General features: G+C 48.4%; 1 protein-coding gene across 4 annotated transcripts; it reads left to right on the top strand.

Annotated features, from left to right (window-relative positions):
- Positions 1-57,914: 57,914 nt before the first annotated feature.
- TNFRSF19 (TNF receptor superfamily member 19) lies at positions 57,915-130,072 on the top strand. 4 transcript variants are annotated; one of them, XM_053665614.1, is made up of 10 exons: positions 57,915-58,303; positions 76,831-76,934; positions 81,609-81,719; positions 91,873-92,051; positions 97,557-97,642; positions 117,705-117,869; positions 118,326-118,451; positions 121,770-121,872; positions 122,462-122,831; positions 127,259-130,072. In XM_053665614.1, exons 2-10 carry the CDS (start codon positions 76,866-76,868, stop codon positions 127,274-127,276), a joined length of 1,227 nt encoding a protein of 408 aa, XP_053521589.1. In that variant the 5' UTR covers positions 57,915-58,303; positions 76,831-76,865; the 3' UTR covers positions 127,277-130,072. The 4 variants fall into 4 exon arrangements, with proteins under 4 accessions (XP_053521589.1, XP_053521590.1, XP_053521591.1 ...); XM_053665615.1 differs by lacking the exon at positions 57,915-58,303 and adding an exon at positions 67,772-67,954; XM_053665616.1 differs by lacking the exons at positions 57,915-58,303; positions 76,831-76,934; positions 81,609-81,719 and adding an exon at positions 85,367-85,455.
- The last annotated feature ends 7,733 nt before the right edge of the window (positions 130,073-137,805 follow it).

The following is a 137,805-nucleotide window of genomic DNA, read 5'->3' as shown; positions in this document are numbered from 1 at the left end:
CCTTCTCCCCCCTTCTCCTCCTCCCACTCCCCTGTTGCTAACCCTCCATGTGATCTTCATTTCTATGGTTCACTCCTGATCTAGCTGTCCACTTAGTTTGCTTTTGTTTTAGGTGTGGTTGTTAGTAAACTGTGAGTCTGCTGTCTTTTCACTGTTCATATTTTTTATCTTCTTTTTCTTAGGTAATTCCCTTTAACATTTCATATAATAAGGGCTTGGTGATGATGAACTCCTTGAATTTAACCTTATCTAAGAAGTGCTTTATCTGCCCTTCCATTCTAAATGAAAGCCTTGCTGGATAGAGCAATCTTGGTTGTAGGTCTTTGGATTTCATGACTTGGAATATTTCTTTCCAGCCCCTTCTTGCTTGTAAGATCTCTTTTGAGAAATCAGCTGACAGTCTGATGGGAACTCCTTTGTAAGTGACTGTCCCCTTGTCTCTTGCTGCTTCTAGAATTCTCTCCTTCATTTTAATCTTGGATAATGTAATTACAATGTGCCTTGCTGTGCTTCCTTGGGTCCAACTTCTTTGGGCCTCTGAGCTTCCTGGATTTCCTGGAAATCTATTTCCTTTGCCAGATTGGGAAAGTTCTCCTTTATTATTTGTTTAAGTAACTTTTCCATTTGTTGCTCTTCCCCTTCCCCTTCTGGTACCCTTATAATTCGGATGTTAGAATGTTTAAAGATGTCCTGGAGGTTCCTAAGCCTCTCCTCATTTTTTAAAATTCTTGTTTCTTCATTCTTTTCTGTTTGGTTGTTTCTTTCTTCCTTCTGGTCCACTCCCTTGATTTGAGTCCCAGTTTCCTTTCCGTTACTATTGGTTCCCTGTGCATTTTCCTTCACTTCACTTGGCATAGCCTTCATTTTTTCATCTAATTTGCAACCATATTCAACCAGTTCTGTGAGCATCCTGATCACCAGTGCTTTGAATTGTGCATCTGAGAGGTTGGCTGTCTCTCGGTCACTTAAAAGTATTGGCTCTGGGGCTTTGATCTATTCTTCCGTTTGAGCCATTTTTTTTTGGGGGGGGGGTCTGGTGGTGCCTGTTAAGTATGAGGGGCAGAGCCTTAGGTGTTCACCAGGCGGGTCGACCCAGTCACTGGGTTGTTACGCTGTATGTGGGGGCGGGATCTGAAAGGGAACAATGGCGCTTGTTCTGCTCTCTTTCGGATCTCAGTCACCTCTGCCACTTACTGCAAGCAAACTGGGCCCTTTTGGTGCTGATTCCTGGGTGCGTGGTTTGTGTATGTTCTAGGACCCTGTGGGTCTCTCCAACGAACTCTCCTGTAAGCCTGGGAGCCTCTCCTGGCACCTCAACCCCTACAGGTGTTTTCAATTGGTGCTTTTAGGCTTTATTTCCGGGCTCTGGGGCCCTGGGTTGCACGGTCTGTCTCGCTGCCCATTTTTCACCCAGTTTATCTGAGCAAATGTGTGTCCGCGGTCAGCCAGCTGCTTTGCGCCCTCACTGGGTCTGCTCATTGCCACCCTGTGCCCATGTCTGGCAACCACGGCCTTTTCCTGCCGCCACCCCTCTCCAATGGCCACCGACTTTGCCCCTCTTACCAGTCTGGGTGAATGGTTGTCGGACTTCCATACAGTTCAATTTTCTGTCTGTTCTGGTTGTGGTTTTGTTTCTAAATCTTTGTCGTCCTTAATTTTGGTTGTGCGAGGAGGCACAGTCTGTCTACCTATGCCTCCATCGAGGCCAGAAGTCCCTGGAAATGTTCTTAATGTCCCTGGTCCCTGGCACATAAAAAATGTTTTCCAAGATACCTTGACTATTTCTTATCTCTTCCTATGTCTGCATTTTCTTCCTAACTGGAATATAAATCTCGTGAAGGCAGAAAGCACATCTCACATTGATAGCACCCGTCAGAGCCCAGCGCCAGGGCCCAGGGCTGAGCAGGGCAGACACGCACAGGCGAAGACCTGGAATGTGGGGTTCTTACTTACACTTCTTCGTACCCCGCAGCATCTCCTACAGTGCCCGTATGCAGTGTGTGACCTATAAAGGCTCATTTATGGTAACGATAAGAACCCAAAGGACTGTTTGACTCTTTCTCTTTTCCTACTGGTGGCCACACTGCCACCGTGGGCTCCCAGGAGTGGCCATGCCTCTCACAGTGGAGGAGTGAGTCCGCCCCCTCCCGTCCCCCAGAAGTTGTTCAGACTTTGCCTAGAAGCCAGTTCTGAGTTCCGTGAAAGGAATCCAGCAACATGGTGTCCGAACACCTTGAGCTGCCAGGGGTCTGTCTGCCTTTGTCATTTCATTGCACCTGGTAGCAAACCTCCTGAAAAACCAGGCATGCCACGGGGAACAAGGAAGCACTCGGGGATCAAGTACCTCTTCCACCACTGCACACCCTGAGGACAACAGCGTTGTGGTCCAGCTTCCCCTGAGGCTTCCAGGGACCAGTGGGATCCCCCTTCCACACACGTTGGTGAACCAGGAGGCCACCAAACCAGGACACTAGACCCTCCCGTGCACTGCGGGGTGTCCTGGCAGAGCAGGCAGCACCTGGAGGCTGGGCTCCATCTCAGTACCACCTACACCGGGAAGGGAAGATGATTCTCAGGAGTCCTCAGCAGGCTGAGATTCTGGAATGTGACTCGAAAACACCCCATTTCCTGTTCACCAAGCAAAACTGTCCCAGAGACACCTGGGGCCTCTCAGGTGTACTTAGCAATCAGTCTGCTGGGCGGCTCAGTGCTTTGTGGAATAACTGATTTATACAAATCCATGTCGGTCTCTGGGCTTTGGCGTTCTAGGCATCCCGGACCCGCATTCCACCCCTGCCCCCAGCCCTACTTTCACACGGGAACAGCTTGATGACTTTTCTTTCAACCACCGGAGGGCGCCCTGGTATCGTTTAAGAAAATTGCCCCACCTTTAAAACTGCTGCTGATCACAGGCCTTTGGGGAAAGACCTACATTTCTTCTCTTTGCTTGTTTGTTTGCTTGTTTGTTGTATAACCGACTGCTCTAATGTGAACTTAAGATGGGATTGCATGATACAGAACCCTGTTTCAATCCTCTCATTTTGCAGATGAGAAACTGAGGCCAGAGAACTTGAGGACTGCACCTGCCCGAGAGGCCCAGCTGGTTGGCGGCCAAGTGTATCCCCCCCGGGCTCATCCAGAGAATCTGGCCATGACCCAGCCAGGCGAGCAGGGGCCCTTCACAACTCAGAGAGGACTTCAGGGGACTGGGCCCAGGACCCCCACTCTGCTATGGGGAATTGCAGAGTAAAAGTCAGCATCGCTTCCAGAGCCGCGGACCTTGTGATGTAATGGGAAAGACTAATGAGGACACAGGACAGGTAGGGCAGGTCCCGGAGGCACACGGAACCCAGAAGTGCTTTAGTAATTGAGGTCGCCCGGTGCATAGCACAGGGCAGAGAGTGCCCACGGCGAGCTGAGCATGGATTGTTATGGGTGCCGGCAGAGGTCGTCAGGGGGAGGGCCACGCCACGCCCAGTTCCGCTTGCCGCCTTTGTTGCCATGGAGAGCTCCTTGGCCTCCACTCACAGTTCACGTGGCGTGGTTCTGCTCTTGAGTGTCTGGTAAAAGATCCGATGTAAGTGATTATTAAAACCGGATAGGATCATGACGGAAGGTTGATGTTCTGAAATTAGATATCAACTGGCAAAAAGGAAGCAAAGAAACTCACAGGTATGTGGAGATCAAACAACAGACAACTGGAAAAGGACTGGTTCAAAGAAAGAAAGATGAAAAAAAAAGAGACAAATGAGAACGACAACACGACATATCGGACCTTCTGGGATGCAGCGAAAGCTGTAATAAGAGGGACGTTGGGATCCTCACAGGCCTGTCTCAAGAAACGAGAGAAATCCCAAGTAACCAATCTACCACTGCATCTTAAAGAACTATAAAAGAAGAACAAAAGCAATTCAAAGTCAGCAGAAGAAAGGAATTAATTAAAAAATAGAGAATTCAATGAAATAGAGAACAAACATACTATATAAAAACAATACAGCAAAGAGCTGCTTCTTTGAAAAGATTAATAAACTTTACAAAACCCTGGCTAGACTCACTAAGGAAAAAAGAGAAAAGACTCATATTTTTAAAAATCAGAAATAAAAGAGGAGTGACCACGGACATCACAGATAGACACAGGATCATAGTAGAATACTAGGGACGACTATGTGCCACCAAATTCAGTAACCTAAAAGAAATGGATAAATTCCTGAATCACAAAGAACTAGAAAATCTAAATAGACCAATCAATAGTGAGGAAATTGAAAACCTCCCCCAAAATAAAAGGCTGGGTCAGATGGCTTTCCTTGGTGAATTGTACCCAACATTCAGAGAAGATTTGATACTTCTCCTTCTCAAACTCTTCCAAAAAAATTGAAGAGGAAATGATACTTCCTAAGATGTTATAGGGGCTAACATAACCCTGATACCAAAACTTGGCACAACAAAAGATACCAATAACAAAACAAACAGGTAACCAGTCAAGTGGGAGATGTTATTTGCGAACAACAGCTCCAACAAGGTGTTAATATCCAAAATATATAAAGAACTCATAGAACTCAACACCGACATTTGAAAAGTTCAGTTAAAATTTGGGTGAAGAACCTGAGCAGACACCTCCCCCAAGAAGACATACTATTGGCCAACAGATACATGAGGAAATGTTCAACTTCTCTATTAGGAAAATGCAATCAAAACTACAACGAGATACACCTCAACAGGGTGAGTAACGGGTGTTGGAGAGGTCGTGGAGAAAAGGGAACCCTCGTTCCCTGCCAGTGGGAATGCAGACTGGGGCAGCCACTGTGGAAAACAGTGTGGGGGCTCCTCACGAATTTAATAATAGAGTTATCATATGACCCAGCCACCCTCCTCCTGTGTACCTGCCAGAGAAACTCAAAAACCTTTTATTCTCAAAGATACATGCACCCCTGTGTTCACTGCAGCATTATTCACGGAGGCCAAGACGTGGAGACAAGCCAAGTGTCCTCCATAGGTGACTGGATAAAGAAGACCTGGTACATAGCTCCAATGGGACAGTACGCAGCCACAGAGAAGGTGAAATACTGCCATTTGTGACAGCATGGATGGACCGTGAGAATATCATGCCAAGCAAAATAAGTCAGGCAGAAAAAGCTAAGAGTCATACGATTTCACTCACATGTGCGGCATGAAACCGAAACTTGTGGCCATAGGCAACAGCATGGCGCTTGCCGGAGGGAAGGGGGTGGGAGGCTGGTGGCGGGTAAAGGGGACCAAATATCTGGTGGCAGAAAATGACTTGACTTTTGTTGGTGCACACAAGGCTGTATGTACATCACATGTCGTAAACTGTGTCCTCGAAAACTGTTTGACCCTATTAACTAATGTCACCCTGATATGTTAAATTTTAAAAGAGTGCAAACAAGAGGAAGGTGTCATATCATTAGCAGACAGAAAAAAGGATGTAGATTTTAAACTATTTTTTCCCTGGGGTCCAAATCTAAGGTTTTTTTACTGCATGTAAAAATTCACATGCCTGGAATTCATATGCCTGAAGAAATGAGAGGTAATATATTCCATGAGAGCTTTCGCACAAACTGAAGGAGATTAGAACTGACATTAAAGCCCAACTCAATGAAATTAATTCTATGCTAACAAGAACGAACCTCAGAAGAAAGCCTCGGAATTCCCGAGAACGGGGCCACGGGAGGACTGATGTCTGTTGGCCCCTCTCGCTGCGCCTGGGGCCGGGTGTCAATGGTGAAGACAGCTTGTTCCCACATAAACCCAAATGGAATTGTTTAAAGCAGGGGCCTGCAAGAAGTCAGCATCTCTGATGTGAAATTATGAATGATTTTTCTTCCCCATGGATGTGGCCTCTTGGCAGGTCCCCGGGAGCCGAGTCCAGGCCTTGCTTCGGACTCCGTACACACACACACGGAGGGCGTCTCCCCACCCAGGTGGAACGCAGTGGAAGCACATCATCTCATTTCTGGATTGGGTTTTGAGCAGATGTTCATTGCTCTCTCTCTCTTTTTTGTTTTTAAGGTAAAAAGCAATGAAAAATGCTGCGGCTTTTAAGTCAAATGAGCGCTTAAAAAAATATCAGCTGGCCCTGGCTGGTGTAGCTCAGTGGATTGAGCATGGGCCTGTGAACCAAACAACGGCAGTTCGATTCCCAGTCAGGGCACATGTCTGGGTTTGCAGGCCAGTTCCCAGCAGGGGACACATGAGAGGCAACCATACATTGATATTTCTCTCCCTCTCTCCTTCCCTTCCCCTCTAAAGATAAACAAATAAAATCTTAAGAAAAAAATATCAGCTTTGTTTGGCTTCAGGTTTTGTTTTTTTCTCATACCCTCTGGTTCTCCTGGCAGAAAGATATTCAATTGGAAACACAACATGTCTACTTCCTCCGCACTCCTTAAAAAGAATATATAGAAAGCCCTGGCTGGTGTAGCTCAGTGGATTGAGTAGGCAAGTTTTTCCTTCCTAGATAAATAATAATAAATATTAAAAAAAGAATATATAGATCTGTGGAAAGTCTCCACTAACTGAAAAAGAGAAGCTCTTCCCAGTTTGCTCTGGTTTTAAATGATAGACGTTTACTTATTTTGGGGCACTTGTAATAGATTAATCAACACCTGTGTACCAGTTTCTAACATGACTTGTACTGTGCAGAAAAATGATAGTATATTTCTTCTCTTCTCATGAATATCACACTCGTGTCAGGGGAGAAACTGAACCACATGTAACAGCTGAAGGACTGGTAAGTACTGACGTGTCGGAATCCCAAGTGCAAATTCAGAGAAGGCGGGGCCATCACGAGAAGGAGGGACCCAGGGAAAATTCACAGTCTTCACCTGCCACAGTCAGTTTTCATGGCTAAGAGAACTGGAAACACGCGTGTGTCTCACTGCACTCAGCTCTTCTCCATCTGCTGAATATTTATCCGGATTCAAATGGACTCCCCAGCTTTCACTGGAGCTCCTCATTTGCTGTTAGATCTTTTTGTGAAGAATCTTGGTTGAAAAGCTTGAAGGCGGAATGAAGAGCGGGACAGCCCTGCCCTTGAACCCTCGAGGCGCTGGGAATGCACAGAAACCACACCAACTCGCTGTCCCGTCCTCTCACGCTCGGATTCCTGGGCACCTTCTCGCGTTCTTGCTTTTAATCCTCCCTTGGCGGCCTTCGCTCAGACACTATCTTCTGTGCAGAGAGCCGGGCACGTTTCTCATCCGCACTAATCCTGTTTCCAGCCGGGTGTGTAGGCACAGGGCACACAGCAACGGGGTGAGATGTGCAACCCGGGACATGAGCAGCTGCAGAAGAACCTGGCCCAGGCTGCTTACACGCACGGCTGGGACACCGGCTGCGTCACACATGCCTGGCCTGATGATACATGAGGCCGTCTTCTGAACGGAGGGCGTGTGTCTAATGCACAAGTGCATACAGACTTTAACCCCTATGGACACACCACTCACTCACACAAACAGTGCGTGCACGCCATGCACTGTCGAGCTGGCTGGCCTCGAAAGGTCAACCACAGATCCCGTCAGAACTTTCAATTCATCAAAAATCTAGTAACCAACTAAAGGAAGAACCCCTACTTTTCCCCCCTAGTATAGAGTATTTTTATTTTCTCAAAATTTTTTAATCACCATGGAGGAGAAGAATAAGTTCTGAAGTTACGAAGACAGTAGGTCAATGGCAGAGTGCTGGGCAGCTTCCTTAGCTTCCCTATTCCACGGAGATCCCTTGACCATCCAGGGGATGGAGACCAGGCAGCAGCGAAGATTTAATTGAATAGAGTCTTCGGTTCAATAGACAGATTTTCTACAGGGCCTAATATCAACCCCTATCAGAAACTATAATGCACTTTACTTGGTATATTTTTCATATTTCAAAGACTGGCAATGACTGGCGTTCGTTTGTTTGACAAACGCTTATCACACACCAATGGTGGCCTGTTCTGCGCCATGTGGTGAGGCTGATTAACAAATGACCGCTGCCTTTTGGGCGGTGACTGTGTTGTCGGGGGGCTGTGGAAACAGGAAGGAGAGAAGGAAGATCTCAGAGGGGTAGCCTTTGAACTGAGTCAGTCTTTAAAGATAAATTGGTCGACTCAGTCAGAAAGAGGGAAAAGAGGGTTGGGAAGATGGACCTTTCCATAAAAGCCGACGACGGGAGCCGAGGCGTGGGCCCAGACAAAGCCACAGGGCTTGAAGAATGGGGAGACATTTTGCTCGACTGCCTGTATGGAACACGAGAGGCCTTTTGAGAAACTGGCTGGAGAGGTAATGAGGGACCGGAGCCTGCGTCCCACAAAGGACCGCTTATGCCACACAAAGGAATGTGGATTTTTTTCCCCCTTTGGGCATAAGGAATCCATGGAGGGGCTTTAAACAGACAGGGATGTAATCAGATTTTCTCTTTGGAAATAAGACCTGATTAGTTAATGAGCTCGTATTTCTTTTCTTGCGTGTTGGCTATTGTTTCCCTGTTTGCTCTTTAGAAGCTATTATTGATCAAAATAATACAACGAGGGGAGATAGGAGGCTGTGCACTTCACCTTCCAAAGTCTCAGTTTACTCTGCTTTTAAAATGGTCATTGCATTACCTGCCTTCACCTGACTAGTTTGCTGTAAGATAAAGTAAGATAAAGGCTGAGAGCGGAACTTTCCCCTCGTCACTGATAGGCTGGCTGGACTCCGTCCCTTAGCTGGTAGCAAACAGATTGCAGATGGGTCAATATTTACAATGGGACCAATTACGGATGAAACCAGAAAATATTAGATCTGGCACAAACTGTACAAACCATTGAGTCTTTTGCTCTATTTTTCTTTCATCTGGGTCCCAGACCAAGGATTCTGACTTCATTCATTAGGAATGTAGCCTGGGACTGGGAGCTTGAACAGCTCTCCAGGTACTTTGAATATGCAGTTAGGTCTGAGAACCACTATTCCAAATAAGCTACCAGTTAATTATGGAATTAAACTATGAAATGACTTTCCTAAAACATGTATGCCTGGTTACAAATCTATAGAGACAGAAAGTAGATTAGTGGTTCCTAGGCCCGGGGTAGAGGGAAGGAATGAGAGCTGACTGTAAATAGGTACAAGGTTTCTTTTGCTGGGGGGCGGGGAGGATGGGGAATTTCTAAAATTAGATTGTGTGTGGGTTGCTCAATCCTGTGAATGTACTAAGGAACACTGAATTAAATACCTAAAATAGGCAGATTATATGATATGTGAAGTATATCTCAGTGAAGCTGCTTAGAGAAACACACACACAATTCTAGCCTTGGGTGGCTTTAGAGCCAGATGACTTTAAATTCCCCAGTAATACATAATTCTCATTCTATGTTGACTATACTAAAATGTACAGAAGAAAATGAAGGAAGCTGATAATATGTGTTGAAGGTAAAAATATACCCACATTTGAGCATACGATTCCACTCCTGGGAAGAAATGTCCTGGGTAGGAAAGGACTCGTGGATACCAATGTAATTGCAGCCCTGCCCAGGGACACACACACTCAGAGTCAAAGAGATTACTCATCAGCGGGGCATGATGGCTAAGCTGCGGCACATCCGCAGAACCAAGAATCTCTGATTTTTCCGATAGACTCCGGAACTGGAGGTAAGAGGCCTCGCTTTCTCCAGGGTTTCCGGAGCGTGCCCGCAGGTCTGTGCGCCCACACCCTCTTCGACTCTCGGGAACGTGTCAGAGCTTTCCGAAATCCCTGTGGCCCTCTTTGGTTCCAGTTTCTCCATTTAAGCTCTTGGTTGGTCTGTAGTTGGTTTCAACCATTATCCACCCCAAGCAGCCTCATAACCTGAGAAGTGCCTGACACTGGTTTGAACAAATACCTCCTCCCTCCTCCCCCCTCCCTGGGAGAGGTGTAAGCCCTTAGCGTGATTCAAGTCAGGTCAAATAAAGAGGAGCTTTCGGAGTGGAATTCGCTAGGGATGCACCAGGCAGGTCAAACGATATCAATGCTTAGGGAACGGGGCATTGAAATCACTCCAGTTCTGCCCTTGCCCCTCAGTACCTGGAATGTGGCTGTGGTTTCTTGGGGCTACTGTGGGGATGCAGAGTTGGAGGTGGGACTAGAGTAAATTAAAATTCCATAGAGATTACTGTTCTTACTAAGATTCAGATTTTTTTCCCCTCAAATAAAAGCATTTTAAGGGATCTGCAACAGAATCTGCTAAGTTTATTATTATTTTTTATTGCTTTTGTGAAAGGCCAGTTTGGGGGATGTTCACCCTCCACTTTTCCTACTGCTCTCACTTGTTTCTGTGTTTCATTTCTACAACCAATGCAGTACAAAGCCAGCCTCAGAACTATATGATGGAAGTGTAAGGAGAGGATTTAAAGAAATTTTAGTAAGTTTGGAATGCTGATTTGTTAACTTTAATCCAAAATAAAGTGATGCTGTGTGTTCAAAATTATTTTTCTACCATTCATTAGCAGCCAGTTTCAATAATTTATTCTTGAATTTCACTCAAATTTGAATTATCTTTGATGAAAGAAATGGATCTTGAACTTCCTATATGTAGTCTCTTTATTTGCAGAAAACAAAGTTGGTCATCTTTTATCAACTTTTAAGGTGTTTGATGATAAATTTTAACAGCTGGGCAATACCAGTACGTCCAACTTCATGGTCATGAGGTGTGGTACATTTCACAATGTTCCATACAAACTCTGTTTTTCCAAGCATCTAAATATCACTTTTGTTCTTTCATCTGACATGACATTGAAAATCATGTTAATTTTGTTCCTTGCATGAAAGCCTGGTGATCATTTTGAAATTATCAAAGACATTGAAAAACTAGCAAGACTGACTTCCAATTTATATCTTTTAAAAATTGAGACTATAGTTGTTTCTTGTCGAAAGACTAAGAGTCCATTATTTCAACTTCCAACTTCCATATGTTACTAATAATAAAAGTAAACTAATCTCCAATTTAACACATTGCATGTATGTAATTCAGATTTTACCAGGTCTCCAGGCACAGTTGTTTGGGCTGATTTTTTATAAAAAGTCTTTTTTCATGAACCAAGTGTACACTGACGTACATTCTGTCATAATCTCCTTAATGTGGAGAAAATATTTTCCTGTCACTGTAGCTGAATCATCAAAATACAAGGTCTGACCAGAGAGCATCCAGCCACGTAATGTGAAAAATAGAGACATTTACTGAAGAAGACACAAGACACAAGAAACCTTGTACACAGCACAATGACGCCTCAGTCCCCTTCAAAGCAGGCACCTTGGGACCTCACACAAATCCAGAGGAAATATGATTTTGAAAGCTCACTGATAGGCCCAGACAAGCAATAAACCGTGAAAGAAAAATAAGCACACTTCACGTGATCTTGGGAAGTTCACCTCTCCCACACCTTATTTTTCCCCAGGAGTGTCCTGGAGAATTCACTCGGTCAAGTCGGGGAGGAAACCCAGCAAGCGCGCACCACGGAGGCTGCCGTGGGGTCCAGGACATAGTGAGTACGGTGCTACCACAGCCCACGCACCTGACCCAGAGAAAACCCCAGGGAATGAGGCCCATTCAACACTGGGAACAGGGGATTTTGTGTAGTCAGTGCGGCAGGCAGATAAATTTTAGGATACTGCAAAGATATATTATCCCTTTTCCCACAAAAAAGATAAAAGATAACGTTAAGCTCTTTGGGAAAAATGGAAAGGGTATAAAGGAGTGGCTCTCATGTGACATGCGTTACCCTGGGTGAGATTTTTGAGCCCTTAATGAAGGCGGCAGGAAAGGGGTGCCTCTGCCTCCGCCGGGAGCAGGGTGCCCTGTGGAGCACCGCCCAGTCCCGTGCTGGACACTAAGGGACGGAAATGCCATCCCAGTGGCTGGCCCCGATCCGCAGGGAGCCATGCTTACAAACTTACACAGGCTGCCCTTGGCTTGCCCTTTGGGAACCAACCTCCAGACATTGAAGACTTAGAGTTGCAGAGTGAAAAATAAAATATTACCAGCCCTAATAATATAAAATAAAGGCATAAAGGTCAGAAGGCATGAAAAGTCTTTAGGGAACAAGAGAAAGGAAGAGTGAAAAGCACAAGATGTGTATGGAGTCAGGGAGGCAAAAGATGAACCAAAGTTGATGAAAGAAGAAAAACGGAAGTATGTTGCATAAAATAGCAAAACTACTCAACACAGAAATTCTTAAAATAATATGGAATCGTCAAAAATTGGGAGATGTGGGAGTCGGGAAAGGCAGTTCTATAAGTGAAAAAAAAAACTTTATATTTCCTAGCAGGAAGTCAGTAAATGTTGCCTTAAACTGACCGGTCACTTCCACTTCTGGGAATGTCCAGAATAGGCAAGACCATGGAGACAGAAAAGAGAGTGGGGCTGCCTGGAGCTGCGCCTGAGAATGTGGGGTGACTGCAAACGACCGGGAGGGGTCTTTCTGGAGTGGTATAAGTGTTCTAAAATTAAATTGCGGTGGTGCATACATCACCCTCTAAATTTACTAAATGTGTCCCGTGGTACACTTAAAATAAGTGAACTGTATGGTATGGATGTTATGCATCAATAAAGCTGTGCTTAAGAAAAGAGCTGATTAAAGTGGACAGGCAAGATAGTAAATGCAAAAGCATAATAAAATTATTTAGCTAACCAACAAGACTAAAAACAGAAACTTTTAAAGCCTCATCTAGGAGCAGTGGGCAGAGTAAGGAAGAGTGAAGTGGCGTCTTATGTTTATTATTTATGTTTTTCTGTGCTATTTGGATTTTTTAACCAATGCATAAGTTGCTACAATATGTTATTAAAGTTTCCTACTCCTACTTTTTTAGAATTTAAATATGAGGAATTTACCCAGCTGCAATCTGGGTAAATAAGCAGAATTCATTTTTCCTCCTAAAGGTGAAGGCCCAGTGGCCAGCTCTTTTATAAGCCACCATTGGTGAGTCAAGGGGGTCAAGAGCTCCGTGGAGCAGAGTCGTAAGTCCACGCCAGTCCCAAAATAGAACAGTGGAAAGGAGAGCGGGCAACTGCCGCTCCCGGAGATGCCATGTGGTGCAGCTGCGTTAAGTGGTTGCCATGGATCAATAGATCAAACATAAATAATTTTCAGGGAAGCAAGTGCCCTAGAAAAACTAGATGACAGGTGAAGTCGTTCTGGGTGTCAGCTGTCTTCATCTGTTTATGTAAGAACATGGCCCAAGTAGCTGTCTGTGTGCTCAGGCATTAAACCTCATGAGGCAGCCCTTCTTTACCTGAGCTGAAGCCCATACGGTGGCTAAGGGGAGGCTGCTGATGCTGGAAAACCAATATGAAGAAGTTCCTGAGAGAGGAAGTCCCATGGCGGATCACGAAGACTGAAAGCTACAGGCAGATGCAGTTGGTTTAGTGACCAGCATCCTCGGCACCAGAGTCACCACGGAGTGCACGCATAACGAGTGGAGTCCTTGGCCTCTCCGCCTCCATCTTGCTCAAGCCTGCTCTCTACCCACGGCCTTCAGGCTAATAGCTTCTGCTCGGTCTCGCATGTAGAAGCGCTAATCGTGTGAGCACTCCTGCTTGCGCCTGGAGTTTTACAAAAATAATCCCTGACCTGAGAGTGCCTCCCCTGAAGAGATAAAAGAAATGTGCACTGTTTCTCCAGGATCCGCAGGGGCGTCTTAACCAGACACACATGGGCCAGCACAACCCAGCTCAGCCCCCTGCTGGCACCTAGAGGTCCTGCTGGCCCATCACCCTGTGCCCCTCCCACTCCCTTCCCTCAACACAAGAGAAGCCTGAACTGGGGGCTTTCTGAAGGGGGGATGTGAGGAACCACCAGGTCTGCCGTCATCACAGCCAGCACCTTCTCGATTACTCAACCTTCCTTACCCCAAACTGTGACATTATGACTTTGGGTCTATGGAAGCCTCAGCCACGTGGACTTTGGTAACATATGGGTGTTCTTCAGATAATTTTATTAGCTAACTCGAAACCTCAGACGTGGATTCCCTTTAGATTAAGTGCTGCATGAGTAGCGGCAATAATAATAAATCCATCAGCGTGATTACATGCAGCCAGGCAGATACGGTTGTTCTAAACAGGAGGCAACAGGAAGCGGGAACGAGCTCCACCCTCTTGCAAACTGCAGCCCACACATATTCCCAGGTGAAAGCGGAACCAGGCCTGTCCGGGGCCTGCCTGCCTGGGTCCTGAGTGCCCTGGACGCATGAACCCAGGACTTGGCTCCTTACCTGGGTGTGCAAACCCGGAGCCCTGCCTGCACCAAGGGTAAGGTAGGGCTGGGCTTGTGGCCATCACGTCCCCTAGGTTCCTGATCCAGGGCGGAGTCGGTGACAAGCCTGGGGACAGCAGTAGCCTGGCGAGAGCTGGGCTTAGAGATGAAACGGTACCCGAATCCTTCCTTCTAGTTTCCCGGGCGGGCATCTCGGTTCTGACAGTGTCTATGCAGAGATGGCATCGGGGCCCGCAGGGTGAGGACTCAGTCTTACAGGACTGACCTCCCCAACTTAACAGGCCAACCAGAAGGCCGGCTTGTCACCTGTGCTCCTGACCAACGGGCCACAGATTGGAGGTTCGCTTTAGGTTTGATTAATTTGCTGAAGCAGCTCCCAGGACTCAACGAAACATTCGACAGCCCGGATTCCTGTGTTATTATAAAATGATGTAACATAGACGTTGCCAGATGGAAGAAATGAAGAGGGCGTCGTACGTGGGCTAGGGCGCCACCCCGGAGAACATCCGCATGCTCGTCAGCCCTAACACTTTCCAACTTCATCTTTTGTAGGATTTTTCTTTAGAGGCGATGGCATTATTGATTGAATCATTGGCCATTGGTATGATACCAGTTCAGCCTTCAGCCCCTCCCCCTCCGAGGATGTTGGGGTGCAGAGGGGGTGGGACTGAGAGTTCCAACCTTCCGATCACACGGTCCCTTTCCCGGATGACCAGTCCCCATCTGTAGGTGCTTTCCAAAAGTCACCCCATCAACATAAACCCAGGTGTGCTTGAAAGGGGTTTGTGATGAATATCAGGACATCTTTATCACCCTGATTACTTAGGAAATTCCAAGGGTTTTAGGAGTTCTGTGCTAGCAATAGGGACAGAGGCCAAGCAGTATATTTCTTATTATGTCATCAAGTCAAAATAATTTTCTCAGTTACTATTTATGTGATGTTAAAACAAACCAAAACAGAAAACAAAAACAGCCAAGAGTTTATTCACTAAACCACTAATGTTATTTAGTGAGACAGTAAAAATGTACTTCCCAGTTAATGGAAGAGAGCTACAGTTAGACAAATGTTATAAGATGAGCTCAATATAAAATAACAAACATAAATATAAAATCGTACTCTTACGTCTGCATGTCGCCGTCAGTGGTCGCCAGCTGGCAGTGCCACCCAGATGGGGGTCAGATGTTAATCTTTAAACACCACTTTCCATTTCAGGGGCCCAAGAAGCCTCTGAGAAAGAATTTCTTACCAGTAATTAAGTTCCAATTTCCAAGCATTACTCATGGCGTCCAAATAGACACCACCACTTTTTTATAAATAGGAACATAAATGAGATTTCCCTCCTTTCTGATATCACCAGAAGCTTCTGACAGACAGACTCCTCCTGGCAGTCGGCCCGGCCTGCAGCTCCCAAGGCCTCTCCGCAGAGAGCAGGCCGAGGGCTGGGGGACTGCGGGAGCCGGGGCCGCTCCCTGGACTTGCTGCTTACTGGCTCTGGGCTCCCACTCGAGGTCCTTACACTGTTGAGCTTTTTCTTCTTCCATCTCTGTACCTTACAGGGCTGTTGTGAGCTTGACTATGAGCACACAGTAAGGCACGAACCACCATGCTTAAAATATACAATGGTGGGTACTCTCGTTATAATTCCTATTTTACAGGTGAGGGAACTGCGGCCCAGGGAAGCCGAGTACACGGCCCACAGTCAGCGCGCTTGCGGTTGCAGAGCTGGGATCTGAAGCCAAGTGGCTGTGCACATTGGGCTCTTTGGCGACGACCTCATTCGCTGCCCTACTGTGTCAGCCCCTCCCTCCACCTCACTCCAGGAGCTATGGCCAGGGCTGTGTGTGTGGGCACGCCACCTTCGAGACTGCCTGCAGCTGGAACACGTTACATACATGCCCGTGACCCAGGCCTGGGAGACAGAGGCATTCTCTGGAGGAGGTGGCAGAGATGGCGTGCAGTAGTAGTCATATAGACATACAAATAACTTTTCCAAGTGGGTCCGGCCGGGGTGAAGGAAGAGACTGAGACCCTTTCCGAGCTTCTCGGGCACTCTAGTAGCTGACGCATGGCTTTTACACAGCTTGATGGTGAGTACTAATTTCTGAGCCACTGTCTTTTGGGAGTTGTAACATCATCCCATCTAAGTACCTTTCAGTGAAGGAGAAATGATGTACGGAAATAGGGGAAAAGAAAGAACCAGCCTGACCATCCGAACGTTGATCTCAAGGTCTGGCTAAAGGCTGAAGGAGAGGCTGCCGTGGAGCTGGGCCCGGAGAGGACCGGAGCCCTCCCGCCCCTCCTCCCTGCCGCCCAGACCCGACCACCGACCGCGCAGTCTCCTGCTGTGTCCGAGGGGGTGATGAAGAGCAAATCAGCGACCTGCCAGCCTATAGGTTCCATGAGGCAGGTGTGGTCCCAGCTCCAACGGTCGCTAAGCTTTGAGACTTTTGCAAGTGTCCTCACCTGTGACCCCGAGGATGATGATAGCATCCCCCTGCCCTTGTGTGAGGGCTAAACAAGATAATATGAGATGACGTTTAAAGTGTCCAGTCCAGCTGTGGCACGGCGCCTGCTGACTGTCGCCCGTGAGGACGCTCTTCCTGAGACCACCCCAGTGACGAGGCTGCCGCACTGGAAAAGAGGTGCCTGTGATGAGGCGTCTCAAAGCGAACCTGAGCCCTGGCCTGGGGGGCTCGGCTGTTTGGAGCATCACCCACACACCAAACAGTTGTGGGTTCCAGCCGTGGTCAGGGCACAGAGAAAACAACAAAACAGAAACGTAAGGATGAAATTTTAAAAGTACAAGAATAACACAGAATAAAGGCGCACTGGAAAGAGGCAATGGTCCTCTGCCGATTCCAGGGCTCCGTGCTGACGCCCACGGTGGGCCAGCTTACTGGAGCTGGCAGGGAGCGGAGGCACTGCCGCCCCATTATCTCCACTCCTTTGAATTAGAACTTGGAACGTAACGCTACAATCTTTCTAAAACAGAGCATTTCACATTAGAATGGTAATTGCTTTTTTAAGCTACTTTTGAAAATGCTCATTTTCTGAGGGGAAAAAAAAGACCATTTCAGTGTGGTTCAAATGAAATACCAGAACTTTGATAAAGAAACCATCAGCATGAAAGAATGGCATTCAATCACGATACCCAGTTTTGTCTAATAACAGTCTTCATATATTTTTTCAGAATCTTATTTCTATTTAAAATGGTCCATCAACCAGTTTGAAATGGAATTAGGGGAGCAAGGGTGAGCGGGAGCCAGAGAGCTGGGGCCCGCCTTCCCTGGGGTCTGTTCCAGAACACCAGGGTGCCTGCCCCACCCCCCGCACAACAGAGCCGGACACACAGCGACGGTCTGGGCCTCAGGGCCAGCGCTGGAATGCAGGCCTGGCATCTGCCGCTGTCACTGACCCGACGATCCCCTGCTGGCCTTTTGATATCATTCCAACCACTTTTTGTCCTCATTTAACTTTCTGAAGTGAGTTCTTTACACAATCAGTGTGTCCTCATTGTTTACTGACCCCACACACTGACTCAGTGGTGGGAGTCTGGGGAAAAATGCAGGAGGAGGGAATCTAAGAAAACAGTGCAAAGAAACACGGGAAACTCTGTATGAAGATTTTCTTAACAGAGCTGCCTGGCGAGAAGCACTCTTTTCTCTCTCTTCAGTTACAGCTTCTGCTCCTCGGGGCTGACGGTTAGGGCATCTGCTTGGCACACAGCCTGGCATTACTGGCCCCTTTCGTTTTTCTCTCAGAATCATGGGAGAGCATGTGGGGTTATCATCAACTACAATGTTCCACCCAGGACACCCGGATGGAATGGGCCAGCCAGAGCATTTCCAGGGGCACAAAACAATGACTTTACTCTCAATGACTGTTGTGTAGGGCACACGAATGAAGTAATAAATATCAACAAAGACCAGCATCTAAATCACCTATGGGTGTGTAAATGCTGAGTTTCATTGGGTGTCAGTTTGTGGTTGGCTACTCGGGCGGTCAGTGGGTGTGTCAGAGAGGAGGTTGATAATGCTGAACATCTTGCACATTGAATCAGGAAAATAAGAATTAGGATAAATGATGTGTAGTGCTCCCTTCTCACCATGAACCCCCTTTTCTAACCCTATCTACTGATGTGTCTGCTCAGGTAAAGCCCCAGGTCAAGGTGATGGTGGGATTCAAAGCTCTAACAAGTTCGCCACAGAGAGCTGGACTTCCTGACGACTCACCTGCTCCCGCACCCCCCAAGCTCCCCATCGGGGTGTGTCTTCTGGCTGTAAAGCCCCAAATGTAGATGAAGGTCATGGTCTTCTGCCTTGCACCTCTACCCCCAACAGAAATTTACAGAAAGACGCTCGTAATCCCTCCGTACCTTTACCCCAGCCCACGCGCCTCATTCTTCAGTGTAGGAAAGAAACTGGAAGAATTATCATGATTTTCCCTGGACTCTGTTTTCTTTTGTTGACTTTCACTGGAAATACATCTTCTGTCCTGTCGTTTCTTTTTCTTGGGATATCTAACCAGCCAGAGTAAAGAAGACATCTAATCCTTTTCTTCTTTTCTCTTTTCTTTAAAGATTAAAAGTTGGAGCTCCATTCCAACAGAGAAATGCGTCCCTAATTTCCTGTTGAAAGGGTCAACCAAGTAGCCAAGCAAATAAAAGGCACAGCCATATCACAGCACATTATCAAAAATTTTCAGAATCCCAGGGCGAGGAAAAGATCCTAGAAGCGTTTGAAGATGAAATAAAAGGAAATGCCACATAACTGAGACATTTCAAGGCAAGCAATGAAAGCCAGAGGGGATGAACAATGCCTTTGAAAGTCTAAAGGGAATGTTTTCTCCTTAGAATTATACACCATGGCAGTTACAAATGAAGTATAAGCACATAATAATGGAACTTTAGAATATACAAGTTCTCAAATTTTTTTTTTGCCCCTTATAGTCTCTCACAAAAAGCTACCAGAAGATGAGTTCCACCGGTAAAGAGGAAGATGTGGGATAAGGGATGAAGAAATCAGCACCGAAGGAGGCAACGGATAGTGAGGAGAGACCCTAACATGAAGCCGTGTCCCGGAGCAGGGCAGCAGTGTGAGGGACAGGAAACTGGAAGTCTGGGCGGGGATGCCTCAGAAAAGTAAAATTAACAGAATGGCTGGAGGATCTGAAAATCTTGCGGGAAGACCTAGAAAAGTGGATTTAGCAGAAAGACAGAAAACCAAGGCAGAAAAGATAATCAACTCCAGGAAAAAAACAAAACTTCGTACAGGAAGGAGCAAGCAATCATCATTTGCTCCTTGGGTCGGCCATGAATCACATTTACTCATCATGATGATGTAAATACTGAGTGCTGATCTAATTATTTTACATCATAACTATTTGGTGGTTGGGAGACTAGGAAGAAACAGTTAACAGGAGGAAACGGTTAAATAGTCATCTTTTATAGTTGGAAGATAATCTAAAATTTAAAGTAGAAACACAACAGAGAAAGGGAGGCAAAGCCAAAGACAAAAATTGCTTAAAGAGGTAAAGTTGGTTGTCTCGGATAGAAAATGAGGAGGGAAGTGGATGGAACCCATTGCTTTTCTGAACCAGCTCCTTGGCTTAAACAATGGGCATATATAGCTTTGATAAGAATTGAAGCTAAGACAAATGTACACAAAAATAATCCAACTTAACAAGGGGGTTGGCCCCACCAGGACTTGCTTTTGATACCATAAGATCATGAAAACTTGGAGCTTCCATTAAAAAACAAATACTACAAACTGGTTTCAACTAGGGGGGAAAGACTTTAGATATAGATTCTTAAAGTCACTGTAGTTAGAAGTTACTGGAATTACAAAATTCTGGAAGGAATAAGGAACAAGAAAGACATGAGAACTCCAAGCTAGAGTGGCTCACATCAGGACACAGAGTTGAGTTGAAAGGTTTAGACTCTTTTGTGAAGATGAATTGTCACTGGAGGGATGGGATTGGCACTTGAGCATATGCCTTCCCATGAGGCAAACTGCTGCAGGTCACTTGTCCCGTGGTATGACAGTGACCTTTACCCACAGAATAAGGGCTGATGTTGGGACTTGGATGATATTTAGTCATGCTCCACTTCCACAGAGTGACTGCCGACTGATTACCTAAACCCTGGGGCTATTCGGGAGTTCCTGATCTTAGTTTTCGACACAACGACGCAGTGAGCACACAGTCTAGAAGGAGTCACAGACAACGAAGAAGGCTCAAGACGAAATATCTGGGAGAGGCCAGTGCTTGGGGGCAGCGAAGACAATGCCAGCATTGAAAAAAAACCGGCATCCAAAAGAAAAGATTAGATCTGCAGTGCCTTCTAATACAGAGTCGGCAGAAACAAGAAGCAATGAGACAGACCCGAGCTGGCCCCGCAGGGGCGGCCAGCCCTCCATCCCCGACTGGTTGGGTTCCCTGCAATGATCTCTGCCCCCAAAGCTGAAAAAAGGGTGACAATAAGTCCAGCCTCCTCAGGTGGGCTGGTCAGCAGAAAGAAAAATAATAAACCAACTCATGCAAAAGGTGGTGCCTGTTCTGTAAAAATTTAAAGCCAATATATCTGAGCCAGGACTGACTTCTTCCGTAAAATATTGCCGAGGGTCCCAAGACAGCATGTCTTCGCCCCTTCCCCCCACCCCAATATCCCAACCCAAGAAGCCTCTGGAAATAGTGTTCTGGGCCAATTTCCTAATCCCCAACACTACAGAAAGTTATTCTAAAATAATGCCATTGGAAATGCGAGACTAGGTTCTTGGTGATTGAATTCCACGTCTGATAGGAAGTTGACCGGGACTGTAACACCGGATGAAAAACCCTGATCCGCCCCTCGAATGCACAGACAGAGGCCGTACGCAGAGGGAGGGAGTTGCTCCGTAAGGGATGGACTCCGTGGTCTCTCCTGAGTCACGGCGCCTGGGCTTCTTCGTTGAAACAGTTAGTCTCCTCTTCTTCTGGCCCCACTCGCCACACAGGTCTCCACAGAGGCAAGAGGCCACCTTCACCCTTAGACATCACTCAGAGCAGAAGTCCATTCAGAGGGCCACTTGATATCATTTTGCAGAGCTGTATGCCACCCGCAGGGACACACCAACGATGCTGCGATGACCCAGAGGTGACCGGCATTAGGAAGCCAGTGCAGTCCCTGGGCTTCATGGAGCAGGACAGGAAAGAGGGTGGCCAGTCCCAACAGCTTGGAGGGCGGTGGGTCCCTGAACTGCGGGCTGACCCGAGAGGGCAGGGGAGATGGACCCTAACTTCCCTCTCCTGCTGCTCTCCAGCCTCTTGCCACACCTCAGAGCCAGCTGACGAGAAGTTGAAAGTCAAAGGGTATAGGGGTCAGTCCCCCAGGATTCAGACGGAAGAGTAAAGGTCAGGTGGGAAAGTGGGGAGGGAAGGAGAAAGTGGGGAATAACCAGCTCACCTGGTATTTGATCCAAAATCACTGCCTTAGACGCTCCTCCCCAAGAGTGGTTTTCTTCAGAAGCTTGAAAACTATGTCTATTTACACGTGAATGTATGTTTACGGAAAATAGAAAGAGAAAAACATACACCGACACACACACGTGCACTAACAATCATTGCGATCTCTAAAGTGATCTCGGTTTGCACAATCGTCACGAAGACACACACACTTCAGGTTATAAACTTACGGACGTCGCAGCCTGGCTCCTTGCCGCCCAAGACTCCTCCTCAGTCTGGAGTACGGGGCCCGGGTGGTTACATTTTCAAGGGCTCAGTGACTGATTCACTGCCCATAGAATTCTGAGAACTTTCCAGCCACCGCTACATCATTAAAGCAGAGTATTGAGGGGGCAACATCCCTAACCAGGGCTTCTCCAACTCTCAGGGGCATGAAAAGTAAGGAAAGCCTGAGAAACCATCCCAGACCAAAGGAGCCGAGGACCCTGACCGTGAAGGCACCGTAGTTCTGGGAACGGGATCCCGGGACAGAAAACAGGTGTTAATGGGAAAACACACTGAAATTTGGACAGAGTCTGGGGTTCAGTGACTGGAGACGCAGCAATGCTAGATCTGAGCAATTTCAAAATTACACCTCCTTAAAAGATCGAATATCTATAGCAGCTATGGATAATTTCTATAATATCTAAAGCGAAGTTTTTTACACAGTGGTTTGAGTCATCCCTGCATTAATTACAACCATTTTTCTGAAAAGCAGTTCAGGGGAGGGAAGAACGGTGGGCGCCTTTCTGCTTCATTTTATGCATCGTGAACATCTGGATGTTCCCGTGACCGACTTTGCTGAATTAGAACCAGCTCATCCTTCAGGAAGCGGAAGGCAACTTGCACATGAGCTCCCTTACTTATGCCAAAGTGCAAGAAATAGAGTGCGTGTAAAATTTCCAAAATTTCCCTTGAACTAAAAACAAGTGTTACGAGTAACTGATGACCAGATCATCGACAAATTCACCTCGGGAGACATTCCAAAAGTTCTGTAGGCAATCGTCTGCTTCCACAATCAACTGTACACCGTTGGTCCGTGGGAAATGCCCCCCTCTGAAGTGGAAAGAGCTTTTGGTCGATGCAAAAAATGTATCTCTCAAAATTTCAATAGGAAACAATTATTTAGCTAATTTAAGGTACTGTGGAAAAATAAGGTACTAAATGGATACCAGGTTCATATGTTGGTGAATGAAAATTATGTGCTCAAACATGTACATGGGGCCCTTTTTTCCCCTCGATGAGCCCCAAAGTCCTTAACGCAGAGAAGCAATAACAAGTGCACGTCTTTCAACACATCCGTGGGGAGGCAGGGACAGTTCTAGGTGGAGAGATTACAGAGAAGCATCAGCCACAGCCCCGCCCCAGAGTCCTAATAATTCTCTGCAGTGTCAGTTTCAAGGGCATCTGCTAAGCTAGATGTTTTTTGGATGTTTCTTGTGGGTTGGAAAGTGGTTTGTGGGGAGGAAGGGCACCTATTTTCTGGGCATCGAGTCCCCCATAACAACCGATGAGCCCAAGTCACAGTGGCTGTTTCTCTCTCCATGGCCTTCAATGTGTTAAAGGACAGAAAGGGGCAGGGGACGGGAGGGGAACACAAAGCTGGACTTCAAAGGGAGACCCAACTCTGCCTGCAGCCCTGGAGAGATTTCTCAACGTTGGTCACACACAGCGGCTTACACTGAGTCTTTGGTAACCAGAATGTACGGACTCTCTTAATGAGCTGATAGAAAGTTCCTAACCTCTTCACTCCTGTGTCTAGCACAGAACTAGCCTGATGAACAATAAACATTCATCGAGTGAATAAACAACAGCAATTTACCACCCAAGGCCCCTTGTGTGAAGTCTAACGTGGTGCCCTCAGAATCTGCCACAGAGAAGATTGTTGTCTCTTTGAAGGCATTTATAAGTGTCCTACATTACAGTGATTTAACCCACCGAGCTTCGCCTTTTGCCCTGGCTGCCCGATCAGAACCAAATACTGTGTTCGAGCACAGTAACCAGATCAGCCCTTAGAGCCGGAGTACTTTCTTGCCTGCATTTGGCCTCTTAAACTTACTGTTCAACTTTATTTTATTCTAAGCTGTCCTGGGTTTGGACAGATTGTCATCATTCAGTGAATAGGCACAAACACAGGGTCGTGGAAACAGGGGTTGAGTTAACGAGCCATGATTTCAGGGAGGCCTGGAAACTCCATTTCTTCCTCCTCCTGAGGGACTGAGGGGTATTGTGTATGTCCTGAGGGCCCGAGAACTTTCCACTCCTCCCCCAAGGCACTGGGTCCTCCTTTTACCCCTTCCGGGGTAAAGGGCTGCAGGGTTTGCTCCCTCCCCTGAACCACGTGAAGCCTTTACTTAGTCAGAGAAAAGGCTTGTGGGCGGGTGGGCGTGGTGCCGCCCCCAGGGGCAGCTGCTCCCCTCTGCCCCCACCCTGAGTGGGGCTCCCCCCAGTCTCTGGACCTGTCCTTTCTCCCAGGCATGCGGCTTAGGAGTGAGAACTCCCTTGGCTTCTGGGCTCCCAGCTGTTCTGAAGGAAGCTGCGGGCCCAAGCCGCCTTGAGGGATTTGGTGAGGTCTTCACTGGTTTCTCTTGCACCGCCCGAGGGGCGGCAGTGGGCCAGTCGGGCCCTCCGGGAGGGCTTTCTATTGGAGACTGGAACTTGAATTTGCTGACAGGCTCCAGAGAACTTACATTGATGCGTATGATCCAGATTTTGTCACTGGGGTGAGCTTCTCTGGCAGGGTGCTACATCCCAAGTGGAGGCGGACCCCACCCACGGGGGTGTGCATAGGACTCTCGCTAGTGTGGGGATGTCACTGCTTTCTTATCTTGCTGGCAGCTGCAGCTTCTGGGGTCCCACACCACCCCGCTCCTTTTTTGCCTCCAACGCAGACATTGGAGGCCACAGGGCGAGGCTCTAATCCTTTGCCAGGGTTTACGGACCAATCAAACCATGACCTGGGTTTTATCAGCACCATAACCCCCCCCCCCTTGTTAAATGACTGTGAGACACAGGTGGAGAATGGGAGTCTCCGACACACTTATCACTTCATATCAGGGAGGTATTTTGGTGAGACCTCATGCATTCAGGGTCTTTGAAAGGAAATTACAAGGCCAACAGGACACTGCTGTAAAGAGAACTAAAGGTGAATTCTTTTAGGAGTTCACAGTACAATAACACAATCAATCAGAATAATTTAAGCTTCCATGACATTAGTTACAGTGAGCTGCCGTGGTATGGATCAGTACTTCACAGATTTATACTTTTTCTTGAGCTTTCTTGATTCAGGGAAATAGATAATGAAATCTGTACAAAACAATGAAAGTTTGCGACCTTCTGCGTTTTTTTTTTTTTCCCAAACTGCAGAGGCCATTATAAAGATATCTTGACTAAATAATCGGCCTCCTTATTGCCTTTATTTTTCTGTGTCAACGCGCCCTTTGGGGTTATGTCTCTGGCTGCTGTGAGAGGCGCCCTGGGCAAAGCCGGCGAAGTGTCCACTCAGCTCTGTGACCAAAGCCGCCACCAGGACACCAGCTCTCAGAGAGTCTCTTGAAGATGGTACTGACAAATTACATTGTTTCAAGTTTTGAAGCAAGTCATCTTAAGTTTAAATAATGGCAGATGACTGGGTTTTTCCTAATAAAAAAAAAGTTATAAATACAGTTACTCAGTTATAGGGGCCACAGGCTAGATTTTGTTTTTGAAGCAATGTTTTTATAGTTTAAATTACAAATACCAGAAGCTGAATGTTTATAATCAAAGCCTTAGATTCTGGTATCACAAATCCCAGACTGCCGAAGAGGCAGTACATACCTTTGTAATTGAGTGTTATGGCCGGAGGCCTGGGCGGGCGGGAGGCTGAGGCTGGAAGGGGGGCTGGGCCTGCTCCCACACGCAGGAGTCCCCGGGGACCCTCCACCAGGGTGGCACTGTGCCCGGCTCTGAGGGGATGGATCGTCCCCAAACAGCAGCCCGGGTGTGACCACGTCAGAAGGAAAAGTTACTGGCTTTTGACTCATGACTCTGAGGGAGAGAAATAGAGACTGTCTGCTTGCTTCTGTGCCCAGCTTTGCAACTTTTCTTGTGCAATTAAAAATGGCAGCAAGAATGTGTTTCCCGATGCCAACTTGGCCGGACCCTCTCCAGAGAAGAGATGAATGACAATCCCTTATCTAAATGAAAGGAGAAGCCAAGCATTTGTTAGACAAGAAACACGCTTAGAAGAAAAAAGGCTAAGTGGGTTGGTACTTGAAGCAAAGCCAAACTATGCTTCAAAATACCTCTTCTAAACAAGGATAGTAGATTTCTTTACGCATTTGTAACAGATCATTCAATTTTATAATCTTATTTCTTATGCTACCTAACACTTAACAATTAACTGACTGTACATTTATTCTTTAATGATGGAATCTAAATATTTTTTTAAAAATGAAGATCTTCTTAATATGGCTTCCCTCCAACAAATAAGATTTTATTTGACCAGAGAATTTCTCAGGGACTAGGGATATAAAATATATTTTGAGAGAAAATTTGCTTCTTGCAATTATTGAACTTCTACGTCAGAAAGCCATTGAGATTTTCCATCACCTTATGTCCTTCAGATTTGCACAAGCGATTTCAAAGCACCATCACGCCTTTTGTACCAGTTCCTTTGTCTCAAAAGACACTCACTGTGATGCCATTTACTCACGACAGAATTGCAGTTGATCCACACGAGATGGAAAACTTACAAACCGAGGCACCCCTTCCACAGGAAGCCCCTTCTGCTTTCAACGTGGCCAGCTCACGTCACCAGCTGGCATCTCTTCAATATCCTCCAGTCACATCTGTTTCATGGATTTATTTGGAAAACAAAAGGGCTGTGAGAGTCTGGAAGACATCGATGTTGCCACCAAACATGAATTCCATTCCCGAGCCTTTGAGACAGCCTCCCAAGGCACATTCTCCACATCTGGGTCCATGTGGAACCGCTTAGGCGTTTCGAGAGGACTTCACTATTAGATCAAAAGTATTTTTCCAGATGCCACTTTAAAACAAACAGCTCTTCGGAGTCTACTTTCCCATGGAAGCAATGTTTGGAGCGATGCTTATCAGGAACAGCTCCAGGTTCTGCTGATTAAAACCATTAACCTGCTCTTTTTAAAGGCCACCAAAATACTGTGCACCCATCGAGAGAGGACTCAACAGCCTGACCTCCTTCGACCTGCCCCTAAGGCCCTGCGCTTGCGCTGCAGAAGGAAACTAGTGACATGAACAGACAAGAATCTGAGTCTGGGAAAGTTGCTTTCATTAGGAAAAATAGGACTAAAGGGAAGTCAGTTAAAAGAAAGAATGAGGATTCATGGTATGGATTTCCTTTGGAACATTTCTGCTTGGTTTCGTTGTCTCGGCGCTTCTCTCCTCTACTGGGCCCAAGCACTGCGCCCGCCCCAGCATTGCCATGGCACTCGGCTTCGCTGTCCGTCTAGGAAGAAGGAGATCCTTGTTCTAAGGAGGTTAGGCGCTTGTTTTCTCTCCCAACGGAAGTGCCAGGCTCTTCGAGCATCTGAACCACGTCTTCGTATTCCTTTCCTTCCTGGGGTCTTCCAAATGCAGACACACAAATGCGGAGAGAAATGCAGTCACGCGGGATGGAGTTGAACGGCTGGGATGGAGCAAAGGGGGACTGAAGAATGAAGATACGAGAGATTCAAAACATAACCCACCGCCAAAAAACCCTCACAGAAGTGTGTTCGGAGAATAAAGAAATGTGTTCTGATGACTTAGGGCAACTGAACAGGGAATGGAATGGCTATTTAAAGAAAAGTATTTGGGTTCCATCCCAGCTGCTCAGAAACCACCTTTCCCTCCCATCGAAGAAGGTTCACGCACCAGGCGGGGAGGCAGGCTGGAAACACGCCTGTTCTGAGCTCCGGGTGGACTTGGAACTCCACCGCAATCCCGTCCCCAACCCGGGGTCCCAGACGCGGAACGTCAATGCCCGTGGTGGGGATGATGGAGAAGTCTTCGGTCTCTTTGACCCTTAATCATTTCAGCTCAGACTTCTCCTCCCTACTGTCAAAAATGAAGAGAAAAGCCAAATTCCTTGCAAAGCGGCAGAAAGAAGACGATGGAAGAATCTCAGTGCAGTCTCCAAAATCTCACTCAGCAAAGCCACTTCCAACACTCAAGGCGGAGCACGCTGCTCCGGGAATGCCGCAGAAGTGTTGCTCAATCCCCCCGAAACTAAGTGGTTTTTTTGGCAATAAACAAATAAATGCCTAAAGAATGCTGCTTCAGCATTTCAAAATAGGGCTAGCCCGGAGACGCTTTCCAAAAAAAGAGAGTTGTCTGGATGTGAGACAGGTTACTAGATAGATGGTCTTTCTTAATCATGGAAGATAATATTCTCTTTCCCACTAACTCAATCCAGGATAATCTTCTCCTATTATTATGACACTGTCAGAAAGAAAACACCTGTGCATATCACCTTGCACAACTTAAAACCTGTCAGCAAGGTGGTGACAAGGAATTGGATGCTGTGTAGCAGTGGTAGCTACGTATTTCCCATAAACCAAGTTGACTTTTATCTCCCCAATCCTTCTCCCCAGCCACTGAAATCCATGACTTCCGGGCCGTGGGAGGTAGAACCACTGTGCTTTGCCAGCAGGTGGTGCAAAAACCATGTTGTAGAAGATGGACACACAAACAATAGGCTCTCTCAAGTTGGGCATCCCAGGTACTCACGGACATGACTTTCGAAAAAGTGGTAGTCAAGCTTCTTATTTAATGTCACTTTTTGCTACTCCCACAATGCACTGGCCCCTCTCTACCCCAACCACCTCGCTAATTCTGCACATTTGGTTGGACATACAGTTGATGCATTTTAGCCTCGTGACAGATTCCATATTTGCTAACTCTCATCTCATTTTCTATGCTCTCCCCAGATGCTTGAAGTTGACCCCAGACCTTTTCAGGGTCACTAGCCATTCCCGGGAGAGGGAAGTTGTGTGTGATGTGACTCTGTGAACCCCACTCTCACCTTCTCACCCCACCTGGTAGGTCTCAGGCCCAGGTCAGGGGCCCCAGATCTAAGGCACTCTGTCTGCTAAGTTTGCCTGACCCTTTTTCTGCCTCCTCCTCTGCCTCCAATCACAGCTGAGACCCCACGTAACCAAGCCTGATCAAAAACAGTTTACTATTATTATTTAGGGACAGAAATAATGGACCATGGGGTGTGTTGTGTAGAATAAACAAAATCGGTTCAAAAATGTAAAGCACTTTGCACAATAAAACGATCATAGACATTTTGAATAGTTTACAATCTGCTTGATTATTTACTACATGATCTCCTTCAAATGTCTAACCCTTCTGTGCCTCTGTTTATTTCCTTAATTACTTGTTTTTGCCAGCTGACAAGAGAGGCCATGGGGGAGGTCTCGTGACTTGGAAGCACCAGAGGAAGAATAAACAAGACCCAAATTCAATTCTCATTCCCATGCTGCAGGTTTTTGCAAACCCCAGTAAAACATCTGCAAAGCAACAGTTCCAGGATTCAAGTTCGAGTTTGGGGCCTCCCAGTGTGCGGTTTCTCTTCACACACAGATGCAGAAAGGCTAATTTGGTCCCAGGTTAGAGGCCCCACTATTCAGATCCGAGAGCAGCCACAGGTTGAAAGTGCCATGAGGTGCTAACTTGGATCTTCCTTAGCTACTGGGAGATGCTGTCTATGGTCTTCGTTGGCTGCTGGGAAGCCGTGCTGATCAGAGAAGACCCCCGCCTCAGACACACACACACACATACTGTTGCAAATGCACTTTAAAATGCATTTAAACGCTTTTAATTTCACTTTAGAACGCACTCGACTTTTACAAGGGATAGAATGACCCCACAAAGACTGGATGTTCCAACCGGTGTCCCAGAGACAGCTGACTGCCAGGTCACTGACGACCTGTGTGCTTTCAACTTGTGTCACTTTAGGGCTAAGCAGTCAGGCTCAAGTTGAAGGGTAGACCCATGTTCCCTCAGTCCCCACTCTCTATGACAGACAGACCCCTGGGTAACCTGCCTAAGTCTCAGCATCCTCATGGCCACCCAGACCTCTTCCAAGACCTGCCCCCAAGCTTTACCCCTGCAGTTCCCTGCTCCTACTGAGCCTACATTCCAGGGTCCCCAGCTGGCCGGCTCCGTCCACCCTCGCCCAGCCTGTCCTCCTCCCTGCTGCTCTCACCGCCCCGAGGGCTGCTCTGGGGCCTGAACAGCCTCCCTTCCCCAGACTGGAAGACTCCTAGTTGGCAGGCAAAGCCCTACTTTACGTAGTGATGTGTGTGTTTATGTGCAATTAACAAAGGATTTAGAGCAGCTCAGATTCATCCCCAAAGTTAGTTTTTCCAACCCAATTCTAACCAGAGAACTTTATATGTTCCATAAATGCAGTGTTTTTTAATGTACCTGTAGTGTGAATATAGATGTTTTATATACTCCTATAAACTTATATTAGTATATTTTATATCAATTCACATTACCACACTGACTCTAATTTTATTAGTAGATGTCATAACTTCAGACACATTTTGATCCCAGTGTGTTCTAATATCACACTTAAAATGCCGATGCTTGATACACATTTTGTCTTTTTCATTGCTAATTTTACTTGTGCCAATTTTTCTACTCAACTTTTGCACTAAGTCATCAGACGAGAGACTGGTGACTGCGGAGCTCAGCTACCATTTCTCCACATTTACCCAAGTTATTCAGTAAAGGTCCACTAAGTAGAAAAAACACAAACCACTGAGATTAGCCCCAGGAAGGAAGAAAATGAAGAATGCGATTCTCTTGAATCTCGAGGCACTGATTGTCTCAAAAAGGGAAAAGATGAAGAGCGTGTGCCCGCTTCTCCTCAGAAGCAGGGTGGCATGAGACTCTCCTGGAGGCAACCGGAGGAGGCCTTTCAAAGCTACTAACAACTCAGCTGAGATGGCAGGCCGATGCCCCAAAGCGGGAGGGCGTGGATTCAGGAGACATTTAGAGGGAGGGTCTCAGCCCTGGCTGGTGTAGCTCAGTGGATTGAGTGTGGGCTTGCGAACCAAAGGATCGCAGTTCGATTCCCAGTCAGGGCACATGCCTGGGTTGCAGGCCAGTTCCCAGCAGGGGATGCACAAGAGGCAACCACACATTGATATTTCTCTCCCTCTCTCCTTCCCTTCCCCTCTAAAGATGAACAAATAAAATCTTTAAAAAAAGGGGAGGGCCTCAGAATCTGACATGCCTGAGCCGTCCCCTGAGCCGTCCAAGGTTAGATTAGCAGGAAAATGGGGAAGGAAGCAGCGGGCACAGGAAAGTTTAAAGAAAGAACCAGAATGAGGAGGAAGGCTCCAGGGTGAGTGGTGAAGAAGAGAGGAGATCGGATTGGATGGGCTTGATTTGATTTGACATGGACCATTCCTTGCATGGATGGCAAGCAGTCTGAATGCTTCCTAAGACACAGGAAAAAGAAACATCTGTGGCATTTACCCTTTGCTGTTCTTCCCGTGCTAAATTGCCACTCGGGCTTCAAGATGCCCCTTAAAGGCTGTCCCTTTGTGGGGACCGTCGCGGTGCACCACTGTGGCGGCATTTATCCGATGGCACTGCAGTTTTTATACACACGTCTCACCGGGATCCTTAAGAAAAGTAACAGCGTCTTGTTCCTACCTCCTCGCGTAAGCACAACCACGTTTGGCCGAGTTGATGGAGGTGTACAAACATCATCTTTAGAGTATTGCTCACTGAAATCATGGAGCTAGATGAGCTTCTGAGAAAAAGGAAAGAGACCAAGGAGAGATCTGCCCTCCAGGGGACAGGAGGAGGTGGCAAAGGGGATTGAAGGAGGGTGCGGAGAGAGAGGCAGCTGGGAGGGGAGCGTGCTGCAGCAGACGGACCGAAAGATGAGTTTTCGAAAAAGAGGGGGTCCGTGGTGTCGTGTGCTGACAGAGGCAGAGATGGAAAACCCCCAGAAGTGCCCCGTGGCCCTAGGATGCGTGAAGTTGGCTGGGTGAGCTACAAGAGGGGAAGGGGGGCCACAGTGTCACCTCAAGGCCAGCAGTCCTCTGCCCGGAGCGGACCCAGATCTTCTGAGTCTCCCAGGAACGCCAGGATGCCCCTAGACGGGTAGATGCTGAACTTAACAACTCACTCAGGTTTACGGCACAAAGATACGATGGCCCACACTGGTCGAGTCCAGCAAATCCTACCTGATCTGGAGGCAGCTGGCCGAGGGCGTCTGGGCAACAGTGATGAGGTCAGGGAGAAGAGAGGTCAGAAGCGGTGGTAAGTGGTTCCTGGTCATCGAGATGAGACAGGACAGAAGTGACAGTGCCCCGTGCTAGGCAGTGAGTGGGCGTGGAGGGGTGGAGGTGCACCCGTGGGTGGAGCACACTCCCTGGCTGGTCTCGTGGCTTCCCGAGCACGAAGAAGACCATCTGGGGAAGGGCCCACCTGCAGGACACACAATGGAACTCACCTGCTCGGCAGAGCACAGGTGGTTCCATTTACTCGTTCACAGAAAGCTCAGGGCAGGGCACAGGTGGTTCCATTTACTCACGGAAAGCTCAGGGCAGAGGGAAAATAAGTTATTGTCTCTCTAAAAGCCTTGCTACACCTAATACCTGCAGGGGCCGGAGGGCGGAGATTTGGTCAGTCCAGATCGCCTCCGTCAGCGCCCCCTAGTGCTGGACTGTCTGTGGTCTCCACAGCGTCCAGGCAGGCTCTTTTTCATCTTTATTTTTTTAATCGAATTTATCAGGGTGACATTGGTTTGCCAAACCATATAGGCCGTGCAGGGAGATTCTTTCAAACCCTGTGGCTGGTTTGGATGCCGAAATGAGAGCCCTGGGAGACTTCGAGTACAGTGTACAGATCTGGCCGCTGCTGTCCCCTTGCGCTGCTGTCCCTTAGGGATATTCACTGGGAAAGGACTCCTCGCTGGGTCTGCTCACTGAGGTTCATCTTGCCTTTCAGGGCCTCTGCTTTCTCCGGACACCGGGGGTTTAGTTCCCACCGACGACTGTGGAACTGGGGGAAGTTGTTTATCTCCTCTAGAATTTGGCTATTGCATCCCCAAAATAGAAATAATGATAACAAGACTGAGACCTGGTCCAGGAGGTTTTCTGCATTTATCAGAGTGCAACATGACATTTGGTGCTTAATAAATGTATGTAGGTGTGTGTTTAATGGAGAGCTCTCATCAAAAGGGGGAAGAAATAAAAACAGATTTATTTTCTCTTTTTTAGCCCATTATCTCCAAATCCCAACACAGACCCTGTAAGACACACCCCCAGGGGGCTTTCACAGCTACATTCTTCATCTCTTTGGAGACCTTCCTAATTGTCTTGGTTCAAAGACAGTGCTATTTAAAGATTCCGAAGTCTCTTATTGGAAAACCCGAGTAAGCAGATCTGATTTCAGGAAGCACTTCTGGAAAGTTACTTCAGAATTACTCCAAATGGTACAGAGCAATTCTGCTTCACTCAAAAGCAACAAAGGGTCATTTAGTAGCTGAGGGCAGCAGCTAAATAACTTTGCCAAAACAGTGTGGATCATGTTGCTTAGGACCTCACTTTAACCAACAGTAATAATCCACATTTTCCTGAACGCGAAGTACTTACGACTTAGGGTTTCTGAAGTCCTTTCTTACTGCACAGTTGGTTCGTTTCATGTTTACGCTTTTCCGTTGCTTTCAAGTACGGATTTGTTTATTTTGTAATCATCTCTGTTTAAAGACTATGATTATTTGACTGCTGTGCCCATTCTTACAATCCTTGGGATTTTAAAAACTACCCGTCGTAGGCAACCACGAGGGCCGTTCTGCCAGAAGAGAATCATGGTATTAAAATACCACACACATGCAAGGAACGGCTCGGAAGAGAGCGGAATCCAGTTAAATCTGTACCAGATAGAGGAGGGATGCGCTAGATGGGACGCAGGTGCAAGCTCCTTCAAACTTCAAAGCTCTTTCCTCCAGCTCGAGCTGCTGGGGGCAAACCCCTGGCTTTGGGGGCCCTGGAGAGATCTGCCTCCTGGAGAATTCTACCCAAGGGCAAGGAGCTGAGCGAGGGCCAGAGGCAACCACACACTGCACAGTGTGGGCCTTCCACCTAGAAGGAAGTGTCCTTGAAGGCTGCAGAGAAATTTGATCGGCTGTGTTTTCTCCCAGTAAAACAGTGCACCCTTAGGACGCCATTTTCACCTTCACATGTGCCGTGTGTCCGTTTCAAACACAGGACAGAGCTCCGGGGAGGGGTGCTGGGTGAGAAGGTGTATGGACCGCAGGTGAAGTCAGCTCCTGAAGGGTGACCCTCCTTGGAAATGTCACACATTTCTCATGTCGCCACTTGGACATTACAGTGCTTGCGGGGGTGGGGGGACATTACAATGCCCCGGGGGGGCCTTTGAGGGGTGATTAGTCCATGAGGGGGGAGCCCACATGACAAGGATTAGTGCCCTTAGAAAAGAGACCCCAGAGGGGCCCCTCATCCCTTTTGCCACGTGACTTAAAAAAACATCAAAAAGACCACGATACACGCTGCACATTTCCATTTACTAGAACTATTTTTGAAAGACTTCTTACTTCCTTAATTTTTTTCAGGATAAGTCCCGTGAATTGGATTCCTGAATCAATGATTCTGAATGTAAAATATTTGTTAAGTTTACAAGGAATTTCCTTATACGTTTCAGATTTTAACGCACCAGCTTTCTAGTAAAGTGGGAAAGGCTAAAATTATTTCACTCATTTTTATTGTTGGCTCTTCCTTCCAGGCAAGAGACATTAAGGAGACATTTTGTTTGGCTTTAATTATGATTGTGATTTCCCACATGTATAATTTTTCTTTCTATTTTGTTGTAAAATGGAGAAAGAGTATCAAAGGAGGAGAGAGGACAAATTTCAATAGTAACAAAATTCAACACAAAATACTGAGAAATTTTACGATATAACCAACTACAGTGATGGAGGCCTTCGTGGTTCTGGGCACTGTGCTCAGTGATCTGCCTCCGTGGTACTCGTGGGGCCGGCAAGCCGATTCATGATGGATTGGGTGATTTCCACCTTCACTCCCGCTCAGAAACTCTACCTGAACACTCTTCAGATCCTGGAATTCTCTCATCAAACCCCTGCCCCAGATTTTTCCATAAACACGTCTAAATGCTTTTTTCTAAAGACTCCAAAGACTAATTGCAGGACATGGGGTCCAGGTCCCCCATTAAGCTGGACGTTTTTAGCTTGTCACTTCATTTGTCAAGAGGGCGAAGAGCTTGGAAATTCCTGATGTGCCAAGCCACGGTTCCACCCGGCGTGTCTGCTCGCCGTGGGGGAGGCAGCCGCGGGGTCGCAGAGCCAAGAGGACACATTCAGTTCAGGTAGCCCTTTGGAGACGGCGGCTGCGGACTGTGTCTCACTTTGCTTTTTATTTTAAATTTGTTTTAAATTGCTTTCCCATTTTATTGACTTTATTGGGGTGACACTGGTAGATGAAATCATACAGGTTTCCGGTGCACAGTTCTACAACACCTCCTCTGTACGCTGTGTGTTCACCACCCCAAGGCAAGGCTCCTTCCACCACCGTCCCCACTTCCTCGTTCCTTAAACCTGTGCTCCCTCGACCTTGAGTGAGTTCCCTGGGGTCTGGAAGACTTGCTTCTCCACCTTCTTCAGATTTTCCTCAAATACTGTCCTGTCAGACCCCCACCAACACACCTTCCCCACTCCCCTTTCTTGCTTTATTTTCCTCCAAAGCACAAGCTCTTGGCGAGCACACCCTGGACTTGTGTTTGCTCATTGTCTGCCCTGCATCCTTTCAAAGGGCAGCTGCGGGAGGACCGGGAGGTGCACCTGCTCTGTTCACTGCTGAGTCCCCATGGACCCGAACGTTGCCTGGGGCAGAGCAGGCTCTGGACGAAGTGGGAAGGCACAGTAGTCGGGACGCAGATCTCTCAGGACAGAGATTGCTTCTGGGGACCAAGAAATGTGGGGTGGGGGTGGGGGGCTTCAAGTCTATTTTGCATTGTTTTATATTTTAATCAACAAAAAGGCCTGAAGCAAACATACCAAATGCCAGCTAAGTAACGTACATTGTTGTCTGTTATTTTTCATACTCTTTAAATTGATGATTGACATCTATATAATAATAGTATATTAATCTTAAGTGTACAGTTTGATGACTTTCTCTATGTATACACACCCACGTGACCACTAGTTAAATTAATGTGACTGAACGCAGGTCCAGCTGCCTGCCGTGACGAAAGCCAATGCTGATGTTGGCAGCGAGAGGCAGGTGCTGATGTAAAGGAAAGCGGTGTATTTGCAGGTGCTGGCCACCTGGAAGATGGAGGTCTCACATCTCAAAGCTCACTGCCCCGGGAAGATGGGGGACTCAGGTATCAGAGCCTGTCTCCCGGGAGGATGGGGGACTTGGGTCTCAGAGCCCGTCTCCCCCTCTCAGAGGAGGCAGCGGCTTCTCTACGGAGGGAGAGGGGAACGGCACACAGAGACCAGGGAGGGGGTGAGAAGTGCTCCGCGTGGGGAGGAGCTCAGTCCATTTGGGTAAGTCGATGACGTCCGGTGTGCGTCGGGCCGGTTCAGTCGTCCAGCTTCACATTACCCTGCGTTTATGTCACCCTGGCTCCTTGGCTGAAGGTCAGCACGCGTCCCGGAGCTGGGATGCCTGAAGGCTGGAGTCTGCAAGTCAGTTCCTGGGATTCCCATACAAACACACTGCTTACCCACAAACCACGTACCAGTCCGTCAGCACTCACAGAAACAAGGTCAGGATGGTGGGGCAGGTCAGAGTTCCCCACTGTTACAATTTTCCGCTGTTACTGATATTCAGAAAGCATTCAGCACACTGTACATGTTGCTTGTGCTGCATCACAGTTCATGTCTTCCGCCCCGATCATCACTAATGACATCGATTATCAGTTAAACGTGCCTGTTCTTAAAGTTCACATGTACAGATTCTTCCGATATGTACTCTTCTGTGTCTGGCTTATTTCCCTCAGCATGACGTCATTGAGGTTCGTCCATGCTCACTCTTCCGAAATGCCGTGTAGAACAGCAGGCCCCCCCATACCCGTGCGTTTCAGGTCTGCAAATTTGACCAACCACAGATCACAAACATTTGGGGAAGGGGGAAACAATCCCAGAAAGCATCAAAAAGTAGACCTTGGATTTGCCACGTGGCCAGCACTAGACTGAACCCGAGGGAGTGCCGAGATGGGCGGGCACCCACCTCTGCAAACAGGTTGCGCGCAAACCCTACGCCATCTCCTGGGAGGGACTGGAACCCGTCCCTCAAGGGCACCGAGGGACAACCATGTTCCATCGTGTGAATACGCCTCAATTATTCTCTAACTTCCCACTGTGGGCATTTGATGTTTCCCCCCAGTTTTTGGCTGTAACGGGGAAAGCACCTGTAAATTTCTTGAGCATATTTATTTATGAACATAGGCATTTATTTCTTCTGCGTAGAACTAGGATGCCTGAATCTGAGGTTCGGCATATGCTTAGATTTAGTAAAAAATGCCAAACAGTTTTCTAAAGTCTCACCAGGAAGGCTGGCAGCAGCTACTTCTGAGCTCTGGTGCTCACGAGCGCAAATGAGTGTCAGTCTTTCAACGTCTTCACTGTTCTAGCGGGCGTGCGGAGACGCCTCTTTCCGGTTTTAATTTGCATTTTCCTCCTGAGTGATGATGCCCAGCACCTTCGGTGACTTGTTGGCCACTTGCATGTCATCTTTTGTGAAGTGCCCAGCCTAATAATCGGATTGTTCTCTACACCTGTGCTTGGTAAGAAAGCGTCTTCCTTTCTGGGTGAAGTCCCCTTGGGGCTCACGTGTAGGGAGCGGCTCCTCCTAGTCTGTGGCTTGCTTTTCACTGTCTTAATGACTTTTTGGTGAATAGAAACTTAAAGTCTTGGTGAGAGCCACCTGCCTGCTTTTGGACATTTAAAACACTTTGTAATTAAATTTTTATTGGAAAAAAATAGAGAAATGAGGGCATTTCCTTTTTTCTCCCAGGTAGAACATAGAACAATCCTTTTTCTTTTTCCTTCCTTCCTCCCTCCCTCCCTTCCTTTCTTCTTTTCTTATTCCTTCCCTTTTTCTCTTTCTTTCCTTGATGTATATTATATTAACTCCCATCTAACTCCAAGATCAACGCGGAGGGCCATTTGGAAATGGGCCGCATCATCTCTGCCAACCCAGTTCTTCCTGCTGTTCCCCTTCACTCCTGCCCTCTCCTGTGCGAGTCTTCCTTCCAGCCAGCTTGTCCCTTGCCAGCAGCCAGGTCTTCCCTCTGGGCAGGCGACAGGTGTGAAGGGGGGCCCAGTGAGCACCTGAAGGGAAAGGGTGCGGTCGACAACAGGTGCCTTTGGAGCAGCCAGGGAGCCCCACAAGCAGGGGCAAAGGTTTCCAAGGCTCCCGCTTCACTGGGCTCCTGAAAAGTCCACCTGGATCAGCTCTGGGGTTGAGTGGGAGGGTGGGGGGGAGACATGCTGCAGGATGAAGAGACTAATTCAGTCCACCCAGCTTTCTTGGCTTCAGGAAGAGGGAGGCGGGCGGGGCGGGGGGGGCACTGTTTGATCAGTGTGCGGAGAATCCCGCGGCTCACACACAAGGAAAAGGCAGGAAACGAGTGTTGTGGTGGATGAACGGAATGGCTGCCCATTCAGCCAGATTTACAATCCCAGCTGTTGCCCGGGCTGCAGAAAGAGGAGATCGTGACAGTGCTGTGTTCCATGAACACAGGGGGCTTGTCTTTGAAGATGGAAGTAATATCTACAACTACCTCCAATCCCCACCCCAGCAGCAGCGGCTAACCCTCAGCATTTCCGTCTGGAATCCGAACCCTCATGTACTTCATCCTGAGCCCCCTGGACGTGCTTCCTCCCTATGCTCCCTCCGTGTGTGTTCACCTCATCCAAGTGCACATCCGTCTCTGTCACCACATGGAAGCTTCTTCAAGGTCAGGGCTCTGTTTCATGTCTTCTCTGTCAACCATGGTATTTTGCTCCTGTTGAAAAACTGTAATAAATATTCTGGTCACCTAGGAAACCAAGACAAAATTCTTTCCCTAAACATTTTAGGTGTGAAGAAAATTTCTTACCAGCTCAAGAACAAGGAGCAATTCTTGCAGACAGACATTCTGTTTTCCAGGTACAGCAGGTGACATTGCAGAATAAACACGCTGGGAAAGAAATGCAGGTAACCCTCCTAACGATGCTTTGAAATGTGAGTCTTTTAAAACTCTGACAGTAGATGCCACCACGGCCATCTCTTTGTAGTTTCCAGAGGAGGAGTTTCTCTGAGAGTTTCTGCACACGTCACTCACAAAATTCAACCACTATCTGCAGTGGCAATGCCGGCTTGGGAGGGCTAGTCCCGAGGAATTCTGGATTCTTTGGCCTCTGACAGAGGGTTTTTATTTTACCTCTTAAGGTAACTCAGAAGGGCTGGTTTTAATCTACAAAGCTCTGTTGTCTAGGTAAAAATTCCTTAGAGATTTCTGCGTTCCTTAGCACACTTACATGGTAATTAAGATGCTGGGTTCTGTTACCGCTTAGAATACAAAGATCTGAATTTCGGGGAATATGCCATTCAGTCTTGAAGAGATAGTAGTCTCTTAATATTCCTCATGTTACTTTGCATTAGATCAAGCAGGCACAATTCTGAAGAGCATCCGACCTGCTTTATTTGGATGATGGAAAACAGGACTAAGTAGGCTGGTAAAATCATCACATAAACATTATTTTAAAGATTGATTTGGAGAATGCTGGAGAATATGTATCAGAAAAATAGAGATAACATATTATGAAATAAGGCATAGTTTAAGAAAGAGAATGCATGCTCATCCACCCACTGAAAGAGTAACAGGACCCAGGAGATCAAACCTGAGAAACAGATCATTCCTACCAGAAATGAGTCTTTCGCTGAATTAACCAGCCGTTATTGGTCGTCTGCTGGGCCACACCCCGTTCGAGAGCTAAGAATGGCTTACCAACTCATTTATAGAAGCCACTGACCCAATTCCTGAAGGAGCCCCAGCGGCAGGCTGGGCCCTGCACCGGTTCATTTATGAAATACACAGCACAACACCCACCGCCAGTTTTCCAGCTCCTCTTGGTACAGCCTTGTCCCAGCCCCTGCCCCTCTCTGGGGTTGATATTCTCATTTGAGGCACCATAATGAAAAAAATTATCCTAGGAAATATATAGAGAGAGTTAGTGCAGTAACATCTCAGTGGAAATTTCGGTCAATGTATTTCTGCCAATAGTATTCCTATGTTAAAGCTCATCTATGTCCATGGAAAGGCTGGACTGGCTTTCGTAAAACAAGTCAGAAGAAGGTGGAGACAAATTCATCTGCCGCCCCACTGGGAAAGCCACCCCCATTCTATCGTTGTTCAGAACTTGAAAGGCTAGCCTACTGAACTGTAAGCTTGGAGGCTACTTTAGTTACAGCCATGAAGCCTTGAGCTGGGTCAGATGCTCCAGGGCCATGCACCACGGGACTGCAAATGAATGCGCTCCCTGAAGTCTGCGCCTCCGGAGGCTATGGTTGGGTTGCTCAGAGCAGCGAGTGTTAACAGAAGAGAGGGACCCCTGGGCAAGGCTCCCAGTTGATCAAAGGAAGGGCCGGGCACTGAGATCAAAAGACCCGGCAGCGCGCCAACACTGGGCCCAGGAGTGGCACAGCAGGGGTACCTGGGCACCTGATAAAAGTCTACAAATATTTGAAAGGTGTTCGTTCCCACCAGAGGAGGCAAGTCCTTCTTTTGCTTGCTTAGATATGACGTAATGTGAAACAATAAAGGTAAAACTGAAGAAAGAAAAATGTACCCAGAATATCAGAAGATATTCCCCACAAATAGCAAGTGTGGTGTTTGCAAAATTAGACAATGCGGGACCCCCACCCCCACCCCACCCCCGTCTACTGTGCCCTCAGCAGAACTAACCCTGAACCACTTCCCTTGCTGGCAAGTCCCTATATCTTGCTGTCTTTCTTGCCTCTGTGACCCACCATCTAATACTTAGCTAACACCTACCTCCTTCTGCCTGTTATCCAAATTCTTCCATACCTTTCTCGGTCCCATCAACCACACGGTCCCTACCTTTAGGCAGAATGTGACTTCTGTACTGAAGTCCTATGACTGTGTGCACGCCAGAAGGCGTGTGCATGGCGGCATTGCTGTATGTGTTCCATACGCAGCATCTGTGTCAGGCACAGAATACATGAAGATCACAGAACTGTGTGAACCAGAAGCCAGCTGGCAGGAACGGCCCACCTTGGAGAGGCCGCACGAGCCGAGGCCGGCTGGGAGACCAGGGCCGAGGTCTGTACCCCGGCGGGGCCTGATGCCCATCGCGTGGTAGGATACATTTTTCTGTCCCAGAATGCAAGGCTCTTGGGCTCTGTGTGGCAGCCTGGGTTTCATTTTTCCTAAATGCTCTGGTTAGCAAATTTTACGATTTTTTTTTTAGAAATTTTCACACTTTTACTATTGCTGAGAACAGAGACTAGATTTAATTTAATTGCAAATTAGAAGAGATTTAATTGAAACTAGATTTAATTGAAATTGCTACTTAGGTTCATTAACAACTCAGCTGTTAACCTAGCGAAAACGACTTCTGCAGGTCCATCCACACACAGTGAGATGCTCCAGGCAGGAAGGACAGGCTCACCTTCCGCTCCGATAACCGGCTCTGCCCAGCTGGGCCGCTCTGCCTAGGCCGAGAGCCCCTCGGGGCACAGCGACGTCTAACCCAGAGGACCGTGAGCTGCCAGGAGCCATCACGACAAGCTCACCACCATCCAAGACAACACTATCGAGTGAGTATTTTACCGACGGACGATGGCTGTTTCTTTTTACCTAAAAAGCTCACCGCTGCAAGGTGACCGTACAATTAGGGACGACACGTTCCCCCACTGGACTCCCTCTTCACTGACTCCAGGTTCGGTTCTCAGCTCGGAGCCTGACTTGAGGGGAAACGATGAGAGCCACACGGTCCCTCCTTTGAAGAGCTCGGAGTCCACGGTGCAAACGGCAAACCGAAGCCAATCTGTCAGACTGAGGAGGGGGCAGTGGCAGAGGGGGCCCTCGTGCGGGTGCCGGATCCAAGTGGCACAAAACCCTGGTGAGGTGAGGGCAGACATCCTCAAAGAGGTTCTTATTTTATTTTACTTGGGGGGGGGCTGTTAAACTTTCTTCCTTTTCTCTTTATATGCACACAACTATTCACATGGAGAGTTTTCAGTGGCTTATTGTATACAGATCGTTATGTAACCTGTTTTGAAGAAAAACTCAAGAGATACCATAGCCATTCTTTTATAGATGTTCACCTCCTTTTTTAAAGTAGCTAGAAATTATGCATTTTTATCATTTATTGAACTGTTGCCCCTTTTTAGGATGATTGTGTTTCTAATTCGTACTCATTACTGACATAGTCTGAATGACAACCTTCCCCTCAGTTTGGTGCCATAAGAGCCGTCTGTCTGTCCGCTGGTGCTGGGCAGGGATTGGAAGCCAGCCTCGGAGCTGCCGGACTTGGGGTTCTGTGCCAGCTGGCTCCCCTCCCCTCCCATGGTGCACCGCAGGATGCCTGGTACTTTCCAGAAAACTATAAATGAGGGTTGTACTCATCCAAAAAACAATATAATCTCTCTACCTTTCTCAGTTCAGATACACTTTGGCCTCCAAGGGCCCTAGAAGTAATACTTTTTTTAAAAGAGAAAGCATTCTGGGCATCCTGAAGTGTTTCAGATTTGGAGGCAGGATGGAGAGGATGGGCGGGGAGGCGGTCTTCAAGAATGCTCGTTTGTTCACCGAATCCTTTTGTCGTCCCACCCAGAGGGGCAGTGTGGCTCAGTTTCATCCTTTGAAGGACAGTTTAGGTGGATTTTCCCTGATTTCCCAAGTCTCCCCTCAGCTCCCAATCCTGCTGAGGTCAGACATTAAGTGGTCTCGTGCCCCCAGGAAAGTCAGGGCTATCCTGGAGGGACCCAAAAAAGGCCCCCTTCCTCTTCTCTGTCAGGTTCTCATCTCTGGAAAGGTGGTCTAGCCCTTCATCCCCAAAGGAGGTGCAGCCATGGGTGCCTCTTGGTGCCTCCATCACAAATAGGAGGCTGACTCATCACCGGAAGTACCTGAAGAAACGTATTTTACTACCAATCTGCATGAGGAATTTGTGACCAAGACTGTGTTTTCTATTACCCTGGCCTCGACCCTATTCTTTGCAGAACAACGACTTTGGCCGAACCATGTGGAAGCTGTGTCCGCTCTCTCCCGGCCTGATCGTCATTACCAGTGTCCCCACATTGCCCGAGCGTGTCTCTGTTGAAACTGAGTGGCAAGTGCACCGTGAGCGAGCACGTTCCCCTCCCCTCCCCCTGTCCGAATAAATAAATCAGAAGAGTCTGTACATTAATAATAGTACGTCACAGACCAGGAATAATCCATCAATTGATTGGGTTATAGGCAGATGCAAAGTCACCTTTAAAACTCAAGTGGATTTGGAGACAGTATTGACCACATATATAATAGACAAGTTATAATAATGTAAGTCACTGCTCTAAATTAATCAAAACATGTTAAATAATAGAAAAGGAGAGGCTATCACAACAGTGAGAATACAAATGACTAACAAACATGTGAAAAACTTCCTAACTTCTCTTACAATCTAATGAGGAATGCAAATGAAAACAATAAGATAATGTCTTTCGCCTAGGTGACAAAAATATTGCAAATACTGATAGAACTCAATATGAGGCAAACGTGAAAGTTGGAGAAAACAGTTCATTCTCATATATTCCTGCCAATAATATTAATTGGCACAAGCTTTTTGAGAATAATATGGCATTACTGTAAAGTTTTAAACATATATTATTTGACCCAGCAATCTTCCCTAAAGAAATATTAGCACACACTGGCAAAAATATTAACTATGATAACCAACAACAAAATAATTGGAAACAGCTTAATTCCACTGATAAGGGACTATCACGATAGCATTCTGATATAGTTAATGTGCAAAAGTGACTTATGAAACAATACAGCAGAGCAGAGCTGTCTTTTTGTTTAAAAATCACAGGTGTGTGCACGCATGTGGGGGCTGTGCGAGTGATGTGTGCGCATGGTGAGTTTGTGCGGTGTGTGCATGGTGGGGCGTGGAGGTGGGTGTGGAGGGGCAGGCGTGTGGACAGTGTGCATGTGTATCTGCACACACGCACGTTCGGAAGGCCTCCCAGCCGGCGGGTGGGCTCGGCGGACGCTGTGCACAGGGACCGGAGCGGAAGTGCCGGGCGAAGGAGCCCAGCGCCAGTCACTGTGCACATTTCCGTGTCCTCTGAGTCCTCGGCTCTGAGCCCGGCCCCTCCTTTCACACTAGACCTCTAAGGAGGAAATGGCGTGATTTCTATTCGAATTCCAGCACAAGAGACCTTTTTCTTTGGCACCTCACTGGAGGATAGTGTCTGACTGCCATCTCTCCCCCAGGGTCAGAGACCTTCCCAATCAAGGGAGTGATTGTCGGAAACATGCGTTTCATAAGCTTCCCACACAGATACACTGAGATAAAGCAGCAGCAACGCGTTTCCTGTATTAAATATCACACCAAAGCAGCGCTTAAGATAGCGGCCAGAGGTTAAATAAATAGGAAAGGAAGAACGCCCTTGGCAGAAACCAGTGCGTTAGCGACTTTCTCTATTCACTGTTTGCCGGTGATGAAAAGGACGGTTGCCAAGAGAGGCGGCAACCACAGCGGCTGAGCTACATTCGTGTCCTGGACCACAAAGACTCTCTCTCTGGAAGGATGCTGAGCAAACCGTTGACAGGGGTCACCTCCGGGGGGAGGACAAGGCTTCTGCTTCTTGCTTTAATTATTTAAAACTATATTCTTTTCAAAAGAATAAAGTAGAATTATGGATGATAGCATTAATTTTTTTACTGTGATTCTGTATTTACCCAATTTTCTATAATACATAGATGCTGCTTTTGCAATAAAAAAAACCCCAGTAATTGAAATTTAACATTGTTCACAGTGGGACCCATAAACCTTCTCCGTGGGGGAGTCCTGCGGCCTGAGAAACCTAATAATTCACAGAGGCTGTTAACACTTCAGTGCGCAGGGTTTCCAACTTGTGAAAAATAAAACTAAAGCATTTTGGAAAGACATTTAATTAACAGAAAACAATAGTGAAAGGGTGTGAGCTTGTAAAAGAACACAACTTCACAGCCCTGTGCTCTTGAGGTTGACTTCAGCTGTGTGACCTTGGAAAGTGACGTCCCTTCTGTGACCCTTCACCGGAGGGGCTGGTTTTGAAGCCAGCAGAGGCCCAGGCGGAAGATAGCTAGTTAGTCAGGAGCTGCAGACGGCAGCTCTGCCCCCGGCATGTTAAACTGAGAGTCCCACAGTGATCCTCATCTCTCAGGGACCCCGAATGAACTGTCGGATCAACAAGGCATTCAAAGGAGGGCTGGACAATGTCTCATCTCTGGTCACAGAGCTTCTCCTGCCAGTGTCCCATGAGCACTGGGCCCCAAGGGCCTTTGATTCTAATGCTCTGAGTTTTTACCCAGGAGGACTCCTCCATCGTTAGTGCCCTGAGGTCTTGGCTACTCACTCCCATCAAGTGAGTGAGAGGGCAGCCCCGTCAAGGACAGCCCTTGGGGTCACGCCCTTCCTCCCAGCACAAGAAGGTCAGTGCTATTCCAGCACCTGTAGGGGTCTGCCCTCTCTCCAGGAAGCTGTGCCCCCGTCCCCAAGCCAAATTGCAGAATCACAAAAGGCTTCCTTCCCACTCCCCAGCCCCGACACACCCAGACCACCTCTATTGCCTTCCCTGTTATTCCTCCCTGTCTCCATGGAGACCTCTGCTTCCATCATCCTCTTAGCCGAGCACTTGTGAAGGACCAAACTCCTGGTCAGTCTGGAGGACTCTGCCTCTGGGACGGCAGAAGGCTCACTCCCTGTCTAGCTGTACCTGGGTGTCAAAGACTAGTGATGAACACTTAGAATTCAAGATTAAGAAAACAGTATAGTTTACAATATCACCCAAAGATTACTTAGGTATAAATTTAGCAAAATATATGAATAATATTTAGTCTTGTAAATACAAAACACTGATCAAAGAGAACCAAAACAGAGAGCGATATACTGCTATGTTCATGAATTGAAAAACTTAATATTACTGGAATGTCAAGTCTCACAAATGATACCTATAGAGTCAAAATAATTAAAACCCCAGAAAGCTTTATAAGTAGATTTTAACAAGTTTTTTTTCCCCAAAATGTATATGGAAAGTCAAAAGAACTAGAATAGCCAAAATAATTCTGAACAATAAAAGTGGAAGGATTCACACTGCCTGACTTCCAGATTTATCATACAGCCGCAGTAATAAATGCAGCGTGGGACTGGTAAGACAGAGAGACACGGGACAACAGAACATAACAGAGAGCCCAGAAATAGACCCACACTAAATAAAGTCAATGGATCTAAAACAAAACAAAACACAACAAAGCAGCAAGGGCTATTCAATGGAGAAAATCTAATCTTTTCAACAAATTGTTCTGAAATACCTGGATGGTTACAGGCAAATAAAAACAAAAACCGAAAACCACCACACTGAACTTTAACCTACACCTTAAACCATATACTATATTTAACCTAAAATAAATCATAGATTTAAAAGTGAAATATAAAACTATAAAACTGCTAGGAGAAAAATCTGTGACCTTGGAGTTACCAAAGAGTTTTAAAGTAGGACATCAAAGGAATGATTCATTTTAAGGATCACTGCACTGGAATTTATTAAAATGTGAACCGCTTCCTCTGTTAAAGACACCAAGAAGGAAATAGAAAGGCCAGCCACAGACCAGAGGAATTTATTTCCTAATCATACTTCTGACAACGTTGAGAAGTCAAAAGTAAGAAAACAAAATACCAGTTGAAGAAATAGACAAAAGAGCTGGACAGACCCTTCACGAAAAGTGTAGATAAGCAGCAAATCAGCAGATGAAAAGATGCTCAATCTCATTAGCCAGTATGGGATTGAGAGTTAAAAACACAATGGGATGGCAGGCACTACACGCCTACCAGAACGGCTAAAGTTAAAAAATGGCAATACCAAATGCGAGTGGGAGTGTGGAACACCTAGACTCCTGAGCACTACTGGGAGGAATGAAACATGAAACATCCTCTTTAGAAAACAGTTCAGAGATTTCTCATCAAAGTAAAAATATCTATCATATGACTCAGACATTCTACCCCTAGACAGCTACCCAAAAGAAATGAACATATTTTGTTCAGAACAAGAACTTTTACATTATGTATTTACCAGCTTCCTTTATAATCTCCAAAATTTAAGGCAACTGAGATGCCTTCAGCTTGTGAATGGATGAGCAAATACTGGTACATTCATTTAATTAAACGCTACTCAGAAAAAAAACAAAACAAAAAAAAAGGAAAAGAAGAACAATTATTGATCCACACAACACAGATAAATTTTAAATCCATTTTGCTAAGCGAAACAAGCAAGACTCAGGAAATGGGATATTAAAGAAATCTGGGACTTCTGGTCAAGATGGAGGCGTAGGTGGATACACTTTGCCTCCTTGCACAACCGAAAGGACAAGTTTAAAAACAAAAAATAACCAGAACTGCCAGAAATTCAAACTTTATGGAAGTTTGACAACCAAGGAGTAAAAAAGAAACATTCATTGAGACCCATAGGAGGGGCAGAGATGGGCACCTGGGCAGAGAGGACTCGTGGCAAGGCAGCAGCTGGCAGGCAAACAGGGTGGTCCCACATCCACATGCAGATAAAACAGGAGGAACAACTGGGGAGTGAGCCAGACCCACAACCCAGGGTCCCAGTGGGGAAATAAAGCCTTAGAATCTCTGACTCTAAAAACCTGTGGGGTTTGAGGAGGCAGGAAAAACTCCCAACCTCATAGGAAAGTTTGATGGAGAAACCCACAGCGTCTTAGAACCTACACAACCCCACTCACCCAAGAATCAGTGCTAGAAGAGCCCAATTTGCTTGTGGGTAGCAGGAGAAGTGATTGAAAGCCGGCAGAGAGCTGAGCAAGTAGCATTATTCCCTCTTGGACCTCTCCCCCACATACAGCACCACAACCCAGCAATGTGGGTTACTCTGCTGTGGCTAATACCTAAGGCTCTGCCCCATACCACATAACAGGTATGCCCCGACTCCCCCCACAAATGGCCCAAATGAAAGAACACATCAAAGCTCCAGAAAAAATACAACTAAGTGACAAAGAGCTAGCCAACCTATCAGATGCAGTGTTCAAAACAGTAGTAATCAGGATACTCACAGAATTTGTTGAGTATGGTCACAAAATAGAGGGAAAAGTGAGGGTTATAAAAAGTGAAATAAAGAAAAGTATACAGGGAACCAACGGAGAATGGAAAAAAACTGGGACTCAAATCAATACTTTGGAGCAGAAGGAAGAAATAAACATTCAACCAGAGCAGAATGAAGAAACAAGAATTCAAAAAAATAAGGAGAGGCTTAGGAACCTCCTGGACAACTTGAAATGTTCCAACATCTGAATCATAGGGGTTCCAAAAGGACAAGAGGAAGAGCAAGAAATGGAAAACTTATTTGAAAACATAATGAAAGAGAACTTCCCCAATCTGGCAAAGGAAATAGACTTCCAGGAAGTCCAGGAAGCTCAGAGAGTCCCAAAGAAGTTGGACCCAAGGAAGCACACACCAAGGCACATCATAATTACATTACCCAAGATGAAAGATAAGGTGAGAATCTTAAAAGCAGCAAGAGAAAAGGAGACAGTTACCTACAAAGGAGTTCCCATAAGACTATCAGCTGATTTCTCCAAAGAGACCTTGCAGGCAAGAAGGGGCCGGAAAGAAGTATTCAAAGTCATGAAAGCAAAGACCTACATCCAAGGTTACTCTATCCAGCAAAGCTATCATTCAGAATGAAAAGGCAAAAACAAAAACAAACAAAAAACCCCACTTCCAGTTAAGGTTAAATTAAAGGACTTCATTGTCACCAAGCCCTTATTATATGAAATATTAAAGGCACTTATCTAAGAAAAAGAAGATCAAACATATGAACAGTAACATGACAACAATTCCACAACTATTAACAACTGAACCTAAAAAAGAAGAAAAACAAATTAAGCAATCAACTAGAACAGGAACAGAATCACAGAAATGGAGGGTTATCAGCGTGGGATGGGGGGAGAAGGCACAGGAAATAGAAGCATAACTGGCAGGTAGAAAATAGACAGGGGGAGGTTAAGAATAGTATGGGAAATGGGGAAGCCAAAGAACTTATACGTACGACTCATGGACATGAACCAAGGTGGGAGGATGATGGTGGGAGGAGCGGTACAGGGTGGAGGGGAACAAAGGGGAGAAAAAAATGGAACAATTGTGATAGCATAACCAATAAAATATATAAAAATAGCATGTTATATAATTTCATTTATGTGCTGTTGTTCAAAGACGAAACTAAACATGGAGAGAAGGAAGGATCAGGGTTTGCAGGGGTTGGGGGAGCAGGGGTGTAGGGTGTACAGGGACAGCACAAGCTTATCGTAGTGGGGATCCAGGACTTTTCGTGTGGTGACACCCATAGCGCTGTCCACTACAGAGCAGACATTCCGAAAAATGCCTGTCATTGATTTGATAGTACTATGTCAAGATGCATAGTTTAATGGTTCTTTTGTCATGTCAGATGTTTATATATAAAGAAACTGGGTGTCAGGTATATGGGAGCTCTGTACCATTTTTTGCAATTCTTTTGTAAGTCAAAAATTATCTCAAAATAAAAAGTTTTCTCAAAGGTAATTTTATAACAAACTGAGTATGCTGTGCTGAATAGGACACTCAAACTCTCTTTTGTTTTCTGTTAACCATATTAGGAGAGAAAAAAGTAATCCAGCCTTAGTAATTTTGTTTAAAATTACTACAAACTGCATTCCTACACATGCCCTGTTTCCCACTGCCTGAAAGTGAATGACTCTCCCGACTCTAGTACTGTAGCTGGTAGTCGCATTTAATTTAGTGGGACTGCTCCATCAGATTTCTTTTTTACAAAATGAATTTTCTCTTTTCCTGATTTATTCAGGAGTTATAACTATTCTGTGTGGTTTATGCCCCCAATAATACGCTAATGCTTTTTTAATTTCATAAATAGGGGCATCATTAAGTATTTTGACTGTAGGTCAGCATTTCTTAAAGTAGACTTTGAAAAGCAGAGCTGAGTATCTAATATCATACTTCTGATGAAGTCAAATCTCTTTCTTTTCTTCTTTTTTCTCTTTTTTCCTTCCTTTCTTCCTTCCTGTTACTTTTTTCTCAGTGGTATTACTCTGAAGACATTTTTTAACTGCCTCTGTATTTTCTCACCATTCCATTAGCAGTTTTGTTGGCATTGTCAAACCTGACTGAGATTCACAATTAGTCTGGTATATGAATCAGCACGAATTTTAAGTAGGCAGAAAAGGAAGTGGAAAACACTGAATTAATTAAAAAATACACATTTGATGCTTATCTGGAAGCCAGCTCCGGCTTGGAAGAGTTCTCTCTGGTGATACGGCAGATAAGAATGGTTTTGGCTTCTCTGAAGCCAAGGCCCAGAACAGAAGGTGGCAGAGATGCAGCCCATCCTTTGAGATAACTTCCCTGTGAATGAAGCACACTTTTGATCACTGATTCTGGGTGTGTACGCATGCATCTCCAGAATTAATTTGTTGTTGCCGTTTTACCCAAATCAGAACAACCGCACTGCAGGTGGTTTTATCAGATTCACTCTGGGTGGATCACTGCTTTGAAGCCTCTTGAGTCTGACAGATTGTTCAGATAACCAGTGGCTCTGTTGTCTTGTAATTATGGATGAAATCTTCTAATTTCCAATTTCAAATAACAGGCATTTAAATGAGAAAGCTGACAGTGCTATAGCACACAATGTAAAGTAAATGTAAGCCTTTAAAATTAAGAGCTAACATCGGTAAAATTAACTTTATTGCTCTGACAATAGAAAATACACCATCTTTTCATTAAACCCCTGGCACAACGATATATTTTTAAAGTCACAAAGAACATCACAGTAATGAACCAAACTTGAAATATTATAATTTACATGTTCTGAACATAAATATATATTTAGTAAAGGAGAATTGCAATAAATATTAACTACTTAGGGATGGTGAAATTCTTTCTTAAAGTACATGTGGTTCAAAGAAAAAGAGGAAAACCAAATATTTAGATAATAATGATAATTACCAAAACACTATAGAACTCAGAGAACGAAAGCAGTTTAAAAGTCATGACTTTCCTCCTCGCAATAAGAAACAAAGCTGAAAACTAATGATGCATCAGAAAACTGAGGCCACAGGACCAACCGCCACCCCCAAATCTGGAGAGACAGGCAAAGGCAGAGAATCAGAAGGGAGATCTGATTACTGGAGGAGAAGCCACAGGGGCAGCAGCTGTTAGAGACACTTTGATGATCCTGTTGATGAATTCCTGGGGCTGAGTGTGCACTTGTACGAGAGTTAACAACTCAGCAGCAGAGGCGGGTGGGGGCAGTTTTAGCAGGATGCCCCTCTGATATTTTATCTCCAGGAACTCCACCAGGTTCTCACAGTGAGGGCCAGAGGAAAAAATCGTGTGCTTTGGGTAGAGGAAGGAGAAAAGTAACCGTTGAAATATAGCTCCCGGGCATTCTCCATAACAAAAGCCTGTCCTCTAAAGCAAACTGCTTTATTAGAGACTTATCTGACCTTGGAGAAGAGCAACAAGGCGACCACAGACGTTTCTAGCATCCCTGCCTTGAAAGGCTAAGAAATGCCTCACAACCCTTTGACTAGGGCCCAACACAAAACTGAGATTTAATCATAAGAGCAAAGGAAGCTTCCCCTCCCCCGAAGATCCGAAGGGCTTCAATCAAATAACAACGGATTAGACAGAGGGAGCTACAAGACGCAGGCTCTATTAAAGAAGAGGCTCTTAGAGGAATCCAGGGACAACAGGGGAGAAAGACGGAAGAAGGAAACCGTAGGACTCTGGAGCCTCTGGCACCTACAACTACCGAGCATTAAACACAGCCCAGATCCTGGCCCGATTAACATAACACTAGCCTAACACCACACAAGAGATTAACTTCACAGGGGAAGTTTAATTACCTCATACATCATGCCCCACTTTCAACCAAAAAAAAAAAAATTAGAACGCATGCTCACAGATGAGACAAAACAGAGTCCGAAAAGACAAAGCAAGTGTCGAATCCAGACTCACATATGATACAGATTCTAGAATCATCACAAGGGGATTTGAAATAACTATGATTAATATAGTATTCAGGGCTCTGATGGAAATGGTGGACAATGAATGGAACAGATGGGTAAAAGCAGAGAGAATCAAAGAGAAATGTTATAAGTCAAAAATAGTGTAACAGAAAGGAAGAATGCCTTTGATAGGCTCATCAGTAAACTGGATACAGCGAAAGGAAGAGTCCGTGAACTTGAAGAACTAGCAATAGAAACTTCCTAAACTAAAATGCAAAGAATAAAAAAAAAAGAATGAAAACAATCTGTGGGACTGTTACCAAAGTTGTAACATAGAAGTAATCAGAATGCCAATGGGAAAAAAGAAAGGAGCAGGAGAAGAAATATCTGAAATGATAGTGGCTGAGAATATTCTGAAATGAATGACAAACACTGAACCACAGATCCAGGAAACTCAGAGAACCAGCAAAAATAAACACCAAAACATATACACCTACACGTATCACATTTAAGCTACATATTTAAACTAAAACCAAAGACAAAGAGAAAACCTTGAAAGTCTAAAGAAAAAAATTACCTATTGAAAAATGAGAATAAGCATATCACACTTCTTATAAGAAAGTCTGAGGGCAAAAAGAATGTGGGATTATATATTTAAAGTTTGGGGGGAAAAAAACTCCACCAATCTAGAATTATGTATCTGGCAAAATGATCTTCCTAAAGAGAAATAAATACTTTCTCAGACAGATAAAAACTGAAGGCATTTGTTGTCAGTAGGGTTGGCTTGCAAGAAATGTTAAAAGTAGTTCTTCAAAGAAAAGGAAGATCATAGATGTCAGAAACTTAGACCTACACAGAGGAAAAGTGAATAAGTAAAGATAAAATAAAATCTTTAATTTTTCTTATTCTTAATTGATCTAACAGATAAGTGTTTGAAATAATAACAGCAACCATGTGCTGGGTGATTATGCCATATGAACACATGAAAAAACCCAATGGTGATGTTATAAGGAGGGAGAGAGGAACTAGGGATGCTCAGTACAGGTACCTGTACTACCTGTAAATGAGTATGGCATTAGGTGAAAGTGGATTTAAAATAGTTTTTAGCGGTTTTCCTAGAGTTTGCAATACACATTTATAATTAATCAACAGATTAGGAAGGAAGAAATGGACATTTCTTTGTTCACAGACGACAGGACTGTAAACAATCTCAAAAGAGCTGACCCTCAAAATTTAACCAAATTGATCCAAAGAACTGACCAAAACACTCCTGGAACCAATATGTGGTAACAGCAAGATTGCAGGACGTAAGGTCGATATGCAAAAGTCAATCATTTTCCTATAATGAGCATTGTGCAATTGAAATTTGAACTATAAACATAATATCATTTATATTAACACCCATCAAAAAGCCTAAAATAATCAAGTATAATTTTTTTTAAAGATTTTATTTAGTTATCTTTAGAAGGGAAGGGAAGGAGATAGGAAGAGAAATATCAATGTATGGTTGCCTCTCGTGTGTCCCCTGCTGGGAACTGGCCTGCAACCTAGGCATGTGCCCTGACTGGGAATCGAACCCCGATACTCTGGTTCGCAGGCCCGCGCTCAATCCACTGAGCTACACCAGCCAGGGCTCAAGTATAATTTTTTAATGTATAAGATTTACACGAGGAAGTCTATAAAATGCTGATGAGAAAAATCAGACAAGATCAGAGTAGCTAGAGCGGTGTTCCATAGCCTTGGATGGGAAAACACACCGTTGCTAAGAGGTCAGTTTTCCTCAATGTGACCTCGAGGTTTAACGCAACCTCCATCAACATCCTGCGTGTGGCACGTGACATCCTGCATTTGTCAAAATCTGTAGAAACTACACAACACAAAGTGTGAACTTCAGTGCAAACTAAGGACTTTAACTAGTGATAACGTATTCATATTGGCTCATTAAGTATTACAAATATACCACACTAATGCAAGGTGCTAATAATGAGGTAAATTGCATATGGGGTACAGAGTATATGAGAAATATCTCTACTAGCTGCCAGATTTTCCTGTAAATCTTAAAGTATTCTTAAAAATAAAATTTATGTGTATGAAATATTTAAAAACCATCACGAGGTACTATGAAACTCCATTTGAATGGTTAAAATGGTCATGACGGACAATAGCAAGTGCTGTCAAGGAGGTAGAGCAAATGGAAATCTCCAACTCTGTTGACGGGAATGTAACACGGTGCAGCCACTTTGGAACACAATGTGTCTTCCACTTTGGGAGACACAGAAGTGTCTGTGTCTACCTTTTGTCACTTAGCCTATGTCCTCCAGGTCCACATGTGCGGTCGCTAACGTCAGGATTTCTTTTATCCACTCATCCATCTAGGGACACTTAAGTTGTTTGTCCGTCTTGGCTGTTGTGGACAATGCCGTGGTGAGCATGGCGGGCACAGGCATCTCTTCAAGGATTTCGTTTTCTGGGACTAAGTACCTGGGAGTGGGATTGCTTGAAGCTCTGTGTACGCTTGTTGTCTCGGCAACATGATCAAGGTAGGTGTGGTTCCCTTCCTACAGTTTAGGGAAATAAGCCCCATGAGGTTAAGCAGTTTGTGCCGATGGTCCAAGCTGTTATTACTTTGCAGACAAAGCAGTTGAAAGCCAGGTCTCTCTGCCTCCAGTGCCCACGCCCCTTCCTTAACACGGAGCCACCTCTCTCTCTCTCACACACACATGTGCCAATGAAATAAATTCCAAAATTATTTCCCCAACTTATGAATAAACTGGGTTTATCTGATACAATCCAGGAGGTGTCCTCTGGATAGAAACTTTAGAAAAGATGATATTACTGAAGAGTGTTATATAACTCAAGAACTCTGAAACATAATGGAAAAAAAAATACTGTGAGTCACCTGAATCTCTCTCTCACAACCATAGAATTTATGTCAGTTGCCTGTCCGGGAAGCATGTTTCAGGGGTGGTCAAGAAAACAGCCCTCAGTGGCAATCGGGGTTCATGAGACCCCCCCTCAGGAAGCTCCGATAACCCCCCTCCCTTCTTTGACATGAACAATCCACAATCTCTTGGTCTTAAGTGCAGTGAAACGCACCCTCGAGCCCCACACCACACCACGTGGCTGGAAGGCAACTTGGTGGAAGGTGTTAAAAAGCCACGTGTACTGTGCCGTGGCTCTGGCGATTGTGAGCATAATCCTGCAACTTCGTGTTGTTGGAACCATTATAGAGGGGGGGGGGCGCCTATTTCTCATCCTCACAGCACCAGATCGAGCTCACTGATCTCAGCTTCTGGGAGGGAAGAGGAGGCCTGGCCCCAGCTCCCCTCAGGGTGCTGCTCAGCAGCCCCAATGGTCCAGGCCACGTGGCCACAAGGAAAGGAGCCAGGTAGGCTGGGGCTGAGCCCTGAGGAGCCCAGGGTCAGAAGTCGCAGCTCCCTTTATCCGGCCTTTAGCCACACTGCTCCCGGCCACAGGAGGGGCCCTCCCCTCGGTCCCTTCTCCTCTCCCACGTCGGGGTGCTTGGCCATAGGAGGATCGATTCAAAATAACTTCCAGTGCTTGGTGAAAAAACTCTTCCATTGGAGACCCTATGGCACTGCTGGCTCTATACTTTTAGCAACAAGTCTTCCTTGGTGAGATTCGTAGAAATTGAGGGTCATTTGAGTTGCTCCCATTTAAGTCCCTGCTTTCGAATGCACCGGGTAAGCTTCCAGGGGGATTCGAAGAATCCCGTCAGTCCTCCATCTGCTCCTGTTGGCATTAAGCTCTATGATGACATCCGGGTGCACCTGCTCATCCGAAGACCCTGGCCGAGCATCTAGTTGTTATGATTTAACACGTCAGTGTGTCAGCAAACTTGACTGCTGAGTGCAGTTTGAAGGGACAGGGACTGCGTGCCGGATGACCTCAGGGAAGAGATGGGCAAATGTGCACTTGGAAAGGTTTTGTCCTTTGAAATGTTTTCTCTGTTCAGAGGGACCTCGAGTGTGGGCCAGATGTCCCGGAGGGGTGCGCCTGCCCCTTGAGGGTGAGCTGAAGGCGGCACATCTTTGAGAAATGATGTCGGACATAGGAAAAGGAGGAAAGGAATGCAGAAAAATAAACGCGACTGCTTACATGTTGTACTGAATTTATTAACTGCTCAAAGCAAGTATTTTGCTACTAAAATCTGTTTGACGGTCCTAGGAGTCTGGAAATAAACTCATCATCAACTACATTTTCAACTATCACATCAGAAAAAATTTAGATGAAATCACTAAGAGAGAGATGTTATCTAAAAAAGATTAAACTCTACTGTCTTCTGTTGTAGAAAAAATATTTTTAACTTTTTTTCATCCTCACCTGAGGATATATTTTTGAAGATTTTATTTATTTATTCTAAAGAGAGGGGAAGGGAGGGGGACAAAGAAAGATAGAAACACTGATCAGGTAAAACTCTTCAGTTTGTGGGATGAGGCCCAACTCACTGAGCCACACCAGGCAGGACCCAAGGACATCTTAGAGAGAGAGAGAGAAACATCAATGCAAGAGAGAAGCACGGAGGTCTTTTACACATCTGGACCACAGGTCACATGAGAGCCAGCTGGCCTGAGGATCACACTCACAGCTTAGACATGTGCCCTCCCAGGAACCGAACCCATAACCTTGCAGTTATGGGATGACGCTCCAACCAACTGAGCCACATCAGCCAGGGCTCCCTGACCTTCTCAAAGTTGGAAAGTTTCCAGTATAAGACAGAAAATTTTCCATCCATCCATGAACGAGTGGCCTGGAATTCAGAAATGTACTGTACCCTGGATTGTAATGAACATGAAATTTCTTCTTATCTTCATTTTGGTAAATACTAAAGTTGAAATAATCTTATTTGATTGACTCTAGGGAAGGACAGTATGAAAATTATAAACAGTGAGGAATGGGTTTAATTTTAAATCATGGAGAGTGAGACTGCTGTCGTGATTTTTAGCGAGTGAGGAGTTTGAGCTATGGAGTGCGTGAAAAGAAACAGCCCTAAGAGACAGGGCACGGGGCTAGTGCTCGTCTGTACATAATTCTTTTCGTCCATAAACTTTAAAATGCTCAACAGGTGTTAATGAATTACACCTACGTAAGAACTACATATTGTAAAATCTAATTTTCAGAACCCCGAACTAATTCCTAGACTCAGAGTCAGTCTAGGAATCTTAGACCGAATTAACACCCAAGGGCTTAAGCGAGAAAGTGGCAGTTCTCAGTCACCGATTAACTGTTGCTTATCTGTCCATTCATTACTTTAATTAAAACGCCTCTGTTTCATTGGCAGTCAGTTCTAATCATCTACAGTTCAAAGAAAAGGCAGTTTACTTAAAACCCTTGGAGACTTGTCCCATTTAAAACAAAAACACATGTTTAAAAAAAAAAGTCATCCTTTCCAACTGGCAGAGTCCCTGGGTGGTTTCTGGAATGCTCTCAGAGCGATCCTTCACTCTTCTGAATATGTGACAGACTTTGTAAAAGCCTGTGATTTTTATCAGCAAAGAGTCCATTAAGCGCCGTCCTTGGGAACCTGGCAGGGGGGACCAGGGATCTTATCGCGCCGGCATCCTCCCGCGGCGAGGGCCGACCTCTCCAACTGGGAAGCAGATAACAGAAAGCGTCCTGCCGCGGGCCCCAGACTCCAGCGTGATTGGAAATCGGGAAGGGCCGGCTGCTGCGGCGCACTCCCCCGCAGGCGGAATTACAGCTCTCCTACCAGTCCCAGGGCGCTGGGTGACGTCATGGGGTCTGCAGTGGAGCGAGATGAAAGGGCTGAAGCGGAGCCCGCGGGCTGCAGGCGGCTTCCAGCACACAGCCCTCGGCTCGGCTGGGGAACCGCAGGGCTGCGCGGGTCCAGCCTCTCGGCCGGGCTGGGGAGAACCACCGGTACTGCCTCCTTGCACAAAAAAAAAAAAAAAAAAAGGAGGAGGGGGGAGGAAAACAACGTGATCCACGTTAAACAAAAGACTCTGTGCACTAATGCGGACTCGGAGGCGGGAGGCTGCCTGCCTACCTGCTGGAAGTGCACTTTCTGGCTCTCCCTGCTTATATATAAACCGAGCCCTGCCTTTGATGTTCTGCAACTGATCAGCGATCGGATTACGGGCATTTCATCTCCCTGCTCCGCTGCCTTTGATCTGCGTGGTTAATTTTATTTTCCTGGATTTGGAGTTTCGCCTGGGCTTGTGCCGACACACGGCTTCGGGAAGGCAGAAGCGTTTGGCACGGTCGCACCGCCAGGGAGAAGCGAGGCTGCCGGAGGTGCCGGAAGGGTGAGGGCTGGAAGGAGTTCAGCACGTTGCAGGTACAGCCGTTTACGTTCTGTTGTAGCTTTCGCTGCACTTTTCCTGTGTGTTCCAAAAAAAGATGGCTGGGCTCATTTGAGGACGAGCGTCCCTGCGTTTGACGGCCCGCACTGTGCGCTGGGTCTGTGTCCCAGCCGATGAGACACTCGGTGCCGTGTTAGGAGTGTGTACAAAAGGGCGCTTTGCAATCTTTTATGCAAATTTTGCTTGGAAAAAAGTTGTTCAAACAGGACAAAAAAAAAAAGAGGAGTCTACTGACTTCAGCACACAGCCCAGGCTCCAGAGCCTGAGCCCTGGGAGAGCGATTGCTTTAGGTGTTCGCAGGTCACTTTATTTAGCAATAGGTGCTGGGACTTCACTGGTGCCAGTGTTTTCTCGTATAAAAGGGTGCAGTTCATTTCTGGACATGCTGTTTCTGTAGCTTATGTATTCTCTCACCTCCAAGATGTAAGTCTATCAAAGACCTTTCTCTGTGCAGTGGCTGTACTTACGGGAATCCTTGGGAAGCCCTTTAAGTATGGTTACAGCTTTTTGTGGGTAAAACCGGAGACTTTTTAAGACAGTGAGGGTAAAGTGGGGGCTGAGTTTGGTTTAACAACCCTCTAATGCGGTTCTGTGACCTCTGAAAACAGCATGAGCCTTATTTCCACAAACATTTACAAGGTTGATATTCCTAAATTAACATTGACTTTGAATGCATAGTGACAGCTGCTCTAAGTTACAGTTGGCCAACTGTTTACGAAAACTATCTGAGCCATCAACAGTTATTACGTTTACAGAAAGTTTTTATTCATGTTTTCACTTTGGTTCACACTCAACATGGTAAATCCAAAATATGTTGGTGTGCTACATTTGAACGTGAACTGTATTTTTGGTTTTGTTTTTGTGTTTGTCAATTCACTACACACACACACACACACACACACACACTCATACACACAGAGTAAAATCCTTGGGTTGCAATGCAAGAACTTAATATGGTGGAAAAGCGAGAGCTCCTGGCTGAGGTCAGTTCATTCCACTGTTCTAGTCCTGCATTTATTTGGGTGAAGAATTTAATTATCATCACAACCAGCAGTCTATTTTATGCTCTATGAACCACAAAGAAGTTATAAGTGAAGAGACCAGTCATCCTTTAGTCTGAAATTCTGATGAAACAAGGAAGATCTTAATGAGGCTCATTTCAAATGTAATTAATTTTTCAGAGCCAATTAATTAAATCACTTTCTAAGCTTTCCTCCTGATAGTAGAAGGAGGGTAATTAGCACTGTTTGCTTAATTTTAAAACTTTGATGGCTGTGAAGTGGAGATTATTTTAAACCAGAGCGTGCTACATTTTCTTGGATGTGTCAGTAAGAATTGAATGTAAAAGACTGCACAGTAGCAGTCATTCCAAGAGAGACATGTTTTTGTTTTACTGATCATCGAACGGAGCATGTTCATAGTACCCTGGACCACCAGTTTAGCTTGATTTTTTTCATTTGTTTACTTAAAAGTTTTCTTTAAATCACAAAAGAAATATTGATGTTCCCAGTCAGGTAAAGAAAATTAAGCTTTTACAGTGATGACTGAAGAAACAGTTTGCTTAGAAGAAACTCGACCCTTTAGTTCAGATTTGGGATTTTAAAATTTTGTCAGATGACTATTTGTTCTGTTACTAGGGTCATATCAACAAATGCAGACTCTACTCAGCACCAAACAAATGGGAGAATTAGCAATTATCTGATTAATTTGGCCTTTGTAGAAAACTCGCTCGGGCAAGTCAAGTCCTTGAAAATCCACTTCGGTGTCTGAATTAACGTAGTCAATTGTTTACGTCTTGCTGGTGTCTTCTTTGAGAAATGAGACAGATTCTGCTTGGTCTTAAGAGAAAGGTGGTCCCTGCTGAACGCACAGGTACTGTTTCCAAAGATGTTTCTCAGCTGCCACACGAGGATCTACACTCGGGCTTCAGTAGACATGCTCCACGGCACTTCCACTGAACGGAACCTTTATATTACACTTTTCAAAGCACTTTTCTATCTGTTGCTTCAATGGCAGCTTTGTTACTGCAGAAAGTCCAACTCTTCAAAAGACTTTTATTTCTAGTTGTGATTCTGTCACTGATTAGCTATGTGACCTCGAGAGTCACTTCACCACTCAGTCCTCTCATGTGCAACATGGGAGAATGGATCAGATAGTCCTGATGAAGTATGTGGAATGTACTAGCCATTTTACAGATGAGGAAACTGAGACTAGAGAAAAGTAACTTGATTATCTTGACTGAGATCATGGGGCTGGTTATGAAATGCGGTGCTCTTTCTAGCTCACCATGCACAGTCCATTTTCCAACAACTGCAAACACAAACCCACTGGACAGCTGATCGGAGAACAGTGTTAGTTTGAATCGTAGAGACAGCCATTTCCTACTGCAATATGACATATCAGTCAACTGGATTAGTCTGGGTATTTCCCCACAGTTACGTTCGCTGCTCTATTTACTACTACACATAATTTATCATAACGTTGAGAGTAATATTCCCCCCAAATTTAATGTCATGGAACATGGAATTATCTATGTCTGTGTGCCTGTGTGTATGTGTATGTGTATGTACACACTTGGCATTACATTACACTTGTGCCTTTAACTAGGCACATCGTTGTGTGTTTCCAAGGAATTGAAGATGTCAGTGGGCTCCATGAGAAGTTTAATGGCTAATTAAAGGTTGTTACTCCTCCAGGGAAATTCCCATGGGGATTTTGTGAGATTTTTATCTGCAGATTCAGTAGGGGTTTGTACATGGTATGTGTTCCATGCTACATTTGTTTAAATGTGTAATTACGTTTGTCATGCCCATTATTCAGATGAGGAAAGTGAGTCCCAAACCGGTGAAATGATATGTGCAGATCACTGTTAATTAAATGGCAGCACCTTTTGTGTTCTAGGGCTAAGCTGCTAATTCTTTAAAAAAAGTATTTTTAAATATATTTTATTGATCATGCTATTACAGTTGTCCCAATTTTCTCACCTTGCTCCCCTCCACCTGGTACCTGCCTTCCCTCCAGCAATCCTCTTCCTTAGGTCATGCACATAAATTTTTTGGCTTCTCCATTTTCTATACTATTCTTGACATCTCCCTGTCTATTTTATGCTACCCACCAATTATGCATCTTTTAAAAAAAATATTTATTTATTTATTTAGAGAGAGAGGGGAAGTGAGGGAGAAAGAGAGAAACATAATGTGTAGTTGCCTCTCATGTGCCCCCAACTGGTGGGGGGTGCATATGCCCTGATTGGGGATTAACCCTGTGACCCTTTGGTTCGCAGGCTGGCACTCAGTCCACTGAACCACACCAGCCAGGAACCAATTATACTTTTTAATCCCTGCACCTTTCCCCCCACTTTTCTCCTTCCCTCTTCCAGCTGATAACCGTCCAGATGATCTCCATATCTATGATTCTATTCCTGTTCTGGTTGTTTGCTTAGTTCATTTGTTTAGATTCAGTTGTTGATTCTTGTGACTGTGTTGTCATTTTAATGTTCATGGTTTTGATTTTCTTCTTTTTCTTAAATAAGTCCCTTTAATATATCACATAATAAAGGCGTGGTGATGATGAACTCCTTTAACTTTACCCTATCTGGGAAGCACTTTATCTACCTTTCCCTTCTAAATGATAGCTTTGCTGGAGAGAGTAATCTTGGCAGTAGGTCCTCACTTTTCATCATTTTGACTACTTCTTGCCAGTCCCTTCTTGCCTGCAAAGTTTCTTGTGAGAAATCAGCTGACAGTCTTATGGGAACTCCATTGTAGGTAACTCTTTGTTTTTCTCTTGTTGCTTTTAAGATTCTCTCTTTATATTTAACCTTTAGCATTTTAATTATGATGTGTCTTGGTGTAGCCCTCTTGTTTGAGATGGTGTGCTTCCTGGACTTGTATGTCTATTTCCTTCTCCAAATTAGGGGAGTTTTCTTTCATTGTTTTTCCAAACAAGTTTTTAATTCCTTGCTCTTCCTCTTCCCCTTCTGGCATCCCTATGATTCAGATGTTGATACATTTGCAGATGTCCCAGAGGGCCCCTACACTATCCTCATTTTTTAAAAACATTTTTTTCTTCTTGTTGTTCTGGTCGAATGTTTGTTTCTTCCTTATGTTCCAACTCATTGATTTGAAGCCTGGCTCTCTCCCCTCCACTGATGGTTCCCTGTACATTTTTGTTCATTTCACTTAGTGTAACCTTCATTTCTTCCTTTATGTTGCTGCCGTTTTTTGAACTCTGCATCCGATAGATTGGTTATCTCCATTTCATTTCATTTTTTGGGGGGGATTTTGTTCTGTTTTTTTTTTTTTTTTCCATTTGGGCCATGTTTCTCTGTCTCCTCATTTTGGCAGCCTCCCTGTGTTTGTTTCTGTGTATTAGGTAGAGCTGCTTTGACTCTCTGTCTTAGTAGTGTGGTCTATTGTAGAAAAGGCACCTGTAAATTGTATGATGTGGAGCCTTAGGTAATTGCCAGGGGTGGGACAACCCGCTTCAAGACTTTGTGGTTCTGTGTGCGGGGAGGGCTCGGGGAGGGGACAATGCCACTGCCTGGCTTCTGGAGGTTTGCCTGGCACTCTCCCCATTTCCAGTCACTTTACCCACTTCCCTATGTGCCTGGTGCCTTTCCAGCTATTGCCCTGGTGGTGAATCCTAGAGAGATGGGTTTGAGCAGATTCTAAGTTGGTGTGGGCCCTTTAAATGGAGTTTCCTGAAAATCTGGCAGTTTCTTCTGATGCCCCAACCCCCACTGGTTTTTACAACCAGAAGTTATGGGGCTTTATCTTCCCAGTGCTGGAACCCTGGGCTGTGTGGTCTGGTCTGGAGCTGGGGTCACTCGCTCCCAAGGTGTCCCTCCTGATTTTTATCTGCCACACATGAATGTAGGACTTTTTGTTCTACTGTTGCCTCTCTGCACCACATGCTTCTCTGCGCCTCTTCACCCATCTCTGTGACTCCTCCCCTCTTACCCACCTGGATGGGTGTGGCTTCTTTAATTCTCCTTTGTCGCACTTCCATACAGCTAGATTTTCTGAACATTCTGGGTGTTATTTGTTTGGAAATCTAGCTGTAATTCTTTCTATGGTGGTGCAAGGAGGCGAAGCTTGTCTACCTATGCTTTCATCTTGACCAGAAGTCTGTTAATTTTTTCAGTTATAAGAATTGTACACAACTGAACTTAACTGTTAGCAAACATAGTAGCCAAAATTTTGGTTAAAAAATGGGTTCTTTTTATTTCTTTGTATTGATATATTTTATGAGAGTTATTAGAAGTTTTTGGTTGTTTTCTATCAGTCGACCTAGAATCTTCAGCTATGAAGGGTCTCAAGACAAAATCCATTCCTCCTCTACTTCAAGACTGGAGCAAGCTCAAGCATCCTTTGACGGCAGGGCCAGTTCAAGAAACCCTGGAAAAATGAATAATTTGGTGCCCTTTTAAACAGTGATTCTTTAAAATTTTCTCAGCCCAATTTAGAAGAACGAGCAATGAGAGGAGGCAGAAGAAACCTTCCTGGTGGCTGTGCTTAGTTCCTCCTCTGTTGTCACGGTCACTCAGCTTTGGTTCCAAACGCAACTACTGGCTGAAATCACTACTCAGAAGTCACCAAGTTTCACATTCTTAGATCGAGAAGCCCTGGAACACCATTCACTGTGACTCAACTTTTCTCTTTAGTGAGAAGGGTGGGGGGTGGGGGGTCTTGAGCAACGTTATCAAACCACTCCTCCCCACATAAAACACCTTCTCTCTGAGATGAGTTCTGATAAGGACAGCTCTCTCCATTCTGTGCAGGGTCTCCAGTACTTTGGCAGCCTCGTGGCTTAGTGTCACAAACCACTGCCCCTTAACTCAGCCATGTGCAGAGGAACCCACCGTCTTTATCTGGAAGGAGAGGAGCAGGGTCAATGGCTCGTTTCTTCTCTCATTAAACACATGAAGAATCTGGCCAACAGCAGTATCGTAAACTCACAAAGATCAGTGCAAATGCTGGACCTTTGAACAACTCATTTATAAATGTCATGAGTTTGACATTATATAAACTAAATAAGTAACCTCCTTGGCCTTTTCTTGTATATTGGTTTATGCACAGGAGGAATAGTGAGGATTATATCAGAAATCAGGGAACGTGGATTTTGATTCTAGCTTCGTAATTAACTTGGTGTGTGACCTTGGGCTAGTCACTCAACATCTGGCCCCAACCCTACACTGATAGTCTATAAATGGCAGCAATGGGTATTGGGAATTACTTAAATTTCTGGGTCCTGGTTACTTTTCCCCCTTATTTTCTTAACTATGCTAGGCAAACTTCATTATCCTTTGACATTCCTACCTTATTCATTAGTTCATTCAAAAAATTTCTGAGTACCTACTATGTAGAGGGACTGTAAACTAAAAGACAAAATTCAGGATTTTCATGTATTTTGCATCCTACTCCATTTCTCCAGGGAATAGTGATTTACACTAGGAAGTCAAATAGTTTTCCATTAACTTCTCTTCCAGTGAGCTAGCTTATCACTGAAACTATTTTTCAGGAAGTTTGCTACTTCATTAGCTCAATTTGGGGGGGCTAATATTTTAAACAAATATACTTGGTATCAGCTTAAATATTGCTAAAACTAGCTTCAGAAACAACGGCACTGGACCAATAACACCTCTGCCAAGATATTTATAATAAATTGGCTTTTACAGCGAATATTTCAACCCATTAGCAATAGTCAGCGTTTAAAGGGAGAAAAACACTTGCAGCCCTAAGTCTCCTTCACACACTGTCTCCAGATCATATGTGCATTCGAACTGCGGTAAAGTGGGGAGTATTTATGAACGTAACATGCCTCTTCTTCAGAGAACAGATTTATTCAATAGCTGGCATACAGAGGTTCAGTGTTCTTTGTTCCCACTGTCAAACATCATTTCGATTATCATTTACGCACAGATGCCAGGCATCAGCTGCCCTACGAAACAGGTGCTGCTGCTGATACCGGCTGCCATTGAGTGCGAACTTCCTATGTGCCAGACATTGGGCTAAGAAAGAGATAAGAATTCCTTATCTCCTTCAGTAACCTCCAGTGAAACAACTCGCGCTACAGTTGAAGAAATGGAAATTTAGGGGGGTGAAGTAACTTTCCCAAGGGCATGCAACTAGCGAAAGGCAGACTGGCATTTACGACCAGATTATCTGACGTCAAAGTCCGAGCGTGTTCACAACGGGGTCTCTCTCCTCAGTGACCTCACAGGCTTCCTGGGAAGATCAGTCACACGCATGGGAAATGATGCAAGAGCTCATGAACTACATCATGCGCCCCTGTCTCTAAGGACAAAAGGTGGCTAGAGGATAGAAGAACATTTGGCTAAAGTCAAAGAGGCAGTGCCTGAGCTGGCAGAATGAATTCCAGTCAGAAAACATTTATTGAACCCTTCTGGGAACGTTTGATGTTATCAGAGATACAAGTTTGAACAAAATGTGCCCCTTCTCTGAAAGCAAAATTGCTTTTAAGTCCCCGAGTTAAAAAATCTCAGTACGGTTAGGGTGCATGAAAGAATGTGGCAAGTGCTGTCTATTCTGACAAGAAGGCCACAGGCCTTGGAGAGACTCGTGGGAGCTGTGGCCTTTAAGTTGGTCCTGAGAGAAGTCAGATAAGTTAGCAAGGCACCAGAAAGGTAAGGGAGATAGGTATGAAGAGGAGGCCTAGAGGACAAAACGAAGGGCAATTTCAGGGCACTTCAAGGCAGGGCACGCAGACCAGTTTGGCCAGAATATGGAGTATATGATCTAGAGGAGAGAAAGATAAGGCTGAAAAATGTGGGTGGAGTCCAAACTTGGAAATCTCTGAGTGCTGATTCAAGGAGCCGTCAGTACGATGAGGAATGTGAATCGTTCACTTGGACAGTGATGGTGATGACAGGCAGGAGGAAAACGGTCCCTGGGACAAAGCAGCAGGGAGAAAGGCTTGATAGCAAGGGCAATATTCCAGGGAAAGGTGTGTGTGGGGCGGCTGTGCTGTAATGGGCCCAGGAGGAGAAAAAAGGGAAGAAGGGGTGTGTGCATGAGTCCTTACGAAGGAATACGCCATCATTTGGCTTAACACACCACTGGGTATCTTATGTGCTAGCTAGTCTTGGGCATATTAAGAAAATCAGACATGCCCCCCAGGCGATTGGAATCTAGTTGGGGAAAGGAACGCAGGCAAACAGATAACTTCCGTACAACAGTGAGCATGTTACTGCACCGTGCCACAGCCGGGGCAGTGCTCGGGAACAGCTACTCGGCCAAGGGAAAGTATGCTTGCTTTGAGGTCCACATAAGCTCATGTGTATCTCTTGTGGATTATTTACAAATAAGTCATAATTGTGCTTTACATTCTGACCATGGGAGATTTGAAGTAGACAACTTGGATGCTAATATTTTTAAGTATTTTTCACAAGTAATTAGTACAACACTATGGTGCTCTCAGTATGGGCCAGGAGGTGTGTTTATCAGTGATTAAGTCTAATAACCTATTCATTCACTCAAAAAATATTTATTGAGACACCAGTATGTGCTCCCAAGCACATACAAAATCCTAAATAAAACATAGGATTTGGTTCCATCCAAAGACTTGGGTAAGGAAGATGAAATCAACACATAAGATACGGTGGATGCTTCTTTGTATCAAAGTCTTGCCCAGTGTCTTGGGTTTGAAGGTATTTGTCCAATTATTTGTGCATTGGACAGATAAAACAATAATTGCTTATGTATCTCTAGCATTCTACTGCTGCAAAAGTACTTTTGTTATGGACATAATTCTTTCCCTCCTTCTGACAAATCTGCCAAGTGCGCACCGTTAGCTCTGCTTCATAAACTAACGAACTTAAATTCAACACCTACTCTTGAAGGCGTGGAGGCTGGGCTCTGTGCTCCGCCTCAGCCCCAGAGGCTCTGAGTTTATGGCCGACCCCCGGGAGCTGGACGGGGCTGGCCTTGGTGTGGAGGAGGTGGGTGAGCCCCTAACTTGCACACACTCTCTGAAAGAGTGTTGGCTGAGGATTGGCTGGAGAACTCCATCCATGGGGGAGTTAGGTCTCTAGGGACCAGAGCCAATGGGGCCTTGTTCCTCTGCTGAAGCAGGCTTGGTGGCATGGGACCCACAAGGCAAAGGCACAAAGATCCTGGGAAAACACGAGCAGGCTAGAAATGAAGCCTCTCCTCCCTTCACCTGGGCAGGTCCCTTAACAGAGTCAAGCTCCCGGTGGCTGGTCCTGGGGTCCCTTCCACTTTCCACCCTCCGACCACCACACAGGCCGTGGTCACCCGCGCGCACAGCCTTGGAGAGCTGGCCCCCAGGGCAGTCGAGCCAAGCGGGCTGGGAGAGCCAATGAGCGGACTGGAGGCTGCGGGGAAGCGCCTAAGGGCACCGCGCAGGGGGGGGGGAGGGGGCGGGGCTCCGGGTGGGCGGGGCCCCGGAGGCGGCAGCCGTTGCTACGGGAGAACTGAGCTGTTGGCCAAGTTAAGCCATCGTTTGCACGCGAGGAGAGAACCCCCGGCCCAGCTCCGCACCCCATACCCTGCATCCGGCCATGCCCCCAGCGCCCCTGTGCCTCTGACTCCAGCCAGGACCTGCGGGGCGCGGCGGGCGGAGTCTCTCAGGTGACAGAGAAGGTAGGTGTCCTGCTCACCAGGGGCTGTGTGGCGCTGCGCGGCGGCCCCTAGCCCTCGATCCTGGTGGACCCCCGCACGATGGCGGCCCGAAGAGAAGGCAGCTGCCCGATGGAGGAAGGGGAGCAAGGGCTGCTCCTGCGCAGAGTAGGGGGGTGGGCAGAGGGAACCTGGCAAAGGCGACCCCTGGGAAGGAGTGACAACCTGGGGCTGCAGGGGAGGGCGGCTCCCGAGACGCTGGCGCTTCCGTAGCAGCTGCTCGAGGGATGGGAGAGTAGGGTATGAACTATCCTGGTCTCCGCTGGCGTCCGGGATGACGTCCGGACTTGGTCTTTCTCTGCAGGGATCCTGAAAATGGAAAATCTACTTGGGAGGCAAACGTGTGTAAGCACATAAATCTATCTGCGCCCGGCTCCACCCTGGCCTTTCCGATCGCGCTCTGCCCCTGCCCCTGAGCGCGCTTCACAGGGAGCTCTGTGCAGGCCGGGACTACCTAGTTAGGGCTGAGGTGGTGGAAGGAGAACATTTACAGGATTTGTGAGTAGCCCACAAACAGTCATTGTGTAGCAAAAGAACATTTCGCCAATGTGGGCCTATTTCTTAGTACAGTGCCAAAGGGTCGAGCTTGTAACACAACAGAGAGAGAGAGAAAGGTCAGCTTTGACAGTGCTCGCCAAGGTCTGATGCCGTTTCATGGAGTTGAAATTTAGCTCATACACTCTTCAGCGATCTGTTTTGATGGCAGGGAACTGTGCATCGAACCTGCATTTACCATTGTAAGAAGTCCATGTCACTTTTTTTTTTTTTTTGCATTTTACTAAAAGGATGCAATTTGCAATGCAAACAATTTGCATTGTTCCATATTTCTCTAGCTGAAACAATTTAAGGCAAAATATTTATGGAATTGTGGTTTTCATTCCAGTGACAGTTTTCTTTTACTAGAAGATGCTTTTTTATGTAAAGAAAACATTTGTTGTTAAACGTGTCTTATGTAAACAGAAGGATTCATTTTAATTCATTGTTTTTTCATAATCAGATACTCTCTGCCAAAGGGAGGATTATGGGGCATTAGTTTGGGATTTACTCCGTGTTTTCTGTGGTGCAGTTTCACCTTCGGTGTTTTTGTCAGTGCTACTTTCAGTGTAGTTTAAAAATATATTTCATTTTAAGCACTCCTTATCATCTGGTTTAAAGCTATGTAACCAGAAAGGGTGAGAATTGAGTCCTGCTGTGGAAGATGGGTTTTGAATTATTACTCACAGAGATGTGGGTACGTAAAAAGAAATGTTTCTCCATGACACCTACCAAGTTGTTCTGAAAATAATACAAAACGTGGAGATGCCACTTCAGCTTTTAAATATTGCATTGATATCAATGTATGGGGCATTATCATCAGCTCTGTGAATTCTTTCCTTTCTAACCCATGAAAATGTCTTAGGACATTGACTGTTACTGAGGCCACATGGCTTTATCGACTTAAAACCTTTTTTCCCCATAGTAAGTGCTAACTCTGGGATGTCGTCGTTAGCATTTTCTGGGACATTCATGGCAGTGAGTTGTCGTTCCTTTGATGGGAGTGTGTTCGGGCTCCGAGCCCAGGTTTGATCTGGGATGTGAAGTTGAGGACACGTGAAGGCTTTTTATGCACGCGCAGTGTGAACGGCCCGTTCTCTCCCGGAGCCTGGGTGGGAAAAGCACTGAGATGGGCGCTGGTGGCGTGCTGAGCTTAGTGCGTTGCCGTGGCTTATTGGTTATGGCTCTCACATGTGAAGCTAGCGTGGTATTCTGCAACACAGTCGAGGGGTCCTGCTAACCCTCATTTGATTCTCCCTTTTTCACCTATTTCAACCTCAGAACCCACACTTAACCCAATCTCTTGCGACCAGTCAGTCCTACCATTCAAAAGTAAACTCAGCAAGAAAGAAGAACTGAGGCATTTTAATACAGGAAAAAGCCAAGTCCTTTTAAATATGATGAATCAATATATGAGATCAAGTGATTAAAACCCTGGAGAAGGCCAACCACCTCTGTGCTAGCTCCAGGTTGAACGGGAATGCCTCCCTTGTATAAGTGTCCACCAGGTAAACAGACAGCTGCTCATGTGGAAAGGCAGCGGTGACACTGAAGCAGTGACATACACTTGTCTCCTGGCAGCTGATTATTAAGTGGCCACGCAGCCTTTTAAGAGTAACCTTCTAGCCGAAGGGAAAGAACATTAACGCAGCATGAACACAATTCCTTTTCCCGATTTCCTGGTGCAGCAGAGAGTTCATTCATCATATTTTGCCTAAAATGTTTGTGTTTAAAAGTAAGATGTTTAAACAGTATTGGGTTACCTTCTAGTCCACACATCACAGAATATGGACCTTTTAAACCAAAGTTTTAAAGCCTGGTTTTAAAACGAGAATAAGCACCTATCAGCAGTTACAGAAGACAAAGGAGCTTGCACGCGGGAGGATGAAATGTTATTTAGCCAGTCTTGAGTCAGCTTGGCTGGGTCTAACACAAGGAAATTCTAAAAGAATGGGGGCTACTTATACTGGAGAACACTACAAATGCTACAGAGAGTGGTTTTGGAGTCTGCCCAGACTCACTTCTAAAATAAAAATTTAAACAGCTGTGTTTTAGAAACGGCAACACATAATTCTCTTAGAATACTGTGTCAATGTCTGAGGCCCCTGCGGTCCTTAATGCTGCAATTGTTCTATTTGTATTTTAGGATAAACGTTTATGAATTTGGGGAAAAGCACCTTAGTTATAGTATGCTTGTTCACTGAACAATTTGAGAACACTGTAGGACAGTTATTTTCCTGAGGCGAAAGTGCTAGAGTCCACAACTCAGAGAAGTAAAAGCAATTAGTCTCAAAACCCTACCCTAGTTTAAATTCTGTTAAAAGGATTACCAGAGCCTGACAGTGAGTGATCCCTAACGGTTCTAAACTTTAGGGAAATTGAAGATATTGTACTTGGCAACGGAACATTTTAGAGCTTGTAGCGTTTTTTAGTAGAAATTATTTCATGATTTGAAAAAGGAAAAATCATTCTCATTCCTAGCCAACCACAATATGTGTATTTTTATTACAGCCCACCTTTGTGACCTTCCGAAGCCACAGAAAGGGCTGCGGACTCTGTGAAGTGAGGGAGGGACAATTTTCAGAATATAGTGACGTTGAAGGCGGAGGCACAGAATGACTAGAAGCTATGGGGGTTCCCGTCCTGTTTGGAAATGGCATTAATTTTTTATTCTTGTAGCATATGGGACTGACATTATTTCTAAATATTTATTATTATGCTCTACCATTGAAATGTAAAATTCTGTGTGTATAGCACAGGCTTTATTTCAATGCTGATTTTATAAATTGTAAGCCTGCCAGTTTACTTTAATGTTGATTTAAAAAAATATTTCAGCTTATTGCATATTGGAAAAATGTATGAGTTCAATATATTTTATTACATAATGTTAATATACTTTTACTAGAAAAGCTATTACTAAAATAAAAACATGCATGTACCGCATGTTCGATAATAAATCAAAGAGATTTTAAAGGGCGGAAAAATAAAGAAAGTTAATTTATTCTGAAAAAATTATCCAGGTTATTGGAATTACTCTGAGTCTTAGAGTTGGGTCATTCGTAAGATCAAAAGTCAATACCCTTCTCAGAAAGGTCACTGGCCATATCTCCTTCCTTAGTGATGCTGGTCAACACTGTAGCACCGTATTCAGGAAATGGGGTCCTGACCCATGTTATACTGAATCAGAGCCACTTGTATTTGAGGCTCAGATGATAGGTGCCCATATTTTCCAAGTACTTTGCTAGTTTTTACAATGACCCTAAGAGGTAAAATGTTACCCCTGATTAATGAACTCTTTTGCATTCATTCAACATATACCGGGCACATTTTGGGGGAGAATTACACCTCTAGAGCAAGGTCACATTTCTTGTGACTAAGTCCTCACACCCTCATAGTTGGTTACCTCCTAGGGCTTGGTCAGTGATGAAATGCAGGCAGGGAGCCCCAGGGGACAACAGGGGCAGTGACGGCTGGAGCCCAGAAAGTGTAGGTCCGTCTTTGCGCGGGATGGCTGTCACTCAGGTCTAGCCTTGCTGCTTCATTGTGGGACTCATGGTGGCCTAATTCTCTAATTTTTCAAGAAAATCATTCATTTTTAATACTGAGAACTTATTTTAAAAATCAAGGGCTATGGTGACTCGGAAAATGCTGCTACTGCTGGCAACACAGGGGCTACGAGAGGGAGAAATCGCCGGCCAATCGTACGGGGGATGGAGATAAGTCCCCCGGGTGCTGTGGCCGGGCAGAGGACAGGGGCCTGGGTCAGGAGATGCCAGAAGAACTTCGACAAAGTGGGGGGCACTGCGGCGGATGAAGGTCCAGTGCATAGGAAGACCCGGAGCAGAAGGGACGCAGCTGGTGAGGGCAGGGCAGGCTGAAGTAACCACCGTGGTTTGGGACCCGGTGGTGTGCCCAGCCTGAGAGAGGTGGCTTGGACATGATGCTTGGAGCTGCTCCGTCCCAGCCGGGCGCCTGTGCACTGCCACCCCCGAGGCCCCGCCTCTTTGCCAGGCGACACTCCAGCACACGTTGTCACCGTTTGGACAAGGAAGTAGAAAAGGTGTGTTTTTCTGCATCGGTTCGGTTTATCTCCCTCAGGGGCTGGCTAGTCGGGACACTACTCCGTGTCCGTTCCCGTTCGTTCAGGTGGCGGGCAAGTGGCTTGGTGTGATGAGCAGCACTGTCTGGGAGCCAACAGTGCAGCTCGCTGGCTCCCAGCTGCGGGCTGCGGGCTGCGGGCTGGGCTGCGGGTTGCGGGCTCCGTTCTCCTCCTCTTTGCCTGCCGGGTTCCCGATACTGATGCTCTGCTGGCCATGGTCAAGTAGCAGACAGTGAGGCAGAAATCCCACACTCCCAGGACACGGCGAACCAGACATTGTCAGTCTTCTCGCTGTGGAGCTGGGGCAGTTGCTCTGCACCCATTTGGCCAATTGGTGCTGGATATTTAGTACATGTTGTCTGGTCTGTGTATTTGGCAAACCGTGACAACCCCACGGGACCCACTGTCCATTATATCGATGATTTGTATGTCTCCTGTTTGATAAATACCCCCAAATAGACTACTGAAGTATATACAAGCATTTTTCTATTTGGGCCAGACTCAAAATTCCAGAAATTAAAACCAATTTCAATATACCTTTTTTATTGCCTTATTTTAATTTTAAATTCTAAACACTTAAACACTTGTCGTCTCATTACATTTTCCTTCTGTTATGAATGCCAAAGCATTTCTTAAGGTATTTCATTTTGTTCCAAGAAGCTCAAGGGGGCACTCATAACACCCCACGGGCTAACCAGTGTATTTCTATACAAATAAACAACGAATAAGCCGGGCGCATGGAGGGGTGCGTAGGAGCTCTCGCCACCTCTGCTGCGCTGCGAGCACCCTCAGGGCGCACCGTAGTCCCTGAGCCCCGCCCCCCCGCCCCCCAGGAGTGCTGTGATGGGGTGGATGAATGAATCAGGAAGGGTATAGTGTTCTGTTACGCAGCGTGTAACAGTTCTGTGGATCGGCTCTGTGGACATTGCCCTCCTCTGCCGAGTGGAAGGGGTCCCTGGGTGCTGCAGGGTGGGACGTGACCGGTGGTCTCTGCAGCAGAATGGCACGAGAGCTGTTTTGTTCGAAGTCAGCAGGCACAGTGGGATTCATTTCTGGCCTTCCCAGGGCTTGTGTCCTTGACCCCCAGTGTGCTCTCCCCATGCAGGGGTAATGCCTACTCGAGAGGGTGGCAGGACAGGAAAGCTGTGCTTCCCGGAAGCCTTAGCACAGTCCTTGGCGTTAGAAATGCTGAGTTTGAACTTTGCGTTGGTTCTTGGTCTTCACCGGCTTTCTGCGGGCCGTATGTCTGAAGATGTAAACCCCCTGAATGACGGCTCACATCTGTGTGGCCAGTTACAAACTCAAAGGACTGTGCCATACAGTGGGTCCTTTGATCCTCAGTGGTAAGGCCATCGATAATGACAGCCATCATTGCTAATGGGTACAGAGCACTCCCTGAGAGGTTTTGGTGCGGATGAACTCTCCTGGGAGTGCGTTAGAGCTGCTAAACCCGCTCATTCCTCACGGCCGCCACACTCAGTCCAGAGATGGGGAAACTGAGGCATGGCCTGGGCAACTCGTCCAGGTTCACACAGCCAGCAAGTGGTGTTCTCAAGACCAGCAGGCCCCTGACCACCTCGGCGACCAGCACGGGTTATGCTCTATTCTGTCCCCGACACTTCTCAGTCTGTGCCTTATCTGAGTTCATCCTCATCACACCCCCCCGGGGCACAGGTTCTGTTTTCTGTCTGGAGTCAGGAAGTCTCACGGTGACATTGCTCAGACGTGGGACTGGAAACCCGGTGTTCTAGTTGCCGGGCGCCATGCTACACAATACAGAGAGTTATGAGGCGTGGTCCCGGTTTTAAGCAGCATAAACCGAGACACAAATAAGCATGATCACTCTGCAGCCTGACAGATGCTGTACGTAAATGTGGAAAGGGCCACTGGCCATGGGGAGCACCTTTGCCCCCTGTGCTGATGGACAGCAGTGCCCATTGGCTGGTTCTCGTCGGGAGTCAGTGGGAGAAAGGCTGCCTGGGACAAAGTGACCGCCTGGGTCCGAGGGCACAGTCGAGGGTATGCAGGAGACCACGAGTGTGGTGGGGGGCTGAGCTGCAGGGGCGGTGAGGGGCCCGACCTGGGGTGTGATCTGCCCGCAGGCCGCAGGAAATTTAGGCAGGGCAGCGCTATTCTCATACTTTCCATTGGAGCCATTCCATTCATGTGTTGGGAGAACAGTGGAAGTCAGCACGTAGGGCCCGGTTCCCCCCACTTACTCTACCCGATCGTTAGAAACAGCTTCTTGTGATGCAAAAGTCATAGTGCTTGTTTAATTTTCTCCTTTCTTTGGTCGTGTTTATATGGTTTTTTATCTTGTCACCTCTTTTAGACACTTTTCGAGGAGGACCATGTCTCTTACCTTTTTGCCCTAAGAGCGGTGCACATTTTTTCTCCATCGTGAACGAAACTTTTACACCATGAGGATTTTTAGAAAAAGAAAGGGAAAGTTTGCACAGAATGCTGCATGTAACCCCAGCCATTGATAATATTTTGACATGAAATCGGTGTGCCTTATGAAGTCAAAATCATGTTCCCACGACTTGTAACTCCTACCGCGGGCCGCAAGCGGTCGTCCGCCTTCCGCGGTCGGCGGCGCGCTCGGTCCGGCTGGTCGCTCCATCCCGGCGCGCGCTGCCTCTGTCCGCCTCTTACATTTTGTGGGAACGCTTGGTATTTACACCCTCTTTCACAGTAGTTTAACTCCATGTAGATTTTACGTGTTTGTTTTTTTTTACACTTTTAATAATGAGCGCATTTAGAAGCATTTAGGACCGTGTGGAGCAGCACAACCCGCAGCAAACCTTCCGTGGAACGCGATTTTATCTCCGACCCCGGCGGCGCCGCAGCCGCACAGCGGCGAGCTGCACGGTTGGGTAACTGCCACCTGGTGATTGTGAGATATGCAAGGGGCACAAACAGGCCATGGCTGAGAAGGGGGAACCGCGATAAAAGGTGCTTGAATTTTCTAAATCTGCGCCATTCATCCCGCAAACGTAAAAACGCCATCTGTATCGCCTCGGCCCGTAGGGGCGGTGAGCGTCCGGGCTGCCCGCAGGCCGCTGGGGGCTGGCGGCTTGGCCAGCAGTGGACAGAGCCGCGGGGTCCAGCTTTGCTTCCTGGATTGTTGTTATTGCTTTTCTTGAGCTACTTGGCCCACGGGGCTGCTTCTCTGCTCTGGTTTCTTTTTAAGTAGTCTGGTTATTTGCTCTGGGTCTCTTGGGAGTTTTGGAAGATTCAACTCAAAAGAGAAATGGAACCCTTGTTCCCCAACCTGGTAAGGAGCCACCAGATACGTCTTCACTAGGAAAAAAAGAAAGCCTATCATCCTGCCGTTGTCTGGAGCTGTGATTTATTTCTACATTTTAGATAATTCCCGGTGAAGACGAAGAGGCTTGGATGATCTTTTCATTGACACATCAGATTAGTGACTCCAGTTTCATCACTTGTAAACGATTTTTCGGTGTCTTTAAATGAACACGTATTTTTTCTGCTGATGTATTATTTGTACCGACGTGGTAGGGGAACAAAGGCCAAACGTGGGCTGTGTCTGCTTCTTCGTGGAGTTGAAGGTCCAGGATGCTCACTGATCATATTGTAGGGTCGAGGGACTGGGGTCCCTGGGGCCAGACCACCTGGGTTTGTGCCCAGCTCGGCCTCTTACCAGCGATGTGACCTTAGGCAGGTGACTCAGTGCTCTCTGAGCCTCAGTTTCCCCACTCTAATATGGGGATGACAACATTATCCACATTCTACAGCAGCTGTAAAGATTAAATGAGTTCACAGTACCCGGTGCAGAGTGTGCTTAGTAGGTGTTAATTTTTTATCACTATTATTGTCCTACTGGCACTGACTAAATCCACAGAGTGGAAGGTTTACATGGTCACTGTCTGAACGTAGTTCTGTGCTGGGGGAACAGGGCTGGACACTGCAGAGACCTGGGTGGTCAGGAAAGGCCCGGGACAGGACCGCCTGCAGAAGCTCGCACGTGGCGCCTAAGCAGGCGAAGCGGTAACTCTCGTAACTTAAATCTTTAAAGATTACATACTGTATGCCTGTTGAATCTTTTTAAAGGTGATTGCTTTTACAGCATAACTACTATTATCTAGTATAGATAAGCGAAGAGTAAACATTATACAGTAAACACAAAGCACAGTCACTAATTGTCATTAATTATGAGTATAATTAGCTGTATCTTATCTTCCAGAAACTTCTCAACAAAAAACACCTCTAATAAGAACCATGGCCTCACAAGTGCCTCCGGGACAGGACAAGCCACTTCTCACCGTTGTGGTTTTGCTGGCCTACTTGGTAAGTCAACGCTACGGTCACGAGAATGTTGGTGAAAGAGTTCACATACGTAGCACCCAGACTCTTTTCTATGTCTGATCCCCTGTTTTAAAATTTTCTTTCAAATTGCATTTTATGACTGTTACATTTAACTAATAAAGATTGTGCTGGAGTCTGGACCTTTGTGGCAATTGCTGAAATTATTTAAATGAAGATGCGGTGGAAATCACAGCGTTGCTTGCTGCCCCCTGACAACGGTCACCGCGGGTGAACAGAAGTTTCCCGCGGTACATCTAACATCCCAACAGGACCCTGCAGTCTCTCTGGGCACCGATGACTCACACCATTGTGAAGTGTCTAGAACTGATTTTTTTAAGTTCTATTATTTTTACGTAGTTATTTATATGCTTGGTTCCATACATCGTTAAGGACAGATGGAGGATTCCCACGTGTGAAAGCCTGACACAAGAGATCTATGAAGGCGTTCGAAAGAGTTGAAACCGACTTAGTTTGAAGATGTAACCATGATCCCCAACTATGAAAAGAATCACTTACCCTGAAGTGAGTACCCAGAGTCTTCTTGGAAGATAAAATCAGAAGAAATGGTGTCCATCTGGAGTCAGATCCAGGCAGATGTGAGGGAAGCTTCCTTTCTTTGATGTGAAGTTGTTCAACATTGGAATGAACTTCTAGAAGGTCAAAGCCTTTATGGCCTCTTTGTGATGGGAGGGAATCTCTCTCTCTCATAAAACCAGCTCCCCTAAGGCTGTGAAGAGAGGCAGGAGGAGATTATTAGACTGTTAGCCCCAAATGACGTTCTAGTCCTAAATCCCACCTTGAACTCTCCCTCCCGCCTGCTCTGCAGGTCCAGGCTGTGACTTTGCACAAGGAGGCCAGCAGACATCGTCCTACATGTTCCTGCTTCAGGATGGAGGCGGGTGACTTCCGGCCAAGATGGAGGCGCAGGTAGACACACTGTGTGTCTTCGCACAACCAAAAGAAGGACAACAAAAGTTTAAAAACTAAACACAAGCAGAACCAACAAAACTGAACTGTATGGAAGTCCGACAACCAAGGAGTTAAAGAAACACTCACCCAGACTGGTGGGAGGGGCGGAGACCGCAGCCTGTGGAGAGGACTTATAGCAAAGTGGCAGCTGGAGGACTGGGGGGTGGTCCCACATTTGTGTGCAGATAAACCGGGAGGAACAACTGGGGAATGAGACCGACCCACAACCTAGGGTCCCAGTGGGGAAATGAAGCCTCAAACCTCTGACTGAAAACACCTGTGGGGGTTGAGGCAGCAGCAGGAAAAACTCCCAGCCCCATAGGAGATTTCATTGGAGAGACCCACAGGGTCCTAGAATGTACACAAACCCACCCACCCGAGAACCAGCACCAGAAGGGCCCAGTTTGCTTGTGGGAAGTGGGGGAAGTGACTGAAAACTGGCTGAGAGCAGAGCAAGCAGCACTGTTCTCTCTCGGACCCTCCCCCACATACAGCATCACAACCCGGTGACTGGGTGCCCCACCCTGGTGAATACCTAAGGCTCTGTCAGTACGTGACAGGCATGACAAGAAAACAAATGGCCTAAATGAAAGAATAGATCAAAGCTCCAGAAAAAATACAACTAAGCGAAGAGATAGCCAACCTATCAGACTCGAGTTCAAAACGCTGGTTATCATCCTGCTCACAGAATTGGTTGAATATGTTCACAAAGCAGAGGAAAAAGTGAGGGTTATAAAAAGTGAAATAAAAATGTACAGGGAACCAATAGTGAAAGGAAGGAAATCAGGACTCAAATCAATAGTTTGGAGCAAAAGGAAGAAAGAAAGATTCAACCATAACAGAGTTAATAAACAACAATTCAGAAAAAAATAAGGAGAGGCTTAGGAACCTCCAGGACAACTTTAAACATTCCAACATCCGAATCATAGGGGTGCCAGAAGGAGAAGAGGAAGAGCAAGAAATTGAAAACGTATTTGAACAAATAATGGAGAACTTCCCCAATCTGGCCAAGAAAATAGACTTCCAGGAAGTCCAGGAAGCTCAGAGTCCCAAAGAAGTTGGATCCAAGGAAGCTCACACTAGGGCACATCATAATTACATTATCCAAGATTAAAGATAAGGAGAGAATCTTAAAAGTGTCAAGAGAAAAGGAGACAGTTACCTACTAAGGAGTTCCCATAAGACTATCAGCTGATTTCTCCAAAGAAACCTTGCAGGCAAGAAGGGGCTAGGAAGAAGTATTCAAAGTCATGAAAACAAAGGACGTACATTCAAGGTTACTCTATCCAGCTCTCATTTAGAATAGAAGGGCACATAAAGTGCTTCTCAGATAAGGCCAAGTACAAGGAGTTCATCATCACCAAGTGCTTATATGAAATGTTAAAGGGACTTACCTAAGAAAAAGAAGATAAAAATATGAACAGTAACATAACAAACTCACAACTATCAACAACTGAGCCTAAAAGACAAAAACAGAAACGAACTAAGCAAACAACTAGAACAGGAAAACAGTCGCAGAAATGGAGATCACATGGAGGGTTATCAGTGGGTAGGAGGAGGAGGAGGAGGGGGGAAAGGTACAGGGAATAAGTATCATAAGTGGTAGGTGAAAAACAGAGGGAGGGTAAGAATAGTGTAGGAAATGTAGAAGCCAAGGAACTTATATGCGTGACCCACGGACATGAACTAAAAGGTGGGGAGAGGGATGTAGGTGAGAGCGGATGTGCAGGGCGGAGGGAAATAAAGGAGGGTAATGGGACAACTTTAATAGCACAATCAATAAAATACATTTTAAAAAAACATGGAGGCAGTTTGTACTGAATAATTGCTGGTTACTCTAACCACCAAAAGCAGTTTCCTGGGCACGTGCTTGCGATAGGCTTCATCCATAACGGCGGTGCCTCTGATCTCCTGGTACCTCCTGAGGTTTTTGCTTGTATTTCAGAAAACAAGATTGTAGTCAGAAATGTCACTGAGGGCGTTTCTACTAATGACAAAAGGTTGAACTGAATGTTGTCCCCCACCTGAAGTTGTATTATTTATGACATTTTTATAAAATACTGTTAAGAAGCAGATGAACATACTTTTGTAGGATGATGGTATATAAAGTGAGTTTACGGTTTTTAGCTAAAGAGGAAAAGGCTATATTTGGGAAAATAACTTACAACCATTCTTTTTGCCAAAACAGATGATAATCTTTCCATTTTAGCCCTATGCTGTGAACCAAACTACATCGTTAGGCCCCATGTGAATGGTGACGTGGTAATCAGTAAGGATGTGAGTTCATACTTGCAGAGAACTTTTACTTTGAATTGTCCAGATAGTCTTGCCACTATTGTCATCATCAACCTCATTGAGAATTTCACTGATCTCACAACTGTCAGAAGTGTTTGGAAGATAGTCTCTAAGTAAGTGCAGTTCCCCTGAAAAGGGTAGAAACTTCTACACCAAAACTGGGTGGCAGATACGAGGTCTGTCTGGAAAAGTCTAGCTATGAGGTCTGTTCAGAAAAAGTCCATTGTTAATATATGGAGAAGGGTTTGCACGACTTCAGTGTAACCTGGCAGCCAAGGAGAGTGGACTGGAATGCGCATGTGTGAACAGTGACGACTTCACTGTACTAGTCAGTGGGGGCAGTAGATGCTGTTGAGTGAGCATGTGTACTGTGTGGCTGTCACATTCAAAATCACTCAGTGAGTAGAGTGACAAATCTGCCTCAAATTTTGTATTAAGCTTGAACATTCCTCCATGGAAACTATTCAAATGATTCAGAGGCCGCAGCTATGGGCAACCGGTGATTGGCAGCTTCATCACGACAACGCGCCCACTCACTCATCACGTCTCATGCAGAGTTTCTGCATCAGATCACCCAGGTGACTCAGTCTCACTACAGCCCAGATTTGGTGCCCTATGACTTCTGGCTTTTCCCAAAACTAAAATCACCTTTGAAAGGGAAGAGATTTCAGACTGTTGTTGAGATTCAGGAAAATACAACGGGACAGCTGATGGCGATTGGGAGAACTGTGTGAGGTCCCAAGCACCTACACTGAAGGGGACTGAGGCATTGTTGCCTTATGTACAGTGTTTCTCGTATCTGGTATCTTCTTTAATAAATGTCTCTCTTTTTCATAGCACATGTCTTGACACCTTCTGGCCAGGCCTTGCATGTCTGAAGGATAACGGCAAAGTTCCTATAGCTATACAAATTTATTTCACTTATTTATTCAATTCGTTATTCTTGAATATGCATGTATTTCTTTTTTCTCTTTTATTTTTCTTGATCAAAAATACGGTTTTGGAAATCGGAAGTTCTCAGATTGCAAAAGTGAGTACTTGCGTGACTGTCCTTTTATACGTCCTCTTAGAAAGGAGAGCAGCTTCCACCTCACTTCCTACCTGCGTCCTCAGAAGTGTGTCAGGGCAAGATGGCAGCTGAGTCCAAGAAGAAGGGAGACCTCCCTCAGGGAACACAGAGAGGAATCGGGCACATCGATTTATTTGTTCCTCCCACTTAATAAAGTGGTATTTTCTTCCTAAGGTGAAAATGATATTGTCCTTACCCCGGCGTAATGTTTACGTTCAGTGATTGTCGGAATTATACTGAGGATATTGTCTGTTTGTTTGTGTTTTGCAAACAATGCAATGAACTTACTGGGAGGTAATGTTTGTGAAACATTTTTTTTTCAGGCATGTGAAGTGACCTGTGAGACCGGGGACTGCAGACAACAGGAATTCAGGGACCGGTCCGGAAACTGTGTCCTCTGTGAGCAGTGCGGGCCGGGCATGGAGTTGTCCAAGGTGTGGTATGCTCGCGGGAGCGCAGATGTGTGCCTTTCAGACACATCCTTTGTAGCTACATTCTTTTAGCTAATTACCAATTAGTCACTGTGTCACTTTAGCCAAACACAATTCCCTTTTCGATACTTTTGTCTCTGCGTGCCTTACCGAGTTAAAGAAAATAGGTTCTAATAACCAGAATTCAAAAAATGTTACTGTTTTCTGTAATGCAGTGCTTATCATATTTTATTGAAAGGCTAGAGTTATGAAGGTTTATCTAAACAAACCTTATTTCAATAAGGTTTGTTCATTAACTAAAAAGGATCAAAAGTCTACTAAAGATTGAAGAATTGAGCATTGGGAACAGAAAGTGGCGATGCCGCCATTACTGAGACTTCTGTTTCTTAATACGAGCATCACCATTGCTAGTCAAGAAGCAGAGCTCAACAGCGTCCCAACCAGCGTGGCTCCCAGGAGCCGTTCTTCTCCAAACCAGGGGTGTGGACACGTCTGGGATGGTGCAAGGCTTATCAGTCTCCCGAGCCTGAGTGTATGTTACCCCCTGGATCATTTTAAAATAGATTCGTTTGAATCACTGTTTGTTAAGACACTGTGTTCCAGAGTATTTCTGAGCCTCAGATGTTCTGGGGTCTCTTCTTTTTTGTGAGCATGCTCACAACGATACATCAATTTGCTTTATCTTCTGACCTTTTGAAGATGTTACTAGTTGTGGGGAATTGAGATGTCATTTTTTTTTTGTTCTAATAAAGCATCAAAGTCTTCCCAGTAGAGAGGAACAAAAAGGTTCTTTTTTTTAAAGTGACTTTTAAAAGAGAAGTCCTTTGGCTCTAAAGACTGCCGTTATTTAAAGTTGAGTCTTGTCATTCATAGATTTTTGATCGATGATCTACGAACAGCAGGGAACTAAGAGTTTCTGCATTCCACAAGTAATTCCTGGCCTGGGGCCTCTCTAAGGTGGTTGTGTTAAACCAGGGGTGGCTGTCAGTGCCCTGGGCTGTCCCTTTGGGTTGAAACTGGCTGACCTGTGAACTCTGTGTGGTGTCTGGTTAACTAGCATCTCAGCCCGGTGTTTTAATCTGAGGGTTGTAGCAACATGCATTTTCAGACAAAGGTTTTGCTGTGTCGGAGGATCTGCGTATCTCGGATTAGTGAACAAAGTGGCGAAGAATGCAGTCGTGCCCAAGGGGCAAATAGACTGCGAGTTTCTACCCAATCTCTTTGAAAATCTGGAGGAGACTTAACAGATGAGTAATACCGAGATGGGTGGGTCATTTTAAGAAATTGCTCCCTAACCTTTATCCTTTGCATCTGGAGACGATAATCTCAAAATAATTTCTGGAGAATCAAACCAGAGGACAAAGGTACTGTTGGCTCTAATATTTATTTTTATTTAAAAAAATCCCTCCTGAGATTATCTGATAGTAGTTCCCATCTTTCACAATGCTCCCTGGATATCCGGAAGAAATACTTTTCTCTAGGTAGCAATTTTCCCTGAGCCTTGCAATAGCTGCCCAGCCCCATTCCATTGGAATGGAAGCCAAAGGGAAGCAATTCAAAGAATTCTTCCGTATGTACTTATTTTATTCATTTTCATTTCAATATCCATTATCATTTTCTTCACTCAGAGAAAAGACCAGGGCAACTTGAGAGCGAAATAAAAGTAAAGGTCAGGATGTCATGGAAACATTAGGTTCTCAACAACCAATCGGATGCACCATATTACAGATGTCCCCCGGGTCCCCATGCACCCACCCCGAGGTGCCGATGTGGAGGGCAGGTGACCTGCCCCTCTGTCGGCATTCTTGCTCTGCACACAGGGTGCCCAGCCACTGGCAGAGAGAGAGCTCAGCTTTGCTACGGGAGTGGAAGACTCAGGCAACCTCAGATAGATTTGGGGGAAAAGTGACAATTACATCTGGTGATATCAAAGCGAACAACTCGTGTGTTATAAATAATATATTTCACCAAGCCTTTTATCCTGGTTTTAGCTCTCAGCAAACAGTTGGTACTGAGCCTTGCCCAGTCTAAGATGCAAACCATCAGGGAGGCGAAGGGACATGCCAGTGGAGGTACACATCTATTTCTATCTCACAGTTACCTAATCAAGGCAGAGCTTGAGTCTTTATATGCAATTATTTTGGGCCTAAAATTTCTAAACTGTCTGTCCACTCATAGCTTTTCAGTTTCTCCTTTTTGGGCTGCCTTTATTGAGGTTTTAGCAATAACATAGATCTGTCATAGGAAAGAGAAGTAAGGCTTGAGTATATTAAGATCAGATAAATTAACAAACATATTTAACTTGTTAATTATCACTTTCTGCTTTACGAATCAAGGGACAATGTAGTCTTCTGACTAAGACGCAACTTTTTCCCCATTGTCAGAGGACTACATTGATAAATAATCTAATTGCTTGTCACTTGGAATACTAAATATAATAATATGTACCTTATTGTACTCCTCATTGAAGTCATACTGAACGGTGGCTTGTGTCACCGAGGAACTGGAGTGGTCTTTTTCCTGTTTCTGAGGCAGAGACTACACACCGTTGCTCACCTCACCCCCTAAGAAGTGGGTGCAGGAGCAGCGAGTGTGGGCTCCAGGGTCACCAGCCACCCCCCGGCTCAGGGGAATGAGCACGCAGGTGGGTGAGAGCAGATGGGTTTTGTTTCCCCGAAGTGACCCCACTAGACTTCTACTTCTTGCTGCCCGAACTTGGCCCAGTGGCGGCCCCTCCCCCGAACGGCATCTGTGCCAACGTGCTTTTACCACGACCGCCTCCCCGCAGTAAATCAGGAAACTCGTTTTTGCATGAGCCACTTGAAACGGACTGCAAGTCCCTGGCATGCTTTTCAAAGTGAGCTTTTCTAACCAATTATTGGGGTGACTTTAGTTAATGTGAGAAATGAATTCTTGTAAACAATGGTATACTTCTCTCCACATGGATGCCTGGCTAGCTGCAGAGTTTCAAAGGCATCCGCTTTTTGGAAAACTGTCTTCACCCATATGAAGAAAGTCTCACACACACACACACACACACACACAGAATGTAATTTGCAAGCATGAAAAAGATTCATTTTTGCGATTTAATTACAGCGTTGCTCACTTTATGTTTAATTACACCTAATCGAGCCCTGTGATGCTTGGCAGATATTAACACGCTCTGGCTTGTACTTTTTTCTTTAAAAAACTCAGCTAAAGACTACCAGAAATGGAAAGTTGGGGGGACCTGTGCCTGGTGTTGTCTGAGGAAAGGAAATGTAAAAAGCCGATTTCTAAGTGCCAGTGGGTTAAGCCTGCTTTGTCCTTTCCATTTGTGCGCACGCCTTGGGTTCTCTCCACCAGCACCTTCTCCTTTGTCCGGACTCGAGCTTTCACAGTCAGTTCAGAGAACCAACGTTCATCATTTACTGGCTGTGGGAATGAACAGGGCTTTCGACCTGGGCCCCCAGCACGTGTTTCCTGGACAGTGGACCCGCCGCCGGGAGGGCCCCACCCGCAGGAGTGACCTGCTCCTGGCGGTGTGGGTGTGGGTGGGGTCCGCCGGCCTTTGTTTCTCTTCCGGGCTGGATTCGCAGAGGCAGGAAAGGGAGAAGGGGGACTTGAGGACTGTTTACTTTGGGTCATTTTGCTGCTGCAAAGCCACCAGACGTGGCTGGGAAAAAAAATGGAGCAGAGTGACAAAGCCACCACTGCCGCCAGCCAGCGGGGAAGCAGCCCTCTCCTGCCTCGATCCGCCGTAAGGAGGGCTATTCACCCCCTGTGTACCCCCACCCCCACTCCACCAGCCAGGAGGGTCTCACCGAGTGGGAGGCATGGTTGTGGACTTCCCACAGGTTTGTCCCCTGGAATGGAATAAAAATAGCGATTTTAGGAAATACTGCCTTGAACAACATCCATCCACTCCTTCACCAGCAAGTCGGGGCTGCTCACCAGCCTGTTGTGCATTAAGGGAAACAGTACCCAGAGACTCCGGGTGAAAGTGGGCGGGTGGGACTCGCGCCCTTGGCCGTAGGCGCAGCGGGGCTCCGGTGGGGAGAGGCCTGGCCCCACTGCCGGCGCGGCTCGGGCAAGGAGCGGGTGGGGTCAGTGGGTAGAAAACTCTTAAGAGGAAAGGTCAGGAGTGGGGTGGTTCTGGCTAAAGCCCAGCGAACGGTGAACGCAGCAAGCAGACCCCCCCCCCAGGACAGTGGAGGAACAGGAGCCCTACGTTGAGGGGGGGCTTCTGGTTCACCTGCTCAGCCAGGTGTCAGCCAAAACTGGTTTGCCAAGGGACTGCCCAGAGGGCCCAGGAGAGGCAGGCTCTGACCCCACAAAGGCTGTGGGTCGGTAGCAGGCGCTGGGACGGGCTCTGGGGAAAGAGCGGGGGAGGGAGGTCTCCGGTGCCAAGGGCTGTTAACATGTGGAGTGATTTTCAGAAGTAGAAACCCAACGGAAGTGCTTTTTTCAAAGCTGCAATTTAAAAAATTCATGTAGCTATTAGTAAAAAGGTGTTCTCAGGACTCAGGGAAGGGATGACCCTCCAGCTTCGAAGGAGGTGGGTACTAATTCCAGAAATGACGGCTGCAGGGTGGGTCCCTCACAGTCTGGCTACCTCCCTGTCCTTGGTGCGGATGGCAGGCCATGCTCCTGACGAACAAAACACACGCAGCTTTTCCTGAGGCCCAGGCCAAGGACGGACGTACTCTTCCCTGCTCTCCTCCTCTTCCCTCCCCAAATACACCCTGCCCCCACAAAACCCTTCTTGGCATGACAGGATGGTGGGGAGAGCCCTGGAGCAGAGGGGAGAGTCCCAAAGCGGAAGCGGGGCAGAGGTCACAGCAATAACAGCACATTTTATTCGGAAGCTACTGCCGTGGGAAAAAGTGACCTCAGACGGAACATGGCCTTGGGGGTGAGGGTGTGACTCGGGCAGGGTCCCGGGACAGGGTCCGGGGGCGGGATGCCGTGGAGCGGGAACCTCATAAAGGGCTCTGCAGCTTAGCAGACTCAACAGGACTATTGCAGAAGGCAAGCCGGTGGGGTGGACAGCCCAGGGGTGGTCCGGGGGACACTGCATCGGACACTGAGGGTAAGCAGTGGGCTTGGGGCGGGGGGAGACTCTCAACAGCTAGGCTGACCTCACAGGACTTTTAGACAGCTGGCCTGGGAAGGTCCGAGCCTAAGAACAGGGCCTCGCTGGAAGTGGCTCAGAGGCGCCTGCAGAGGTCGGTGGAGGAGGGGCTCGGGCGGAAGGCTGAGTCTGAGTGCGGTGGGCCAGCCTGCCCTCCCCTTCCTTCAGCAACCCGTGTCCTATCACCAGAAGCCCACTCCTGCCTTTCCTTCCATCCCCGAGTGCGGTGGAATAGCGGCCACAGAAAACGATACGCCTGAGGCAGTGACCCCTTTCTGCTCAAAAGGAATGGGAGAGAAAGCCCCCCAGGTTGGTACTCTTCATTAAGTGCACAGTCGGGTCAGGGGTCCACGCTGGCGCAATTCGCCAGACCTGCTGCCCTCTGCGTCCCAGCCCCTGGCGCCCCGTGAGGACGGAGGACACGGCCACAGAGCGACGGGATGTTCTCTCCGGGTGCGGGTCCGAGGGCCTCTCCGAGGTGCACTGAGCGGGGAACCGGGAGCGTGAGCTGCCGCGCAGGGAAGCACGTGGGGGCTGCTCCTGGCAGGGGACCCCCGCCCGGTGCCAGTGTTTGCTGCGTGTGGGTGGGAGGGGGGCAGAGACCAGGGGCGGGAAGGGGGTGTGTTTTTGAGTTTAACAAAATCGTGGGTGTTAGTTTTACAGTATAAAAGGTGAAAACAAGAGAAGGGGAAAGGAGATGGTCTGTAGCCTCCTTTCCTTTTCTCCTCCTAGGGATTTACTGAACTTAGTGGGGACAATTTCAAGGCATTTTCACCACCTACTATTACTGAATGAAGTAAGAACATCAAAGTAGACATTTCCATTGGGGGTAATTTAAAATTTACAGTTGACCCTTGGACTAGGCAGGGTTTAGGGGCACCTCCCCTCTCCCCGAGCAGCTGTCTAAATTCACAGATTCCCCACCTCAGTTTGAAAGTGCGTACAAAGTGCTGTTAATTTACAGACTGGATTTCAAATAATCACAGGGCTTCTGTGTTTCCTGCACTGTAGGAACGACAGTTCGTTCCAAAAGTGACTGCTGCCTACACACTGTACTGTGCTTTAATTTCTTGGAATTCTCTGGCTTTTCAGTTAATTTAATGTCGTTGGTTAATTTAACATGTAGAATGGTCACTGTGTCAATGTCAGACCACCATAGAATGCCAGCTATATTATTTTTAGAAGTTTAAAAATAATTGGCTGATTTCCTCATCTCTTTTTTAAATTGGCCAATACTTTAGAGAAAATACACTAATAGCATTTGCCCAAGTAATGTCTATAAAAGTCCCCAGGAGACTCTATAGTTCCTGGTACGTGCTCAGTCCATTGTGGCCTTATTTATGGTAGCAGTCGATACAGAGCCTTATTCAGCCCAACCCCTTGCCTGACTGTACCACGGAGGTCGCCACTCTTGTCACCAAACACACACTCTGAGCAGAAGGCGTGAGCTGACGCCCGGGCCATGAAGGAGAGCTCTGGCACATGCGAGCCCTTCCCTCTACATGACATGGGGCCAGTGGGGAACAGATGCCCAGGTTTTTTTCATGACATGCTCATTCCACAAAACCCGACGACTAGTAAGCGGCACTGCACCGTCTGCGGCAGAGCCGGGTTGGTTAAAGCAGGCCTTGTGTGTCATGCAAACTCCAGGACGCGGTCAGCGGTCCAAAAATAACCACCAAGATCTCCCCAGCACTCACGTCTGTGAGCCTTTTCAAAGCAGGTGCGACCACCAAACACCCATGTCTGCTCTTCCCAGTTCATTTCCATTTGGGCCATTTAATCTAGTTTCTTAGGAATGGAGAGAGAGAGGCAGGGGGTCCTTGGGGATGAGCAGGATGTCTGGCAGGGGGTCAGCACAGCACCGCTGCTGTGCTCGCACGGAGGGCCTGGTTGGCTGCACCACAGCGCGGTGTGCAGGGGGTTCAACCAGGGAAGGGTAGATCCAACTTTAGGGGCCCTTCTTCAAAAGGCATGTACTTGCGATTCGTTTTACAAATAATCTTATTCGGTAAAAATGCTTTAGATGGAAAGTGATGTTTTAAGTAACCTAGAAAAAAACGGGCCTGGGGGTCCCTATTTGTTAGTGATCATAATTGAATAGGGAAAGTTGGCTTGTTGGGTTGTAGAAAACCCCAAATAATTGTGGCCATTGGCATCCTTCACTTGACGTGAACCCCACTCTGCATTCCATTTACAGTTTAGAGACTTAATAAGCTTCCCCACTTATCCCTCCACAGTAGCTGCGTGATCAGGTACTGTGGTCCCCATTCCAGGCTCAGAGACCCCCAGAATCACTTCACTGACGAGGGCAGAGTTGGCGTTCACACTCAGGTGTCCTGGACTCCAGCGCAGGAAGAAGCGCCCTCCGCCTCCCCTGAGTCACCCTAGCTTGGAAAACGAAATGTCAGGCGCCAACTGCCCGTCATGCGCCTCTTCGGTCCCCTTCCCCGTTCGCTCCCTTTGTCCTCCCTTCCACTCTCCCCTTCCCTCTTCTTGGTTGTGTTTTAACTCGCCAGTGAGACCCTTACCGTCCAAGCTGCCTGGATTAGATCAGGATTTTGAAATGCTGCCTGTGCATGAACCTTTTGACATGCAGATGCCAAGCCTAGGAGCAGCGGGGTCCCCACTGCCCGAGGGTCACAGGCGCCCCTTGACCCCGGGGACCAGCTGGAGCCTCCCTTCCACACAGAGAGAAGGCCTCTGCTGCACTGGACTCCCTCAGCAACGAGCAGCTGGGCACACGCTCCGCCCCACGCAGCGCTGCCTTGCGCACTGGCGGAGCACACACACACACACACACACACACACACACACAGAGCAGCGGCCGCCCCTGAAGGCCTGGTGTGTGTCCCGAGAAATTCTTTGTGAATACATATCACATTGAAAAAGTGTTTACTTTTTTCCTGATCACTAGAGTAATGATGCTTTTTGAAAAAAAGCTCAATTATTACAGAATTTAAAAATGGAGACTAACTCATAACTCCACTAATTCCCGCTAACCATTTTAAAGACGTTCTCATTTTCGAGTTAGTTTTCCAGGTCAAACGGTTGCTTGTTTCCCTCCTCCAGTCTGTGCTTTCGTTTGGAGCGTCGCGTGGCCGAGCATCGTGTGGCCGAGCACTCGGGACTGAGACAGGGGCTGGCCCGCTCTTGCGTGCCTTGTACCCTTTGCCGTGGGTGCCCAAGTCAGGGGTGCGTTTGAGAGACAGGCCGGGCAGACAAAAGGAGGGGGTGTCTCTCCTCCCAACTGTGAATGAGTCCCCAGTAAACAACCAGAAACCTACCTCCAAGTGTTACCATTTGCAGTCTTTATCGGGTGGTTTGTTGAGTACAGGAAATACTTTTCTTTGCGTTAGTTTTGATGTAATTTTTGCTCGGGAAGTGTGGCTTAGTTGATGGTGCATATAAATATGGATGAAGGAATTAAAATATATGAATTTTATTAAAAAGTGGGATTGTGCCAGTTGAGATTTGCGCCCCGGCGTCCGAAGTTTACAGGTGGGGAGCCTGGGCCCCGGAAGGGTTTATTTTGTCAGAGCCTGTCCTCCCTCCAGCCTCGTCTGTGGGTTCGCTCAGCTTGCTCGCTGCCTCCGCGCTCTTCCTGTAGTTCCGTAGAAACCATCGCCAAGGGCGACAGCCAGCGTCGACATCTGGTGTGGGACCTTTCAGACGCCTGGCCAGGTGAACGTCAGAGGAAGCGCCGGGCAGACCCTGCCGGGCAGTGGCGTGCAGTCTGACTTGGGAGTTAAACTGTGCAGATCTATTTCCTGGTTCTGACGTTAGCTACTGAACGTATCACCTTGGGTAAGGTGCACCCCTCCTGGGAGGCTCTGTACCTCCATCCATGAAGTGGGAATAACGATAGTGCTAGCTCATTGGGAAGGAGTGTGGATTAATGAGATGATACGCTTAGAGTTCCTGGCATAGCCCTGGCGGGTGGCTCAGCTGGGTGGAGCGTGGTCTCGTGCACCAAAAAGTTGCGGCTTCGATCCGAGGCTGGTACCGGCGCGTACTGGAGGGAGCTGATGGAGGTTTAGCTCTCACACTGACGTATCTCTTTCTCCCTCCTTCTCTCTCTGAGTCGATGAACACATCTCCAGGTGAGGATTAAAAAATAAAAAATAGGTAAAATTCCTGGCATAAAGGGTGCACCCAGTAAGTGTTAGCACAATTAGCAATGTTCTGTAAGAAATGGGATCCTGCCTCTACTCTGATTCTTTACTACAGCCGACTTTCTGAGCAATCACGAATGCCCATCTGCCTCTTCCTCTTCATGGCGGCTTTCTAATTACATTCTACCATCTGCCTCAGCAGTGATTTGTCTGAACTTGTGGGTGGGTGGGGTTCCGAGGGTCCAAGGGCGGGTGTCTTGCCCATCCTGGGAGAACATCCCGGGTTCCTACAGCCACGTCCAGAGACGCCGCAGGCCTTCGACACCGCAGTTTCGTCCGAACAAGAACGTAGTGTTGTGTGTGTATTTTTTTAGGCCTATGTAAGAATCTTCTATGCACGGACAATATTAACCTGCTAAACACTGCAGGGCTCTGACTGCCGGGGAGATTCCTGGACTTGGAGGCTTCTGAAGTTTCTTATGACTTATCCTCATTTTCTCAAATACCACCGTTGATGCCAAAGTTCTCATTTTCTGCCCTCGTAAGTGAATAGTGGACATTCACTGACTTTAGTCTGAACACTCCCCTGACTTCAGTTTCTGAACGGTCATAAGGCTTAATTAGGACTGAGGGAAGTGCCATAATTCTGCCATCCGCAGCAATGATGCAGCGCTAGGGTGCCTTTGTTATTCAAATGCTCGCGGCCCCTTGAATAAAGTGGATGACTGAGTGCACTTGTCATAGTAAGAGAGATGATTAGCAGTGGGGGACAGCCGGCAATTGCTCAGAGAGCTGCCTTGCTCCCTGGGGAGGCCGGCCCTCAGTAATTACCCCAGCGAGCCAGTGGGTCTTCGTTTCTGGCCCGCTCCTTTCCTTTCTCACGCCTGCAGTGTCTGAATAGCTTTCTCCCACCCCTTAATCCCCGCAGGAATGCGGTTTCGGCTACGGGGAGGACGCTCAGTGTGTGACCTGCCGGCCGCACAGGTTCAAGGACGACTGGGGCTTCCAGAAGTGCAGGCCGTGCCTGGACTGCGCAGCGGCGAACCGCTCCCAGAAGGCCAACTGCTCTGCCACCAGCGACGCCACCTGTGGGGACTGCTTGCCCGGGTAGGTCGGGCGGTTTCTTTTCCTCCTCATTTTTCATTCCTCTTCAAACAGGCATTTTCTTGGTCTTTTCCAACCGCGGATGGACACTGCCATGAACCTGAACTCGGTGAGTGAGGGGTCCCGACTTTGCGTCCCGGCAGTCACCGCTAGGCCCTCGGACCCGTTCGTGGAGGGACCAGGTGCTGCTTATAAATACAGTGAATGCGCACGCTAAGAAAGGACTAGTGTCACAGAACTCTCAAGTCCCTATAAATCAGTAAAAACAAACAAACAAAAACGGACACACGGACAGAAGGGAAGCACAGGTGGCCTGCGATCCTCCTGGGTTCGCCCTCCTGGGGGTCAGGGTCAGAGACGTGCAGACCGTGACCCCTCCGCCCTTTCTGCGGCTCCGTGTCCTGAGGCTGTAGGCCAAGCCCGGCGCCGCTCAGGTCGGGAGCGAAGATGCCCACACGCGGAGCTTCTACCCTAATCAAGTTCTCAAAAATACCTTAGCCGTAAATATTCAAGAAGCAAATTGCGGAGAAAGGCAGATGATGGCGATGCCCACGGAAACGGGAAAACCTAGCGCCGTGGAGGGGAGGCGGCTGCGTCTGAGCGCAGACTTGCAGCGAGGAGGCCGGGCCCTGCCGCGGGCGGGAAGAGCACTGTCCACCCTGGGAGCGCAAGAGCCGGGCCCCAGGGTGGCCCTGCGCCTGGCATTTCCTAAGAAGCTGCCAGGAGGCCAGGGTATCTTCAGGAGGAGGGGAGAGTCCAGTAGAAATAGGGAGGGTGGATGGGAGTGGGCACGTGCGAAAGGGGAAGAGCTTAATGGTGAGCGCTGAGAAGGATCCCGGGCCTTGGAGAGGATGGGATCTGCGCCTGGACCACGGGGGGAGAGGCAGGGCCCAGGCGGAGGGATTTTGAAGCCTGCCGTTTCCCATCCAGGTAACACGGGCGGTGGGGCCCAGCCCCAGCCCCAGAGTAGGGTTTGGGGAGGCACGGGCGGTGACCAGAGCCACGGGGTGAGAGGCGTCGCCGCCCGAGGGATGGAGGAGAGACAAAGCCGAGCATCGAGATGCTCTCACGGGCGGGAGTGCAGTGCTGCCTGCGCTACCAGCCGGAGGCGGCCACTGGGAGCCCGGATTCCTGGAGCAGGGGGAGGCAGGCGTCGTTGCATAAGTAAAACCACCCCGAAGAGCAGCCAGAGTGGCAGACACTTGTTATTTACAATGTGCAGGGCGCTTGGCTGAGTGTTGTACCTGCGTTATGCTCTGCAGGGTCCACAGGGCCTTAGAAATGAAGAAAGCGAGTCTTATCCAGGTTGAGGGCTTTTCAGGCGTGGTAACTTAGCCAATGTGCGCCCAGCGCGGGACCACGTTGGGGAGCCCGGGGGAGGGGCTGTCCCTGGGCTAGGCCGGAGCTCGCCACAGGACTGGGCTCTTTTGACCAAATGGCGCAGGATCCTTCTGGGCTCCTGCTGAGGTCAGAGGGCAAGATAAAGCCTAGACGAGAAAGGCGAAGCAGGTTAGGGAAGCGCCCGAGGGTCAGACATGGCCGAGGCTACCACCCAGCGCCCGGACAAGTGCGATCAGCCGCGTCTACCACCCAGAGAGCAGCCGAACAGAAGATAGCTGCACTGGGGCTACTCACAACGAAGGTCTTTTCTGCTTCCAAGGGTGAAAGTGAAAAGGCAGTCCACGGAATTAGAGAAATTGTAAGTTGTGTATGTCATAAGGGACTGTCTTATCTAGTCTATGTAAAGAGCTCTTACAACTCGGCAATAAAAAGGCAAATAACCCAATTAAAGTATGGGCAAACAATCTGATTAGACATTTCTCCAAAGAAGACACACAAATGCTCAATAAGCACGTGAAAAAACACTCAACGTTATTAGCCATCAGGGAAATTCAAATTAAAGCTGCCTGCTGCAAACCCGCAAGGACGGCAGTTACAGAAAACGTAAACAATCACCAGTGTCCCCGAGGACCCAGCAGGATTGGAACCCTCGTGCACTCGTGGGTGCAGATCGTGCAGCCACTTTGCAAGGTCTGGCAGTTCCTCAGCAAGTTAACACAGTTACCGTGTGGTCCAGCAACTCCGCTCTTAGATACATCATAATCAAGGCAAATGGAAACACGTCCACTGACATTCACAGCAGCGCTATTCACAACAGTCAGAAGTAGAAACAACCCAAATGTCTACCCACTGATGACTGGATAAGCAGAGTGGAATGTATTCAGACGTTGGAGTCTTATTCAGCAATAAACAGGAGTGTACTACTGATACAGGCTGCAACGTGGATGAACCTAGAGAACCTTAAGTGAAAGGAGCCACTCCCAAAAGACCACCTAATTGCCTGAAATATCCAGAAGACGCACATTCACAGAGACAGTAGGTTAGCAGCTGTTTCGGGCTGGGGGTGGTGGAGGAGGGTCGAAAGCATGGTGGCTATAAAATGCCCTAAATGTCCAAAGAGCTCCACACCTGTGCCTATCGTTTCCCAGAGGTTTGACCTTTGCCAGTCTAGTGGATGAACGCACAGTGAACATCGGACACATTTTTATTGTTCCCGGTGTCCAGTTTGGATGAAAGCACGCCTCTGTGTCTGCTCTCTTCATCTGTGAGGCAAGGAGAAGAGGGGACCCACGGGAGATCATGCCCACCTTCGGCCTGACTTAAGGGACAAGGGCTGAGCAGGCAGTGCCCAGAGAGAGTGGGGGAGGCACAGGCCCCAAGGCCTGAGTGCTCAAGAAGGAGGAGCGTGGGTGGGTGCTGTCTGGGTGTGGGAGGGGCCGTTTCCCTCACCCAGCTCCTCTGCAACGTGCTCCCCCCCCCACAGCCACAGCTGCGGTCATCTGAACCCAGGCTTCAGTTTCCAGGGTTCGATTCTTCAAGTAAAGGCTTTGATGCAGGCGAGTTAGAAATGACCGGACATTTGAATGTTTCTGAGTTTATTATACGATTGCTTTAAAATGACATCCTTCCCAAGCCAACATGAACGTGTGTGAGAGGCAGGCAAGAATTACACAGTGACTTCTACCCCGGTTTCGGGAGTGTTTTAACAGCGCTCATCCAGCTCCGAGTGTGGTTCCCAAACACTCTCTCCCGTGTTGCAGGTTGCCCTTCATGCCGATTGTGTCTTTTACGTCTCATCCAGAAGGAACCGTTACTTTTATTATCATTTAAAACTATTTTTGGCAGGACTTAGTTTTTTAAGCACTTTAGTAAGAAGGGAGTGACCTGTGGGAGCTGCACACATTTACTGTACACAGCTCAGTGAGTTTGGGGGCAAGTGCACACGGGTGGGGTCCTCTGATGCCCCCTGTGCAGTTCGACGGAGTCCCCCTTGTCTGTCCTTTTCTCTTCTCTTTTCTTTCCTTTCTCTCTTTCGTTTTTCTTTTTTGTTTTTTTCTGCCTGCTTCATATGCCTTTTGGTGTCACAGCTAAGAAATTACTGCCAAATTCAGTGTCATTAAGCTTTTCTCCTTTGTTTTCTTCCAGGAATTTTATAGTTTTGAGTCTTTCATTTAATTTGTTTTGAATTAACTCTTGTACATGGTGTAAGATGAATAGCCAAGCTCATTCTTTCTCCCTTGGATGTCTAGTTTTCCCAGCCCTCTTTGTTGAAGGGACTGCCTTATCCCCACCCATTACGTGGTCTTTGCCTCCTGGTCAAAAGTTGTTTGACCGAATCCACAAGGATTTATTTCTAGATTCTCCATTCTGTCCCTTGGTCTCCATGTGTCCCTTCATGCCAGTACCACAGTGCATTGATTAATAGAGCTTCGTAATATTTTGATATCATGAAGCGTGAATACTCCAACTTTGTTCTTTGATTTTGACTTTATAATTTCCAAAATAAATATCTTTAATTAGAATTGGATGGCAACTCATTATATTAAAATCATTTGAACATTCATAGTCTAATGAAAATGGAATGTCGAGCAAATAAGGAAGCCATAGGGCGGATCTGAGGTAACTTACCTAGTTTCAGATGTAAATTTTGCTTCCATCAGGCATTATACAGATTTGTTACTACATTATCCAGTTTCACAAAATAATTGCATCTACCTTTCCTATACAGACTTGGTCTGTAAGCTTATTCTCCATATCACTATTTTTGTCATAGAGAAATTGGTAGTTTTCTCTATGAAAGAAAATTGCTTGAATTCTCACCATCATGAAATAATCACTTTAATAGTTGATATATAATATTTTTCTATTTTCAATGCAGATATAAACATACAAATGTCTTTAGTGCATTGGTAAATAATCTGAATCTGTAATGAAGTGTATTTGTATAAAATGGAATGATGTCATTCCCACTTCTTTTCTCACTTGATGCTACTCTGTGAGTTAAAAACCGTGCGTGACGGGTCTGCATCTCTGTTCCTAAGGCCCACCCTGTGCCCTTCAGCCGGGCTCTACTCTCACCCACTGTGGTGTCCCGAGATGGTGCCGAACTGGCTTTTTCTCTTCTACAAAAAATACCGTGATTGCATTCCTGTACATGCAGTTTCACCCGCCTGATTACTTCTTTGGGATATATTTCAAAAAATGAAATTACTGGGTAAAGACTGTCAGTAAACTATTTTACTGAGTTCTGATGACACATATCGCTAAATTGCCCTCCTCCAAGTGGCAATTCATATTCCTCCCGGCAATATGTACTGCTCTTGTGTGTATTTGCTCAGTTTTCCAAGTAAAAATGCTATATTTCCATCACAGTTTACATTTACTTGATTAATAATAAAGTGAAACATTTTAAAGTTAAATTTTAAAAATTTAATGGTATCATTCTTTTTAGTTTTAATAATGAAAATTACGAATTATGAAATGATATTCTTTGGGGAATTAATGCTCCTCGCCTGTTTTTCCCTTTTACGACAACGCTGTTTAAGTTCAATGTTACAGATGTAGGTTATGGAAGGTGCTGTGACCAGAACCCTTTTTCTGTTTTCTTTGGCCCATTAACTGGGTTGGCGATGCTTTGCTCTCTGTGCTCTTCAGCTCTCTTTGCTGTTCTGTGCGCGTGCGCTTTCCAAGTGGTCACTCTCTCCCATTCTGCCCCCTGGGTCTCTAGTGCTGCCCAGAGAGATGTCCCCAAATCAGAATGATGTGAGCATCTCCCTACATTTTTCATTGCTTTTACGAGTCACCTATTTTGGTCTCTGAATTTCAAATGTTAAAAACTAGCACTTTACTTATAAAGTGTTTGATCCTTGAAATTGATTTCATATTCCCTCACCAGCACCCCTCCCCCCAACATAAAAAAAAAGTGGGGCTAACAAATCTGCACAGTTAGGTTTAGTGGCATCGGTATTTTTTAAACACTCACTGCATGTCCACGGGGCTTTCCAAGGCTGTCTGTCTAAATGCTACCACAGTTAAGGCTTTTGAGAACCTTTTTTAAAAAACAGTAGAGCTGGTGGGGGAGACTGCCAGTAATTTATGTAATCTGTTCACTGCGACCATGAGCGTAGGTGAAGGAGCTAACAAGGATCATTTTCCTTTTTCTCCTAGATTTTACAGGAAGACAAAACTTGTTGGTTTTCAAGACATGGAGTGTGTGCCTTGTGGAGACCCCCCTCCTCCGTACGAGCCGCACTGTGAGTGAGCGCCGCACAAACACAGCTGAAGGGCTCTTGGCCTTTAAAAAAAACCAAAACCTTTGTTCACTTGGCAATAGGAGCGAAATCTCTCTCTACGGTGGAGCTTCTGGTGTGCGCTCTTTAATTAAGCTTCGGGCAGGACCTAAAGCCCTTTTGTTGTGCCTCAGTCGGCAAGCTGGGCCCACTGACGGGAGCCTCACAGTGAAATGCGGACGTTTCGCGCTGCGGACTCCATTGGCGCGCAGGCCACTCCAGTTAACCAGGTGGCCCGACCCCTGCCTGGCGCATCCGGCCTCTGCGCCTGAGTGTCCCCATCTCAGTCCCCAGACAATGTTCTGCGGTGGCTTTTCTGTCGGTCCAGACACATCCCTCTCGTGAACTGCCTGTCCTAATTAACGTATTGTGCAGCAGAACCTCAGCTCGCTTGGCTTGTTCCTCTATTTTCCTCATTTAACGAATAAGTAAGGAGAGAAACCCATGGTGTGCTGGGAATATAACCGTAAATGAGAAATCTTTTTTTTCTATTTACACTAACATTGCTCTTTTTGATCATACCTGTCCCTTAGATATAAAAGGTGTTTGTTACAAGTTCTGGGAACCTGCGTTGACTTTGAGTGGGGCTCCTAAGTACGAATCTGGCCAGTGACAACCCACAGGTGCTGGGCCAGGAGAGAAATCAGCAGGTGGCCCTTGTGCGCTCGGCTCATGCTCAGTCCTGTGCACAGGAAGTCTTGAATCCCGGAGGGGGAGGCAGGAGAGGTTGGACCCCGAGTGCAGGTCCCTTGTGCTGCCTGGGGGGCATTGGTATATGAGTCTGTGGAGATAGGGGTTGTTTGGATATATTTGCAAAGCAGCGGATGTGTCCTCTTGCATCTTTCTGTGACAGAAGCCTCCTCTGAACTAATGGAAAGCTGGTGTGTTACTGGATAAGGTCACACGGTACTTGCATCTCCCAGAATGCCATGGAGTTTTGCAGTCCACATTATTATGCCCTTTACCAGAAATATGTTATTTTTTACTCTTCATTTGAAGTGATAGCAAAGCAAAAAAGTGCATAATCTAACTTTTATAGAAATGTATTTTGACCCTCATTTTATAATATCCAAACATTCACCAAGTAATTCACCGCAGTTAAAAAATGCAGTAGTGACTGTCCGTTCTGTATTAGTCCCCGTGGGGAAACAATTTGTTTTGCTTAATTTTCTCAAGGCCGCATCATCAGCCCCACTTGTCAAGGGGGACGCCAGGCCCAGAGAGGTGCACGGCTTGTGGCCGTTGGCTGGTAACCAGCGGAGACGTATTGGACCGCGTCTGCACTCTGAGGGGTGTGCCCTTTCCCCTGCACTCGCTGTCCCCACGGGAAGCCGAGCTATCGCCACTCTGCTCTCGCGGCTGATGGAGTCTACTGAATGTAGACTTCTTCTTATATTGTTTGCTTTAATGTTCACAATTTAAGGGAAACTCTGAAAATCGAAGAGAAGATCCTGACAGGGCCTCTTTAGGCTGAACCACTTGTAAAATGACCACCAATCACAACGGGCGGCCTGGCCACGCCCGTGAGTCAGGTGAGTCCCATCTGCTCCCGAAGGCAGACTGGACTCTTCATCCCGAAGTGCCCGGAAAAGATTTAGGGCAGGAATCAGTGTTGCCCAGGGTTGAGTTGGAAAGCACTGGGTTAATTTTTTGTTTTTGTTTAATAATCTAGTCCTAAGTCTGAGGCTTTAGAATTTTTTGCCTTTGGGGATCTGGCTAAGTTTGGACATCAGAAATTAGCCTTTAAATGTAGATTTTACATTTAACTTTTAATGTCTCGCAAAGCCCTAATTAAGTTATAATTTGAAAAGAAAAGTAACTAATTTATATGTACAGGTATACTTCTCCGTATGGGACACTTTTTAGAAAGCAAAGAAAAATAAATTATGCTTCAAAGTCAGAACTGTAGGGTACACAGCGAACCTCCTTTCGAACTGGGAAGCGGCAGCTTGGGGTCCGTGACAACCCTTATCTCTGGACACAAAAGACTGCCCTGGGAATCCTTCCAGAACAGGACCAGCCTCCTCCACGGAGATCTCGGTGTCTGGGGGAGAATTATGTAAGGCGCCTTATGTGTTCATTTCCCCTGCTTCAGGCTTTTTAACGCATTCCCAAGAAAATGGCTTCGTCAGTGGTTTTTGTCCCCTGAGGAGCTGCTATTTTAGTTAAGACTCTTGGTTCGCTGTAAGAAAGTGACGCACTTGGCTGCCTTGAGTGTGGCATGTGTGGCAAGGAGGCAGGCCGTGTGAGAGGGGCAGGAGCTCCCTGAACCCCAGGGCCAGCCCTGGCTTGAGGCCCTAGGTAGCCGTGGAGTCCGGGCACCGTGGGCCCTGCAGCCCCGGGCCCTGTCTCAGTGCTGCACTGCCGCTGGCTCCGCCTGCAGCCCTGTCTCCAGGCCTACTGCACGGCTCGGGTCTGGACGCCCCGTCCAGGCCCCTGAAGGGCAGGATCTAGGTAGATACCCTCGTCCTCTGAGGCAGAGGCTGCTCCATCTACCTGGGGAGCAAACGCGCGGGCCCCAGGCACGCAGCGCCGGGCAGAGACACCCTGGTCCTCTTCTCCTTCGAGAGGACAGTCTAGTGGAACTGTGGTCCACTAACCGCTCCGACGTCAGCAGTGCTCAGAGATGACGCATGCGGAGGGGCTGTGGCCACGGCCTTGTCCCGGGTCTGGGAGGCCCAGTGGCACTCCAAGGGGGCGTGATGGGTGGCGATGTAGGAGCCTTTGGGGAGGTTGGAAGCTGGATCAGCTGGAGGAGGGCGAGCCAGAAAAGGAGACCAGACGGAGGGTCCTGGGAGGCTGGGGCAGGAGTGTGGCCCGCAGCGTCGGGCACCGCGTGCACGTGGGGTCAGTGGACACTGGCTGTGTCCCTGGCAGTTCAACCCTGGAGATCTTCGGTGACATTGCCCAGAACCCTTCCCATGAGTGATGGGAACGGAAGCCAAGGTAAAAGGAAACCAGAAGCTCACGTGGGGTAGGGTGGAGACCATTCAAGACGGCGCCATTTGCCCGTGAAGGTGACCCATGGAGTGTGCAGGCGAGGGAGCATTTTAATCTAGCTTTTAAAACACATGTTTTCTGCATGGAGAGAACAAAGTTACTGCATGTTTTCGCGTGGAGAGAACAAACTTACCAGGCACGTGAGGTTGTTGGTTGGAGGAGGGTCCCGAAGCTCAGGTGTTCAGGTGTTCGGTTGGCCTCCTCTGGGAGGAAGGGGCGGGGCAGAGCGGAGGGGCGTGTCCTCCAGCGTGGGCGCTGACTGGCCTCTGGGCCAGAAGGAGGCGGTGCTGTGTTCTGCCGGGTGGGCGGGGCCACGGAGCTCAGAGGCTGGAAGACACCGGGGTTGGAGGTTGTCCTGGCAGAGAGTGGGGGGGCAAGTGAAAAGCGTGGGTTTCCCAACAGCCAGGGTCCTGCCAGAGTCTGAGATGACAGTGACCCGTTGCTCCTCCCAGGATGTCTCATGCTGCGGGCTGGGCTCAGGCCACCGGGGACGCGGCCCTGCTACACACAAGCCGCACCCTAAGTGTGCAGCACACAGCAAGCAGTGAACAAGGTTTTAACGATGGCTGTGTGCGTTCACGACACAAGAATGATTCTGAGTTAATGTCACGCTTCTTTTTATATTTCCACAATCCCTGAAGCAACCAAAGTAACGACAGAAAACAGCATGGGAAACGTCTTGCTGTCAACCTCTCCAGAGGCCCCCCAGGTCCACATGCGTCTGCGGCTGGTGTACCTTTGGCCAGGTGACCTCCTTAACGTGCCTAGGGCTCGGTGCGGTCTCTGAAAACTGGGGTGCCACTGCCCTGGCAGGTCGTTGTGAGAGCCAAGTAGCCCATCACCGGAGGCCGCAGGGCACAGCATCTCTGGGAGCAGGGCCCCTAGCCTCCCTCCTGGCTCCGCCCACCCTGCCCGGCTTCTGGGATGTGGAGATCTTATCTTCTGGCATGGGGGGGACTTGTTGTCTTGAGGAAGGTCCAGGTAACTGCCCAGGGGCTTGGCGTGCCGCAGAGGCCCGGGTTCAAGAGGACCTGTGAGCTAGGGCGGTGTGGGGCCGGCCACCCACTAGTGGGAACTGGTGTGACGAGACACTGAGGACGCTCAGGCCGGCAGGTGCGATTTCGAAAACGAGAAGGAAGTTTCGATCGCTCACACTACTTTCTACCAGCCCAGAGTTAGGACGTCCTCACCAATTTGGTGTCTGTCGGGGGTGGCAGTGCAGAGCAGAACACGGTGGGGGGCTCACTGCTGGACATCTTGGGTTCACTCTAGGCCTCGGACCGAGGGCGTCATGGCGGGCAGATTCCTCAGCACTGCGAACCTCCACTTGCTCCCCGGAGAGTGGGCAGAATCGTCCTGGGCTGGCAGGTCTTGGCCGGGACTGCAGGCATCCAGAGGCGCCCCAGTGCAGCGTGCACTCGGAACCAGCTGCCCGCTGGCCTGCCCTCCTCCAGTGCCGGCTGCCCCTGCCCGCGTCCCGGGGCCCCACCCCGACCAGGTGTGCCCTGTAGGGTTGGGAGCTGACCTCTCGGGAGGCACTCACTGCGCAGTTGGCATCGGTGTTTGCCTTGCTGGTCCTCCCCTCCAGGGGTGGCCGAGCCATGGAAGATGCCTAGAAAGGGGCTGCAGTGGATTTGAGTCTGTGCCTCGGATGGCTAGACTGGAGGCCAAAGGGACTCTCCTTAGGCTGAAGTCTTGTCTCTCCATCCCGGGGTCCAAGGCCGCACGCACACCCTGTGCACAGCCAGCCTGGGCTTTCGGCTCCCCACCCCTCCAGAGCAGGAAGGACGGGCCACCTCTTTGTCGGCCACTAAGAAGGCATTGCTGTGTGCGGACGGCTGGTGAGGCACGGGGCCCAGACTGGCCAGCAGCATCTCTGAATCCCAGGTGAAAGAAAGGGACCCCGTGGTAGCAATCTCTGCTTGAGGCTTTTCTCCTCTTTGTCCCTTGTCTTCCTAGTAACACGCACCCGCTTAGAGCATTTAAGAGAGACAGACAAAAGCACACTAGAAATTTTAGAGCTGCATTCTGGCCAGGTCTGATAAGAAATGCAGATTCCGCCGGATTTCTTTCAGCAGCGTTTACTTAATGCGGAACGAGCACTGTGGTTGGAACAAATGGTTTTGAAAAAATTCAAAGCGGGTTTCACCAGGTCCAGCCTTATTTAAGCGTGTTTAACCTAGATGTTTGCTTTGTTCTTGGGGGCTCTGTAAAACAAGCCGGGTGATTACGAAGAGATAAGGATCGGCTAAGTCTCCGTGTGGGGGAGGAAGAAAGGCGGCTCTGTGGGCCCGAGCCCATTTAGGAATTTTATGGGCTCAACACACAGGAAACAGCAGGTCTCCGCACCAGCAAGTCTCAGAGCACACTGCGTGCTTCAAAAATGATTACCCTGGATAATGAATCAAAGTAATTTCACAACAAATTCTTAAAAGACATATTTGCTCATTCAAGATAATTTCTAAAGTTTGGTAGAAAAAAGGGGAGAACATGGTACAGAAAACTTTGCCAGCATCAGAGCATCAAAGCAAATTACAGCCTTTTGAGGGTTGTCTTTTCCCTGCCTATACCACTGATTTTTGAAAACTGATGTAATTATGCCGTGCGTGTTACTTCATACCCTTTTCCCACTGGGGGCATACATTTTTGTTCACCTACGCTACACATTTTTTAACGGTATTGACAGTTGCCGAGCAAAGCAGCGCACAGGTGTCTGGACTGCGGCGGTGCCAGGGCTGCTCCCACCCGAGTGGCTGCTGTCCCACCTCTGTGGCGGTGCCTTTCTGTGTCCGCACACTAATGAATGGATGCCCGAGGTGTGCTCGTGGGTCCAGAGGCCTTAATTTTTTTTGTCTCTTGACATGCAGTGTGAAATTCTTTAAAAATAAGGGCATCTGGTAAATGCCTCTTTAAAAGAAAACCAAACAGCCCTGGCTGGTGTGGCTCAGTGGATTGCGTACCAGCCTGCAAACCTGAAGATCACTGGTTCGATTCCCAGTCAGGGCACAGGCCTGGGTTGTGGGCTAGGTCCCCGGTTGGGGGTGTGCAAAGAGCAACTGGTCAATGTTTCTCTGGCACATGGGTGTTTCTCTCCCTCTCTTCCCTGTCTCTAAAAGTAAATAAATCTCAAAAGAAAACAAAACAAATTGAAAAGGAAATACTTCGGGAGTGTTTTGCAATCAATACCAATGTAAGTTGTTGGTCGTCTCTAGAGGAGGACAGAGAGGGGTGAGGCGGAGGCGGAGTAGGAGGGTGAGGTGACTGACAGAGACCCAGCCAGCGGGACTTGGATGTGCAGCACCGGCTCCTGCACCCGCAGCGTCCAGCGCCCACTGAAACTGAGCAGCGAATGCCTGTGCAAGCGGACTCGGGAGAAAGGCATGGGATCCAGGCCCATCGGCGCTTTGCTTCGGGAGAGTTACGGGTTTGGCTGCGTCTAGGCACGGCCTTCCGTTCCTGCAGCAGCGCTCTCATGAGCGCGCTGGCATTTGGCGGCCCAGCTTTCCGGGGGCTCAGTGGGTCCTCTGCGGGACGGGCCCACAGAACCAGGATGTCCCAGTCAGGTTGCCCGTGGTCCTCAGGCCCAGACCCTAGGTGTCGGCCAGGGGCCTGCTGCCGGGTGCCGTGGGGACGGAGCCCGCTTTGGGCCCGGAGGAGTGCTGTGTCCTGCAGTGCTGGGACCCCGGAGACAGGAGCTTCCTGAAGGATGGCCTTAGCAACGGAGCTCCTTCCTGTTGGACTCTGAGGGGGGGAGCGGGGAATAGGAGGACAGGAGATCAAAGAGAACTTGGCAAAACAGCCCAGGGCTGGCGCTGGCAGATTGCAAGCCAGCCCTCCCCCAGCAGGGCAGGCGTCTGAAGCAGAGGCTCCTTCTGAGCTCACCACTCTGCGTGTTGGTTCAGGGTGCTGTTGCCCTTCTCTCCCTCCCCCTCTCTACAGCCCCTGCTTGGCCTTCCCGCCACTCTTCCTTCTTGTCACTATTTCATTATTTCACTGAGAATCAAACATACTCGTAGTGAAGGTGGCTCTGTGGAAACCAAAGCAGCCGGTCTTCTGCAGAACCAGGCCCGGGCAGTCTGCAGAGAGGGGCGCCCGCGGGTCCCTCTGCGGGGTCTCCCGGGCTCTGGTCGGGGGCTTGCTCTGCCAAACCAGACCGCCCCGTGCAGGGAGGGGGTGAGGGGCGAAGAGGCAGAGGGACGGATCCAGCAAGGAGCGAGAGGGCTGCAGGGAGGGGGGTCACAAACCAGCAAAAGGCAGCCGAGAGAACTCCAAACACTGTAATTTTGTGCCATTGAGTGTAGAGCAAACAAACCCATGCGGCCCGTGGCCGACCCTGAGGTTTTTCTCTAATACCACTCAGTACGATAATTACAGTTCTCACTATTATTCCGGGCATGGCCCGGGGGCGGGGGGCGATCAGGTTACACATCTGTGGTTGTCTTTTTAAGAAGGCAGAAAACTTATAATTTATTTCATAGTGATTTCCATTGAACATAATCTGTTTTTAAGCCATATTTGCTTATCGAGGTAAGCAACCGTCACCCGAAAATGCGTTGGAACTGTGTCAGAGCAAGGTCCTCATTTCCAAGGATGGTGAGAGCAGAGCCGGGCGGTTTTCATGGCTCGGGCCCCTGGGAGTGAGTGAGCTACAAACGCTCTGCTTCGGAGGATTATCTCAGGACTCCAGATAGTCTTCTTTACTTAGCCCTCGTTGCATTAAAGTTATAGAAATAAAAATTCTTCAAAGAGTCCCTTAGACTCATGCACTCTACATTCGTTCTTTCCTCCCTGTACGGAACTGCTAAATGTCCGTTAAGCCATTAACTTTGCTGCAAGTAAAGAAAAGTGTAAATGCCTGACCGAGTCAGGTGACCACGTGCCTGGGGTCTGCAGAGGCTCTGGGGGGTCCTTGCTCACCGGGGCCGCCCGGCCGCAGGCTGGCAGGCCAGGGGCTTTGATCGGCTCTCTGAGAACGGGAGCAGTTGATTATTACCTAGTCAGCTATAAATCTCCCTTCTCTGCCTTTATCTTCAGTCTGTTTTTGACATTTGAAGTCAGTGAGCTGGTTTAAATATTTACTCACGAAGAAACAGGTTGTGGTTTGTTAAAGGCCGTCACTAAATTAAATGAATGTTAGATTAAGTACAGTTTATTTTAAAAATATGGAATCCAGCAGGCCTGTTTCATTAGGCTGTGGACTTTAACAAATGGAGCAGTGATTTGTGTGTGCCCATTAAATGCTTAACACATATATCTAACAGTTTATGCCAAACCGATGTGGAGACACTCAGTTTAAGCTTAGAGATCACTCCTTACTTTTTTTTCCAATATTTTTCATCCTCGCCGGAGGACATTTTTTTCATTGCTTTTAGAGAGAGGGGATGGGAGAGAGAGAAGCATCAATCAGTTGCCTCCCATACACGCCTGGACCAGGGACTGAACCTGCAACCTAGGGATATGCCTTGACCAGGAATCGAACTGCGGCCTTTCAGTGACGGGCCAATGCTCCAACCAACTGAGCCACACCGGCCAGGGCGAGATCACTCCTCTTAGTACACAGAACATTTATTCTTACTCACTCGAGTGTCGGGGCGCACACTTCGCCTGGGGTCTAGGTCTGTCCTCCGGGGCCCACGTTCCGGGGGTGGGGCCAGGGGCGCAGGACCCTTTTGTCTTTAACTAGAGATGGGCGCCTGGCCCCTTCCGGCCTCAGCTATTCAGGATGGGCGCAGAAGGTGAGAAACATGACCTTGGGGAGGGAAGAGAGAGCCACCATCTTCTTAATTAAATATTCAAGAAACATCTTTGCTTAATATACATACAGTGATAATTAAAGGGAGAAAGTGCATATTTTTAACTGTCCCAAAACAATCTTTTACTGTTACTGAAATGCAATTGGCATACGAGGAGATGCACCATTTTAAGTGTGCAATTCAATGAGCTCTCACAGGTGTTACACACCTGGGCCTCGTCTCCCCAAGGAGGATGGAGAGCCTTCCTGTCTTCAGCCCCAAAAGGGCAGCTGTGTCGCGCAGGGACTGGGGAGTGGACTCGGGGGCTTCTCTCTGTCTCGTGCCGACTGTCTGGAAGGTGTGGTTTGGACATCTTTCTGTTCTCTTACATTTTCTAGGATGTATATATGTGTGTTTCAGTGTTTTCTGCCCATGTTTTATTTTCTATGAAGAGATCAAAGGACTATGGTATTAAATGCTGAATTGTGTCTTCAAATGATTCTCTGCAAAATCTTCAGTGTCAAACTTTCTAAAAAGTCATTGAAAATCAGTGGTTTCCAGAAAATATCTTAGTGGTCCTGGGAGGCCTGCTTTCCTTCACAGGGAGCAGCAGCGTCCTCTTTTGGATGTCCTGGGGTTGGGCTGGCTCAGTCGGGGCGTGCGCGGTGGCTGGCCCAGGTCTCAGCAAAACGCGGCAGGAAGGCCCTTCTCTCTTGAGTGGGGCGTCTCGTCCACTGACTGCTATCTTGAAGGCCTACTGTGAGCGCCAACGCGTGTACCAGGACCCCACGTGACAAACCCAGACTGAATTCCCAGTCCAAGAGCAGCTGACATTCTGATGCTCTCAAGTGCGGGTGTGTGTGAGGTCAAGGGTGAGGCCTGGACAGGTGAGCCCAGGGCAGGGTCCCGAGGGAGGGGAGGAGGGGGCCACACACCTGGCAGAGGCTGGAGCACGGTGACTGGGGACGATGGCCTCGTGGGGTGGGATGGAGGCCCAGGAGGGCTGAAAGCCTCTGAAAGGACTGGTCTTTCCTCTGAGGGCAATGAAAAATGGGCACTAGAGGAACGACACGGTCAGGCTGAAAATTTCCAAAGATCCCCCAGCTGCCGTTGAGACGAGACGTGAGGGAGCAGATGAAGAAGCCAGGTGGAGAGTTAAACTCAGTGATTTTAGCTGATACAGTAAATGGACGCACTTTGAAGAGCAGGCTTTCCACCCTTTTTCCAGCGTTAATTATTAGTTTCGTTAATTTCATCGAAATACATTTAATTTGCTTAATTATTAGTCCTAATAATATGGTATCTGTTATGCTTTGTTTGTTCTGTGTGATGCCAAGAAAATTACAGAGGCATAGCATCTGGAAAACCCTAAACTTGGGCAACACACAAATTTGGAAGACGTTAACTTAAAATGTTACACTGTACCGTAGATTTTACTTCATCATAAATGGTCTCCATCACTTCTGGGCTGTGGGGACACAGAGATCTGAAAAATAACACCCAGGGGGGTTTCTAACTTCGAACACAGACCACCCCGGAAAGGACACTTCCTCACGAGGGTCTCGTTTCACTGTCCCTGGACTCACGCGGGGCAGTGTCGGTGTGGCATTTCTCCTGGATTAGCTCGTTTAATCTTCTCCATGAAGAGGCTCTGATTTTGAGTCCTGGTCCTAACACTCAACTTTCAGACAAGTAATTTAACTTTTGACCCTGTTGTTTCATGTACCAAATAAAGATCCTAATAATTTTTTTTCTTTTCTTTTTTTTTGGTAACATTTTAAAAAAGATTTTATTTATTTATCTTTAGAGGGGAAGGGAAGGAGGGAGGGAGAGAAACATCAATGTGTGGTTGCCTTTTGTGTGTCCCCTGCTGGGAACTGGCCTGCAGGGAACTGGCCTGCAACCCAGGCACGTGCCCTGACTGGGAATCGAACTGCGATTGTTTGGTTCGCAAGCTCACGCTCAATTCACTGAGCTACACCAGCCAGGGCTTAAAGATCCTAATAATTTTAAAAAGATGAATAGCCCCGGCCAGCGGCCCAGTTGGTGGGGGTGTCTCCTGTGCACCAAAGGGCTGTGGGTTCCACCCCCCGTTGGGGCCCATACAGGAAGCAGCCGATATGTTTCTGTCCCACAGCAGTTTCTCCCCCTTCCTCTCTCTCTAAAATCAATGAGCGTATTTTTGGGTGAGGATAAAAAGAAAAGAGATAAAGCTTTGGCTGAATTCTCAATCTGCTTTATCTTCCAAGCCTCCAGAACAGTGTGTTCTTGTCGACCTGACCCAGAGGTCTGTCCTTTTACCATAGCTCTGTCACCTGTAACACTGTAAGTACCGAGGGCAGTGCCACGTCCTGGGGAACAGGAGATAGCAAGAGCCACAGCCTGAACCCAGATTTCCCTGTCGGTGTGGGCCCGGCCTTGTTAAACCATCTTTTCCCCATAGGAGGTAGTGAGTGGGTGGAAATCATTTGAGTTTCATCATCTTAGAATAATTTCACAGAAGATTACTTCTTTTAATGCTGCAATGAGGTAAATAAGAATTATCTCCTTCGCTAATGGCAGGGAGGCTGAGGACAGCGGGATGCAGCATCCTTCGGGGAAAGTGTGCCCGTCCCGCTCTCCTCCTCCAAAGGCACGGGCAGGAGGGCCAGGCCCGCCCTCCCTGGAGCAGGAGCCCAGGGCCCTCCGAGCAGCCTGGCACTCGCGGGGTTAAGCGGAATCCCTGCAGGAACCCAGAGGGCAGCCGCCCAAGTTCCCTATCTTTGTTTCAGTTCCCAGATGGCAGCCTTGTCTGTTGGTCCCAATTGAAGCAAAACTATTTTTGAGCTTGTGTATCCTCCGGCCCAGATGTTCAAGGCCATAATAATGTGTTTCTTTTATGGTGTGTCTTCTGCCTCTTGGTGCAGAAGTTTGAAAGCTTCATTGTTTCATCAAATAAACACGGCAAGACCTTATAGGACCGCAGGGTAATAAAAAGAAGGAAAACATCCTTGAAAGCAGGAAGAAAATTCTCTTACTTTATCATGTTTGCAGGGAAATGCTGTGGACAATCTGCTGCCATTTTGTGGCTTACGATCTTTTCAGTGTTGATTGTGGTGTTTATCCTAATTAACGTACCACGCAGTTATACTTAGAATCCACCAAGTGCCAGAGAGAAATGCAAAGTAATGAGCCCGCACTCTGGCCTAACAGACTTTCTCTGGGCAGCAGCTGGGAGTGAGTCTCCCGTCAGCCCCGTGCTCCTGGGGGCCCTGCTGGTCACCTCCCCGCCTCTCCAGCCACCGTCCTGTGACAACTGCCTTCCCCGTCCCCTCCCTCCTCCCTCCCTCCCCCTTTCTTTCTCCCGTTAAAGACATGCCCATCGTATTGGACCCACATGATGCTGGTGGCAAATAGATTACTAGGCCAGGTGACCTGGAAGCGAGACGAACATCAGAAACTGAACTTAGTTGCGTAATTTACTGAGTCTCGGCTACTGTGATTTTCAGCCGCCTCCATGTTGTGGTTGAACTTTGGGAATCCCTCCAGCCCTTCAAATCGCTCTCACTGCCCCCAGGCCTGTGTATTGATTTTTATTGGGGGGGGGTTGGTGGTGGGAAGAGAGAGAGAAATATAGATGTGAGAGAGGAACACTGGTTGGTTGCCTCCCATAGGCGCCCCAACCAGGGACTGAGCCCCCAACCTTTTGGTTGTGTGAGGAAGATGCTCCAACCAAACCAGCACCGCTGGCCCGGGCCTCCTGGCTGCCTCACAGCCCAGCCCCTGAGCTCGCCCAGCCCCAGCGCACCTGTGCAGGCCCATCTCCCCGTGGTCTCACTGGCACCTCCGGCAGTACGGTGAGGACCCACACGTCCAAGGGACGGGGGACTCTTTCCCTCTTCCGCCTGCCACTTTCTTTTGTCCTGTTAGGAAGAAATACAACTGTTCAGTCCAGCGCCTTGTAAATACACTATATTTTCATTTTCTGGATAGAGACATTCGCATTTGGTACCAATAAATATAACCCAAAGCCAAACGCAAAGAAAATTTAAAAAATCTTTGCCACTCATGGGGCGAGCGCTTGGCTAGGGCATTCTTGGGCGGCGATGGGCTGGCAGTGCCCTTCGAAGCCCCACCCAGAGCAGATACACCTGCCCTTGGCCCTGGGGTCTCCTTGCGAACCGGGGACGAGTGTGGCTCTCCGAGTCCACTCTTGGTCTCTATTTCACAGGCCCCTCCTCGGCCACTGCCGTGTGGTCCACACAGGCAGGCCGCTGTGGGCAGAAGGGCAGCAGGCCGCACAGCTGGGCCTGGCCGGACGTGGGCCAGGCAGGAGGCCTTGCAGCTGGGTAGGAGGTGATGAGCCTGGGCCAGGTGGCAGGCCCCTGCAGGGAGGGAGAGGAGGAGAGGGGCCCCAGTGTTCAGGGAGAAGGTCTTCAAAGCAGGGCGCCCAGCTGGAGGTGAGAGGGTGCACTAAGGCCATTAGTGTTGGGACGACTGAAACACAAAGCACTCGCTGCTGCAGTCGGAGTGAAGGGCGGCCCTGTGGTTTCCCGAGAACCCATGCAAAACAGTGCTGGCGAGGCCACAGCCCTTTGTGCTGAGGTTGCTAAAGACCATCCTGCAGAGTCGGTGTTTACAGGGTCTGGTCCACCAGCCCGGCCTGCCCCGGAGCGGTGAGTGGGGCGGCAGACACTGCTGGGCGGTGCTGCCTCGGGGAGGAGGGGGCTTGGTTGCCCCGAGACACCGCACAGGCGTGTCTGCAGTGGGAGACACCCACCCCGGCTGGACGGGGGTCTCTGCCTGTCTGTGCACACCGAGGGGAGACGGGGCGACTTCTGCCTTTTTAAAATCAGTGTCTGTGGCCACGCTGGCCAGTCATTCAAGTCCGAAATGCAGCTGGCTGAGTGGGTGAGAGTCAGAAGCTGCCAAGCTTCTCCTTAACTTCACCCTGCCAGCTCCTTGCCAGATGAACACTCTCACAGACGCCCCTGCCTGCTACCCTGCACCCCCCCTCTGAGTGAGAGTTGGATTCTTGCCAGGCAAAAACAAAGGGGCAAAGTCAAGGGGAGAGAGGAGGCGTAGGGTGGAGGACCACGCAGTGCACGTGACTTCCCACGGGTCAGCGTATCACCTTGGACACAAACACTCTGCGGGGCCGGAGTCTTCCACGGCCTTCGGGCGGGGGTCCTCTCTCCCCGAGCTGGCAACCCAGAGCGGTGAAGACACCATCTGCGTGTCACTGAGCCCCCTCTGTGACTACATTAAGTCAAAATAACTTGTCCAGGAACAAGTATCCATGTCCCTGTAACGGGTCTTTTTTCGTGCCATAATTTGCAATGAGGTAAGATGGTTTAAATATTGGCGGTAGAACCAAAGAGTTCCCCAGTCTTTAACAAGTGTATGTCTTAAAACTTTATCTGTCACCCTTCAGAAGCAAAGGGCTTAAGCCGACCCACAGGCAATGCCCCCAGTGCCCCCAGGCCTCTGGAGTGTGAGTGTTCGCTGGCTGGCTGGGCCGTCCCTCAGTGAAACTCAGTTTGCTCCTGCAGACGCGGCACGAGTGCGCTCTACGTACGTGACCTGCGCACTGCGAGGATCCACGAGCGGTTTGGTGTCGTGTACATTAATTTGGCCGGGCCGTCACTGCTCCCAGTTTCTGCTTCCTCACTCCTAGGTCCAATTAAGGGCAACTACTCTTCATAATTAAAATACTGACATTGCAGTCCTATTTTTAACCCTTTGATGTATAACAGTGGTCAGTACCAAACTATTAACAATTGATTACCCTACTTCTTTTATTACCTTATTCTACTTACAGAGCCAAGAACTGATGGGCTTATGGAAGTGTCTACTTTTCTGATTACATGCCTCTTCTGTAATGAGTTCAGAGAAATTTGCTGATGAAAGCTTTACAGAATGCAAGAAAAGGCTTTGATTCATATCACTGATGTTTTAATAGCAAGATTTGGACCTTTCCTTCTATTATTCACAAGATACTGGAATAATTGGAACCATTTTAGAATATTGGCTATAATCATATCATTTTAAATCTTATATTAGAGAGCAATGTCTACTAATAATCTATTATTACTTATTTAAGTGCCTCTTCATATAAGAATACGAGAGTAAACCTTAGCACGAAGACCTCTAAGTGCCTTAAATTTAAGACTGGATACAGTTCCCCCTCAGACATGCAGGGGTTGGGAAGCCAACTTCCTATGCAGTTGAAAATCTGTGCATAACTTTAAGTAGTAATTTGAGAAATGCACTGGGGTAATGTTAGTTGATAACGTGTAAACTTCAGATGCACAACTTTATAATACAACATCTGTATCAAGGGCTCACCACTGAGGTCTCATGTCCTCCGGCCTGAACTTGACCTCCTGGACCTTCCTCGTCCCCCTCTCAGCTCCCCTCCCGCTGCTGCCACACCCTTCTGTTGTCTGGACCTGTGAGGTGTTTTGTTGTTGCTTGTATGTTTGTTGGTTGCTTTTTGTTTCATGTCCACGTCAGTGAAATCACATAGTCCTTGTCCTTTTCCATCTATTTTCACTTACTTAGCACGACATTCTCAAGGTCCGTCCGCGCTGTCGCAAACGCAGTACTTCCTCTTTTCTCTGGCTGCGTGGTGTTCCTTCGTGCACACGGCCACGTCCTCTGTACCCGGCCACCCGCCGAAGGTCACTTCGTTGGTCTCCGAGTGTTGGATATCACGGAGAACACTGCAGTGGACACGGGTGCCTGTACCTTTACAGATGATATGTGGCTTCAGGTGTGGGGGGGGGATATTCAGAAGAGAGGTTGCTGGGTATATGGTAACTCTATTCCTAATTTTCTCTACTCAACACCAAAAAACCAAGCAATTTGATAAAAATAAAAATGGGCAGAGGGCCTGCCTGAGCAGACACTTTTCCAAAGAAGGCTCATATAACTCTGACTCCCTCAAAACTTAGCTTCTGCTTCCAGGACCCCTCGTGGGCCCCCAGATCTGCAGGTGCTCAGGTCCCCTGTGTAGAAGAGCTGCAGGTCAATGCGTACAGTCGGCCCTCTGCCTCTGCGGGCTCCCAACTGTGGGCCGGAAACAGTGTAGGTACTTGTTGAGAAAAACCCCAATATAAGCAGTTCACACACAAAGTGGTCAAGGGTCAACTGTAATGATATTCCCCGTTCTCTCCCCCTGCCTGCCGCCCAGTTCCAAGGACATTTAGCAATTTCTTCGTGGTCCCTTCCCAGTGAACATGGTAACAGGCTGGGAATGGGAATAGAAAGATGATGAGCAGGCAGCCCAGAGGCAAACGGAAATGGTCGGGTCAGAACTGCCCCCTGGAGCGAAGGCCCTGGGGCATCGGAGGGTCTGCTGCTCTGAGCTGTGCTCGAAACCCAGGCAGCCCCACCCTGCAAGGCCACGTGGGAGCAGCTGTCGGTGCCATGGGGGGTGCAGGACGGGTTTCTTGGGCTCTGGGGTGTCCTTTCACCCTGCGTGCACTTGCTACGTAACCCTTAGATGCAACGTGGCCAGGTGGGAAATAAAGCTCTAAAAGTTTACTTTGTAGGGGTGGGTTCTGCTTATAATAAAGCCGTCTTCGTGACTCACGTGTATTAGTATGAAAAGCAAGCAGGCTCGGGGCTACCTCGGGGTTCTTCCTCGGTTCACTTGCATTGAAATCATGACAGAACTGGTAATTAGGGCCGTTCCAGGAGGGAACTTAAAAAGAAGGAATCGAGCTAGAAATTCCGTATTTATAAACAAATGTTCCAGTGTTGCTCAACAAAGGAAAAACGCTTGCGTAGCTGGACTGCGTTTTGATGCGCTCTTTGTTCAAAAAGGAAAGTCAGTAAAAACAGTTCAGGGCCCTGGCTTGGAAACAGCCCTCAGAGGATGTTTGGAAACTGGTCTGGCAGGAAGAGCTTTTTTGGTTCTAGATACAGATGTCAGAAGAGATGCCAATGTTTACTGATCTCAAATGCTGGTAAACAGAAATGCCAAGCCAAAGGAAAAAAATACACACACATGGTTGGGTGTGCCTGAAAAGTAAGATCAGAATGATTCCTTAGGAAAAAGATGCAAATTCTACTCTAATCCTCCTATCGTTCACTTGAAAAAAAATTGTGCTTTCTTAATCTACTTAATCTTGCTTGTGAAGTGACAGGATCTTGATTAAGTCATGTTGACTGTTTGCTACGAACTCCCACTAAGCTTTGCTCCTCTTGTTTTTGTGTAGCCAAGTTGCCAAAGCACATCTTGGTTTCAGTTTCACGCAAAGATTTATTCAGCGATCCTGGCAGGCAGCTACACCGTGCAGTCACTAATTTTTAACTCTCTTCTGCAATGCTGAAGTTTGCTTTCTGTAACTGATGCAGGGCGATGCAGACCTGAAGGGCGATGCAGACCTGAAGGGCGGACTGTGCAGACCGCTCTCCCGGATTGGAGTGTCACTAGGGTGGGAAAACTACAGAGGTGACTGAATGGGGGGTGGGAGGGATTGGAGAGAGGCGGGAAGGACTGGCAAAGACAGCCGCTGCGGGGTCGGCTCCTGGGGGCACTCTGCCTGGGTTTCCAGGCCCCTCCTTCTGTGAGTGTGGCTCTGCTTTGCACTGACCTCCCTCGTTTGTGGCGAGCAAACCACGAACGATGAGCCCGTTCCCCACAGAAAAGATTAGGTCTGCTGAGTCATAAACGCACACATAGGAACAAGAACCAGAGCCCGACTGCCCTCGGAGGGGGCGCTACCCAGTGTCCCAGGCTGAGGGGCGGCCCTGCCGCGTTCTCCTGGTTCCCTGCAGACGCAGCGAGAAGAGGCTCGCTGCCTCTGAAACCGACGTTACCGTGGCCACTCTGTATTGCTGCCGTTCGAGTATTTGTTTTCTGTCTTTTATGCTTGGCTTGGGGAAAATAGATCCTGAATCACAGCCATCAGATAAAAAAATAAGATTCCCATTTGGGGGCATTTTAGTTTATTTGTAAGTCAGAAACCGTTCCTTTTTACAGGAAGACACAGAAGTCGACTAATGCATTTTAGGAAGATCGTAGACAAGAGCTGACAGGTCACGCACCTAAAATCCCTGCTCTCGGGGGGTTTTCCGAGCACCCAGCGCCGAGTTAATTGATGAATCTTAGTGATTCCACGCGATCAGATGCTTCGACACCTGCTCGGTCTGTCTCCCTCTGGGGGCGACTGGAGCGGGCGGCTGGATGGGAACCTGCTGCCGCCCCGAAGTGTCCCCTGTTCTCCCAGATGGGAGTGGGTGGCCGTCTTCCACGCGCTCCCGTGTGGCCCCACAGATAACCCTCGGGTTCCCCAAACCCCCTCCCCTCCCGGAAGGCCTGCTATTCTCTTGGCGTAGGATTTAAATTCCCCACCAGTTACCTGCGTGTCTGTGTGTGTGCAGCTGTCCCTGTGTTTTCTGTCCTTGTGAGTCTGTCCCCATAGAGGCCGCTTCAGCTTCAGGTTTAATCTCTGTCAGGTCAGTGGGCACAGCAATTCCCTCACCTTGATGCGTGGTGCACATTTAATGTGTGTTCTTTGATTACTGGTATGTATCTGAGAGCATGAAGTTAGCTCTAAGAGATGAACTGTGTTAACCATGTTCATGAACACATACTCGTCAACACTCGGGACCGGGTTATGATCCCTGTTTAGCCAAGGCATACAGTTTATATAAATCCTGAATACCGATTGTCTTCCCAGGTGGCAATAAGAAACTTCTCTCAGCCTGGCAGAATCACTGACCCAGGAAATACCACGATTCCGTGCTCCGAGACAGCCATTTCTGCTATATTTATGACTCAATAGTATTAATCCAAATGGTTCTATCTGGCTATAGCCTCCAGAGTCCTACAGTGGACACCAGTCCTGTGAGGGGAGGGCCACCTGCAGCCGGGAGGAGGAGAGGCTGCCAGCTAATGAGCGGGCTCGGGTACAGGTGCCACGGTGCACAACGCACCTGCCAGCCTCTGGTCCCGTGAGCTGCCACAGTCACAGGGGCAGCCCTGAGCCACAGTGGCCAGTGAGCACTTGTCCACACCAAGATGCACTGTTAATGAGAAATCACACCCGGCTTGGATGTCTTTGTACAAAACAGAGAATGCAGAAGTCAGTAACAATGTTGATATCGACTATATGTTGAAATAGTAATATTTGGGTTAAGAAAAAGATTCATTTTACCTGTTTTTACTTTTTTAATGTGGATTCTCAACCACTTAAAATTACTGAGAGGCATGTGTCCCTGTGGGGCAGTAGGAGCCTAGAGACCCTGGCAGAGGGGAGCTGTGCCGGGTGTCGCTAAGGAGCTGAGAGCAGAAACTACCGGAGTGAAATGGGGCCCCCCCGCTCTGCTGGAGGGCGGTCCCTGGGAGTCAGAGAACAGAGCCGCCCCCTTACCCAGGCTCCCACCTCTGAAATCATTTCGAGGCTAAATCGGATGCGATATGACCCCCCCCCCGACACATTTCTGAGCTGCGTCTGTGCATCCCCGCACCCCAGAAACCACGGGCTGGGTGTGCTCTCCATTGCGCAGCTTTCCTGATCACCGGCTTCTTCCTGCCACCAGCCAGGTGACACAGGCCCTGTGAGCACCTCTGTTTTGAGCAGATGTGGGCTGGAGGCTCCGAGACATTACATAGTGGGCTCAAGGTCACACCTCTGTCTGCTGAGCCGACCAGGAGGTCCCAGGACCTCAGCCCTCGCCCACGATGGAGCTCTGTCCTCTAAAACGGAACCTCTGCCTCGGCGCTTTCTTAACCCGCCGGTGTGCCCGCCTCTCCTCATGTGACGGCACTGCCCGTCTTTTCTCCACACCTTATATCAACTCGGCAATCGAATGGCTACGATTTTAAAACGTCTACTGTCTTAGAAACTAGGGGGGGGGGCTGTAATGTGAGGTCATGAATAATCTAACTCCTTGTTTTTCCCTGAGGTCGCCCCCCCAAAGCACACCTCCGTTCAGTCTGCTTAAAAAGGCAATTTAATTCCAACTCAATAAATATTAAGTACCTACTATGAGCCAAAAGCATTGCTAAGCACTGGGGACACAGAGGTAAAGATAACAAATTCCTGACCTGGCAAACGGTTCTGGTCTAGGGGACTGAGGCCCATTCCTGCCACCAGCGTGCCCACAGGGTTCAGGGTGGGGGTGTCGTGTTCAAGAAACCGAGAGCAGGGGGCGCTCCAGCCGTCTCCACCCACCTCCCGCTGGTTTCCCGGGGCTGGATTTCTCCGCGGGAAGGCCCCCGGCCAGGGCTGACAGCCACGGTCAGGGCAGGCCTCTCTCTGGGTCTCCTGGGTGGCTGATCCCATTCCCTTGGCTTCCAGGCACCAGCAAGGTGAACCTCGTGAGGATCCCGTCCGCGGCCTCCAGCCCGCGGGACACGGCCCTGGCTGCGGTCATCTGCAGCGCCCTGGCCGCCGTCCTGCTGGCCCTGCTCACCCTCTGCACCATCTACTGTAAGAGGCAGCTGACGGAGAAGAAGCCCAGCTGTGAGTCCGGGGCTCCTTCTGTCTGTCAGCGCTGGGGATGGGACGTGTGTCTGTCACCGTGGGCACCTGCGGGTTAAAGGGACAGAGGGACCGTGACAATCGGTCTCAGACTCTGGTCCCAGAGGAGCACGGAGGGAGCAGATAGGTAGATGGCACCAATATTTTACAAGGACATTGAAAAAGGATGTTCCTGGGCCTGCACAGGCAAAAATAAAAATCGTTCCTCCAAGTCCTGGCAACATACGGTCCTCTCCATTTTGACTTTTTCTTGACAAATGACATCATATCTGTGTGTCCACGTAAGGAGAGGCGTTTTAAAGTGTGACTTAAAAGAAGGGACAGCCTTCTTTTGCTTCAACACTGCCAGTGCCGGGGTCGTGCTGGGTCTGGGTGGTGCTGGGAGGGAAGCCCTGCCAGAGGAGACTCTCTTCCCTGACGGACCGTCCCCTCCTTCAGGGTCCCTGCGGGCTCAGGACACTCAGTACAGCGGCTCCGAGCTGTCCTGCTTCGACAGACCTCAGCTCCACAAGTCCGCTCCCCGAGCCCGCTGCCAGTGCCACCGGGACTTGGGCCCGACCTGCGGTAAGTCCCTCGGGGGACCGGGGGCGCCCCATAGTTACCATTCCCCACTGTCCTCTGATGTGTGGCCTGTGGCGTGTCTCCAAGATGTTAAAAAGAAAATGGTCTTCTTGTGAAAAATCCTAGAAGTTTTCAGCAACTGTTGGAGCAGGTTTGCCCTTGTTGTTTTGAGTCGGTCCAGTTCAAATGCGATCAAGCTTGTGCCCAGTAGGGACGTGCACCCCTCCTGCCTGGTGGGTTCACGCGGAAGGCCCTCGAAGCCGCGTTCCTGCCATGGGGCTTCTCAGGGTAGAGGGAGGCGGCAGCTCCCGCAGTGCCCCGCACACCGGCGCTGCCTGCTAGACCACGGACAGAAACGGACGTTTAGGGAAGTGCTTCATGGGAGCTGGTTTCTAACACGGGAAACGCGGGCAAGGCCGTGCCAGCTTCCTTTGGCACTTACTTACATCCATCAACACGGGGTTCCACCCGGCCGCGCCCCACTCCTATCCCGACCATACGGACCCCGGTCTCCTCGCAAAGCCAGACTCGAGGTGGCTGGCCCGGCCGCACCCCTGCACCCCTCTCCCTCGCTGCCCAGTTCTCCCAACGCCTTTGAAGCAACACGAACAGCACCCTGAGGTCTCATTCTTTGCGGGAGATGTGCCCCAACAAGACGGACTTATCCCCTTGACACTGTCCAATCTTTCTTTGCAAGAGATTGCAGGATTTAGTTTTTCCACCTAATGTTTTACATGTGAAATGAGGAGTTTTCAACAGGATTATTTTTCTACCGAACATGACTATATTCTTTTGTAGGACTAGGTCCGAGAATGAGATGTAAGGCTTCTGTGGTGTGTGGGGCTCTCCTTTTGCCCATGCCCAGGTCCACACAGACCCTGCGAGGTCGCCCGCACTGCACCCGGGCACCGTCTCCTAGACTGTAAATGGTGACTCTGACACTGACCTGGGGGGGGGCAGAGGACAACTGAGAGATGAACTCAAATTTTAAATGCAGTAAGAGGCAGCTTTGGCGAACTCTACCTCACCTGAACTTGCGTCTAGCCACGCAGGTCACCTCGCCTCCTGTCCCCTTAACAGAACACCGCGCTCAGCCACCCCATGCTACCACCAGGTCGGGGAGGTCTCCCCACAAACCGCTTCCTCCCGAACGGCAGCGCCCTTCTGCTCTGAACTTTTTGTCTGGACACATTTTGAGACTCGCAAAGATGTTGAAAGACTAGGACAGAGAACTTCCACATACGCTTTACTCCGACTCCCCAGATATTAACGTTTATCTCATTTGATATTTACTTTATCATTTTTATGTCTAAGTATGGTAGTTGTGTGTGTATACATATATACAAAATACATGTTTGTATATTCTGTATAGATACACCCACATTGTGTGTGTGTGTATAAACATATATACAATTTTTTTCCACTTGCCATTTAAAAATTGTTTGCAGATTTGCTGTCCCATCACCCCTTAATACTTTGGTGTTTATTTCCTAAGAAGAACATTTTCTTACATAACAGCAAGATTATAATCAAGAAACTAACATGAAGTCTATTGCTATTGTGTAATCTACAGCATATGATGAGACTCTTAAAATTATCTCAATAATGTCCTCTGCAGCAAAAGAAAAATTCCAGATAACACTGTCGTACTTAGTTCTCTTCTCTCTCCTCTCATTTAATCTGGAACACTTCTTTAATCTTCCTTGGTGGTTTATGACATTACTATTTTTGATGAGCACAGGCCAGGGATTTCGTACAGTGACCCCCAGTCTGGGTTTTCTGACCTTCAGTGATGAGCAGATTCAGAAATACCCAGGAGGCGCCGGTGTGTCTGTCACAGTCCTGGCCAGGGGACCTCCAGCCGCTTTGTTAAGGTGGCATCTGCACGCTTTCTCTGCTGTAAAACTACTGTTGTTCCCTTTGCAATGAGCCAAACCTCGTAGGGGATTCTTTGAGACTGTGTAAATATCCTCTCACCTCCCGGCTTCTGCTAAGGAGTTTAGCATTCTCTGATGACCCCTACCTACCCGGGTCAGTCACTGCTGCAGTGACTGACAATCTCAGGTAACAATCTCAGGTTTCCTAATTCCATCATTCCCTCTGCATTTATTCAGTTGGCTTCCTAAGGTCAGAAAGAACTTCCCCATCTTCTGCATTTACTTATTTATTTAGTCACTTTAATTAGTGTGGACTCCTGGGCCCTGTTCACTGGGTTGCAGTCACATGCTCTCATCATTTATTTTGATGCTCAGATCCTCCCGGACTTGACCAGTGGGAGGCCAATGAAGGGGGCTCCTGAGCCACGCTAACTCCAACCATCGTTCTTTTGGCACTTTCTGACTTCCCACTATGAAAAGGACATCTTGTACTTTCTGACTGAGCCCTAGAATCAGCCAATTCTATAAGGAACGGCGGTGCCTTTTGCTTTTCAGTAACTTGGAAAAATGCCACAGTGCACATGACACGTGTTCATGGAGACCCTGGCAGAGAACCCAGGCCAGCGCCCGTGGTCCCAGTGGCCTCTGCTCAGACAGCCCGAGAAGGCGAGGCCTGCTCTTCAAGGGACCCAGGTGGCAGCGTGCTGGGTGTCCACCCCGTTAGCACCGATTTGCAACTGCATCGCAGTACACAACATGCGTTTTTCAAAAGGGAAATAGTTTCATATTAATATTTTCCTATTTATAAAAGAGAGAATCCTCATCTTAAATTTGAATATACACTTATATGTACATGTCAATATATAGTTAGTTCTAGTCTTTTTCTGTGTGTCTTTGTACTTAGCTATATGCTTTCATGTGTTTATGGTTTTACCACGTTAGAATTATGTGTTTATGTGCATATATAGAGGAACCTCTAATAAGCTGTTCACCCAATATTGACGGTGTGTATTTCCAGTTTATAGGGCTGGGGAAGATTTATCTTCATCTAATCTCTTTAGTTCTAAATTTTTTCTTCAATAATTTTAAGTGCATGGTCCAGTGGATTAAGCATATTTACGTCGCTGTGCGACGGTCCCCACCAGCCATCTCCGCGACCTGTCCCTCCTCCCAGCCTGAATCCCGTGCCCCTCTCCCCTCCCCCAGGCAACCGCCATCCTACTTCCTGTCTGTATGAATTTGAATTTGACCACTCCAGGTACCTCATATGAGTGGCTCACCAGTTTTTTAAAGATAAAATAGAGAAAAAAGTTAAGCCTCACCCCCGTCCCTAAAGAGTCACCCGAAGGGGACTAGTGAAAGGTTCGGGCACGTGGCTGGACTGGCGTCGGAGAGGACAGCCCCAGAACGTGCCCCGAGCCTCACGCCTGTGCTGCTCCCCCAGGGCCCGTGCACCTGGTCCCATCTCTGTGCTGCGAGGACACCTGCAGCCTGGACCCGGCGGCGCTCGGGGGCAGGGCGCACCCCAAGGCCACACTTCAGGAGAGGTAACTGGGCGTCTCTGAAGCGACATAATTTGATAATCCCTTGCACAAGTACGCGTGATCCTCATTTACCAGCTTTCGTGCCAAACGCTTGAAAATGTTTCACGGGGTCGTCCCTTTTCAACGTCAGGAATGGCTTTCCGGTCATTGGAGGGGGCGTGTGTTTGGCAAGAATCAGGTGAGTCCCTCAGGTTCCTAACACCCAGTGCAACACTTTTTGTTTGTTGCACTCAGTTAAGTTTATTTTTGTCTTGCAGTTATGATTTGTGACACTTCTGTCACCTGCAAGTAATTTCCAACATGTCGTACACCCATGGAATTTTAGAACAGCACTGAAATTCAGTTAAAACCTGAGAAATCACATGTCTTAGCACTGTATGAAGTATAACTACATTGATTAAAAGTAGGTACATTAATTCAGTTTTCAAGTAAATGGAGGGATTATTGCACTGAAGCTGGTTTGTAACAGCTAGAACTCTGACTTAACAAGAGGCCATTGCCCCAGCAGACGTAGAAGCACAGTTGACGTTGCTTTGCGGCAGGGTCCCTGGTTGCTGCACACCAGGCTAAGGCCTTTTGAACTCATCTTCAGAAACGCAGGTCCGCGCGGGGAGACGGCGCCGGCTCTCTTCGGGTCCCTCTCCCTGTCCGTCTCCGGCGAGTTTTCAGACGCCTGGCCTCTGATGCGGAGCCCCGTTTCCGACGACGATGTCTCCTTTCCTGACTCTTGCACGGAACTCACCGGAGAAGACGTCCATTCCCTCAGTCTGGGAGACGGGTCCTTGACTCCCAACAGTAGTCAGGGTCTGGTTGGCGGTGCTGCCGCGATCCGAGCTCCCTCCGAGAACTGTACAGAAACTCCTGATTTCCTCGGATCCAACTCACCGGCCGAACCGGCGCCCACTCAGGAGGTGCCAGCCAGCAGAATCCAGCCAGACCGCGCCCCTCAGACGCCTCTGCAGGTGAGCCCGGGGCCCACTCCGTGCGGAAGACCCGAGGGGACGGAATTCCTTTCCAGTCGTGACATTGGGGGGGGGAGGCGTGACAGGGGGGTCGTCGTCTGTCCTAATGTCTTATGTGTTACAGAAGAAGGTATTTTAAATTAAATTTCAAGATCTTAAAAACTAATAGGTAATGTATAAGGCTATAAAGGGAAACTATTTACAATTTTGTTAAAATTTACTACTATTTAGAGAAAGGGAGGGAGAGAGAGAGAAACATCGACTTACTCTTCCTCTTCTTTCATGCACTCACTGGTTGATTCTCGTATGTGCCCTGACTGGGGAATGAACCCACAATCTTGCAGCATTTTTTAAATTCTTCTTTGTAAATCTAACTGCAGTTGACCTTGAACAATGTGGGAGTTATGGGCGCCAAATCCCCACCCCCCTGCAGTAGGGTTAGAAAATCCAAGTAAAACTTTGGACCCTCCAAAAATCTTAACAACTAATATAGCCTACTACAGCACTGTATAGGAAATAAGCAGTCAATAATAACACAATAAACTTCACTTCCCGCACACACAACTGTAAATCTTTCTCCCACCCCTGCATCGACAGGAAAAGGCTTAGTGATAACATAAAAGTCGGTTAACGCATATTTTGTGTTTTATGGATTATATGGTGTATTTTTACAGTAAAGTAAGCTCGAGAAAATGTTATAAAGAAAATCATAAGAGAAATATACTTACAGTGTTGTATGTCGTCGGTCTTAGAAAAAACATCCACCCGGCAGTGAGCCCGCGCAGTTCCCACGGCCGCGTTCCTGGGCCAGCACGTCTCAGCCAGCGCCCCGCCCCCACCGCACTCCTCGCCCGGGGAGTCGCGGGTGGGGGGGCCGGTCTGTAAACGGCTCCTGGCCTTCGTTTTCCTGTGCTGGTCTGACGCCCACTTACGGGCACTTCAGTCGAACTCAAGTTCACGAACCTCCCCGACTGTCTTCTCCTGGGGTTTCTAGATCGGCTTTGACCACCCGATCGGTTCGGGTGGAAATCGATCGTTGCTTGTGATCAGGGACTTGCTGCAGCATCAGAACCTTCTAGGTGAAGGGATTTACCGGGAGGCTCGGGGGAAGCGGGGGCTGCAGGCAGACGGGTCTTTCTGGCCGATGCCGGCCTGGAGGCAGAGCAGCAGAGGGACACCTAAGCCCGGAACCTGCTTTGTCCTCTAGGCGAGGATGTGGCCGCGGCTGGGTCTCGCTCCGCGTTCCCAATGTTTGCTCCACGTGAGCGCGCGCATCCTCTTCCTCAAGGAGGCCGGGCTCGTGGACGCGGGCGCGCAGGGGTCCCCCGCCCCCCTGCAGGACCGGGGAGGCCCCCACCAGTGTCGGTGCCGCCCCAGCTGGGCCCTGGAGGCCAACACAGTGTCCCCGCATGCGCCCTCGCTGCCTCCGTCAGAAGCGGGCTGACGTCAGAACCACGTGACGTCAGAACCAGGGTGACGTCAAAACCTGCCGTCCTTTTTATGAACTACATTTCTACAGAGAATTTATAGGGAATTCTATTAAAAATTGCATCGACTTTGGAGAGAAGAGTGTTGGCTTTCTCAAAAGGAAGGAAGCCGGAGGCAGAGACGAAAATGGAGGAGAGGCGTCCACCGCGGCCGGGGAGACTGCTCGCTGTCCCCCAGCTTTTGTGACTTGCACGGCAATCATGAGTGACTGCACAGGCAGCCCGGCGCGGGCCCGGGCCGGAGGAGTGGGAGGACCCCGCTGCCCCGCCAGGTGCCCACCGGGCACCCCGAACGAGTGTTAGGACCCCCAACGTGTAGCCCGAGCTCGGCTCTCAGTATAGGAGGTTGAAGGACAACCTCCGCCTTTTTTCTCACCGCGGTTGGCACGGACAGCTAACCTGTTTAAGGGACCTTCACAGACGTTACCTCCTGCACATGACCCTGGGGGTGGGGGGCGGTCCGAGCAACTGGAAGGACTGCGCTTCCTGCGGACTCCAGTTCTCGGAGTGTCCTCTGCCCACAGAACGACCGACCACTCATCTTAACTCCGAAGCTGGTCTCCAGTGCCGTGATGCAGAGAACGAAACGTCTTGGTACCAGTCGTGTAAAAACCAACGCGGACCTTTTCTGTTTCTGTTGTTGGCCAGGTGCACACACGGCTGATAAGCGGTATTATCATGGGTTCACGAATTTAAACACTGAGGAACGTAGTTTAGTATATGTAAGAGGAGTCTAATGATATGAATTCCTTTTCAGAGAGCATTTTCAAGGTGATTATAAAGGTATTTTCAACATAAATCATCAAGGAAAGAAAGTTATGATTACGAATAAAATAAATGAGGAAGTGTTACATTCAAGTCGCACAGTGTAATTTATTAATGAAACATTATTAGTTTTCCAAGATGGGTTACCTAATAATTATCACATAATTTCAGTAACTCTAAATAAGACATTTTGAATTCAGCAAAGAAATTGTTAAAATGTAAATCATTTCCATTTTTGCTCTAAAATTGAAAACAGCAAATGATATTTTGAGCCCATTCTAAGAGATAATCTCTTCCAGATTCTGAAATGCATTTTCTCTTTGGTTGCCTTTTCCAAATGAAACTTACTGACGGAAGCTTAACCTTCAAAAGAAAGCTGGAGGGCTGGCAACTGCCCGTCTTTGGGGAACAGGCCCTCTTCTCTGTGTCAAGGGTCAGGGGAGTCTTTAACTCGACTTTCTGTTTTTCTCAATCTATTCAATTCCAAAAAGCAATTGAGACTTCCCTCAACAGGCTACTTCTCCAGGTAGAGAATATACTTACTTCTCATAAAAATCCGATTTCAGCAGCTTACTATTAGGAACCAAAGTAAAGGACTTCACCTCCCCTGGGCCAATTTCCCTCTGCCTGGCTCTCAGGGATGAGCTCGTTCATGAGTCAGGAAAGCCCTGGGTCTTTGTCTGGGAGCCGTGTAAGCCTGCAGGGCCTTTTCCAATTTTTTAAATGATTAATTTATTTATCTAAAATAAAACTTTGCGTTCCTCCCCAGGCATTCACTTAAAATGTCAGTTTGTTAACATTTGTTCCCCTGCCTTCCCCCAGGTTTATTGAGATACAGGGAACATATAATACCGTACAGGTTAAAGGTGCGCAGTGTGGTTTGCTGCGTGTGTGTACTGCGGCTGCATCACGGCACTTTGGTCTTTACTTGGTGAACAGCTCATGCGTGTTGTGTGTGTTTCCGACAACGCTGTTGTTACACAGCGGGTTTCCTGTGAGTGGTCAGAGACTACCCGGTGCTGGTGATGACAGTTAGGGCTCGGGACTGAGCAGACAGGTGCCAGAGCCTCTGTGGGTCTGTACGAGGTCATTGTAACCCTCCCCGGAAGGGAACAGGCCTCTCACATCCGGGACAGCATTTTCTAAGATGGTTGGGAGAACGAAGCCAGCCTCTTACAGAAAGAGGTGTTTTGTTTTTTTCAGCCAACATTTTAACTGTCAACATAGAACCAGGGAAGGAATGAATAGTAGGGGAGACACGAAGCGACCTGGCTTCTAGTGTTTTAATCCATTGAAATCTGTTTCCTTTTTGGCAGATGGGTGTAGTCCACCTCCCACGGTAGCTTGAAGGTGGTTATCGTTGTATCTATTGCTGGCCGTATCAGACTCAACTCCCTCTGGTTATCGGAGCGCTTCAGAAGTTTCTGTTTTCAGATCATCTCCTTAGACCCAGGGGAAAACTTTCTCCATAAACTCACCAAATACGTCACCAGCGCCGCGTCAGTGGGACACAGGCTCCTGAAGAGTCGGTGCTGCAAGGGGAGGTTTCACGTACTCAGTGGCAGTCACCTGCGGTTGGGCGACCCCTTGCCCGTCCCCCCTGAAGTGAGGTCACTGCCCCTTTGTGGTGAGGACCGACCTAAGGGCTCCACTTTGCAGAGGACACTGGCCCCGTGAGGAGCGTCTGTCCTCCAGGGAGGCCCTAAGAACCTTTCTCCAATAATTCAATGCTTTAAAGTTGAAGACAAAGAGTGGCCCTGTTCATTAATCATCTTCTGTCTTTCAAACGAGGGCCAAAGGCTCCTAAGAGCTGTACCAACAAAGGAGCGCAACACAGAAACAAGCTTCTGGTGTTTAAATGAGGTTGAGAATCTGCGGAATTGTTTGCAGATACATTTCGTTTGCTGTGGGTCACGTGATCATCTTTTAGGTGCTGCTGGTGAATTTCTAGGTGCTACTGGCTCTGAATTGTTAGGGAATCTTTATTTTATTCTTGGAGCACACTGGTACCTGGGTATTTGAATCCCATCGCGTGAGCTTCTCGTCTTGTACGTGATCAAATTCACGTGCATTACAAGTAAAAGTTACGTATGTTAGTTTTCACAGCTCCGGTTTTGCGGCTCTAATTTGTAAGTCATGTAAGTTTTCAGAGCTGTCCTTCTGTCTCTCTTCTAGGAACAGGAGCGCCTGTGAGGAGCCCACCGGCACGCACGCCCCCGGCACGCTCCCGGGCCGCGCAGTCCGGACCTGCGCGGCTTCTGCGGGGGGAAAAGCTGACCGAACCGAACTGCTGGCTCCGAGCCTTTCAGCCAGACCACCTCTGTGAGCCGGAACCCCGAGGAGACCAGGACAGGGCCGCAGGCGCCCACGGCGCTTTGTGTCTGCCCTAAACCAGAGGCCTCCGAGCTGCAGGCGGGACTGCAGAGGCTGGTGCGCCCAGCCCGCAGCCCATGAGCCTCCAGCCGCCGCCAGAACCGGCTTGGCAGTCACACTCGTGCCCGTGGTGAAGGTGGCCCTACCAGACTGAGGACCTGGAGTCTGCAGTTTGATCTGCATTTTCTGCCAAAAATGACTTCACGTAGCTGGTTGTCCTGTTCAAGGTTGATATTAGATTAGGTGCCTTGGTTTTTATGTCCAAAGGGTTCCACAGTCTGTGTTTCTATTTGAGGACAGTCACGCTTTTGTCATCTAAACCAATGGGCAGAGGAGGCCTTGTAAACACTTCAGGAGTTGACATCACACTGCCTGCCTCCGCCTTGGGTTTGCTGGATGAGTCCATGGGCCGCCCTAGAAATTGGAGGGTGAAGGGACTCTCAAAGAATCCACACTCTAACTCAGCCACCACTTATTTCACAAGCACCTGGCAACGGGGGGACTGAGACGGGGATGGAGCGGGGAAGGGCCCCCACCCAGTACCTGGTTCTGGGACCGCTGCCCATGTGCGCTCGGTGCTGGAGTGCAAAGCTGAGCGGGTTTCTGTGAAAATCAGCTCCAGCGGGAGCATCTGTTACTCTCTTCCTGTGACTGAGCTTAGAAAATGCAGAATTCTCTTTTGTAGAAAAGTGGTATTTATACAGATAATGACCTTTTTGCTTTCTCTTACCCCCCACCTGTCCTCTGGCTCTCAGCTCACGTGTCTGTGAGCTCAGCGGGGGGCTTGGTTTTTAGTTTGCGTATCAGACCCAAAGCTTCTAGAAATGACAACACAGCAGGTCCCCTGCTACTGGAATGGGCCACCACCAAGCAAGCAGTCTTGTGAGACCACACCGCGTACTAAAACCAGGAGAAGGAGCCTTCCGTCAGTGGCCTGTAGGTGACCAGCCTGCCCCTGCTGCACACAGTCAGACCACGATGTGGCAGTGTGCCCTCCCATCTTGTCAGCTGCGTTCGGAGCACAGTGACCTATCTCAGCAGACGATGCTGATTCCGAGCGTGGCGCTTCTCTCCAGGCGCTGCCCCGCCTCCCGCCCCAGGTGTTCACACACTGGGAATGTGGCTAGAGCCACGACAGACGCCAGCCCAGTTCAGTCGTGACCCTGGACGGCTCCTTTCTCTTCACCGCCTCGGCCTGGAGCAGCGTTATTTAAGCACCAGTCGGCTTCTTCCCACCTGCGCCTACAGCTCAGCTCTGCCCCCTGCCTTTTCATCTGCAGTTAAAAAAGAAAGAGGCCTTTCTTTGAACATCAATCAGCGCACTGAGAGATTCTAGCTCAGAACGACCCCACCCAAGTCACTGCCTTTTATCCAAACTGAACACCGAGGCGTCTTTCCTTGGACATTTTTATCTTCTAACTTGTGACCCCGTGCGTTTCTCTCTCTGCAAGACATCAGCGAACCTCGCGGGCCTCCACCCGTGGCTGGGACAGCTCTGGCCCCAGCCTGAGGTCCGGACCTGTGGTGCCCACTCGGGCGCCTGCACATTCTCCGTCCGCGCCTTTCCCTGAAATAGGAGACGCAGTGGAGCGTCTTGTACTCACTCCCAACCTCCTGTGTCCATCCAGGGCCAGTCATCAGTGACTGATTGCTGCTTTCTTCTTGTCCTTTTTACAGCGTAAGCCAACAGGTCTTGAACTTCAGTGCTCGCCAGCTCCTGGAGAAGTGCCTTTGGGAAACTCAGGTGAAACACTTCGGACTTCACTGGGAGATGTTTGTGAACGTGCCCGCAGCCTGGCTCCGTGGCCGTTCACAGGCGTGCGCCTCGCCTGCGAGCAGGTCATTTTCATCTCCACAGAGGGAAGATCAAAGTTGGCCGGGCTGAGCGCCTGCTTCTGACCTGACTGGGTGTCCCACGCGGGGAGCCCCCGTTCACTTTGGAGATGAACACTCGCTGGAGAGAGCTGGGTTCAGGAGAACGAGACTGTCCAGAAGTCCCGAAACGTCATTTTTGATCAGTAAAAAAAATACTTCGGGTCGAAAGTCAATTTGGTCTGATACTGCATTTGAAAACTCCTGTTTTTTGTTTTTTTTTAAATCAAGATGAAGACTTTTACCCCCACCTGCTATAGGAACATACAATGTTATATTCTGCACTCGTCGTAAACACTTCAGAAAAAAATCCGTTTTGCATTTCACATTGTTGGAACGCCCCCCCCCCCCCCCCCCCCCGCACGCCCACGAACTCAGCCTGGAGGATGCCGGGGCCTGGGGGTCGCTGGGCGGCAGGGGGTGCGGGCTGCTGACTTTTCATGCTGCAGGTGCTGGTGGACAAGGAGGAGGTGAGCACTGAGGAAGCCACCACGTCCATGCGTGGGTTTTCTACTTTTGTGAATATGGAATATATTTTTCAAATATGAATGTTTCTATGTTAGAGAAAGTGTTAATGTTGCTGTTACCTAGGTTAAACTAGTAAGAAAAAAAGGAAAAAACTGTTCTTGTTTTAGGGTAGTCAGCTTGACTCAATTTAGATTTCATTATTATTGCTTTGCATACTGGAATTTTCTTACATGAATAGTTTTGTAATGCCTTTAAAAAAATTGTCAGTAAAGTTGTCCCCTGGAATTCCTGTTTGCACATCCATTGAGAAAGAGATGGTGTGAACACACGCCCGCTCGCTGTCACGGGAGGGCCTCGCCCTGTTGCACCCCGCAGACTTTACGGGGGAGATTTGAAATCCCTGCGACAACTAGTGACCTAGTGTTACCTCTCAGACCCGTGGAGCTGCTGGAAATGCTTTGGGTTCTATGAGAAGCTTTGGTATCAAGATTTTATTATCTCTTCTCTCCCCCTTCATTTTAAGACACAAAGAGGGAAGGGACTGAAGGAGCTTCAGGTTCATTCTTTGTGGGGGGCTGCACCCCTGCCGAGTTGGGGGAGAAAGGAAGGAGGAAAGAGACGCCCCAGTGCAGCGCCGGCCACTGTAAAAGTTCCCTTCTTCCTTCTGAGCTCCTCGCCCTCCTTTCTCAAGCCCTTTATTCTGCCTCCCCTTCCTTCCCCTGGGGACCTAATACAAGCTATTATTGGATTTTGAGAGGGGAGTGTAAGCTTCTTGGGAAAAATGGGTTATTTGAAAGGGACACCACATTCTGTCCACTGGTGAGCCTGCGGCTTTGCTGGGCACTGGTGTCCGAGGGGAGGGACAGTGGCTTCTCCCCCCTTCCACACCCCCCACGCCACCCCCACCACAGACAGAGCAGCCCACGTAGACGGGCCAGGCTCCTGGGTGCCTACAGCTCTGAGAAAAGTTAACTCCAGGTCTGTGAGTTCTTACTAGAGGTTGGAAGTGCCCTGCAGTAGCCACACAAATGGCCCATTTTCATTACTGCCACTGGTATTAAGATTTCTTTGCTATTGGCTACTCATCTTCCTGAGTTTGTCCATTTATCCCATTTTAACTCAAGAAGGTATACAAGGTATATAAATACAAGTACATGAACACAGCTTAAATGTACCGTTTGGTCATCTGCAACATCTAAGACGTTTCAGTGAGACCTGCCTGGTGTGTGGTTCTAAGGCACGATTACACCGAGGCGAGCCGGCAGTTCGCGGTGACAGCCCTCTGAAGGTCGCCGGGTGTCTGCTGGGCCGGGGTCGGGTCCTCTCCTAACCCACCCGCGGCAGCGGAATCAGTGTGCTTTACGGCTGCTCTCACATTAGCACCTCCAGCAGACTCGAATGTTGAGTTCCCCGGCACCGTGGGTGGTCCTCTGCAGCAGGTGTCAATGAGTGTATTGTGTAAAGACAGAGCCTCCTTTCTTTTGATCTTCATTTCAGATGGAATTAAGGATTCCTACTGGAGACAGAAATAGCTGCGCCCTATCTGTGCTGTTTGGGGTTGACGTTGGCCAGCAGAACACGGCACAGGGGGTTTTCGTACCTCACCCGACTGTTTACAGTAAATGGGAGATCCACAGAGCGCGGCTGGCGGCGCCTCGGGAGCCCCCGAGGGGGGCGGGCTGCCCGTGGAGAGCTGCAAGCCTCACCACTCGTGCGTCAGACGGGAACGGGTTCCCTTGGTGGTCTCCACACGAGCCTGATTCCCCGAAGGAGACTCTTAAGAGGCCGTCCTTCCCTGTCCACGAACGACCATCTGTTTACATGGCTGGACAGGGTGTGTCCTCAGGCCCAAAAGCAAGGCCCAGGCGGGGCAGCCCCGCAGAAGTAAGACAGAAATACGCCTGTAGAGGCTTCAAGCAACAGGTCTTGACTGTGAAGACACATGCCGAGTTCTCCTCGGACCCAGGGCCCAGGGCTGTCCTCGGGGGAGTGCCTGAATGGGCAGGGCAACAGCCCGAAGTGTCTCCTTCCCTTCCCCTCTCTTTCTCCCTGAAATCAATACAAAATATTTTTTAAATGTCTGTTGTAAACCCACTCTTTTGTAATGTATGCCGTGCTCCTAACCGGATATAACCCTAAAGGCGCTGAGCTGGGTGGTTAGTGCAGACCAGGAGAGAAGAGCATCGAGCGCGCCGTCCGAAGGGCTGGGACCAGGGCAGGGGGTGCCCACGGGGTCTGAACTGCGTTCGGGGCCTCGTTCTACACGGGCTGGACTCCAGCCTCCTGTGCGGCAGAACAGTGCGCATGTCAGTTTTAAGGAGACACTGCCCCTCCCTCTCCCCCCCCCAGAAAAAAAATCTCTCTGCACCCCCCCCATGCCAGGCCTTAGGAGTAACGACAGAGGAGCTCAAACTCAAACCTAAATGCATCCCTTCGTCCAGCACGGACCCGTTTTCATCACGTCAAAGAAATGGCAAACGGAAGTCGTCTCTGTCCTTGATATGATGATCCCTCACCCACAAAGAGAACTCAGGTGCTCCCTGCGCCCACTTCCCAGAAAGCAGCCCCAGTTATCTTATATTTTTTTCTTTTTTTAAAAGATTTTATTTTTAGAGAGAGGGGAAGGGAAAGAGAAAGAGAGAAATATCAGTGTCTGGTTGCCTCTTGCACACCCCCTACTAGGGACCTGGCCTGCAACTCAGGCGTGTGCCCTGACTGGGAATTGAACTGGCGACCCTTTGGTTCCCAGCCCGTGCTCATTCCACTGAATCCCACCAGCCAGAGCTCAGGTTTTTTTTAACATTTCCATCAGAGGTCCTTTGTCTGAGTCGTTCCGGCAGCTTCTCTGAGGGGCGCTGGCTGGCTCACAGGGAAGACGGTTCTCTGTGCCACTGGGGTGGGCAGCTGCCCGGTTCACTGCAGCTGAGTAAGCCCCCACTCAAGGCGGAAAGGAGGACAGAAGTCGACAGAGGCCATCGGGAAGGGCGGCGACTGAAAGGAGGCCCAGCTCGTAAACATCGCGGGGAGGATGAGGATCCCAAACACGGTGACTAACAGCGGGGCGATAAAGCCTTTGGAAAATACCAACACTGAACGCGACCTCAGGGGAGTGAAAAAAGCCAGCAAATTACATGTGAGCCTGAAACCGGAGACGGCCGAGGCGACCACACGACACGCAAGCCGTGCTGGAGCACACAGTTGAGGGATCGAGTCACCGAGGAGGAGCAGAGCCATTTCCCCGAGCACACTGAGACCATCCCGGGCCCTGGGACGGCAGGGGGCTCAGATGAGAGGGGGGAGGGAGGGAGGGAGGGAGGGACTGGGAGGGAAGGCAGCAGCCGGGAAAGGGGTGGGAGGCACTGGTCCCACCAGTGGACGAACCAGCAAAGCTTGTGCGAGTGGACGAACACGGGGGAAGGGAGAGGCCCTCGGAGGGAGGTTGGCAGTGGGAGCTGGTAATTCAGCTGACAGTGTGGCCACACGGCGCCAGGGGACGACCCCAGGGACCCCTGGCTGCAATGGCTCTTTGAGGTACGGAGAGGCCAGGTCACATCGCAGCCCTGATGAACTCTGGTCTGCCCTGAAGTGGGGGCAGTGGACCCCTCAGGGCCTGGGACGTGCTCAGCGAGAAGGGGACTGGGGTTCCTCCTGGCTTTCCAGGTGACCGCCATGGTCACCCCATCGAGGGCTGAAGCTCCTGCCTTCGATCACCGCTTTCGGGAGCGGCAGCCTGATTGTGGTTACTCCTCACCGGATCTTTCCCTTGTGAGCTGTGTTTTCTGCCCATATTTTCACAAAAAGCCAACAGAAGGGTGGGAAGCAGTGGAGGACAGAGGCGACGGTGGCAGAGATGGGGGACAAGGCCCTCGGGCAGTGGGAAGCTGAGTGGGGAGGCACGTAGGGGACCCTGGGTTCCCGGCCCATGGCCAGCGGCCTGCGGGCCTGGAGGGCTTGGGCGGGGAGCCAGTGGCCCTCCGCAGCCCCCAAGGGCACCCGGCAGTAGGCTGGAGGCAGCGAGCGTCCCTGGGGCCTGTTCCGGAGCTCAGGCCCAAGCAGGCCTCCTCGGCTGGTCAGACGCACGGGTCCCTCAACCGCGTGCGAACACAGATGGGCCCGTCGGCCCAACACACTGCTCCACACTCACAGCACAGAACTGAAGGGCGTGACCCTCAGCGAGGAGCAGGACGGGCCCTGGAAATGGACGTGGGGGGTCTGTGAAGACCGAGGTGGGAAAGGAGACCTGAGCCCAGGTGCGCAGCGCCTCTGGAGCCGACAGGGACGATGCCACGGAGGGAGTGACCTGTGGGCTCCTGGGCTCCTGCAGAGGATCGGGGTCTGGCCGGGCAGGGGGAGCAGGGAGGCGAAGGGGGACGCTCTGCAAAGGCGTGAAGCCACCCGCTGGTGAAGAAAATCCTGGATTCTGGAGCCACGCGGTCTGGATTTGAAGCTGTGTGACCTCGGGCGAGCGACTTCCCTTCTCTGTGCCTCAGTTTCCTCTGCCATAGAATAAGGGTTAAAAATGGGGTCTGCCCTGGCTGTGGCCGCTCAGCTGGAGTGTCCTCCGGTAACCAAACTCGCGGGTTCGGTCCGGGTTGGGGTGCACACGGGAGGCCACCGATGGGCGTTTCTCCTACGTTGAGGCTTCGCTCTCTCCCCTTCTTCCTGACTCTCTCGAATTGATAAATATGTCCTCTGATGAGGACTGAAAGAAAAAGGATCCACCTCTCAGGATTGCTCTGAGGATCGTCAGTGTGTCCAAAGCCCTTGGAACTCAGGGCGACAGAAGAGGGTGCTCCCTAAAGACGAGTGAAGAAGGTCTGTCTCGTCCTGTACTCGGAGGACTTGGAGGAGCCCAGGGATGGTGGAGAAGGAGGCAGCGAGCGGGCGGCGGACGGGCTGGAGGGACCGGCGGGACCGGCGGGGAGGGGCCTCGAGGAGGGGCGCTGCCCACAGGCTCCGCCGCGGAGGGCTCCCGGGGAGTCGGAGGAGACATGGCTTTCTACTTCTTATTTTATAGATTTAAAAATATATGACCTTTAAAATGACATTTGAAATCGAGTTCCAATTACACGGCCTACAAAACTAAAATTAAAACGCCCTGGTATTTTTATATTGCATAATGCAAGAGCTGTTGCTTAAACACATATTTACTTGTGGCCAAAAGAACAAACAGAAAACAAATGTCAGAGTTTAATTATTTGGCTCAAAAAATAGATAATGCTAGGGCAGCGTAAGGAGAAAAGTGACTTCTACCAAAAAAAAAAAATGTTACTGAAAACAGTAAAATTAGCAACCAAAGCAAAAATAGTTTGCATTTCAATGATTGTGGAGTCCTCCACCGGATAAAAGGGCCCAGTGTCCGGCCAGGCTTGTGGCGGGAAAGAGGGCGGGAGGGGGCTTGGGTCAGGGGACCTGAGTCGGATGCCGGGCGGGATCGAGATATGTCTCTCAGATGAGGGACAAGATGCTGATTTTTCAATCAACTTATAATACACTCACCCATGCTTCTCAAATACATACATGCCTTCCTAAGCTATATTTCTGCATGTGAGGGGTCAGGGCAGGATGGTCCAGCCCCTGGGCGCTCTGGGCCTCAGCAGCCGGCCATGGCCTGACTTCTGCAGAAAGGAGCCGGAGAGTGAGTGGGAACAGGCCCCAGCTGCCCCGCGTCCCGGAGAGCAAGGCGGTCCGTCCAGGGTCCCTTACTTCCCTCTGCTGCTCTGCTCTGGCTGGCTCTTGGCCCTCTGCTCTCCAGCATGGGAGGCCCTCATCTCCTCAGTGAGAGCAGCCAGCTAAGATTTGGGGGAAGGCTGGGAAAGGGGAGGCCCCGGCCTGGCCTCGGGCGCGTGCTCCAGCCTGCTTTCCGAAGGGCTCCAGGCCCAGCGCCAGAGGTCCTGCTGCCGCCCTGTACTTGGCCGCCGGGCTTCGGGCGGAGGCCTCCTCCTTGGGTCGCTGCCTGGGCTGGTCGAGAGCATGGTATTGCAGTGGCCATGGCCGCGACAGCCTCTTCACACTGTCACAGCCACCTGGGCCAAAGCACACCTAGGTCTCCGTCACTGCTGGTCCCTGCGGTGGGACCGAGTCCCTCCCCCATTACCTAAGCACTCACGATGGCCCTAGGAGCAGGGGGACATGGCGGATTCTGGGGAACTGGGCCCCCTCACCCTGCCAGCCCCTGCCCACGGCCCCACTGAATCTGTCTCCGAAAACCGATGCTCCCGGCACCGACCTGGGCAGCTCAGCCCATCTCCTGATGACCATGCCTCCCACTGGGCCTTCTGTCACATGGGAGCCATACCACCAGCCCTTGCTGGCACTGGAGGTGACAATGATTAAGATGACCACACTGTCTGAACACAGGAAGAGGGACAGAACGGGTGTTATCAAGGCCTGGGGATGATCTGTCCCCACCCCAGGCCCCGGCCAGCTTTCTGCCTGATCCTGCTCAGTGTCCGGGTGGAGAACAAGGAAGCATTGGGCCCCGGGCCGGTGAACGCCCGCTCGACCTCCTGCAGGTGAATGTGACCTCCCTCGGGCCTCTCCCCGACCCCTTTCCACACAGGCTTCAGCACCGCCACGGCCTCGTTCACCGGGGGATGCTGGGAAATCCTGGAGGCCTCCCGAAGTGCGGAGGTTGAAGAAGTGACCGCGGAGGGAGTGTCCGAACGCCCGGTTCTGGGTGGGCACTCGCCAGGCAACGAGCTGGACGGCCGCACACCTTCCAGGTTAGATGACCACAGAGAAGGGCCTCCTCCCCTTCTGTTGCACAGCAGCCGCTGAGATGGAAAGAGTTTTTAAAAATTGCTCAAAGCTCAGGAAATCTGACACTTGGTCTCCACAGCAGCGGTCGCTCTGCCCGCAGGTCTCTGCGCCAGCCAGTGGCAGGCAGAGGGCTGCGCCAGAGACCACTTGAAAGAGAGTGGCTGGGTCTGCGCTCCCGGGAACCGCGAGTCTGCAGATCACACGTCTACCGCGAACGTTTGACGAGGCCGCTCCGGCTTAGCTCCCCCACCCTGCCGGCCGGGATGAACGGGTGTCCTGGGCCGGAAGGGCCACCACATCGGCCCTCTCTCCCCTGGCCGGGGACCCTGTCCATCTCTAGCCCATGTGATCCAAGTTGCCGTGTGCCCAGCTCCGTGCGGGGAACTTCAGACCAACCGGCTCTATGTCAGCAGCTTTCTGCTGAGGCCCACGATGCCCCGGGGAGGCTGTACTACCTACGAGGGATGCAGCAATAGACAAAATGATGCTTTGCCACCGAGTGGCTTGTGTCAGAGGTGATGGAGGTGTGCTCCAGACGTGAAGTACACAGACAGGCTATGTGGCATTTGGTGCCGTTGGGGGACACCTCTCGTGCAACCACCCAGGGACGCACGCGAGGTGACGGTGAGTGGACAGTCCACTTCTTCCCTCACATCGGGTCCCCACCACGGGCTGCGGAGTTGCTGTCATCGGCTGCACCCCATCCTGTGGATGAAGGTGGCAGGGACCTGGGACTCCTATCAGTCAGGCTCCCGACCTCACAGAGCTGAGCCAGAACTGAGACCAGGTCTTCCGGTCATAGAAGTCCAGTGTTGCCACTGGGCTGTCATCCAAAGACCTGCAATGCCGTGAACTTCTGGTCACAAAGCCACAACAGGTGTTAGGCCCGCAGTGATGTAACGAAGGCAGGTGTTGGGGGGAAGCCAGAGTCCTCGGGGTCCTGGGGGTTTGGTCACTGGGGGCGTCTGTCCAGGGCCAGGGAGCCCAGTGTGGACAGATCACTGATGCTGGGAGGGCTCACTGTGCGGGGACGGGGATCCGCAGCCAGGTCCTTAGCACAGAGCCCCAGTGCCACTGGTTGCTGGTTCCCAGGTGCAAACACTCCCGTTGTGGCCGTGCCAGATGATGCTGGTACACGTGGATTTGGGAAGAGGTGTGTGTGACTGGGGACCCAGGCTGGTCTGCGGGGACCCCGGCTCCCCATTCAGCGGGAGGCCACCCCACTGGGAGGCTGTGTGCTGTGGAGG

The sequence above is a fragment of the Artibeus jamaicensis genome, unplaced genomic scaffold (genome assembly GCF_021234435.1).
Source record: "Artibeus jamaicensis isolate MK-2021 breed Jamaican fruit bat unplaced genomic scaffold, CSHL_Jam_final contig_415, whole genome shotgun sequence".
Classification (NCBI taxonomy): domain Eukaryota; kingdom Metazoa; phylum Chordata; class Mammalia; order Chiroptera; family Phyllostomidae; genus Artibeus; species Artibeus jamaicensis.
Note: the sequence above shows the minus strand (reverse complement) of the source record. Positions and strands in the feature narration are given on the sequence as shown.

What these genes read in the sequence shown, in the direction of transcription:
- TNFRSF19 (XM_053665614.1), top strand. Translation starts at nt 76,866, where the DNA reads ATGGCCTCACAAGTGCCTCCGGGACAGGACAAGCCACTTCTCACCGTT. An exon ending in GACGGAGAAGAAGCCCAGCT is followed by an intron (nt 117,870 to 118,325) that starts GTGAGTCCGGGG and finishes CCCCTCCTTCAG; the next exon opens with GGTCCCTGCGGGCTCAGGAC. An exon ending in GGACTTGGGCCCGACCTGCG is followed by an intron (nt 118,452 to 121,769) that starts GTAAGTCCCTCG and finishes CTGCTCCCCCAG; the next exon opens with GGCCCGTGCACCTGGTCCCA.